A 120772-nucleotide genomic window follows, 5' to 3' on the forward strand; every position below is an offset into this window, starting at 1 on the left:
TGGGTAGCAGAATGACCTTTGCCTCCCTCCATGTCTGAGGGCACACTGTCTTCTAGGCTTAAATTGAAGATGTGGCCAACAGGAGTCACAATGTATTCCGCTACCAACCTCAGCAATTTACCATCCAGGTTGTCGGTAATAAGTGGTTTGTCCTTATTTACAGATAGAAAAAAAATTATCAACTCTTCCACACCCACTTTGTGGAACTCAAAACTACAGTGCTCAGCTACAGAGGAAGCACATATTTGAGAGTAGGAGATGAGAGCATACCTTAGTGTTAGCCATGTCCACGATGTACTGGTCTCCCTTGGGACACTTTGACCGGGAACCCGTCTCAGTCCAACACCTTGGCCTGGGCATTCCCAGAGACCACCAGGATGAAATCACTGGGGATGCTGTATTGTAGGGACCTGATCTGGTCCCTGAGAGGGGACACAAAGTGAGAAGATGACAAAGGCAAAGCTTTTTACTACTGTGTAGGGTTGCAAAAATCCAGTAACGTTCATAAAATTCCTTGGTTTTACAGAATTCCTGGTTGGAAGATTCCTGGAATCAGAAAGGAATAAGTAGGAAATCCATCAGCGATTCAGCATTGTTATATAACAGCTTTAAATCCGGAAGAAGTTTTAAAACAGTGTCGTGTCTTTGGCTATGCCGGATTAAATGATATGACATGCTATTCTATAAAATCCTTTCTCTGTAATTAATATTACCTGATTGAGCTAATCATGTAAATGTAAATAACTAGAAAGTTGAGGCACCACAAAATAATATTTATAGAGCAGTTATCTTCCGAATAAACTCTTAAAGACCTAGTAATATTTTACATCAATAGCAGTCAATATTAATTGTCACCTTATTTCAGTCTCATCTGAATGTTGTAAATTCTTGGTTATCTTCACAAACCCTGGCTAACAAGTTGAAACAGCAATACAAAATTGGGTTTAATTATTTATTTACTAAATACCTAACTAATCACACAGAATTACATATACACAGAATTAATCATACATTGATTACAAATGATGTCATAAAGGAAACAGATATGATAGCTGGTTACATAAAGAACAGGGGTTGGGTTTGAGTGAAAGAGGGGGAAGACTTGAGGAACAAAGGGAGAAGCTATGTCTCTACCTGGCAGCTATTCTATCGTAAATACAGAATCTTATGCATTCTAAATTACCGCCCATTTGGAAAAGGAAAATGCAATAAATATTTACTCTGAGCTGCGCTTCAATAGGTTGGTGGTAGATGGAAGGCCATGTTGCCCAACACAGTCCTTTGAAGAGTGTCTATTGTGGTAGAAGGGATACTCTGTCCGTCCTTTCCTAGCCCACGTTTACAGGGGCCGCTGCTAACTCAAAGGCTAGGAGGTATCACTTCTGTAGTGAATAAGAGTTCAAAGTTCATACCATTGGCAGCCAAAGCTCACGCTGAGGTTGGCTTAGTTCTGTAGTTGACATGTTAGTCCTTTTTAATGTATGGACCGTCGTCCTATCGTCCTCGGAACAGGAGGTTACATTTTCGTCAAGGGCTTATATAGTGGAGGGAGAGAAGGGTGTGTTTCATATTTTATAACCCATGTCTCTTCACAGGGGCGGGCCATTGATTGAGCAGAGCCCTAACCTTATGAAAACTCAAATCTCTCGTTTGGAAGCTAAAATTACATTTAATCTTTTCACAAATACATTTATATTTAAACATTTGAATTACACAACAATTCCATGTAAATCTGATAACTATAATGTGTAGACTTTCCCAGATAGAGTTCAGGTTGTCCTGTCATCAGTCATAATGTCTCAGATGACAACCGAACTGACATCATATTCATTAAGTACCAACGCATATTTTCAACTGGTTCTATTACTGAAATATGGTTCCTTTCCCTCCACTTGTTTGATGTTCTCAGACTCTCTGTTTAACAAAGGCTATTCAAGAGTCCCTCTGTAGAGTCAAGAGAGAGGGAAGGGAGAAAGGTATTTATGGGGGGGGGGGGGTCATAAACCTTACCCACAGGCCAACGTCATAGAGAGATGCAGTGCACATGCCACGCCCACCTGAAGATCTATCTATTTCCTGTGTTTGAGGGATGCAAAATCCACTTGTCACTTAAATCTTGTTGGATTGATTGCTTTCATTTTACCTCTGCGACTCTTTCATACTCTTGCTTGTGCCTGTCGTTTTTTTCCTGTTAATGTTATAATCGTGGAAATCTTTGTAATGACCACTCAAACACACCCCAGTAATGGCTGAAATGGGTTCAAATGAATACATTATTTTTCTGTTGCATCTATAAGACCGCTAAAGCTTCATCTGGGATTTAACACATCATCTCGACTCTTACAGCACAAGAGAATAAATAACTTTATTTTGATGGTTGTACATTTTGTTGTGGATATGAAAAAAGTTCTTATTTAATACAGTTGAAATGTTTACAAATTAGATGCGCTAAATGAAATGACAGCAACTTCCGAAAATGAAAACTCAGATTATAGTTATATGACTAATCTCACAAACAATGTAAACTGATATTATACAGACAGAAAATGGAGATGTCTGGGTCTCCCTCTGTCCAGTCCACCAGACTCAACACAATGAAAAGCCCATCAGGCTGGGCAGGAGAATGGAACACACTGAGCCTTGGCTGCACTAGACATAGTTGGGTTTCTTCTTTCCATCAACAAAAGGAGAGTGGAGGGTTCAAATGAGACCAAAGATTGGTATTTAGCTACACAGGCAACCCCTTCACTATACCAATCTGTTTGCTGAACTGTTACCCACTAAGCTGCACACGCATACAACACGCAGCACGCACATAACTACTCTCCCAAAGTGCAGATAGCAATTCAGGTCAATATCAAACCGCATTAACACAGCAGGGGGTAGAGGGCCCAGAGACATTTTAGTTTGGGAAGCAATAAGCTCGGGGATGGGGACCATTGTTAAATAAAGTGGGTTCCTATCTACCGGGAATTGAAAACAGTGCAGGAATCACTTACTGGATTTCCTTTAGAGAAAGAGTCAACAGTGAACCAATCAAGGTTCCTCATTGAGGAGAAGACCCTAACAGTAGTGTGAGCCCTGCAGGCCATGAAGGGAGGAACAGTGGGCTTCGCACGGCTCCTCAAATATGGCCCAGTGTGTCAGTGACCGCAAAGGCTAATGAATGGCTCTGTAATCAGGCTAAATATGGCCCAGTGTGTCAGTGATCACAAAGGCTAATGGATGACTCTGTAATCAGGTTAAATATGGCCCAGTGTGTCAGTGACCGATAAAGGCTAATGGATGGCTCTGTAATCAGGCTAAATATGGCCCAGTGTGTCAGTGACCGCAAAGGCTAATGGATGACTTTGTAATCAGGCTAAATATGGCCCAGTGTGTCAGTGACCGCAAAGGTTAATGGAGGGCTCTGTAATCAGGCTAAATATGGCCCAGTGTGTCAGTGACCGCAAAGGCTAATGGATGACTCTGTAATCAGGCTAAATATGGCCCAGTGTGTCAGTGACCGCAAAGGCTAATGGATGGCTCTGTAATCAGGCTAAATATGGCCCAGTGTGTCAGTGACCGCAAAGGCTAATGGATGGCTCTGTAATCAGGCTAAATATGGCCCAGTGTGTCAGTGACCGCAAAGGCTAATGGATGACTCTGTAATCAGGCTAAATATGGCCCAGTGTGTCAGTGACCGCAAAGGCTAATGGATGGCTCTGTAATCAGGCTAAATATGGCCCAATGTGTCAGTGACCGCAAAGGCTAATGGATGACTCTGTAATCAGGCTAAATATGGCCCAGTGTTTCAGTGACCGCAAAGGCTAATGGATGACTCTGTAATCAGGCTAAATATGTCCCAGTGTGTCAGTGACCGCAAAGGCTAATGGATGGCTCTGTAATCAGGCTAAATATGGCCCAGTGTGTCAGTGACCGCAAAGGCTAATGGATGGCTCTGTAATCAGGCTAAATATGGCCCAGTGTGTCAGTGACCGCAAAGGCTAATGGATGGCTCTGTAAACAGGCTAAATATGGCCCAGTGTGTCAGTGACCGCAAAGGCTAATGGATGGCTCTGTAATCAGGCTAAATATGGCCCAGTGTGTCAGTGACCGCAAAGGCTAATGGATGACTCTGTAATCAGGCTAAATATGGCCCAGTGTGTCAGTGACCACAAAGGCTAACGGATGACTCTGTAATCAGGCTAAATATGGCCCAGTGTGTCAGTGACCACAAAGGCTAACGGATGACTCTGTAATCAGGCTAAATATGGCCCAGTGTGTCAGTGACCACAAAGGCTAACGGATGACTCTGTAATCAGGCTAAATATGGCCCAGTGTGTCAGTGACCACAAAGGCTAATGGATGACTCTGTAATCAGGCTAAATATGGCCCAGTGTGTCAGTGACCGCAAAGACTAATGGATGGCTCTGTAATCAGGCTAAATATGGCCCAGTGGGTCAGTGACCGCAAAGGCTAATGGAGGGCTCTGTAATCAGGCTAAATATGGCCCAGTGTGTCAGTGACCACAAAGGCTAATGGAGGGCTCTGTAATCAGGCTAAATATGGCCCAGTGTGTCAGTGACCACAAAGGCTAATGGAGGGCTCTGTAATCAGGCTAAATATGGTCCAGTGTGTCAGTGACCACAAAGGCTAATGGATGACTCTGTAATCAGGCTAAATATGGCCCAGTGTGTCAGTGACCACAAAGGCTAATGGAGGGCTCTGTAATCAGGCTAAATATGGTCCAGTGTGTCAGTGACCGCAAAGGCTAATGGAGGGCTCTGTAATCAGGCTAAATATGGTCCAGTGTGTCAGTGACCACAAAGGCTAATGGATGACTCTGTAATCAGGCTAAATATGGCCCAGTGTGTCAGTGACCACAAAGGCTAATGGAGGGCTCTGTAATCAGGCTAAATATGGCCCAGTGTGTCAGTGACCACAAAGGCCAAGGGAGGGCTCTGTAATCAGGCTAAATATGGCGAAGAGTTCTGCTAATACATTTCAGGGAAAGCTCCAGCTCAGCCGTTGGCAGGTAATAAATATAGAGGGGGTTTAAAAGAAAGGAAAGTAGGAAAATACTTACTGTTTTGGAGCCATGCTGCAGAGTGATCTCATAATTGTCTGGAATCTTTTTCACCGGATTCTGAGAGAGAAGAAGTTGATTGTCATACATGTGAGGTGGTGGTTGGTGGGGGAGTGGGCTGCCTGGCACTCTGTCATACACGATATTTCAGCTTTAGTGGGCTGTGTGATATGTTAGGCTACCTGGGGCGGTAGGTAGCCTAGTGGTTAGAGTGTTGGACTAGTAACCGAAAGGTTGCAAGATTGAATCCCCAAGCTGACAAGGTAAAAACCTGTCGTTCTGCCCCTGAACAGGCAGTTAACCCACTGTTCCTAGGCTGTCATTGAAATTAAGAATTTGTTCTTAACTGACTTACCTAGTTAAATAAAGGTAAAATTACAGGCTGGTTTTCTACCATAGCAGTGCCCACTGAGAGGTCTAGGTTTGGCCTGAGGGCTGTGCACTGCATCTCAGTTCTAGAGGCATCACTACAGACCCTGGTTTGATTCCAGGCTGTATCACAACCAGCCATGATTGGGAGACAAGGTAAAAATCTGTCGTTCTGCCACCTGTCACAGGCCACCATCAAATCACACCTGCCCTGAGAACTCTAGGCTATTAGTGTTGTCACGATAACAGATTTTCCCTGGCATAAAGAAAACACGAAGCAGACTAAATTCTTTAAAACTTATTTTTCTACAATATTGTGTGATATAGCTTGGAAAAGAAACAAATGTGACTGTGGGTGACAATATAAGGCTGTTTTTTCCAACATTAGGACTGTTAATTTTCCTTTGCTTCCTGGTATAGTGATACTGTTATCGTGATAACACTATGGGCTACATCACCCATATCGCACACACAGCAAAGATCTATTTACTACTCAGAGAGTGAGTAGAGGAGGAGGAGGAGATGAGAGAATGCTTTTTTAAGGAGAAAACCACGTGGCCAAGTGTCTTTGGGCGGTGCCTTTCGGTGGCCTACATACTTTATAATGATGGCTTTTTATTATGGTTTTATCAGGATCTTGGTGTGAGAAAGCCAACTCTTGCTCCCATGATTCATTGTGAAGAACCAGTAAACTTAGATTGCACTAGGTCGACTCAAGACCAGTGTGTAAAATGCAACAATAAAGCTTGTCTCAGGCAATGTTAAGACTTTGCTCCCGAGTGGCGCAGCGGTCTAAGGCACTGCATCTCAGCGCTAGAGGCATCACTACAGACCCTGGTTCGATTCCAGGCTGTATCACAACCAGCCATGATTGGGAGACAAGGTAAAAATCTGTTGTTCTGCCACTGAACAAGGCAGTTAAACCCACTGCTCCTAGACCATCATTGAAAATAAGAATTTGTTCTTAACTGACTTGCCTAGTTAAATACATTCAAAAAAGGGGCAGTGCACAATTGGCCCAGGTATGGACGTCATAGTTAAATAAAGGTAAACAATTAAAAGACTGTGCTACCCTCTGGTGGTATAACGTAGTAAGAACACACCACTAAAATAATGATGCGGCTTTTATGACTGTAGAATGTTCAGTGTTGCATACTGAAACGAATGAAGATCATCAGTATGAATATACTTGGCCTGCTTATATAAATGTATGTACTGAAGAAGTAGTTTAGGAGCAGATGTTTTTTAATCTCAAGTAAATCTATGTAAAACATTCAGTCGTTTCCTTGTGCAAAATGGAAAAATACAGACTTGCATCATCTTCGTCATCCGCATATCCTCATCATCGTCTGCTGTGCTTTCTCTGTACCCTGGTGGTAGTGGTGGGCCACCAAGTTAGCATCCTCCTCCTGACCAGTCAGATGTTGGGGCACTGGGGGGGGGGGGCGATGAGCTCTGAGTCCGAGTCACTGATGCCACCGCTCTCCTTCTTCCTGCTTGGTAGTGGGTGATAGAGTCCCATGAGTTATAATAATCTAGCCAATCACACATACTGGTAATAACACTCGGTTCTTAAATGTATGTAGTTCTGTCCTTGAGCTGTTCTTGTTTTTAATGTTCTGTATTATGTCACGTTTTATGTTTTGCGTAGACCCCAGGAAGAGTAGCTGCTGCCTTAGCAACAACTAAAGGGGATCCTCATCAAATACAAGATCCAGTGCATTTGAATGAACCTCCCACCCAGTCATTTTAACTCAGAGCATGTAAAAGTAATTGGTCAGTTAGTATGGAGCTGTCTCTCTGTTTGGAGCTATCCTAAAACTCAGTTCAAAGGCACTTAGCTATTTGTCACAAACGTAATACTTGCTGTCTCCTCTCCTGACTCCTCTCCTGACTCCTCTCCTGTCTCCTCTCCTGACTCCTCTCCTGACTCCTCTCTTGACTCCTCTCCTGACTCCTCTCTTGACTCCTCTCCTGACTCCTCTCCTGACTCCTCTCCTGACATTCTTTGGGTCTGCTCAAAGATGGCATCCTGGTCAAAAGTGCAGGCTTTCTTTCCTGGAGGGAAGTGAGAAAGGCTGGTATGAAAATGCTGTATTCACCTTTTAAAATAAATGTATGGGGAATTTGTTGTTGATATCAGTGACGTAAAGTACTTAAGTATAAATACATGAAAGTACTACTTACGTAGTTTCTTTAAGTAAGGTTACTTTTTACAACTTTATAATTCTACTTCACTACATTCTTAAAGAAAATGATGTATTTTTCACTCCATACATTTTCCTTGACACCCAAAAGTACTCGTTACATTTTGAATACTTAGCAGGACAGGAAAATTGTGTCATTCACACTTATCAAGAGAACATCCCTGGTCATCCCTACTGCCTCTGATCTGGCATACTCACTAAACACATGCTTTGTGTGTAAACTATGTCTGAGGGTTGGAGTGTGCCCCTGGCTATCCGTAAATAAATTAAAAACAAGAAAATGGTGCCGCCCGGTTTGCTTAACTTTCACTTCAGTCATTTTCAATTATGACACCTTTACTTTTACTCAAGTATGACCACTTGGTACTTTTTCCACCATTGGTTGATATCAGGTTGATATGATTGTTCGTGTCGCACAGCTTTGCTTTATCTTGGCCAGGTCGCAGTTGTAAATGAGACCTTGTTCTCAACTATTCCTACCTGGTAAAATAAAAGGTGAAATAAAATGTTTTAAAAATACGAAAAATGTAAAGAACTTTGAAAGTTTCTTTCAGTGCAGTCGCAAAAACCATCAAGTGCTATGATGAAACTGTCTCTCATGAGGACCACCACAGGAATGGAAGACCCAGAATTACCTCTGTTGCAGAGGATAAGTTCATTAGAGATACCAGCCTCAGAAATTGCAGCCCAAATAAATACTTCACAGAGTTCAAGTGACAGACACTTCCACAACATCAACTGGAGACTGTGAACCGGGCCTTCATGATCAAATTGCTGCAAAAAATCGACTACTAAAGGACACCAGTAATAAGAAGAGACTTGCTTGGGCCAAGAAACACGAGCAATGGACATTAGACCGGTAGAAATGTGTTATTCGGTCTGGGGTCCAAATTGGAGATTTTTGGTTCCAACCGCCATGTCTTTGTGAGACGCAGTAGGGCGGCAGGGTAGCCTAGTGGTTAGAGCGTTGGACTAGTAACCGAAAGGTTGCAAGTTCGAATCCCCGAGCTGACAAGATACAAATCTGTTGTTCTGCCCCTGAACAGGCAGTTAACCCTAGGCCGTCATTGAAAATAAGAATTTGTTCTTAACTGACTTGCCTAGTAAAATAAAAAAAGTGTGGGTGAACGGATGATCTCCACATGTTTATTTCCCATTATAAAGCATGGAGGACATGGTGTGGCGGTGCTTTGCAGATGACACTGTCTGTGATTTATTTAGAATTCAAGGCACTACAAAGATGTGGCATGATGCTGATGCTAGAGACAACGCAGAACTCAGAAATTCCACTTGACTCATTGTGGAAAGATGAGCTCTGAACTAGACTTTGAATGCATCATCAGAATCAACCAATAGGAATCTCTATGCAAAAAAAACGTATGCACATTTTAACTCAGAGGTTCCGAGTTGTCTTGAAAGCACCAAGTACTGATAATACGATGATGCTGATTCTCTAGTAGAGAAGTCATGACACACACAGTACTGACTTCCTTCCACATGCTCCCATGAACAGTTGAGCCACTTTCAAGTAATATAACAGCATAAAGGCACATCAATGAGTTTCCTTTGTTGTGATCGTTCCCTTGTGACCCCTGCACATCTCTTGTCCCATGAGATAGTCCGTTCAATTAAAGTTTTATTGTCACATGCACCAGTAAAGTTAAATGTTTAAACTTGCAAGATCTTGTCTTTCTCTTCCTTGTTTTTCTTATTGATGTTTAGCGGAGGAGAGTGAGGCCGTGGACAGTGGGAGGTCTGTATGGGTAGGGGGGAGCTCCGCCCCTCTGGACCCTGGTCTCTCCGCCCCTCTCCACCCTGGCCTCTGGAGTTGTGTGCTCCTGGTGGACATACTGTGTCAGATTGAGGTGTGATGGTGGAGCGGTGGACTCTCTCTCTGCCCCCCTCCTCCTCCTCTGGGGTTCAGGTGGGGGGGGCACAGTAGTGCTGGATTTCTCAGACGAGGGTCCCCAGGCCTCATGTACAGGGGTCGTGTTTCCATGCCGCCGGGGGGACAGCTGGGGAGGGTGCAGCTGAAGCAGTTTCAGTCCTGAGCTGTAGGGAGCAGGGGTTTGTTGTTCTGTGGGAGGTTGACAAACAAAGATCCAACCACCTGCATCAGACACATGAAGTTGATCTACTGCAACTGAAGAGAGAAACACAAATCAAACATTAAATAGTGCTTGAATAGCTACATACATTCACTATTTCCTTTTCCTCTGCCTCGTCTGATGTTCATACTGATCTGCACCAGTATAAATAGCACGTCCTGCAGCAGCTGTCTGACGGTCTGTCTGGGCAGGTAGTATTGGTGCTCCTCTGGGGCAGTCCTCCATTAGGGGCAGAGTCTGCTGTCTGAGCCCCAGCCTGAGGCCATGCCATGGGGAGGGGTTGGAAGCTGGTCTGGGAAGGGGAGTAAGATCCTGGACCCTCACTGGGAGGTCTAAAGAGGAGAAAACAGACCAAGGGAATGTTTCAAATGCCATTTTTAAGGTAAGTGAACCAAAGTATTCCTGCAATGTTATAATATGGATCAAAAGGAATACAAAGCAATATACAGCTTGTTTCTGTTTACACTCGCTTACATATCTCTTGTCCCTTCTACAGTTATATCTGTCTTCTCAGGGAGCCATGAGACAGCATATTCTCTACCTCCTCCTCTCCTAAAACGCACAGAAACATTCATGTAAACAAAAACATTGTGTAAACGTACTATTCCAAAAAGCAAGGACAGAAACCAACCCCTCTAGTAACTGGCTGCCTTGGCTAGAATCCACCGTGTCTGTCATACCATACCGTAGCTTCTGTCACCATAGTAACACTAGCCTACCAACTCACCTCAGCCAACCAGCCATGATTGCTTTTGGCTCTGGTGTCAAAAACTAAATGAGAACATGAGTATGTTCATAAATAATAAATCAGTGACATTTTGTTTGGGTTTCCAACACACAGAACTCACTGTGAGCTAATGTCATCTTCTCTCTCTGAGCACTGCAAATCTGCTAGTGTTAATGCCTGGGGAAGAAACATGACAGGCACACTTAGTGACTAGAACCATACAGGAATGGCCTTATTGTCAGAGATCACCTGGTGAGGTGAGGAGGTGAGGACTGCATCCTGAGCCCAGGGAAGGGCAGGGCTCTGGCAGACATGCTGGGTCTGGGAGTTGGTGGGCTCATGGTGGAGAAACCAAGAGGGTGGTTCAGGGATGGTAACGAAGACAGACTGGCTTGTAGCAGTGTCCATCACTGAACATGGGGACGTGGCATCCGTCTCTCTGGCGGCGGCAAAGGGTGGTGAGAACATCGAAGGTGAGGGAGTGGCTACAGAAGCCCTTCAGCAGGGAGGGTCACAATCAGTCTGGGTCAGGGCCATCCTTCCCCGCCACTTAGCTGAGGAAGAGCTCCAGGAAACGCAGGTAATCCTTATCCTCCAGCTCAAACTCCCAGGTCACTACCACAGGAGGGTCAGGGAGGGGCTGTCCTCCCCCACAGCAGGGTCCTGGGCTGGACCTCTGGACCTCCTCCTGGATGCTCTCACCCACCATTACTTGTCTGCTCGGTCTTACTTGTCTTACTTGTCTGCTCGGTCTTACTTGTCTTACTTGTCTGCTCGGTCTTACTTGTTTGCTCGGTCTTACTTGTCTTACTTGTCTGCTCGGTCTTACTTGTTTGCTCGGTCTTACTTGTCTTACTTGTTTGCTCGGTCTTACTTGTCTGCTCGGTCTTACTTGTCTTACTTGTCTGCTCGGTCTAACTTGTCTTACTTGTTTGCTCGGTCTTACTTGTCTGCTCGGTCTTACTTGTCTTACTTGTCTGCTCTGTCTTACTTGTCTTACTTGTTTGCTCGGTCTTACTTGTTTGCTCGGTCTTACTTGTCTTACTTGTCTGCTCGGTCTTACTTGTCTTACTTGTCTTCTCGGTCTTACTTGTCTTACTTGTTTGCTCGGTCTTACTTGTCTTACTTGTTTGCTCGGTCTTACTTGTCTTACTTGTTTGCTCGGTCTTACTTGTCTTACTTGTTTGCTCCGTCTTACTTGTCTTACTTGTTTGCTTGGTCTTACTTGTCTTACTTGTCTGCTCGGTCTTACTTGTCTTACTTGTTTGCTCGGTCTTACTCATCTTACTTGTTTGCTCGGTCTTACTTGTCTTACTTGTCTGCTCGGTCTTGCAACATTACACTCTTGCTTCTGCTGAAAACTAAAAGGGTTGACACTGTAAATTCTGAGGATTAGCTGAGAAATATTTCTGGAAGATTTTAATTAGATCAAGGTAAAGCTAATGTCTAAGCCTCTCTACCTGTTATGAGGCCTGCTGTGCAGGTTAGGAGAGAGAGCCTCATTTCTCAGCCGTGTTTTCGGCTGTGTCTCCATCGCTGTACAGCAGGGGGAGCCCACAGTCCGTCAGGGTGCGGTTACTCAGTCTGGTCCCCACCTCTCTAGCAGCGCTACAGCCCCCTGCCCTCCTACCCCCCTCTCCTCCTCCCTCTCCCACAGGTAGAGCTCCAGGTGGGCCAGGTGCCTCAGGTCCTTCTTCCTCTGTCAGAGCCGCTCCTGAATCATCTCCCCGCCATTCTATCCTGAGGCTAGAAGAGAGAAAGAGAATGAAAATCAGTAAGAAACATTAATATTAGCCTTTACTTAAGGCTGGGCAGGAAGGTGAAGAGCAGAGATAGTAGTAGACAGTAGCTACCTGGGACAGTGCAGTGCCTTAGTCTCTGCGGTAGTGAGTTGTACTTCCATCTCAGAGGGACTCTGACCTCCTCCTCAGTGAAGACCTGCATCCGTCTCTGCCACCTGGAGGAAGACAACAGCCTGGGAAAAGAGACATGATGTCACTAATCTGTACCTCTCCTGTGTAGGACCTGGAAAAACACAAGTAACTGAATAGGAATGTCTGTGAATACATGTGAATGAGGTGACTGCTGGTCAGTAATACCAGGGGTAGTTCAGGGATCAAGCTGAGGAGGAAAAGGGAAATGGGGATACCTAGTCATATGTACAACTGAAAGCATTCAACTGAAATGCGTCTTCCACATTTAACGACAGGCCCAGTGGAGAGCCTCCTCATAGGCTGCTTTCACCTCACCGTCATCTGGGACCTACAGGGCGAAATATGCATAAGCAGGTTGTTAACTGACTATAAATGACAGAGGATAACACAAACACACACTCCAGGCTGAACAAGAAACAAGAAACAATATACACAGTCAAAAAAAACATTGTGTTGTGCCTGGGGATCTCTCCCATGGTTCCTTGCAGCCGGATACTTCCTGCAAGACATTGAGAACCGGTCCCTAACATGCAACATCCGGCACAGGCCACACAGCTCCCTGCAGCAGACTGGAGGAATAAAAGTATCTCCAATTAGGCTATGCTTCAATGGATGAATGTAGTCCAATGGTGTGACAAACATAGAAAGGCTCTTACTAATAGTTTGTATAGTGACCGAGTCCAGAGTTCCGTTCCCATTGGGTCCAGTCTGAAGAATCCACTGCGGGTCATAAACTTTATCAAAGCCTCTAGAAAGGCCTTGGCCACACACGGCTGCTGCTGGGAGTCCTTCTGACTGATCTAAAGACCGACAACCAAGTTAGTCACCACAAGATTCAACATAATACTCCAAATAGTCTAATTTCACTCAAGAAAATTGAGGGGTTTCCCCCATTTTATGAAGGTAACTATGTATTCTAAAACAGATAGGAGGGGGAGGGTGTAAGGACATAGATAGCAGGGTACACTACCTTGTGTAGGAGAAGAGACTAAATACCTTGTGCAGGAGATGTCGAGAATGTCACAGGGGGCTGATGTACCAGTTGGCAGATCTCAGGAGCAGCATCACCTTCTGGAGGACCCCTGACACGGTATGTCCCCTTCAACAGCTGTCCTAACACCCCTGACGGGTCCTAAGTATAGAGATATAATATAGAGATATCATTGTTTTCTCTATAGCTTTGAGCGGGTACATACTGTACATACAGTTGAAGTCGGAAGTTTACATACAACTTAGCCAAATACGTTTAAACTCAGTTTTTCACAACTCCTGACATTTAATCCTAGTAAAAATTCCCTGTCTTAGGTCAGTTAGGATCACCACTTTATTTTAAGAATGTGAAATGTCAGAATAATAGTAGAAAGTGTCACTTTCGTCGAAAGGAGCGGACCAAGGCGCGTAGAGTTCCACATACTTTATTACAAAGTGAAACTTCACAAAACCAACAAAGAATAAACAAACATCCAGTACAGCGCGCACTTAGACACTAACTGAAAACAATCTCCCACAATGCAGGAGGGGGCAATGGACAACTTAAGTATGATCCCCAATTAGAGACAACGAAAATCACCTGCCTCTAATTGAGAACCATACTAAAACACCCACATAGAAATATAACGACTAGAACAGCCCCGAGTCACGCCCTGACCTAAAGCACGTGACAGAGAGAATTATTTATTTCAGCTTTTATTTCTTTCATCACATTCCCAGTGGGTTAGAAGTTTACATACACTCAATTAGTATTTGGTAGCATTGCCTTTAAATTATTTAACTTGCGTCAAACGTTTTGGGTAGCCTTCCACAAGCCTCCCACAATAAGTTGGGTGAATTTTGTCCCATTCCTCCTGACAGAGCAAGGCCTCCTTGCTCGCACACACTTTTTCAGTTCTGCCCACACATTTTAAATGGGATTGAGGTCAGGGCTTTGTGAAGGCCACTCCAATACCTTGACTTTGTTTTCCTTAAGCCATTTTGCCACAACTTTGAAAGTATGCTTGGGGTCATTGTCCATCTGGAAGACCCATTTGCGACCAAGCTTTAACTTCCTGACTGATGTCTTGAGATGTTGCTTCCAGTTATCACATAATTTTCCTCCCTCATGATGCCATCTATTTTGTGAAGTGCACCAGTCCCTCCTGCAGCAAAGCACCCCCACAACATGATGTTGCCACCTCCGTGCTTCACGGTTGGGATGGTGTTCTTCGGCTTGCAAGCCTCCCCCTTTTTACTCCAAACATAACTATGGTCATTATGGCCAAACAGTTCTATTTTTGTTTCATCAGACCAGAGGACATTTCTCCAAAAAGTACGATCTTTGTCCCATGTGCAGTTGCAAACCGTATTCTGGCATTTTTATGGCAGTTTTTGAGCAGTGGCTTCTTCCTTGCCGAGTGGCCTTTCAGGTTATGTCGATATAGGACTCGTTTTTACCTGTTTCCTCCAGCATCTTCACAAGGTCCTTTGCTGTTCTGGGATTGATTTGCACTTTTTGCACCACAGTACGTTCATCTCTAGGAGACAGAAAGTGTCTCCTTCTTGAGCGGTAGGACGGCTGCGTGGTCCCATGGTGTTTATACTTGATGAACATGGTACCTTCAGATGTTTGGAAATTGCTCCCAAGGATGAACCAGACTTGTGGAATTCTACAATATTTTTTCTGAGGTCTTGGCTGATTTCTTTTGATTTTCCCACAATGTCAAGCAAAGAGGCAGTGAGTTTGAAGGTGGGCCTTGAAATACATCCACAGGCACACCTCCAATTGACTCAAATTATGCCAATTAGCCTATCATAAGTTTCTAAAGCCATTACATAATTTTATGGAATTTTCCAAGCTGTTTAAAGGCACAGTCAATTAAGTGTATGTACACTTCTGACCCACTGGAATTGTGATACAGTGAAATAATCTGTCTGTAAACAATTGTTGGAAAAATGACTTGTGTCATGCAAAAAGTAGATGTCCTAACCGACTTGCCAAAACTATAGTTTGTTAACTGCCTTGTTCAGGGGCAGAACGACAGATTTTTACCTTGTCAGCTCAGGGATTCCTTTTTGCAACCTTCCGGTTACTAGTTCAACGCTCTAACCACCTGCCTTACATTGCACTCCACGAGGAGCCTGCATGGCAGGCTGACTACCTGTTACACGAGGGCAGCAAGAAGCCAAGGTAAGTTGCTAGCTAGCAAGAAATTTGTGGAGTGGTTGAAAAAACAAGTTTTAATGACTCCAACCTAAGTGCATGGAAACTTCCGACTTCAACTGTACAAGACCTTCCAGTGTATGCATTGACACCTACAGGTTTAATTCCAGTTTTTAGATATTTCTATATTTCAGGTTGGGAATGGTGGTGGACAATTGATTCAGTCCCGCCCCAGTTGGGTGTGGATATACTCTTTAGTACCTGTGTGTTGTGTGCAGGTTGGGGGCAGCAGAGAGGAGGGGCAGGCAGGTACAGGCCCATAGGCACGAGAGCAGGAAGGCAGGAGGACAGGTCTTTGGCTGAGTTCAGCAGAGCACCCAGGGGCTGAGATAACATATCTACCCCAGCCATGACTGACGCTTTCAGGATCTGATGACAAAAAGAAAAGTGTAGAATGGAGGAGGTGAGACCCACCGTCAGGCACAACACACCTGTGAAGCTTTCGTAGTTATCCTCATCTCCATGGGTCTCCTCTGACCCGGCCTTCCTGCCCAGTATAGACTGCAGCTGACCATGAAAGATGCTCAAAGGGCTGCTGGGAGATGTAGTTCCCTCCACCTGAGACTTTAGTGGCAACAAACAGCCATCAGAAACTCACAAAATCTCATTAACCTATTCATCACAATCCACAATCCATATACATGTCTCAGTGGTGAACTGATGAGCTAGCAGCTCTTACATGTATGAACAAACGCACACGCGATGAAGTCGCAGTGATCTGTGGAGTAGGTAGTGTAGGCCAGGCCCAGGGAGGCTGCAGTTTCCAGTCACCCAGTCGATAAGCCAGCCAAGTGGCCTCAGGCATCAGCCCCCCTGCAGCAGCATGTCCTGGGCATAGACCACCGTCCACACTTCTGACAGCTGCTGCCTGGCGACACCCTCCTGGCACAGGGGCACCAGGCACCCAACACCTGGGGCTGGAGGGAGTGGACACACAGACAGCAATAAACACACTGGCCTGTATTGTGTGTGTGTACACCTTTTAAAAAACTTGTGAGTACCAAAAGTCATCAGAAGAATAGCAAACCAACTAAGATTCAGTGAAGTGAGGACATTTTACTGGTCCTCACTTGTAAAAAGGCTATTTTAGGCTCAGGGGTTAGGGTTAGAATTAGGGGTTAATGTTAGGGTAAGGGATAGGTTTAGGGGTTAGGGAAAATAGGACTTTGAATGGGAATCAATTTCTGGTCCCCAAAAAGTAATCACAAGTATAGTAAGGTAAGTATGTGTGTGTGTGTTGAGATGTTCTTACCATGGGGAGGTGTAAGGGAGGCAGTTCAGGACTTCGGCTAACAGCAGGCCCTCGTGGGAGAAGGCTGGGACCAGTACCCCCCTGGACTTCACTGGGCGACAGGGTGGGGTGAGGCAGGACATGGGGTGTCTTGGTGACCCAGCGTACATTGTAGCCCACAGGACTGCAGGAAAAACAGACATCACAATCAAATATGTTCCAGATGAAAAATGTGAGAACACAGTTCTTTGATTGTATTATGAAAATAAACGTATATAGGAGTATAAATGCTTGAGAGGAAGTATTGACCCTTTGACCCTGAGAAGTCTTTCCCAGTATTCTCACCTGACACTGGCCATCCTGCCATTGGATCTTCAAGAAAGTGACACTTAGCTCCAACTCTGGGATTGCTGCCACGGTCTTCAAGGAGTCTTTGTCCCTGCTCCATAGATACATCTCTCCAGAGACCAGCAATCCTGCAAGCCAGACACCTACAAACAGAAAGAAATCATGGGAATGAGAATTACTGCCGTGTTAGTATGGAATCAAATGGTGTTGAACTGAAAGGGTCACTAAAAGCTTGGGGGTCTTCTTCTTGGTGCATCCTGACACCATGTTGATCTCACTGATACGCTTGTCATCCAGCAGGAAAACAAAGTCCTTTTGAACATGAAATATACTAGTGAAAACAGACTAGTAGTATATGTGCAGTTTGAGAATGTGTCAAACTGTTGATTTGTCAAGGAGAAGGAGTCTGTTTTCCTGCTGGATGACAAGCGCATCAGTGAGATCAACATGTTTCAAGCAGACCACCATAGTCCCTGTGGCCAAGAACACTAAGGTATCCTGCCTAAACGACTACTGACCCGTAGCATTCACGTCTGTAGCCATGAAATGCTTTAAAAGGCTGGCCATGGCTCACATCAACACCATTATCCCAAAAACCCTAGAACCACTCCAATTTCCATACCGCACCAACAGATCCACAGATGATGCAATCTCTATTGCACTCCAATAACTCTCTGTGAATGATTGACAGTTAAGTGTGCTCTCCAATCCCAGCCAACAGAACCGTGGCCATGGTTTATTCCGTTTGATGCTCGATGACGACGCAAGTTAGCTACTCCCTTTTTAGGTTACTGATGGAGACATCATCATGAACCAACTTCAATCATCTCAGGTTGAGTTGATACTTCGTAATGGTAGGGACTAGCTAACTAAACAAAATACAGACAAGATATCACAGGTCAGATATCACACGTCAAACAAACAGTGATGATAAATCACTGCGGTTTTGTTATTTTCTACCTAACTAGCACGTATGCTACTTTAGCATACCAGCAGCAACAAGGCAGGTGGGTTGGCTGGCTAGCTGATGCTAACAACACAAACTTTTTTTACTGAATCTCAACATTAAACTCTATTTTAATTCAAACATTATTCTTGTACACATTATTTGAGCACACTGGTCAGCGATTGGCGTTGAAGTATGATGTCATGGTCCACTCCACCGTGACCTGTGCCACAGAGACCAGCAACATCAGCAACTATCTCCCTGGTCAGAGACAACAGGACACCACTCATTCTAACCTCAAACTCAAAAGCAATTCTAAGCCTACAGTCTGAAGTGTCCTAACCATTGAAATTGTCTGTTTCTCTCTCTGCATTAAAGTTGGATAAAGTGAGCTGTGACCTGCTTAGAGAGAATGCTCCTATTGAGCCTGTGCCACCTAGAAACCTGACTGTGTTGAGTGATGGCTGTGCTTAATCCCGGAGATAGATGCAATTACCCACTTCACCTTTTTCTTGTGAGATACAATCTATTTAGCTCTTGAGATTCAAAGCAATCTGTTTTAAGCACTGTGCAAAATTGGATATCTGTCATAACTTTCCCTTACACCCTGTACTGGTTCTTTGGTTTTTGCAGTATCATGAAGATGGAGCTCGGATCGAGGTAGCCGTGCAGACAGCAAGCAGAGGACAGATGTAAGATCCTTGTCTGCCACACAAATGTTATTCACTACTTTGTGTGCAGGTCAGTGCCTCACGTCAATCAACAACACCCTAGGAATGGAGTTGCATTTCCTTTCACAAGCACAGCATAGCTCAGCTAATGCATAGTGAGTGATTGTCCTCAGTGAGGTGAACATTCAAGAAATTCATTGATTACTGTAAAGGTGTGAAAAACAAAGAAGATATGCTCTGTATAATCTACTAGTTGATGCTCAGCAGTCTCTAATAATCTAGTCCAAGGTCCTGGTTTCCTATGGTAATGTTTTTAATAGGGACATTTCTTTAGGCATTGATTGTGAGGGCAAATGTTCTTACAATATGGAACGGTTTCTCTTGGTTGATCCAAGGCTCTGCAGTTTCCCCCAGAAGGTTGGCTGCGGCTGGGCCTGAATAACGGCAGCATCACCTGGATCACAATGAGAACCGAGTGGCAGGGTGGGACTGAGGATGGGTGACTCGGGCTTTATGCCTCCTGAAAAACTCACCCGTACCTGACACTCCACCACTATTGGCTGACCCCATGTAACCTGGCCTTCTGCTGCCACATCATTTGAAGCAAACATTTCTCCTTTACAAGATTGATTCCCAACGTGGGCAACACTTTCTTTTGACTAGAGTTTTGTATGGAAAAAAATTTGAAATAATGTACTTTACAGTATATTTTCATTATAAATTGATTTATTTGATCATGCTTATTACATTTTATGAATAAACGGTTATCTGAATACAGCCATAATCATTCTTCTTGTGTATAGGTATAAATTAAAACAATTTAAAACTCTCCAAATGTATCTCTGGAATAAGGTAACAGTGATTAACAATACAAAAGCATTATTTGAACATTTAATGTATAAAGCATCTTGTATACACACACATTACATAGGCACTGGGAAAAGTGTACACCATTAGGTAACTTCAAGTTGAATGTGTAATCTGTAGCTATGCTATCCGCCAGAAGAGAATGCTTGCATTGAGGACATGCATGTAGGCAGGCAGCATTAGTGCTGTTGAATAGCTACCTGATAAGGTAATAGTGTTAAGTGGAGCAGTGCCTTGCATAGAACAGCCAAAAGAGTTGTACAAATGGAAATCAGCACACGGGTAAAATAAGGACTGCCTGGGTTATAAAGTCAGTTGTTAGACTATGGACCTGCTGTGGTGGTGCAGGATGTTGGCCAACTTTCCCTTTTGTATGTGCAACACCACCTTCAGATCCTGGGACGTGACATCCTGTTTTCTTGTGGTTTCCCTGTGCCAGTTTGGGGAGTGGAAGAGGGTCCTGCAGAGGATGGTCTGGGTGCAACAGCTCTGAGCAGGAGTGTGCGGGCCTGGGCTGCAGAAGCTGAGCCTGCTGGGAGAACAGTTTGGTGTCAACATCAGCAGAATGAACCACCTAGAGCATCGAAGACAATACAGGTATAAGTCTGTTGACACAGCATAAAGAAACGGAGTAGGTATCTAACTCACCTTAGCCACTGTGAAGAGGGATAGGCCATAATGGTGTTCCTCCACTTAGTAATGCAGGGGTTTCTCTCAGGGTCAATCTCCATGTTATTCATTGCAGACAGGACCTCACTGTCTAACTTGGTGGGAGATTCCCTGCAAGAAAAATTCTAAGAACATTGGTTAACACGTCCTTGGGTTACCAAAACAAATGCAGCAGATCGTTTTGACAGGTTGACTGATATAATTTACTGTTACAGTAAATATAGACTTACCCGTCCATGAACAGTTCCTGTCTTCGTTTTGTAGGGGTGTCGGTTGTCAGAATTGTTTCTTTCGAAGCGTCTCCCTTCATGGATTTGTAAGATGCGCTAGAGGATCCTGAGCCTCTACTTTCTCTTCTCCTGTCTCGGGGACTATCTGGGCACTCAGAGTCTGAGCCCTCGTCTGCTGTCAGATAATCCTCTGAGCTGGGGTTGGAGAGCTACTCCACCTGCCTCTTCACCTGACTCCCCTCCCAGGTCCTCCAGAAACTGTCATCCCCCAGGTCCAGGCCCTCTTTCCTGGGTACAGAGGGAGCCAGACGGCCCTCAACACTCTTTACCTCCTCCTGGTCCTCCACTTGGACAGAGCCATCCTTTAGGCTGGATTTCTCAAACTCTGGCAGGAGTTTACACACAGGAGACTGGGAACGTTTCTCCTTTGATGGAGACGTTCTGTCATTCAGGGTGTTGTTGATCAGGACATGGCTCTGCTCCTCTGGAATGACATCAACCACATGATGAATTGTAGATTATTTGGGGGGGAATTTCCCACTATAATTTTAAGCCTTTAATAATATGATGTTATCACATACAATCCATGTTTCTAAGGTTTGCTATGGAAGTTCTTACCTTTGGAGGAGGTTGATGTTTTTAATCCAGCACCAGTCTGCTATGTCTTCCCATATTCTTCTAGGGGACGCTCAGTCTGGTCCTTCCTATCCAGATACTCCTCCAACCTCCTCAGTCCCTCCTCTGTAGACAGGTCAATGAAGCTATCCAGGAAGTCTCAGTACTCTGCCCAAGGATGCGCCATGTCATGTGCAATCTCCCTGACAATAGGGATCACTCAGATCATATACCACTGTACTATGTCTGTTCCCTTTGGGACCCAAATGCTGTTTTGTTTAATCCTAATCATGGTAATTTGCCCACTTTCGTTATTATTATTCTGTTCACTCACCTCCCCACACAGGGTCAGATTTGAGAATACAGTGGAAATACACTGCTCGATCCCTGGGTGGAGCTCTCCATAGTCTGTGGAACTCACCTGGAAGACAAACAGTTACTGGCTTGTAACATTTAGAGACATAGAATAGTGGAGGTGCATAAAGATGGCGGCTTCCATGCACTTACCAAATAAGCCTTGTTAGCCAAGTTTTTTTGTATCAAAATTGGCACTGTATACATGATCCCAAAATCAGCTGAAAGACGCCAGCAAACCAAAAAGTTAATTGTGCTGATTTATTGTGGCATTGTCACGCGCCATAGTTTAAAAACTCTGTGGATAGTGCTAAAACAATGAAATCATATCTAATTCTGACAGCCTTATGTACCTTCACCATTAGGGGTAAATTGTAATACCAATACTCCAAGTTATTGAGAATGAATATGATTTCAAATGATGGTGTAGAAGGACTGAGTGGTCCCACAAAAGCTTTCACAGTCATGATTGGCTCTATGGGACTCCCGACCACTGCAGATCCCAGCGAATTCAAATCAACCTCCAATGGGCTTGGAGACCATGGCAAGCCAATCACAGGCTGGAAGCTGTTGTTGGTATCCCTCAGCAAGGGAACATAGCACCGCTCTGTGTCAGCAAGGTTAAAGGTTAGCAATGTGTTCACAAGTTGGAATTTGCACTAGCCAGCATTGGCAACCATCTAAACTTACCCTTCAAATATTCCTTGATTTTCTTTTCTATGACAGGGGTTTTGTTTTTCCTCTCGCATATCACCTGTAAAAGCAGTAACTATTTAGTCTTCTAAAGTGTGCAGTTTCTGGCATGAAATTCATGGGACAATACACCTTACTGAGCAAGTGTTTAAGTGCAAAAAAAGTGATTCTGTATTTCATAGCTTACATGAGAGGGCTTCTGGTTGTACTTGTTCTGCCACTGTTTGTCAGTAGCAGGATGACAACACAGCACATTGACCACATCTGGACATCCAAACTTACAGGCAAAGTGAAGAGGAGTTTCATTGCTCTGCAGGAACATCATACACATTCAGCACATCGTATTAATACATTTACACACTTTAACTCAAATTACCAGACTACAATGTATGTGTGTATTGTGCCGACTACCTGTGTATAACACAAATACGGTTCATAGAGGTTCTCACTGCTTTGTCAGGTGTGTTGAGGTACAGGTCAACGAGGTAGCAGATGCGTTGGTGTAACATGGCCTCCTGGTCATCAGGATACATAGGTCTCATGAAGTCTGGACTCTCCAGAGTGTCCAGGAGGAGCTGGACCATCTCCGACTGGTTCTCTTTGGCCGCCACATGCAGGACACTGTATTGGCACCCTTCCTACAAACATGAAGAGGGTGAGTTATTTGACCACGTAAGATGATGTGAAGTACCTTTCTGCTCTCATGGGAGATGCTAGATGCCTGAGTCATATGAACCATACATGGTGGGGTTGTCTCCAGATCCGATGAGGTAGCGTGGGTTGGCCCAGACCAGCCTGCTGAAGGCTTCCTTGTCCCCCTTCTCCACAGCGTTCCTCAGCGCTGGCTGAAGGGCTATTGTTGTTGATGCATTTTGAGAATTTCTCAGCTTCCTCTCGTGTTGAAAAGGGCTTAAACCTGGACCCTTTCATGGTCATCATTGCTCTCAGAGCTTTCTTCCAGTCCACATATACATTAACTTTGTCTAGTACAAAAAGAGGTCTTACCATCGGCTACCACTGACTCCTCCCAATGAGGACATACACCATAGTAAACAAGGGGATATTCTGGTTCATCCAATTCCTTTTTCTCTTTACCCTCCTCTGCTGATGACTTGAGTTCCAGATTGTGGGGTAGTTTCTACTCTGTTTGTTGTGGGTCCATTAGACTCTGTATTGGAGGAGCTACCTCTATCAGTCACCCCTCCATCCCCCCCTTGCTTCTCCAGGAGGGCTCTGGCCAGCTTCCTCTCAAAGATGGCTCTTGTAGTGGGGGTAAGGGGGCCACACTTCAGCCCTGCCCCGATAATCTCCTGCCGTAGTTGATCTGCACTCAATGTCTGCAGCCTGCTCATGACTTCCTCCATGTTTCTGTCAGTACCTAGGATAAATAAATGTGGCATACCCAGAGAAGTCATGTTACATACTACATAAGAATATAGTCAAATGACATACATACATCTTCGGGGAAAAAAATACTACTAATTTATATCAGAAATTACACTTTTAAGTTGTCGTTCCTGGGCATATAACAGTAGATAACCACATCAAACAAAATGGTACGCATCGTGTCATAGTCTACAAATAAGATGTGATTCAATCACAACATGCATGAATTGGAAAAACGATAGTCTTTAACAGAACATACTTAGCTACTATACATCATTGTACGCATCGTTGTACGCATGTATCTTTTATATGGAACAGGGTATTCAATCAGGGGTCCGTGGCTCCCAAGGGGTACGTAGACAACTTGACTGGTGCTGTACATTCCGTTGTAGACAATCCTTTTGCCAATGTATGCAGGTACTGCAGGGGGTCCTCGAAAATATAAAAAAGGAAAAAATATATATATACTTCATGTTTTTACGAATATTGGTAGTGTAAAGGACATCACGCTGCTTGCTTAGTGAGTACCACTTCCTCACGATTCAGCCAATACCTGGAGCGAACTCGGACCTCTGCCTTGCTAGAACATGTGACCACTCTCTTGAAGTGCCATGCGACACTTCAGGCTGAGGAGTAAGTTTCACACATCCCCATGTGCTACACTAGCAACAACACAATAGACATGTTGAATTGCATAACTACAGTAGAAGAGAGGAGAATACCTTATTTCTGTCTTAGCTAATAGGCTGTTTGAGTTGACACTTCCTCTTCTAATTATGTCGGAAGGACAAAATAAAGAAAAGCTGTCTACCGAAATTGTAATTTTTAAATGTTGATTAGTTCTCCTTGCCATCACTGCATTCTTATCGGCAGACTCAATAGCCTTGGTTTCTCAAATGACTGTCTCATCTGGTTCACATACTACTTCTCAGATTGAGTTCAGTGTTTCGAATCGGAGGGCCTGTTGTCCGGACCTCTGACAGTCTCTATGGGGGTGTCACAGGGTTCAATCCTCAGGCCGACTCTTTTCTCTGTATATATCAATGATGTCGAGCTTGCTGCTGGTGATTCTCTGATCCACCTCTACGCATACGACACCATTCTGTATACTTCTGGCCCTTCTTTGGACACTGTGTTAATAAGCCTCCAAACGAGCTTCAATGCCATACAACACTCCTTCCGTGGCCTCCAACTGCTTTTAAATGCTAGTAAAACTAAGTGCATGCTCTTCAACCGATTGCTGCCCACACCCGCCTCCTGACTAGCATCACTACTCTGGGCGGTTCTGACCTAGAATATGTGGACAACTACAAATACCTAGGTGTCTGGTTAGACTGTAAACTCTCCTTCCAGACTCATATTAAGCATCTCCAATCCAAAATTAAATCTAGAATCGGCTTCCTATTTCGCAACAAAGCCTCCTTTACTCATGCCACCAAACATACCCTCGTAAATCTGATTTTCCTACCGATCCTTGACTTTGGCAATGTCATTTACAAAATAGCCCCCAACACTACTCAGCAAACTGGATGTAGTCTATCACAGTGCCATCTGTTTTGTCACCAAAGCCCCATATACTACCCACTACTGCGACCTGTATGCTCTCGTTGGCTGGCCCTCACTACATATCAGTCGCCAAACCCACTGGTTCCAGGTCATTTATAAGTCTTTGCTAGGTAAAGCCCCGCCTTATCTCAGCTCACTGGTCATCCCTAAAGCCAACACTTTGGCCGCCTTTCCATCCAGTTCTCTACTGCCAATGACTGGAACGAATTGCAAAAATCTCTGAAGCTGGAGTCATATCTCCCTCTCTAACTTTAAGTATCAGCTGTCTGAGCAGCTTACCAATCACTGTACCTGTACTAGAGGTTGACCGATTAATCGGAATGGCCGATTAATTAGGGCCTATTTCAAGTTTTCATAACAATCGGAAATCGGTATTTTGGGGCGTTTTTTTTTTTTACACCTTTATTTAATCTTTATTTAACTAGGCAAGTCAGTTAAGAACACATTCTTATTTTCAATGACGGCCTAGGAACAGTGGGTTAACTGCCTCGTTCAGGGGCAGAACTACAGATTTTCACCTTGTCAGCTCCGGGGATCCAATCTTGCAACCAACCTTACAGTTAACTAGTCCAACACTATAACGATCTGCCTCTCTCTCGTTGCACTCCACAAGGAGACTGACTGCCTGTTACACGAATGCAGTAGAGCCAAGGTAAGTTGCTAGCTAGCATTAAACTTATCTTATAAAAACAATCATAATCACTAGTTAACTACACATGGTTGATGATATTACTTGATATTATCTAGCGTGTCCTGCGTTGCGAATAATCTGACTGAGCATACAAGTATCTAAGTATCTAACTGAGCGGTGGTAGGCAGAAGCAGCCGGAAACAATCAAACAGCACTTTCTTTGCGTTTTGTCAGCAACTCTTCGTTGTACGTCAAGCATTGCGCTGTTTATGACTTCAAGCCTATCAACTCCCGAGATGAGGCTGGTGTAACCGAAGTGAAATGGCTAGCTAGTTAGCGCGTGCTAATCGCATTTCAAATGTCACTCGCTCTGAGCCTTGGAGTGGTTATTTCCCACTTGCTCCACATTCACACCTGAGACCTTGTAACACTAACGAGTCACATGACACCGGGGAGGGAAATGGCTAATTGGGCCTAATTTGGACATTTTCACCTAGGGGTGTACTCACTTTTGTTGCCAGCGGTTTAGACATTAATGGCTGTGTGTTGAGTTATTTTGAGGGGACAGCAAATTTACACTGTTATACAAGCGGTACACTCACTACTTTACATTGTAGCAAAGTGTCATTTCTTCAGTGTTGTCACATGAAAATATATACTCATATTTATAAAAATGTGAGGGGTGTACTTACTTTTGTGATATACTGTAGCCTTGCTACTCTTATTTTCAAATGCCTTTTCACTGTTTTATTTCTTTACTTACCTACACACTTTTTTTTCTCTCGGCACTATTGGTTAGAGCCTGTAAGTAAGCATTTCACTGTAAGGTCAACAACACCTGTTGTATTCGGCGCACGTGACAAATAAACTTTGATTTTGATTTGAACTGTTTTGTTGTATGTGTCAAACTGCTTTGCTTTATCTTGGCCAGGTCGCAGTTGTAAATGAGAACTTGTTCTCAACTGGCCAACCTTGTTAAATAAAGGTGAAATTAAAAATAAATTAAGGGTCACATGTACAAGTGATTGCTTTTAATAAATGAAGAGTTTGAAAATTCAAACATTTTATAGAAAATAGATGTTTGTTTCTGGACTATGCACCATGCTGACTTGTTGAGAACATGACCAAGCCGCGCAGAGTTTTGTTCGAATTGAAAAGGTCAGTCCCCTCATCTTTTTTCCTTTCATGTACCGGGCATAGATAGACCCGTGCCTCGCGGCTCAGGATAATCGAATGCGCCCTGTGTGTGTGGCGTCATTCAAATGTGCTTTACAGCTCGATGGCATTTTCATTCACATAACCAATAAACAGTATAATATTAATTATTTAGGCTACGACACGTACTTAGGCCGACCCAGTTCTCACAATAGCTGCCCCTGTGCCCCATAATCGATTGGTTTTGATAAACTTAACGTTAGTGTTGCTAGGTATACATTTCCATTGCGATTGTAGCTAACGTTAGGCTACCACAGCTAACTTTTACCTAGCTAGCCACCCTAGCAAATGTCATGACAGTCTCTTACAGTGGCTGTAAAGCCAAATTACATTACGAGCCAAACATTTCTTTAACTTAAATAAATGGTCTTGTAAACTTTCTTGAATACATTTTGTAATCAGTTAAATTGATATCTTACTTCACAGACTCGTGCTCGTAGTCCTGATCTTTTTTTCCCAGCCTTGGCGGTCCACATTCCAGTCAACCATCCTTGGTGTATTCGAGATGCGTAAATCTCGTAAAACTAATTGTGGAGTGAAGAATGGTTGTGAGAGGCAATGTAAACCAGCAGGTGGCAATGCCAGAAGAGGGTTTGTTATAAATATATTTGTCAATACATTATCGCGTCATAATTCCACATTTGTTTGACCTTTATTTAACAAGGCAAGTCAGTTAAGAACAAATTCTTATTTACAACTGACGGCTTACACCGGTCGACACTGGGCCAACTGAGTGTCGGCCTATGAGACTCCCAATCACAGCTGGTTGTGATACAGTCTGGATTGGAACCAGGGTGTCTGCCTCTAGCACTGACACACAGTGCCTTATACCATTGTGCCACTCAGGAGGTACAATTTGAAGCTGAAAGTGGATTCTCAACAATACAGAAAATAAAAAAGACGCAATGAACACAGATGTAGAGATATAAATTATATAAACATTTAATTTAAAAAATGACTATAAGTCTTCTCTCAGAGATAAAGTGTATGATAATACAACTTCACCTCTCCACTACACTACTATTTTCATCCCCATAGGTACTGTTGAGTACAGTACTCATATTGTTGAACTGTATGTGATCGTCTGAGAGATGGAGCGATTTGAAAATAATGCTTTTTCCACAATTAGTCTCTTTGGCATTTCTAAACCTCAGTCATATGGTCTCTGCTGACCCTGTTACAGACAGTGCTATCGGGTCGCCTCTGACCCCTGCTGGAATTTAATTACCCCTGCACCACTCTTCCCCTTTCATCATGACAGAGCTCAGGGGAGCCCGTGGCATGGGGTGAGAGAAACGATGCTACAGAGAAGTTCATTGGTTCACTCGCCTCTTTCCTTCCGCCTGCCAGGCACAGATGGTATTCTTTATTAGTGTCAGCGCCAGGTTCATTCCGCTCTGATGAGGACACTCTGTAGAGGGAGGGGGAAGGCCTGACATCCTCAGCAGTGAGAGACAGTCAACCAGCAGCAAAATGGCATGACTGAGATAGGATGGGAGTTGGGAAAGCACAGGGGGTCTTGGTTAAGAAGTTGAGAGTATCTTTTAGTGAATAGACCTGAGTCTAAACAGTCTGTGAACATATGTTATAGCGTTATATCCAGGTTGCATCACATCCGGTCATGTTTGGGAGTCCCATAGGGCGGCACGCAATTGGCTCAGCGTCGTCCGGTTTTGGCCCGAGGTAAGCCATCATTGTAAATAAAAATGTGTTCTTAACTGACTTGCCTAGTTAAATAACGTTTTTTTATAGATATATATGTGTGTGTTGATCATTCAAACTAAGCAGATGTTGTTTGCTGTATTAGATAAATATGAAAACAATGCCTAACAAATATAATTTTAGCATGAACATTAACCAAAATTTAAAAAATGCCATATTTGTATCCTGGTTTGGCCTTTATTCATATTGGCTTTTGTAACACCAGTTTTCCAATGTGGAGAGCTAACATGGTAATGCAGTGATTAGATTATCATCATGCTTTATAGTTTGGTATTGATTCATATAAGCTCGAAGACATCTGTCTCAGCCTTTCAGGGTAAATGTAATCACGTAGATGGTTTTCAATCTATATTTCATTTTTCCTCCATTCCCTAAAAGCCTTTCACAGATTGCACAGACAGCTTCCGCATGTTGTTTCTCTTTGTTATATTTGGCAGACAAAATGTATCCATATTTGCATCCCTCGGTGTGTCCCCTTGGTCCTGCTATTGTTTTTACTAAGCGGCTCCCTGGATTAAAAATAATCTCCATCTCTCTCCTTGTTGTTTCTCTTTTAGGGGGATTAAACAACATAATCAAGATGATGATTTTTCACTGCTTCATCAAGAATTAATTGAAAACAAAATGTTCTGTTTATATAAAGCATTTAAGCTGTGTGTGTGTGTGTGTGTTAAATCTTGCTAGCTAGAGGAACATTTAACCCCTTTTGTCTGACAGAATTATAGCTCTATTTGATTTTCTCAATCTCTTTATACAGAATTTCACTTCATTGTAGAATTTCATTTTTAGTGGGAGACTAGAAAATCTTATGATTTACTGTACATTAGGAAGAATGACTAGTTTGCCAATATAATATGGATATATTTTACATACTATATTGTAAACATGCTGACATACAGTACTGCTGCAGAATATTTTTGAGTGAAAGGGGAGAATTAACATCCTGCAAAATGACTGTTTGAGAATGGTAATCTAATCTAAATTTAAACATAGCTAAACACGTTCAGATGAGTGACTGTCCTTTGAGTTTTGCCGTTGAAATTCACTTAATGCTCTCTCTTCCTGGTTGTGGTTAATTGCTTCATCAAAGAGATTCTGCCTTGGAAAGTCATTATTTTCTAATGAAACATCAAATAGAGGAGATCATTTTAAAAAAGGAAACTGAAATTAGAGGAATATAACCACATTGTGGATTGATTCTACAAAGTGATTTTAAAACTTAAGAGTACATTTTCTATTTCTAATTAGGCTGGTCATACACTATCATTATCATCATGCTGATGTGGGGCTCTTTTTCTGTGTCTATCTATAGAACCATTTCAGACTTTGAGAATATATTGCAATGAGGGTGTATTATTCCCTGTCTATGATTGACGAATGAAACTTGCAGTACTATCAGTAAGAACTGCAAAAGATGGTTTAACACATTAAGTAAGCCTAAAAGAATGAGTACATTATCTTTTAGCTGAAGAAAATGTTCTGTATTACTGTAAAACATTCATATGCATAAGGAGTCCTGATAGACTAAAGGCAGAGGGGCCCTTTCCAAATGATTCTTCTGTCACAAGCTCAAGGGGATGAAAGTCATTTCCCTTTGATCGATTAGCTAATTTATGAATTAATTAGTGTGTTTTGCATTGTTTAAGTCTGGCAGCAACAACCGTTACTGGGAGGACATTTCTCCATGTATTTTATATCATATAAGACAAGGGGTTGGCATGGTAACCTCATTTACCATTCAAAGCCCTTATTCATATTGAAGAATGGCACTCATGGGTATTGTCAAGACATGATTCAATATTCTTCATAAAAGCCGCTGTACGTTCGAATGGTTTCGATTTTTGTCTTAAAGAATACAGATGTCTAATTAACTTTAGGGCACAAATAAAGTTCAGATTTTAAGTTTGTATTTTTTTATTCAAAGGCTAATACATTTATTGGCTCACACTGTTTAAAATATCCACTGAGGTGAACAGTAGGGCTCTGTGTGCTACAGAGTGAACTGTGATGTTGAATACATGGATAAAATGACAGGGCTGTTTTAAGGCTAATTGAACAACTGCAAATGAAACGATGCTGTGGTCACAGGGTGTTTCTGCATGTCTGAGTAAATAGGAAATGAGGTCACAGATGCAGGATATTTGCTTATTTAAGTTATTTAACTAGGCAAGTCAGTTAAAAACAAATTCTTATTTACAACGACGGCCTAACAACACTGGGCCAATTGTGCGCCGCCCTATGGGACTCCCAATCAAGGCCGGTTGTGATACAGCCTGGAATCGAACCAGGGTCTGTAGTGACGCCTCTAGCATTGAGATGCAGTGCCTTCTACCGCTGTAGGGGGTAGAAAGCTTAAGGACAGAGATGGGTGGTGCTGTTTTACCCTGGAAGCCAGTGGAGGTGGCCATCCCCTCAGAGCAGAGCACACTATCAGCTGCACCTGCAGGAGCATTAGCCTGGACACACACACACACACACACATTCCCATACAGTACCAGTCAAAAGTTTGGACACACCTACTCATTCGAGGGTTTTTCTTAATTTGTTGGACTATTTTTTACATTGTAGAATAGTGAAGACATCAAAACTATGAAATAACACTTGGAATCATGTAGTAACCAAAGAAAGTGTTAAACAAATCAAAATATATTTTAGATTCTTCAAAGTAGCCACCTATGGCCTTGATGAGAGTTTTGCACAGTCTCAACCTTCCACCTCCATGCCCCAAAAAATCCTCAATATGGTTGAGGAAAGGAGTGTATGGGGGCAGGTATAAGGTCACAAATCAGGGATGGGCCCGAAACCATGCCTGAACCACCTCTGCATGTTGGAACCTGACATTGTCCCACACAATGACATAGGTAACCACTTCACCTTGACATGCCTGCTCAACACAATGAGATGTGCAGAGTTGTAGGATCCAAGTAATGTCATACGTCCTACCACACCATCTTCAGAAATAGCTGCGCACATGGAGATGTTTCCCCCACGGTGTTCATCTGCCTCCCTCTCTGATGTCCACCTCTTTGATGGGGCCCATGCCCACCTCTGACCTCTTTGATGTGGCCCATGCCCACCTCTCTGACGGGCCCCTTGTCCACGAACTCTTTGATTTCTTCCTCTCTTATCCTGCTGGGGAGATTGAAAGAAATTGTAAGTGTTCACACACACCCTTTTATATGGTGACCACTATGTGAAATCAATTAGCAATAACGAGTAGTCACTATGTATGGTTATCATGTATCATACATGTCATTTAGATGTTTATACTTTACAAACACACATTCTATTTCTGAAGTTCTCAAAATCCATTTATAGTAGACAAACCAGTTTAAAATCTATACGTTTACCAAACGGTTATGTGATTAACCATTAAGTTCGATTAAGTGATGGTCAAATGTATTTAAACAAATGAGAAGAGAATCAGCATGTCATTGTGAAAGGCAATTACTTTATATGAAAGGTATTTCTAGATGAAACACTGACTAGGTTTGGTGAAAAAGTTACTTTGTGATGTTATGTGTTGTACTTGGTCAATTGAAAATGTGATTAAAGTTTTGAAAAAGCAGTCTGTTTTGAGCTTTGTACTAAGAGTTGTGAAATTTAACCACATACTTGTGAAAATAGTACCAAAGCGATAAAAAAAATAAAAAACGATAAAGAAAGCCAAGGGCATCCAGGCAAAGCCTGCAAATGCATTTCTGGAAAAACAGTACAGTTTGCAATATATACTCTATAGCGCTATATAGCGTGAAGAATCTCAAATATTCCCACTACAGTTACTGTAGAAGCAATTTGGTTAGTGCCAGTGGCATTTCAAAGGGAATCGCCATGACAGTTCCAGTCAATTATAATAGTGATCACACAACCTTGCAGCCTTCCACCCCTCTACCCACATACACAACATAGGCTACCAGACGAAGAATACAGAGCTCAAACTTTTGGCGAGTATGATAAAAGAAATGTATAAAAGATTGAGGCACTTCGGGCTGAACACAATGACCTTGTGAACAATCCAATCCAATCTGTGTATGATTGGCCTATTATATGGTGCATTTTCAGCTGATGCTCACTTCAGTCAAGTTCAAACACATGCACACACACATGCACGCCTGCAAGCATTCACACACACACACACACACACACACAAGGGGGGGGGGGGGGGGGGGGTCATGTCCCTGGCACCATCAGAAAGTAATCATTTTCTAACAACAAGCCATAACAAGCAGCTATCAAGAGTTACCATGGAGACTGTGTTTTGAATTAAAGTGGTCTCTGCTGTAATGGCATATTGCTGATGAAATTATAATTTGTGATGGAAAGGTTGTCAGATTGCACCTGACTTCAACTCCCATTCAGGTGTGTAAACTTGAAGCTGACTGTTTAGATGAAGCTCTTACTGTGCATTAAGGAATCCCATTCAACAAATATTACAATACTATGTGCCTACATTAAATTACATATTTTTTATCTCAGGTGTATGTTTTTAAAAAAAATACTTTTACCCCCTTTTTCTCCCCAATTTCGTGATATCCAATTTGTAGTTAATCTCAGATTTATTTTAAAGCCATTTTGAAGTGTACTGAGCAGGGCCAGCAGCAATTATTTAGAGGTTGTTTCATTTTTTTGTGGTAGCCTAACACATTGGTGACACACTCAACACGGTTTATTTCAGGAACCTTGTATGTAGGCTGAATTTGTGTTTGATCAAGTACTTATCGAACAACCATGAGTGAATTACATTTTTTTCATCTCCTTTGTTGTAGACCGACAGGAGCCATGCACTACCCCTTTAAGTTTTTCCGCGAAATAATAACGTGCTCACCTAGACGCTTGCGGCGTCACCGTGGTTACCGCCTTCTGTTTCAAACGATTGGCCGAGCCGTGGGAATATTCAAATATACTCTTAATTGATTGGTCGGATGCCCGTTTTGTTCAGTCGTGAGAATTTATCTCATGCATTTCGACATATTTCAGTTCGGTCGGCTGTGGGGAGAAGAATACATGAGAGGAACATTGGAATGAATACACCTACAAACGATTTCATTTTCAATATCAAGACATTTGCCATTTCGAGTAATACTTTTTAAAAGTGGTTCTCATGGATATTTTCAAACCGATAATTCTCAGTCTCATCGGACTTCAGCGACGTCTCTTTGGCAAAGGAAATACGCCTTCTGAGCAGGGGAGCAAGCATCGAGCCGTGGCGAGCCAAATATAAACAAGCCTTATGATAACACTGAACGCTGTATGTAAGAAATTGTTTTTATGTACTATTCTGGTCGTCAATACATTGCTTTGCCTCATTTGCCATCATTAATAAGCTATCTCGCCATGCTATACAATTCGTTTAGTAGGCCAAATGCATTGTTTGCGGTCATCAGCAGGTGCATTAATTTTAGTAGCCTAGGCTATGATAGAGATTTGTAGATTCCTTTTATGAAACGTGGTGCATTCATATAGCCTAGATTGTTCCAGTTGAATCAAATAAGCGTGGATTAATGTAATACTTTCATCAATGCCTTGTGCGCAATGAGACCAGTAGACCACACTAATATAGGTTTGGACCTAGTTCGAGAAACTGTGTGACAGATGTGAGCTATAATACTAGAATATACAATCTATTGGATTGGGACACAGGACGTTACTGCCCTGTTTCAATAGGACCGCAACATTTTTAAAGCATATTCAGGTATTTTAAAAAATATATATGTTGAGTATTAGGCTAACTGTTTTCAATCCCTCTTTGTGCGCACTTGGAACTATTCAAAACACTGCGTGGAAGCACCAAAAGGGTATGTTATGGCATGAAGTTCCATTCAGAAGTACCCCTCTGTCTGTCTGAGGCGAGCAGAACGGTTTTGTGGCGGATGTACAGCCTGCAATAAAGGAGGACTTATGTGTCAGAATCCCAGTGGTTACAGGAAATGCTTTGAAGTATGTTATTGGCCCTTCAAAGCTGACTCCAAAGGCTTAGTTTCCACGTCTATTGTCAAAGCCGGAGGAGGGATCATTGCACTTAGAGGCAGAGTTTGCCCATGTACAGTGCCTTGCGAAAGTATTCGGCCCCCTTGAACTTTGCGACCTTTTGCCACATTTCAGGCTTCAAACATAAAGATATAAAACTGTATTTTTTTTTGTGAAGAATCAACAACAAGTGGGACACAATCATGAAGTGGAACAACATTTATTGGATATTTCAAACTTTTTTAACAAATCAAAAACTGAAAAATTGGGCGTGCAAAATTATTCAGCCCCTTTACTTTCAGTGCAGCAAACTCTCTCCAGAAGTTCAGTGAGGATCTCTGAATGATCCAATGTTGACCTAAATGACTAATGATGATAAATACAATCCACCTGTGTGTAATCAAGTCTCCGTATAAATGCACCTGCACTGTGATAGTCTCAGAGGTCCGTTAAAAGCGCAGAGAGCATCATGAAGAACAAGGAACACACCAGGCAGGTCCGAGATACTGTTGTGAAGAAGTTTAAAGCCGGATTTGGATACAAAAAGATTTCCCAAGCTTTAAACATCCCAAGGAGCACTGTGCAAGCGAAAATATTGAAATGGAAGGAGTATCAGACCACTGCAAATCTACCAAGACCTGGCCGTCCCTCTAAACTTTCAGCTCATACAAGGAGAAGACTGATCAGAGATGCAGCCAAGAGGCCCATGATCACTCTGGATGAACTGCAGAGATCTACAGCTGAGGTGGGAGACTCTGTCCATAGGACAACAATCAGTCGTATATTGCACAAATCTGGCCTTTATGGAAGAGTGGCAAGAAGAAAGCCATTTCTTAAAGATATCCATAAAAAGTGTAGTTTAAAGTTTGCCACAAGCCACCTGGGAGACACACCAAACATATGGAAGAAGGTGCTCTGGTCAGATGAAACCAAAATTGAACTTTTTGGCAACAATGCAAAATGTTATGTTTAGCGTAAAAGCAACACAGCTCATCACCCTCAACACACCATCCCCACTGTCAAACATGGTGGTGGCAGCATCATGGTTTGGGCCTGCTTTTCTTCAGCAGGGACAGGGAAGATGGTTAAAATTGATGGGAAGATGGATGGAGCCAAATACAGGACCATTCTGGAAGAAAACCTGATGGAGTCTGCAAAAGACCTGAGACTGGGACGGAGATTTGTCTTCCAACAAGACAATGATCCAAAACATAAAGCAAAATCTACAATGGAATGGTTCAAAAATAAACATATCCAGGTGTTAGAATGGCCAAGTCAAAGTCCAGACCTGAATCCAATCGAGAATCTGTGGAAAGAACTGAACTGCTGTTCACAAATGCTCTCCATCCAACCTCACTGAGCTCGAGCTGTTTTGCAAGGAGGAATGGGAAAAAATGTCAGTCTCTCGATGTGCAAAACTGATAGACATACCCCAAGCGACTTACAGCTGTAATCGCAGCAAAAGGTGGCGCTACAAAGTATTAACTTAAGGGGGCTGAATAATTTTGCACGCCCAATTTTTCAGTTTTTGATTTGTTAAAAAAGTTTTAAATATCCAATAAATGTCGTTCCACTTCATGATTGTGTCCCACTTGTTGTTGATTCTTCACAAAAAAATACAGTTTTATATCTTTATGTTTGAAGCCTGAAATGTGGCAAAAGGTCGCAAAGTTCAAGGGGGCCGAATACTTTCGCAAGGCACTGTATATTATGCACCTTGCTATCTATCCTAGGATCCTTGGGACGTCCCTAACCCCCAACAATTTTTACTGTCAACTTCAGTGCAGGAGTAGGAACATCCCAAGGATACCGGATAGCATGGACTGAAATTTGATCCTACATGCTTTCCTGGCTGTGTCAGATCATTTATTGGCTAGAGAGACGGGAAGTCACAGCTTCTTCCCATCTGTGGTTTAAGCATGGCCTATAAAAGAGATACATCATGGCAATAACAACTTACTATCTAACTTTTATATCCATGACAAAACTTAATGAACATTTTATTGAAGTCGCTGTGTTCTCAGTGTAGTCTTCTGCTTGCTCTTTGTGGTTTTGTGTTAGGTTTCTGTATAAGCAATTTGTGACATCTGCTGATGTAAACAGGCTTTGTAAATACAATTTTGATTGGTAGTCTTTTGAAGCCCATCAGGCCATATACATGATGATAGTCCTGAGACTCATTCCATTCAACTCCATGCCTCAGTAAGTGAAAGGCCTCTGTCTGGATGAATATTATAACATGAAGCATCTGACACAACATCAGGGAGGACCTGCTCTCACTCCTGCCCACTCACATAATTTGGCATCATAATGGGATTGCCTCGGAATATATTAAAATCCTGAAATAAACATTATGGCCTTTGAGAGAATGTAATTAAACTAAATGAAAAATGCTCTGACTAACCCTCCCCCACATGCCCACTACAAAAATTGCTTTATTCATACATCTTCAGTTGACATTCAATCCGTTTGACTGGGCTCTACATTAATAATTCTGTCAAATCTGCATTTTGAATAGCAGTGGCTAATTACAGTACATGACCAAAAGTATGTGAACACCATCTCATTCCAAAATCATGTGCATTAATATGGAGTTGGTCCCTCCCTTTGCTGCTATAACAGCCTCCACTCTTCTGGGAAGGCTTTCCACTAGATGTTGGAACATTGCAGCTGGGACTTGCTTCCATTCAGCCACAAGCATTAGTGATTAAGCCTGGTTCGCAGTTGGTGTTCCAATTCATCCCAAAGGTGTAAGATGTAGTTGGGGTCAGAGCTCTGTGCAGGCCGATCTTGACAAACATTTTTTTTTTTAAAGTAACCTTTATTTAACTAGGCAAGTCGGTTAAGAACAAATTCTTATTTACAATGACGGCCAAACCCGGACGACACTGGGCCAATTGTGCGCTGCCCTATGGGACTCCCAAACATGCCCAGATGTGATACAGCCTGGATTTGAACCAGGGACTGTAGTGACACCTCTTGCGCTAAGATGCAGTGTCTTAGACCGCTGTGCCACTCAGGAGCTGTATGGACTTCACTTTGTGCACAGAGGCATTGTCATGCTGAAACAGGAAAAGACCTTCCCCAAACTGAGTTTCCCAACCCTGGCCCTCGAGTACCCCCAACAGTACAGATTTTTATTGTAACCATGGTCAACCACACCTGTGTCAACTTGGGCTCCTGAGTGGCGCAGTGGTCTAAGGCACTGAATCTCAGGTGTCACTGCAGACCCGGGTTCGATCCCGGACTGTATCACAACCGGCGCACAATTGGCCCAGTGTCGTCCAGGTTAGGGAGGGTTTGGCCGGGGTTGTTTGGCCGTCATTGTAAAATAAGAATTTGTTCTTAACTAACTTGCCTGGTTAAATAAAATAATCATCAAATTAGTTGATTGAGGTGTTTGTCAAGTGCTGAAACTGCGTACTGTTGGGGGTACTTGAGGACCAGGGTTGGGAAACACTGGTGTATAATGTCATTGTATGCTGTAGTGTTAAGATTTACCTTCACTGGAGCTAAGGGGCATAGCCCGAACCATGAAAAACTGCCCCAAGCCATTATTCCTCCTCCACCAAACTTTACAGTTGCATTGTTCTGTGAGCGTGTGTGGCCTACCACTTTGCGGCTGAGCCTTTGTTGCTCCTATAAGTTTCCACTTCCAAATATCAGCACTTATAGTTGACCGGGACAGCTCTAGTAGGGCAGGAATTTGATGAACTGACTTGTTGGAGAGGTGGCATCCTTTGACAGTTCCACGTTGGAAGTCACTGAGCTCTTCAGTAAAACCATTCTAAACCAATGTTTGTCTATGGAGTTTGCATGGCTGTGTGCTCAGTGTTATACACCTGTTATACACCTGAAATAGCCAAATCCAAAAATTTGAAGGGTTGTCCACATACTTTTGTGTATATATTGTGTTTCTTCATTTCAGCTGTCACTCAGTGTGTAATGCTCTATGTTTAATATATGATGGAGCTTAAAGCCAATCTAAATACACCTAAATTGTTTTGGCTTTGCCTGTAATGTCTGTGTTGGTTTTGACAGACAACATTCATTTTGGGGAACATTTGGGTTGGAGGATGGAAAATATGCTTAGATGTGTTTATTATACTGGAATGATATAACCCAGGCCTAGTGGGAATGCCAGACATTGACTGAGTAGCCTTGTAGCCAAACTGATATATTGACATACTCTGCTCTAATTGACATTCTAGATATTGGCTTGGCATGGCTTGTGCTTTGTCTTCACCCGAGAAACGGTTCACTAAGCTTTTATGGCTTGGCCAGTCTGTAGTTAGTGTATCAGAGGCTAACAGATCGGGTCGAATTACAAACAGTCATCTCCCTGGGGTTTTACACAGATCTTCTCACACCCCATCAGCACATTATCTCCAGACTCTTGATCCATGATGAGATGGGATTTGTCATCTTCTGGCCTGTTCCCCTCTACTCTCCATGCAGGTCTCCATCAGGGAACCCCTCATAATCAGAACACAACTACATTGAGAGAAAAGTAGCATACAAGGAGTTTTACTATGACTTTGGCAGTGCATAGCTGGATGAACCAGATCCCATGCCCTGGGAACTCCAAGTCAATCACACTTCTGTGAAATCAAACTGTCCACTTAGGAAGCAACACTGATTGATACATTTCACATGCTGTTGTGCAAATGGAATAGACAACAGGTGGGAATTTCAGGCAATTAGCAAGACACCCCCAATAAAGGAGTGGTTCTGCAGGTGGTAACCACAGACCACTTCTCAGTTCCTATGCTTCCTGGCTGATGTTTTGGTCACTTTTGAATGCTGGCGGTGCTTTCACTCTAGTGGTAGCATGAGATGGAGTCTACACCCCACACAAGTGGCTCAGGTAGTGCAGCTCATCCAGGATGGCACATCAATGCGAGCTGTGGCAAGGCTGTTTGCTGTGTCTGTCAGCGTAGTGTCCAGAGCATGGAGGCGCTACCAGGAGACAGAGGGCCCGACGTCCACAGGTGGGGGTTGTGCTTACAGCCCAACACCGTGCAGGATGCTTGGCATTTGCTAGAGAACACCAAGATTGTCAAATTCGCCACTGTCACCCTGTGCTCTTCACAGATGAAAGCAGGGTCACACTGAGCACATGTGACAGTCTGGAGACGCCGTGGAAAACGTTCTGCTGCCTGCAACATCCTCCAGCATGACCGGTTTGGCGGTGGGTCAGTCGTGGGGTGGCATTTCTTTGAGGGGCCGCACAGCCCTCCATGTGCTCGCCAGAGGTAGCCTGACTGCCATTAGGTACCGAGATGAGATCCTCAGACCACTTGTGAGACCATATGCTGGTGCGGTTGGCCCTGGGTTCCTCCTAATGCAAGACAATGCTAGACCTCATGTGGCTGGAGTGTGTCAGCAGTTCCTGCAAGAGGAAGGCATTGATGCTATGGACTGACCCGCCCGTTCCCCCGACCTGAATCCAATTGAGCACATCTGGGACATCATGTCTCGCTCCATCCACCAACGCCATGTTGCACCACAGAATGTCCAGGAGTTGGCGAATGCTTTAGTGAGCCTCATTTTGACTTGTTTTAAGGACATTACATCAAAGTTGGATCAGCCTGTAGTGTGGTTTTCCACTTTAATTTTGAGTGTGACTCCAAATCCAGACCTCCATGGGTTGATAAATTTGATTTCCATTGATACTTTTTGTGTGATTTTGTTGTCAGCACATTCAACTATGTAAAGAAAAAAGTATTTAATAAGAATATTTAATTCATTCAGATCTAGTATGTGTTATTATAGTGTTCCCTTTATTTTTTTGAGCAGTGTATATATATTTTTTAATCCATGAGGCAGAAAGAGAACTGCAGTTTTTAAGCTTAAATTATAGTGCATTTATGTTAAAAACAAAGAATTGGTGCAGTACTGTGGATATCAATATCCAGTGTGAGCCTCCCAGAACTAATTAATTAATTAATTAAATTATACTCAACTTATTCCATGGTCCCTTGGCCTAAATGTGATTAATATTTTGTTGTTAGTAAGGTTTAGAACTTTTTTATAAAAAATATATACTGAACAACAAAATAAATGTAACAATTTCAAAGATTTGACTGAGTTACAGTTCATATAAGGAAATCATTCAATTTAAATAAATTCATTAGGATGTAATTTATGGATTTCATATGACTGGGAATACAGATATGCATCGGTTGGTCACAGATACCTTAAAAAGATCAGAAAACCAGTCAGTATCTGGTGTGACCACCATTTCCCTCATGCAGCACAACACATCTCCTCCACATAGAGTTGATCAGGCTATTGATTGTGGCCTGTGGAATGTTGTCCCACTCCTCTTCATTGCCTGTGCAAAGTTACTGGATATTGGCGGGAACTGGAACACGCTGTCTGTCCAGAGCATCCGTAACAAGCTCAATGGGTATGCAAGCCATGAAAAAATAAAATAAAAATGGGACATTTTCAGCTTCCAGGAATTTTGTACAGATCCTTGTGACATGGGTCTGTGCATTATCATGCTGAAACATGAGATGATGGCGTTGGATAAATGGAACGACAATGGGCCACCAGTAGCTCGTCATCGATATAATGCAATTGTATTCATTGTCCGTAGCTTATGCCTGCAAATACCATAACATCACCGCCACCTTGGGGCACTCTGTTCAAAATGTTAACGTCAGCAAAACACTCACCCGCAAGACACCATACATGTGGCCTGCGGTTGTGAGGCCAGTTGGACATAATGGAATATTTTCTAAAACGACATTGGAGGTGGCTTATGGTAGCGAAATTAACATTAAATTATTTGGCAACAGCTCCGGTGGACATGACTGCAGTCAGCATGCCAATTGCACGCTCCCTCAACTTGAGACCTCTGTGGCATTGTGTTGTGACACAACTGCACATTTTAGTGGCCTTTTTATAGGGGGTTTCCTAATGTTTGGTTTCTGTTGAGCTCTCCTAGGTTTCAAGCCAATGAAGTGTTTGTAGATTTAGCCTTGAGTTATATGACTTATCTAGCTACCTTTTATTTCACCTGGAGATTTGGAAATTATTTTGGATTGTGAAGGTGATATTCACACCCAAAATGTTTCCATCGCTGTTGAAGTTTGGAACAGCCAAGACTCTTCCTGGAGCTGGCCACCCGGACAAACTGAGCAATCAGGTGAGAAGGGCCTTGGTCAGGGAGGTGACCAAGAACCCGATGGTCACTCTGACAGAGCTACAGAGTTCCTCTGTGGAGATGGTTGTCCTTCTGGAAGATTCTCCCATCTCTGCAGCACTCCACCAATCAGGTCTTTATGGTAGAGTGGCCAGACGGAAGTAATCTTCCGTAAAAGGCATATGACAGCCCGCCTGGAGTTTGCCAAAAGACACCCAAAGACTCTGACCATGCGAAACAAGATTCTCTGGTCTGATGAACCAAGATTCAACTCTTTGGTCTGAATGCCAAGCATCATGTCTTGGAGGAAACTTGGCACCATCCCTATGGTGAAGCATGGTGGTGGCAGCATCATGCTGTGGGGGTGTTTTTTCAGCGGCAGGGACTGGGAGACTAGTCAGGATCGAGGGAAAGATGAATGCAGCAAAGTACAGGGAGATCCTTGATGAAAACCTGCTCCAGAGCACTCAGGACCTCCTTCTGGGGTGAAGGTTCACCTTCCAACAGGGCAATGATCCTAAGCACACAGCCAATGCAACGCAGGAGTGGCTTCGGGACACGTCTCTGAATGTCGTTGAGTGGCCCAGCCAGAGCCCGGACTTGAACCTGATCAAACATCTCTGGAGTGACCTGAAAATTGTTGTGCAGCAACGCTCCCCATCCAACCTAACAGAGTTTGAGAGGATCTGCTGAGAAGAATGGAAGAAACTCCCCAAACACAGGTGTGCCAAGAAGGCATGAGGCTGTAATCACTACCAAAGGTGCTTCAACAAAGTACTGAGTAAAGGATCTGAATACTTTTGTAAATGTGATATTGAAATGTGATTTCGAAAAACCTTTTTGCCTTGTCATTATGGTGTGTGTGGGGGGGGGGGGGGGGGGGGATTTAATCAATTTTAGAATAAGGCTGTAACTTAACAAAATGTGGAAAAAGTCAAGGGGTCTAAATTAGAGGTCGAATGATTATGATTTTTTAAGGCCGATACCGATTTATTGGAGGACCAAAAATGCCAATACCGATTAATTCTAAAAAGTTTAACTTTTTTTTTTTTACAAAACATGCAAAAAAATAACAAAATAAATTTAAAAAATGTACTTGGAATAATGACAATTACAACAATACTGAATTAACACTTATTTTAACTTAATATAATACATCAACAAAATCAATTTAGCCTCAAGTAGATAATGAAACATGTTCAATTTGGTTTAAATATTGCAAAAAATAAGTGTTGGATGTAAGAAAGCTAACGTTTCAGTTCCTTGCTCAGAACATGAGAACATATGAAAGTTGGTGGTTCCTTTTAACATGAGTCTTCAATATTCCCAGGTAAGAAGTTTTAGGTTGTAGTTATTATAGGACTATTTCCCTCCATACCATTTGTATTTCATTAACCTTTGACTATTGGATGTTCTTATAGGCACTTTAGTATTGCCAGTGTAACAGTATAGCTTCCGCCCTCTCCTCGCTCCTCCCTGGGCTCGAACCAGCAACACAATGACAACAGACACCACATCAAAGCAGCGTTACCCATGCAGAGCAAGGGAAACTACCACCCCAAGGCTCAGAACGAGTGAAGTTTGAAACGCTATTAGCGCGCACTAACTAGCCAGCCATTTCACTTCGGTCACACCAGCCTCATCTCGGGAGTTGATAGGTTTGAAGTCATAAACAGCGCAATGCTTGACGCACAACGAAGAGCTGCTGGCAAAACGCACAAAAGTGCTGTTTGAATGAATGTTTACTCGCCTGCTTCTGCCTACCTCCGCTCAGTCAGATACTTGTATGCTCAGTCAGATTATATGCAACACAGGACACGCTAGATATCTAGTAATATCACCAACCATGTGTAGTTAACTAGTGATTATGATTGATTGTTTTTTATAAGATAAGTTTAATGCTAGCTAGCAACTTACCTTGGCTTACTGCATTTGCGTAACAGACAGGCTCCTTGTGGAGTGCAACGAGAGAGAGAGGCAGGTCGTCATTGCGTTGGACTAGCTGTAAGGTTGCAAGATTGTATCCCCCGAGCTGACAAGGTGAAAATCTGTCTTTCTGCCCCTGAATGAGGCAGTTAACCCACCGTTCCTAAGCCGTCAGTGAAAATAAGAATGTGTTCCTAACTAACTCGCCTAGTTAAATAAAGGTGTAAAAACAAAAAAATATTGATTTCCGATTGTTATGAAAACTTGAAATCATCGGCCATTCCGATTAATCGGTCGACCTCTGCAGTCGTTTTTGCTTCCTATTCAATACACAGCTAGGCTATTAGGCCTAGTCATGGTGCTAAACAAAAGTATAACTATTATTACCAAGAGTAAGCGAAAACAAACTGGGAATTGTATTTTTACTAAACAATCTGTACTGGATTTCAGCCCTGTTTCCTCTTTTTGTGAGACAGAGTCAATGGAGGTGACCTCGGAGAGGGCCTGGATGGCCAATCACCCTGCTGTGCTTACAGGGAAATTGTAAATGGCTTGGTTACTAAGCAATTTCTCCCGTGCATCCATATTAATCACCTTTTATCTCCTAAGGATGTAGTGTTTAAATATGGGCTAGCTCCCATCTTTTTAAATCTGCTTAATTGGTCTTTTTTATTTTTATATGGTGAAGGGGCAGAGAGACTGGGTGTTTAGATTAGGGCCGGAATGATAGCAGTATCGCAATGTTTTATCAATGGCAAAAATAACACATATCAGATCTAACTCTTTGGTCCTTTTTAATAACCTTCTGTATGTAAAATATTGTGTGCTATTGCTTGGAAAATAAATGTGAATCGGGATGACACATTTTTGTTCCCAACATTAGTGCTGTTTTGTTAAAGAAGTTAAATCCGCTTCCATTTTTGTTTCTTTGCCAACGATACTAACGAGTATCGTGATACTGGTATTGTCCTGGCCCTAACCTAGAGGATCTAGCCATTGGGGAGGGGGAATTATGGGGGTCGTTGCTCTGTTTGCAATTTCAAACAGCCTGTTATTTTGTGTACAATATGGTGCAGAATACACATGCTGCCTGATTGCACTCGGAGTAATGTTATCTGCCCTTTACCGGGAAGGCAGCAGGCAGAGGTAATTTTGGATTAGTCCAGGGACCATAGTCCTGTTTCTACAAGAACAGTTTGGTTCCTCTGTGAGGACTGGAGCTTATGATTAAGCATGGAAAAGGAGTTCTCTCCTGTATGAGTACCCTGCGGGGAGCATTTTGCCAGTCTTTTCTCATGACTTCTCTGTTTTTATTAACACATTTTTAATGACTTTGAAGGAATCTGTGACCCTTAACCGCATAATGAACAGCCTTGCCTACTCTGACGGGAAAGGAGAGGAGGGCTTGGTGGGTGGGTATGGAGGAGTTTGGCAGTGAAAGACACTGTAGCCAAAACTATACTGTAGGAACATTTTTCCTTTGTGGACAAAATATTACCAGGCAGGTATAACAGCCACTTTGTCTCTGGAGGGTAAGCAAGCAAAACAAACAGTTACAATTATGATTGAAAAGGGATTATTAAACCCTAAGGAGATACAAATGTTTGTTTAAAAGATTTGTTTTTGACCAAATTGAGAGCATAAACTCCAACGTACTTGTAGAGCACCGTAACAAATGATTGGTTGAGATGGGTCTAACTCTTTACTTTTGACAAGTCTGCCCTTTCTGTCGTACAGTCTGGTTCTGTAGATTCTTCACCCGCCATGCTAATCTATAAAGTGAGACAGAAGAACATCTGTCACTGTGTTTTGACAAGAAGCAGATGGGCCTTTTGATTATTGCCTGCGTTGATCTGTCTGGGTTTCCACTCCCAGCAGGTGAGACTGGCAGTCAGTGGGCGGATCATAGACGCAAAGCATCTGTAGATCAAATCAGATAGTTATTGCTCTTAGTGTGTGTGTGTGTGTGTGTGTGTGTTCACCCTAGCTAGATTTTCTTGGGGGGGCTACAGTGACTCCCCGATTTACTTTGTTTGTCAAAGCCTCTTCTGCCAGAAAGCTTGAGCACCTGCAGCATAATATGCATGTACACTGCTCAAAAAAATAAAGGGAACACTTAAACAACACAATGTAACTCCAAGTCACACTTCTGTGAAATCAAACTGTCCACTTAGGAAGCAACACTGATTGACAATACATTTCACATGCTGTTGTGCAAATGGAATAGACAACAGGTGGAAATTATAGGCCATTAGCAAGACACCCCCAGTAAAGGAGTGGTTCTGCAGGTGGTGACCAAAGACCACTTCTCAGTTCCTATGCTTCCTGGCTGATGTTTTGGTCACTTTTGAATGCTGGCGGTGCTTTCACTCTAGTGGTAGCATGAGACGGAGTCTACAACCCACACAAGTGGCTCAGGTAGTGCAGCTCATCCAGGATGGCACATTAATGCAAGCTGTGGCAAGACGGTTTGCTGTGTCTGTCAGCGTAGTGTCCAGAGCATGGAGGCGCTACCAGGAGACAGGCCAGTACATCAGGAGACGTGGAGGAGGCCGTAGGAGGGCAACAACCCAGCAGCAGGACCGCTACCTCCGCCTTTGTGCAAGGAGGAGCAGGAGGAGCACTGCCAGAGCCCTGCAAAATGACCTCCAGCAGGCCACAAATGTGCATGTGTCTTCTCAAACGGTCTGTTTCTGACTCCAAGAGGGTGGTATGAGGGCACGACGTCCACAGGTGGGGATTGTGCTTACAGCCCAACACCGTGCAGGACGTTTGGCATTTGCCAGAGAACACCAAGATTGTCAAATTCGCCACTGGCACCCTGTGCTCTTCACAGATGAAAGCAGGTTCACACTGAGCACATGTGACAGAGTCTGGAGACGCCGTGGAAAATGTTTGCTGCCTGCAACATCCTCCAGCATGACCGATTTGGCGGTGGGTCAGTCATGGTGTGGGGCTGCATTTCTTTGGGGGGCCGCACAGCCCTCCATGTGCTCGCCAGAGGTAGCCTGACTGCCATTAGGTACCGAGATGAGATCATCAAACCCCTTGTGGTTTTCCACTTTAATTTTGAGTGTGACTCCAAATCCAGACCGCCATGGGTTGATAAATTTGGTTTCCATTGATCATTTTTGTGTGATTTTGTTGTCAGCACATTCAACTATGTAAAGAAAAAAATATTTAATAAGAATATTTCATTCATTCAGATCTAGGATGTGTTATTTTAGTGTTCCCTTTATTTTTTTGAGCAGTGTATTTGTAAGGCATGGACCATTTCTCAAGTTGATTCATATTGTAAACCCATCTGTTGTGGCTCTAGTTTTTGGGCTATGGTCTGATAGCCTAAGGTTTTTAAAAACATTTTTATTAGATCCAGGCATCTAAGTTTGCAGTCCTCTCTGTCTTCCCATTCTTCAGCCCATCCATACCCATTAAAACCACCCATCAGAAATTGTCCAGGGTGAAAGAGCAGGCTTTATGGGAAGCACAAATCCTCAGCTTTAATACAGAGGGACTGTATTTTGTCCCTAGAGGTAAATTAACAGCAACATATCTAAGAGATGAATGGTAAGAGGAAAATATAAAATAAGTAGATGTAAATGGAAATCCGTTTTGTTTCCCAACAATGTCAACACGAAGGAAATGGGTGGAGGAAAGAGAAACCCAGAAACTTAAAACAATCCAATTCAAACCCAGCATAGGCGGTAGTCCATCCAATTCAAACCCAGCATAGGCGGTAGCCCATCCAATTCAAACCCAGCATAGGCGGTAGCCCATCCAATTCAAACCCAGCATAGGCGGTAGCCCATCCTGTTCAAACCCAGCATAGGTGGTAGCCCATCCAGTTCAAACCCAGCATAGGCGGTAGCCCATCCTGTTCAAACCCAGCATAGGTGGTAGCCCATCCTGTTCAAACCCAGCATAGGCGGTAGCCCATCCTATTCAAACCCAGCATAGGTGGTAGCCCATCCTGTTCAAACCCAGTATAGGCGGTAGCCCATCCAGTTCAAACCCAGCATAGGCGGTAGTCCACAATGAATAATAATAATAATAATAATAATAATAATAATAATAATAATAATAATAATAATAATAATAATAATAATAATAATAATAATTTAAAATATTATGACGACATAAGAGCAGAGCACACAGCGGGCACACAGCGGGTATTGTTGACTAAATTATCTTCTCTGAGGCAGCCAATACAAAGCTTCAGTGATGTGGGATGGAAAGCCCAGGATGGGAAATTTTAATGGGGAACGTCTGTATGACAACGCAGAGATTTGTCTGTGCACTGTACCTCACTAACTGTGAAACTTCCGGCGCCGACAGAGATGGCCGCCTCGCTTTGCGTTCCTAGGAAACTATGCAGCATTTTTTTTTTGTGTGTGTGTGTTATTTCTTAGGATGTTACCCCAGAAATCTTAGGTTTTATTACATACAGTCGGGAGGAACTATTGGATATAAGAGCAACGTCAACTCACCAACATTACGACCAGGAATACGACTTTCCCGAAGCGGATCCTCTGTTTGGCCTACCACCCAGGACAATGGATCGGATCCCAACCGGCGACCCAAAACAACGGCGCCGTAGAAGGGGCAGACAGAGCGGTCTTCTGGTCAGGCTCCGTAGACGGGCACATCGCACACCGCTCCCGAGCATTCTACTCGCCAATGTGCAGTCTCTTGACAACAAGGTAGACGAAATCCGAGCAAGGGTAGCATTCCAGAGAGACATCAGAGACTGTAACGTTCTTTGTTTTTACAGAAACATGGTTCACTCGAGACACGCTATCTGAGTCGGTACAGCCACCTGGTTTCTTCACGTATTGCGCCGACAGAAACCAGCCTATCTCTGGTAAGAAGACGGGCGGGGTGTATGCCTTATGATTAACGAGACGTGGTGTGATCATAACAACATACAGGAACTCAAGTCCTTTTCTTCACCTGATTTAGAATTCCTCACAATCAAATGCCGACCGCATTATCTTCAAGATAATTCTCTTCGATCATAATCACAGTCGTGTATATTCCCCCCCAAGCAGACACATCGACGGCCCTGAAAGAACTTAATTCGACTCTATGTAAACTGGAAACCACATATCCTGAGGCTGCATTTATTGCAGCTAGGGATTTTAACAAGGCTAATCTGAAAACAAGGCTCCCCAAATTCTATCAGCATATCGATTGTTCTACAAGGGCTGGCAAAGCCCTTGACCATTGTTATTCTAACTTCCGCGACACATATAAGGCCCTCCCCCGCCCTCCCTTTGGAAAAGCTGACCACGACTCCATTTTGTTGCTCCCAGCCTATAGACAAAAACTAAAACAGGAAGCACCCGCGCTCAGGTCTGTTCAATGCCGGTCCGACCAATCGGATTCCACGCTTCAAGATTGCTTCGATCACGTGGACTGGGATATGTTCCGCATTGCGGCGAACAACAGCATTGACGAATACGCTGATTCGGTGAGCGAGTTTATTTACAAGTGCATCGGTGATGTTGTACCTACAGCGTCTATTAAAACCTTCCCCAACCAGAAACCGTGGATTGAGGGAAGAATTCGCGCAAAACTGGGCAAGGTGACCGGAAACATGACGGAATACAAAGTGTAGCTATTCCCTCCGCAAGGCAATCAAACAAGCTAAGCGTCAGTATAGAGACAAAGTAGAGTCGCAATTCAACGGCTCAGACACAAGAGGTATGTGGCAGGGTCTACAGTCAATCACGGACTACAAAAGAAAAACCAGCTCCGTCGCGGACCATGATGTCTTGCTCCGTGGGGCGACGCACAATTGGGCTAGCGTCGTCCGGGTTAGGGAGGGTTTGGCCGGTAGGGATATCCTTGTCTCATCGCGCACTAGCGACTCCTGTGGCGGGCCGGGCGCAGTGCACGCTAACCAGGTCGCCAGGTGCACGGTGTTTCCTCCGACACATTGGTGCGGCTGGCTTCCGAGTTGGATGCGCGCTGTGTTAAGAAGCAGTGTGTCTTGGTTGGGTTGTGTTTTGGAGGACGCGTGGCTTTCGACCTGCGTCTCTCCCGAGCCCGTACGGGAGTTGTAGCGATGAGACAAGATAGTAACTACTAACAATTGGATAACACGAAAAGGGGGTAAAATAACATTTCACTTTGAGGACAATACAGTGTCACTGACACAGCCCGCTACCAAAACCTGCAGGCTCTTCTTCACTGTCGCCAACGTGAGTAAAACATTCAAACGTGTTAACCCTCGCAACGGTGCAGGCCCAGACGGCATCCCCGGCTGCATCCTCAGAGCATGCGCAGATAAACTGGCTGGTGTGTTTGCAGACATATTCAATTCATCCTTATCCCAGTCTGCTGTTCCCACGTGCTTCAAGAGGGCCATCACTGTTCCTGTTCCCAAGAAAGCTAAGGTAACTGAGTTAAATGACTACCGCCCTGTAGCACTCACTTCCGTCATCATGAAGTGCTTTGAGAGACTAGTCAAGGACCATATCACCTCCACCCTACCTGACACCCTAGACCCACTCCAATTTGCTTACCACCCCAATTGGTCCACAATCGCCATCACACTGCAGACTGCCCTAACCCATCTGGACAAGAGGAATATCTATATAAGAATGATGTTCATCGATTACAGCTCAGCATTTGACACCATAGTACCCTCCAAACTCCAAACTCGACCCCTGTGCAACTGGGTCCTGGACTTCCTGAAGGGCCGACCCCAGGTGGTGAGGGTAGTTAACAACCTCTCCACCCCACTGATCCTCAACACTGGGTCCCCACAAGGGTGCGTTCTCAGCCCTCTCCTGTACTCCCTGTTCACCCACGACTGCGTGGCCATGCATGCCTCCAACTCAATCATCAAGTTTGCAGACGACACTACAGTAGTAGGCTTGATTACCAACAACAACGAGACAGCCTACAGGGAGGAGGTGAGGGCCCTCGGAGTGTGGTGTCAGGAAAATAACCTCACACTCAATGTCAACAAAATGAAGGAGATGATCGTGGACTTCAGGAAACAGCAGAGGGAGCAGCCCCCTATCTACATTGACGGGACAGGAGTGGAGAAGGTGGAAAGTTTTAAGTTCCTCTGCGTACACATTACGGACAAACTGAAATGGTCCACCCACACAGACAACGTGGTGAAGAAGGCGCAGCAGCGCTTCTTCAACCTCAGGAGGCTGAAGAAATTTGGCTTGTCACCAAAAGCACTCACAAACTTTTACAGATGCACAATCGAGAGCATCCTGTAGGGCTGTATCACCGCCTGGTACGTCAACTGCTCCGCCCACAACCGTAAGGCTCTCCAGAGGGTAGTCCAGAGGATTGTGTCTGCACAACGCATCACCGGAGGCAAACTACCTGCCCTCCAGGACACCTACACCACCCGATGTCACAGGAAGGCCATAAAGATCATCAAGGACAACAACCACCCGAGCCACTGCCTGTTCACCCCGCTATCATCTAGAAGGTGAGGTCAGTTCAGGTGCATCAAAGCAGGGACCGAGAGACTGTAAAACAGCTTCTATCTCAAGGCCATCAGACTGTTAAACAGCAATCACTAACATTGAGTGGCTGCTGCCAACATACTGACTCAACTCTAGCCACTTTTGTAATGGAAAAATTGATGTAATCAATTTATCACTAACCACTTTATATAATGCTTACATACCCTACATTACTCATCTCATATATGTATATACTGTACTCTATTCCATCTACTGCATCTTGCCTAAGCTGTTTGGGCATCACTCATTCATATATTTTTATGTACATATTCGTATTCATTCCTTTACACTTGTGTGTGTATAAGGTAGTTGTTGTGAACGTTTTAGGTTAGATTACTTGTTAGATATTACTGCATGGTCAGAACTAGAAGCACAAGCATTTCTCTACACTCTCATTAACATCTGCTAACCATGTGTATGTGACATACATTTCATTTGATTTGCATTAGGCCTATATACTACAAGTCAAGGTTTTCCAAAGGTAATCCAGCATGCCCATGGGTTATCCACAGCCAGTGTGGGATGAGGATGGAGAAGGTGCTGTTTACTGGTTATGCTCTCTCTGCTATTGCCAGGCTCCATGCCCAAAGCAGAAGCGGTGATTTTTACCTTAGCACCTGTGAGCTGTGCAAGGACAGGGTTGAGTGAGCCCAAGGCCCTGTACCAGATAACTATTAATGATGCCCTGCCAGCACTGGATGTGTTCATGGACTGTGTGTTCAGGTTACCTACTTCCCCCAAGCTGTCAATGTGTCTGTAAGTCTAATTTTCACCCCCCCCCCCCCCCCCATTCTAGTAGAGAATGTTATTTTTGGTTGGAGATTGTATTTTTTGTTTTGCATAGGCCTAGGTGTAAAGAAATGTTTAAAATAATATGAATAGTTCACTGAGTCCAAACTGCTCATTCTCTCCTGCTCACAAATGTGGTTCATGGTTCTCTCAAAAAGCATCAGCCAGCAATCTCTCCAGGGATGTTCCTATATCCACCCATTGTATTTATTTTCCATACATTTCTGAGCAAGTGCATCCATTGTATAGAAATAACAATCTGCCAAACCCTGCTTAACACTGTTGTAATACCTTTTGTACAGGAGCTAATCTCAATGGAAAGGAGGCTCATTGTTGTCTGCCTCAGGCCTTGTGCACGCTGACTGTGTAGAGCAGAACTGCCCTGGGTTGTTTGAATGTCCTGCTCTGCTCTACACAGTGAGCCTGGGTTGTTTGAATGTCATGCTCTGCTCTACACAGTGAGCCTGGGTTGTTTGAATGTCATGCTCTGCTCTACACAGTGAGCCTGGGTTGTTTGAATGTCATGCTCTGCTCTACACAGTGAGCCTTGGTTGTTTGAATGTCATGCTCTGCTCTACACAGTGAGCCTGGGTTGTTTGAATGTCCTGCTCTACACAGTGAGCCTGGGTTGTTTGAATGCTCTGCTCTACACAGTGAGCCTGGGTTGTTTGAATGTCCTGCTCTGCTCTACACAGTGAGCCTGGGTTGTTTGAATGTCCTGCTCTGCTCTACACAGTGAGCCTGGGTTGTTTGAATGTCCTGCTCTGCTCTACACAGTGAGCCTGGGTTGTTTGAATGTCCTGCTCTGCTCTACACAGTGAGCCTGGGTTGTTTGAATGTCCTGCTCTGCTCTACACAGTGAGCCTGGGTTGTTTGAATGTCCTGCTCTGCCCTACACAGTGAGCCTGGGTTGTTTGAATGTCCTGCTCTGCCCTACACAGTGAGCCTGGGTTGTTTGAATGTACTGCAGTTCAAACTAGTCTTTTTTGTTGTTGTGGTAAATGAAAAAGAAGAAAAAAGGCAATCTGGGTCTCTCATATCGTGCTCTGATTACAATTATGCTAACTTGAAACAGGATGGTTCTTATTGGCTGGTCCGGGAGTAATACATCCCATAAATGTATGAGATGCATAGATGAACCGTCAGCTTCAGTAGCTGTCCATCTGTTTCAGACTGACTAGACTCCGCGTGCCCTGTCTCCTTGGCTCCATCACTCAGACAGGACCCAGCATTCATTTAGAGGAGACCTTTGTGTGTGTGTGTGTTACGGCATGATGAGAGATGGCGACCGGTCAGCCATACCCCAATACCCATAGCCCTGTTCTATGGTGAATGCCTACATTCAAGTCTTCCTACTGTTTGAGCAGTGGATAGTCTAGGTTTGACTGCAAGCTGCCAGTCAGGCATTGAAGGCCATTGATGGAAATTGCTTTAAAAGCGAGACCAAAATAGTCATTTCATACCCATTTTACTCTCCTCCCCATACAGAACCTGTGGTTTTGCAGGTCTTTGTGACCGCATCACTAATGTTGAGTCTTATCCAATGTTACTGTTCTGTAAAACTGTAGACACAGGGTGCATTTCAGGCTGTGAAGAGCCTGGGGGTGGCTGGCCGCTCTTTGAAAAGGTTATACCGCTGTTATTCAGAGTGATGACTCTGTAAGGAGGCCACACACAGTCTATAGACTTTAAAAAATGTCGAGCAAAGTTCAAGTACCTAATTGTTTTTCTGTAAATCAACCTTACTGTATGAAGTTTGTTCTGTTCCTCCTGTGTCAGTGTTTTGCTTTTTGGCCTGCCAGGGATTTGACAGTGGGTAGGGAGGACATTAGCATACTAATCCAACTAGAGAGTGAAAAGGGCGCTCGCACCGCTCAGCCTAAACCTTTTTTCATTATCATCTAATTATTAACTGAGGATTCTGAGAACTGCAAAGACAAGCTGAGAGGATTGGGGTTGGGGGGGGGGGGGGGGGGGGGGTTTATGTGAAGCGAGTGTCTTTTTTTTTGTCTGTGTGTTTATTGAAAGGAAGTGTCTCAGGGCAATGTTACTCTGCTCCAGTCAAGGCCCTGGAGGCTGCTCAGAGAGGAGCGGAGAGACTGGAAGGTCAGGCAGAGCACATCCTCATCTATGTGCTGTAAAGCTACTATCTGCCAGAAGGATGGCCTTTCTCACTTTCAGCCTAACAAAATGATTCAGTAAATGGAAGGCACACTTTCTAGATGAGATATCAGGTTGATGTGCCGTATCAATTGCTCTCTCAAGGGTATCCTACTCTTTTTGAAGGATAGACTGCATGTCCCTGGGGGATGCCATCTGGATCCAGTAAGAATTTAAGAGGATCATGTCATACCTCTGTCCATTTTAAACTATAACAGCCATCATCATCTAGCTCCCCATCACTGCCATTCTCCCTTCCAAATGACCTCGTTATCTTCCCACACACAATCCCGTTTCTCAAGAGCCCAGGCAAAAGACAATAGTTTGTACAATTAGACATTTTATTTTCCAATGCCATTCCCTCAGGCCCCCTACAAATGTTGTCCTCAGTCCATCATTGTTGGAGCGAACATTTTGTCTGCCAAAACATCCTTATCAGGGAAACCTTGGGAGACAAAAGATGGAGTGCAGAGCCAGAGGTCCTTATCTCTGTGGCAGACCCTCAGAGGACCGCATCACGCCTGATAACACCTCTTATCGGAGCCACTGATGTCACCCCAAAGTGGCAAGGATTTACCGTCCTTGCCACTCTCCTTTTCTCATTATCCATTGCCGTGGAGACCTTGTAGACTAGAGCACAAAGCTCCCAGGCAATTGGTTGGAAGAAGAGGAGGAACTGAGTAGATCTAAGTGAGGTTTAAGTCGAGTCAGGAGCTGGGGTACATATTAGCTGGTGTTAATTTGAGGGAAAACTGTTCAGCAGTAGTTTGTTGGAGGCCTTTTGAATTAAGCATTAGGGCCTGAGGAGGTGTGGTATATGGCCAATATACTACAGCTAAGGGCTGTTTTTATGCACAACGCAGTGCCTGGATACAGACCTTTTTAGCTGTGGTATATTGGCCATATGCCACAAACCCCCGAAGTGCCTTATTGCTATTATAAACTGGTTACCAACGTAATTAGAGCAGTAAAAATAAATGTTTTGTCATACCCGTGGTATACGGTCTAGAGGTTGACCGATTTTTATGATTTTTCAACCCCGATACCGATTATTGGAAGACAAAAAAAGCCGATGCCGATTTAAATAAATACAATTTTAAAAAGTGTGTGTGTGTATATATATATATATATATATTTTTTTTAAATATATATATATACACACACACACACACACTTTTGTAATAATGACAATTGCGACAATACTTAATGAACACTTATTTTAACTTTAATATAATACATATTACGGGCTTTTGGATGGGTGTTCTTAAGGTGATTCCACAGGTTGGTGGTATTTTTTTATTTAGCCGTTGCTGACCCCATGCTTATCTTTATCACAAATAAGACACCTTGCTTTCCCTGGTGCCATGTAATAGTCCCACACTGGTGCTCTGCTTTTCTCTGCCATCTGTAAAACACACACACAGCTCTGAAGTGACAATGATACTGGAGAGTCTGCTTAGGAGACAAATACTCTCAACTGTTTGAATAAAAATAGAGTTTAAGTTGCCTGTGATGAATGTTGAAAACGAAAACTGTAATTTCTATATGCAGGCAATCCTATTTTAATAATGGACATGGTAAGAATTGACTACCAAAGTGCGAGTCATAATTCCCATGACACCTTCTAGCAAAATCTGAAAAGCGGTTCCTTCATTCATTTATTCCATAGGATATTTTTAGATTCACTTAAAATAAGGTCTGTGTTTCGTGTAGGCTTACACCACCTTGCCAATTTTATAACTGTGTAGATATCCATAGGACAAGGTAACTCTGATCAATATTGGCTAAATATAAGCGAAGATAAAAAAATTTGTAGAGTGGATTTATGAAACTATTTTGACAAACGTTACCTTATCCTAGTGAGATTTACATGGGTATCAAAACGCCGAGGCGGTTTAAGCACGAAACACAGACCTTATTTGAAGTAGATCAAGACATTCTCTATGGAAGACATGAACAGAGGAGGTTTAAGTACGAAACACAGACCTGATTTGAAGTAGATCAAGACATTCTGTATGGAAGACATGAACAGAGGAGGTTTAAGCCTGAACGAAACACAGACCTTATTGGAAGTAGATCAAGACATTCTCTATGGAAGACATGAACAGAGGAGGTTTAAGCCTGAACGAAACACAGACCTTATTGGAAGTAGATCAAGACATTCTCTATGGAAGACATGAACAGAGGTGGTTTAAGCCTGTACGAAACACAGACCTTATTGGAAGTAGATCAAGACATTCTCTATGGAAGACATGAACAGAGGAGGTTTAAGCCTGAACGAAACACAGACCTTATTGGAAGTAGATCAAGACATTCTCTATGGAAGACATGAACAGAGGTGGTTTAAGTACGAAACACAGACCTTATTGGAAGTAGATCAAGACATTCTCTATGGAAGACATGAACAGAGGAGGTTTAAGCCTGAACGAAACACAGACCTTATTGGAAGTAGATCAAGACATTCTCTATGGAAGACATGAACAGAGGCGGTTTAAGCACGAAACACAGACCTTATTTGAAGTAGATCAAGACATTCTCTATGGAAGACATGAACAGAGGTGGTTTAAGCCTGAACGAAACACAGACCTTATTTGAAGTAGATCAAGACATTCTCTATGGAAGACATGAACAGAGGTGGTTTAAGCCTGAACGAAACACAGACCTTATTGGAAGTAGATCAAGACATTCTCTATGGAAGACATGAACAGAGGCGGTTTAAGCCTGAACGAAACACAGACCTTATTGGAAGTAGATCAAGACATTCTCTATGGAAGACATGAACAGAGGAGGTTTAAGCCTGAACGAAACACAGACCTTATTGGAAGTAGATCAAGACATTCTCTATGGAAGACATGAACAGAGGCGGTTTAAGCACGAAACACAGACCTTATTTGAAGTAGATCAAGACATTCTCTATGGAAGACATGAACGGTAAAATAACAAAGGATCCCCTTTCAAGTTCAGCCGCAAGTTATTACAGGAATTATAACGCGTCGACTATTTCTGTCAACCATATACCTTTGACTATTACGAGCCTGCTGCTGCCTACCACCCCTCAGTCAGACTGCTCTATCAAATATCAAATCATAGACTTAACTATAATAAACACACAGAAATACGAGCCTTAGGTCAAATCCGGAAACTATCACCTCAAAAACAAAAAGTTTATTCCGTTCCGTATTTTATCTAACGGGTGGCATCCATGAGTCTAAATATTCCTGATACATTGCACAACCTTCAATGTTATGTCATAATTACGTAAAATTCTAGCAAATTAGTTCACAAAGAGCCAGGAGGCCCAAACTGTTGCATATACCTTAACTCTGCGTGCAATGAACGCAAGAGAAATGACACAATTTCACCTGGTTAATATTGCCTGCTAACCTGGATTTCCTTTAGCTAAATATGCAGGTTTAAAAATATATACTTGTGTATTGATTTTAAGAAAGGCATTGATGTTTATAGTTAAGTACACATTGGAGCAACGGCAGTCGTTGACTGATTGTTTTTTATAAGATAAGTTTAATGCTAGTTTGCAACTTACCTTGGCTTACTGCATTCGTGTAACAGGCAGGCTCCTCGTGAGACCGTTGGACTAGTTAACTGTAAGATCCCCCGAGCTGACACGGTAAAAATCTGTCTTTCTGCCTCGTTCCTAGGCCTTCATTGAAAATAAGAATGTGTTGTTTAACTGACTTGCCTCGTTAAATAAAGATTAAATCGGTGTCCAAAAATACAGATTTCCGATTGTTATGAAAACTTGAAATCGGCCCTAATTCATCAGCCATTCCGATTTAATCTGTCGACCTCTAATACGGTATAATATCTCATGGCTGTCAGACAATCAGCATTCAGGGCTCAAACCACTGTTTATAATCAGTAAGCACTATGGCTTAGTAGGTGGGGAATTGGATACATGACCATGATGTTTCTGCTTCAAATCCCTATTGGGTCACAGCTGTAATAAGGCTGGAGTAGAGATGTGTTGTTATCTTGCTGACAGGTGGTTGACTGGATGATGAACACAAGATATCTTGGGTTTAAACAATGCCTCGAATTGTAAAATGTGCTGCATGTGTTTGCAATGAAACATTTACTTTGTCATGCATTAACTTTGTCAGCTAAAGTTAGGAGAACCTTTATCACTGAGTGAGTAAGCGACAGAAAATGTCTGACAGGCAATAGAATGAGCCCTTTAGCTCAGATGCTGTCAACAGGACTGGTGCTCCCTGAACTCACTTTAATCTGTGTACTCTGTCCTTTTAGAGGCAGTCTAATGGAGAACGCAAAAGCACTTTTACTCGAAGGGCTCACAACCACTTTATTTAACTTTTAGATGTTGATGGGATGAAAGAAACGTTGTCAGTTATGCATGACCATTTCCTTTTCTCGCTTCGTTTTTTCCCCCTCTAAGAATGTTATTTTTCTGCTTAAATAAAGCAGTGGCCTCTGAATGATAAGGCCTTTTTTGATGCATTTTTATCCAGGAGAAAATTTTGGGAGTAGCCTAATGGAAGGTATTCTGATACTTGTCTCTTAGTTTTCGCCGGTAAAGCAGGGACTGCATTTCCCCCCGAGGTTCCTTTTCGTTCGCTCTGTGCCTTTTCTCTTCTGCCCTCCTTTGACAAATGCGGAGTAATGAAGGTTTGTTGTGAATTTGGTATTCTTTTCAAAATGAAGTCCGACCATCGAGAGAGGCTTTTAGCTTTTCAGCTGTGTGTGATCACATGAGGGAGGCTGTGCTGGGTGGTTTTGAAGTGGGGCTGTCAAAGTATGAGAGGAGAGGCAGACTGGGGTGAGAGGTGGGGTGGATCTCTTCAAGCACCTGACTAGAATGAAAGCCACGTTGTTCCTCCCTTTTGAGGTGGAGGTAATTCTGTTTCTGCAGCCAGTCACTGCGCTCTGTCTCCTGCATCTGACTCACTTAAGCTGGCCTGTGGCCCTAGAGGCAGAAATGAAAACAATCAGCCAAAGAACTGTAGAAGAAAAGCGGAAGAGAGGGAGGATAAAGAAATGAAGCCTCTCTGAGACAGCTGTGTGCAAGGCATTCACTTCAATTGAAATTTCAGCGGTGCAGTTTATTTTGGCCGGGAATATAAAATAGTATTTTGATTTGCTGACACAAAAATGATCGTTCCGTACTATCGGATGTTGCAGGTAGGCCTATGCACCTATAGTATTTATAGGGGATAGAATATAGTACCCCACTTAGGCCTGGTGTTCAGAATGATAACTAAGATCAAAGATACTGGGGAAAACACTTCATACACAAACACACCTTTTTGTGTGTGTGTGTGTGTGTGTGTGTGTGTGTGTGTGTGTGTGTGTGTGCCAAAGCCATTTGGGAGAACAAGCTACTTTTGGATTTTCGCTCATGATCAATACCACCATCAATTCATAGAGCAATTCTAGAGTCTCTGAGGACCGGGCTATTGACTGGGTACAGGATGCAGCTGGCAGCAACAGCAGACCGTGTAAATGGACTGTGTTATTGCAACAGACAGGGCAATATGGAGAACAGTGAAGAGCCATCCTAGCGTCTAAAGGGAGTGGGGAAGTTGGTTTGATGTTAAGTGATTTTACATTCTTAGATATGTAGTGTCCGCAGTTCAAAGGGGTTGCTGAGTTTGACTATGGTAATACGGGCCTGAGGTGGAAACGGTTTAAAAAATAAATAAAAAATAAATGAAAAGATTTCGGCTTTAAAAAGGAAAGTAGAGAGCATGCATGTATTGGAGGGAGAGCACAGGGAAACCCCTGAGGGGGAGAACTCCATCAGTGTGGTAAGAGTTTGCTTACAGGGCTTTGACTTCAGTTTTGGGTTTTGCATTCAGTTCAACAGCCAGCAGCTTGTAATTTAATACATGATCAAAAGCTAACGGATGTGTTTTTCTCTCCCTGTCCCTCTCAGGTTCCCCCGAGGTCCAAGCGGCTGTAGAACCCCCAGAAAGCTGCAGCCATGTTAGCCTGCCTACAGAGACGGCAGCAGAACCTCTCATCTCAGCACCTGGTCTGCACCCCCAAGATCCTGGATGCTCCCCCACAGCAGCCGCAGCCCAGCACACGACAAAGTGAGTCCACATGTCTCTGCTCTCAGCAGCACAGGACAACAGCCACTAACTCTACATTTCACTACAGAGCCCCAACAACAGCCACTAACTCTACATTTCACTACAGAGCCCCAACAACAGCCACTAACTCTACATTTCACTACAGAGCCTCAACAACAGCCACTCACTCTACATTTCACTACAGAGCCCCAACAACAGCCACTAACTCTACATTTCACTACAGAGCCCCAACAACAGCCACTAACTCTACATTTCACTACAGAGCCCCAACAACAGCCACTAACTCTACATTTCACTACAGAGCCCCAACAACAGCCACTAACTCTACATTTCACTACAGAGCCCCAACAACAGCCACTAACTCTACATTTCACTACAGAGCCCCAACAACAGCCACTAACTCTACATTTCACTACAGAGCCCCAACAACAGCCACTAACTCTACATTTCACTACAGAGCCCCAACAACAGCCACTAACTCTACATTTCATTACAGAGCCCCAACAACAGCCACTAACTCTACATTTCATTACAGAGCCCCAACAACAGCCACTAACTCTACATTTCACTACAGAGCCCCAACTTTGTTTCACTTGTGGTGCTGTGTTTGTATCTCGGTGTGGTGAGTGACTGGTGGAATTCAAAAGAGAAGGAAATATATTCCATTTTTAGGGGGAAAGCACTTTTCACTTATACACACAGACACACACACACACACAACTGTAGTTAGGGTATAGAATGACCTTGTTACAAAGTACCTAGAAGTACAATGTTAAACCAGCCTCTCCTGTAGCAACCGTTAGTTCCACCGAGCCTCCATCTGATGAGGTTGATTATCTTTAATTATACCCCTCATCTCTGTGCTGTCTCAGGAGAGATGAGAGCTGTGGTGAGGGAGGGTGAGTTCACCTTGGCCTATTTATCTACCTCTGGCTGGCTGGATGACTGGCTGACTGATTGGCCTGCTGAAGAGAACCATACAGGGTTGATATCTCCCCCTCAGATCTGTGTGGATCCTGTGGGTCTTATCACAGGTAGTCATGCACTCTAATTTAATTCATGAGGGCATTGATCAAGGATGGAATGCTGTTACGTGGGCTGGGCTGGGCCGGTCTGTGCTGATAATGATGATGATTGTCCTGCAAAGGGCATACTACCACACACACACACACACAACTTCTCCTAGTGAGCCCAGAACTTTTCTCTGTAGAACTATTTTACAATCTGTACCTTTTTATTATATGCCGCTTCCTTTCACACATTGTTGCTCGCTCAGCCATTTGCCCACATAAATACCCGAAACACACAGTGTTGCTCGCTCAGCCATTTGCCCACATAAATACCCGAAACACACATTGTTGCTCGCTCAGCCATTTGCCCACATAAATACCCGAAACACACAGTGTTGCTCGCTCAGCCATTTGCCCACATAAATACCTGAAACACACATTGTTGCTCGCTCAGCCATTTGCCCACATAAATACCTGAAACACACAGTGTTGCTCGCTCAGCCATTTGCCCACATAAATACCTGAAACACACAGTGTTGCTCTCTCAGCCATTTGCCCACATAAATCCCCGAAACACACAGTACTTGCAATTTTATTATTCAGGTTCTCTAGTTCTGCGGCTTTTTGATATGGGTGGGGCGATGCGTACATGGTCAAATAAAGCCGTGTTGTCATGGCCACTGTCGGAGAACTCGATGTAACTTCATACGCTAGAGAGGACCTCCCTGTTGAGACAAGTGATACAAGCCATGTTATCCATGTCATAAACAGAGATTTAAATATACCTGTTTATTATCCTCATTGCCAGTGCACATTTATTATCACATTTAATGAGAGGTTGTGTTGTGGCACTTGTCGGCTGATGAAACCAGCGTGGGGCATTCGGAGTTTAGTTCAGGTTTCCATGATTAAATCCAGAGAATGTTTCATCTCTGTTTTATGTTTATTGCTCTGTCAGATTTCTGTGGATGTTTATGACATGAATTTATGGGAAACCGCATATCAGCCAAGCCTATCCCCACGTAGATAGCATAATAACATGATATTAGCATTTTGTTGTTGTTATATACAGTAAGTCAGGTACAGAAAATGCAGAAATTGCCTGAGTGATTAACCCCAAGGCCGATGAGTAATTGTGTGGAGACTTTCTGACTAAATGCAAGCTGATGGATTTGTAATGTATTTCTCTAGCTTCACCGGCCATGAAAACAAATCCTGTGTATCCCCAGCTTTCCTTCACATTGAAACCTTTCACTATTGCTCTCTGGGAGACTAGGATCCTCTGTTCCTTACCCCCATGTCCCTCATCTCACCATCTCTCTCCTGGGGTGAAACACCCCTTTGTCTCTCCATTATTAATTGCTAATCAGTGGAGCACTAGTCTGCTAAATGCTGGAACAGAAGGGTCTAGTTTGCCTCAAGCAGAACCACGAGCGCCTTCCTCATCCTGTTTACCTGCAGGACCCATTACACCCTCCCAGAGCTTTGTATGTGTGTGTGGCGCAGCATCCATCCCCCCCATTCCCTCCAGCACAAGCCTGACATTTCAAACACAACCATATGAAACAAGCTGCTCTACTGATTGGTGCATGCTGGTTAGACAAGACCCAGAAGATTTCTCTAGAATGTTTTTGTGTTTTTTCCCATTGGGATTCTCAGTTGAAAGATTTCGGTTCTCCATGCAGAGTTTTGTTGAATTGCTTTCAGAGGATTCAGAGTTTACAGATAGACTGTTCCAATGGATGTCTGTGGTTCGGCTTCACAGAGGAATCCCTGACTATGCCAACCCATCTTTTAAATATGAGAAAGTGTGTGTGTGTGGAACTAAGTGCGAGGGATTATGTGATGAGAGCTAATGAGTACTCTGCAGTTGGCCTCAACAGCAGACCGGAGCCGGGAATGCTTTATCCCACGCTGCCGGCCTGTGCTTCCGGAGGGTTCTTTTAGAGCACTGCGCTGCTTTCTCCGGTGCTGCCGAGCAGAGACAAATGGGGAGTGACACGCTCTCATAAAGAGGTATCCGCCTGAGTCTCTTCAAGCACAAATAACTAAGTATTCACCCCCGAGGTTCTTCTCTTCCACAAACGAACACCCCTCATGAAGAGATTAGAGAGAGGGGAAGCAAGGGAGGACGTAAATGGGTACAATGCGTTTCTGTTTATGTGTGATGTAGAGGTGTGTGTGCGCGCACATCAGTGCTTCAGCTTGGTCTTTATCTATCTCATTCTGTGTATTTCTTTCATTCTGAGCTCGGGTGGAGTTGAACACAGGGGGCTGGAACACAGGGGGCTGGAACACAGGGGGCTGGAACACGGGGGGCTGGAACACGGGGGGCTGGAAGACGGGGGGCTGGAAGACGGGGGGCTGGAAAACCGGCTCTGTCCACTCTAGCTTCTCCCTCCCCCTTGTGTGTAGCTCGCTTGCTCTCTTCACTCCAGATCTGTGTGAGGATGCCTCAGTCCAGAGACCCAGCTGACCTCCTCAGACTCCATTAATATTAATGCATGTTCATATGGATACAGAGATGAAGAGAGCTGCAGGCTCTGCATCTCAATGGCTCTGCTTTATAAGGGCACCAACCTGTGCACAGCTAGAGACACCATGCAAATGCTTTACCACAATATTCAAACTGAGACCGAGATCTCCACTCATGGATGTTGAATACACGCAAGAGGTTTCTGACTTTCATTCACAGCAGTTACTGTATGCCTTGGTCACATAGAAGGGGAAGTCAAGGCTCCATGTGGAGCTGTGTTGTGGTGGACGTGAGGCAGGTCCAGATTCTCGATACAAGGCGAGGTGTCTTGCTCTGCCTGAGCAACAGGGGCAGTCAATTACAGAGACTTGCCACTAGCAGCTGAATGGAGGTGTGGTCAATTAATTACATTGGTTCAAACAAGTGGGTCTATTAGGGCCAACTGTGCTCATACAAGAGGTTGTCATGGCGATGCCGGGGCCTAGGTTTTTAACGTTGTTAATTAGTCTAGTTGTCAAGGACAGTCTGGTTGTGTAGGGGGCAGGTTGATACAGTTACTGTATAGTGGCGTTGATATAAATGTTTGGATCACCATAGTGAAACATGGGTGTGTAATGTGATGTTTAACAGTGCATGTTTGTGTTTGCTTGTGATCCTGAGAACAGCACTAATGAATGTCTGACGGAATGCCTTGGTGTGGTGTGTCCCCAGTGAGGAGTAGCTGTTAGTCAGCATGTTTATCACACCAAACATTTTAATCAGAAAAGTATTTCACACCAAAGACTTTTCTTACAACCTAGACTTTGGGCTTCTTGCCCTGTTTTTCTCATTTTGTCGATGTTTAATTTAAGGATATTTTTGTGATCGTTGCACAAGGATTAACCACCACCAAGCACAGGCCTATATTAGTGGTTATTGTAATAGCAGGAGGGGTAATGGAAATTCTGTTTGGTTCCTTCTGTTGGGTGTTTTGTGTGAGAACCAGAAGAGCAGCAGAGGGACTCTGTTTTTAGCTCTGGCTCAGGGGCTTGTTTTGCCAGTTAATCAGTGATTAACTCAAACAGTTCTGAAACAATGATCTGCGGGGAATTGCTTTAAGCGTGACCATGGGGGGGATTAGCTAGTTTACCGCGACTGAAAGCATCTTGTGGGATTGTATGGGGGTGGATTCGATGCAGGGTTCACGAAAGACTGTGGCATGGTGAAGAATACTCAACGCTCTACATCACCTCACCTATCTGTTTCTCAATTGGCAGTTTTTATGGTTGAGACATATTTTAAACTTGGAAATGTTAGGCCTACACACACACTTGCTCTTTCTCCCCGTGTGTGTCAGATAAATGTTATCAGGCAGCTGAAAATAGTTCATTAGATTTAAAGAATGTGCCTGTGGTTAATTTGCCACATTGTTAATTGAGATTTTAGGATTGCCCCTCACCCTCCACCCACCCATCTCACCAAGGACGGCCCCCGCCCCATGTGGAAGAAAGGAAGTCAGGATTAGGCACTTCCTGTGAAAGCGTGCCAGTACTGCCCAGCATGTTGCCGTGACAGTTAAGGCGTCCACATACATGGGTCCGGTTGGCTCCAAGCAGAACTCGGCTAGGCGACGAGGACGTCTGTTCTTTCATACTCCCTAAAGGCCGTTGCTTGAAAAAAACGGCAATGTTACTGTTTGTCCCTATTGAACACTTCCTCAAAATAGATCAATCAATAAATCTGAAATAAATGTACTTTTTTAGCTAAGATGTTTGTTGCAGTACTTCTCAAGTGAACAAAATGTCCATGAAACTAGTAGTGCACTGCAGACAGTAGGGTCTTGCTGCTGCTGGCCCTCTCGTCTCTCTCTGAATGACAGAAAACACGAATCCCGCCCCGCTAACTGTTTCGACTGGGAAGCATTTCGACAGGCAGTGTTTCTGTTCCTAGCCCTTAGCCCCAACACCCACCACACAGCTAGTGCATTCAAGGCTAACCATGGTGGAGCCACACGGACATTTGAATCTCAAGTGCCTCACCTCAATCACCCCGGTAAAGGTGAGAGGGGGAAAATTAGCTTAATGGAGCCACCTGCTAAGGAAGTGATGTTCTATTTAGTGTGGTCTTTGCGTGTGGAGAGGGCTTTAACTTCTGCCTCTGGTCCTCTCTCATTCTCTCTCTCTCTCTCTCTCTCTCTCGACTGAGAAAGAGTGGGCTGGGAGACTGTGTGCAGTTTGCGTGTTCTGGGTGATTAAGTGCTTAAGGTCAGGCTGCTAAATACCTCATTCTGTCACTCCATACCGAACAGCACAAAGGTGTGGGTCGATTTTCTATTCTGGGCGGTGTGAGCTGGCATTTTCTTTGCAGACTTAAGAGGCCCAATATTTTGTTATTCACAGCTTTCATTCCCCCAGATTTCCATAAATGTTAATGCTGTAAGGAAAGGTCAGACTGCTGTGCACTCACTTTGTAAACCAGGCCCTCTCAAAGAGTGAGTCATTTTTAGAGACATATACATTTGTTTTGTCTAAATTGTCCTTGTGCTTTAAATTACATTTTTTTTACTTTACTGTTGCCTTGGTTATAGTTGCAGGTTAGTGGATGGTGAGGGATAGACTGACATAGGGCTGTCCTATAAACACTGAGTGGATACTGAGGCAGTTCTGCTGCATAGCTAACCACTTCAGTCCAAGTTTGACCTAGCAGCCCTCTGCTCATTGGTTCATTTCAACCACCATAACTATGCCATTCGTGCCAATGGTATCAAAATTATAGATGAGGGAATATTGGAGCGTGGTGGGTTTGAAATCAGCAGAGGCCTGTGTGTTGACACATGAGCCCGTCACTGTGGGTGGCATGTCTTTGTGCTGCTGACAGGGCTGTAATCTGTGGACTTAAGGAGTGAGACGTTCTTTGAAGATGAGTTAGCATTCAGTGTTTGTAGTGTTTATGGAACACCTAGCCAATCTTGAGGGCTCAGGGCAAAACATTGACACTGTACCAAACAAGAGATGTGGACCAATGGCACCCCGTGATTGGTTTTACAATATTTATCTCTGGTAATTGGGCGAGAGATGATTCGGGGCAGAATAAATTACTGTGTGGTACTGTACTTCTGATTTGATGCTGGTGCGTTGATGAAAGATGCTGATGATGCCTTGAAGAGATTTCTATAATTAAGCACGAAGGCCCAAGGGGTGTGGTATATGGCCAATGTATTCCACGGCTAAGGGCTGCTATTAGGCACAACGCAAAGCAGAGTGCCTGGACACAGCCCTTAGCCATGGTATATTGGCCATATACCACAAACCCACGAGGTGCCTTTTTGCTATTACAAACTGGTTACCAATGTAATTAGAGCAGTAAGAATAAATGTTTTGTCATACCTGTGGTATACTGATATCCCACAGATGTCAACCAATCAGCATTCAGGGTTCAACCCACCCAGTTTATAATTAGAAATAAAACGAGATCTTAAGCACTTAGAAATTCATTATGCGGTACGTATTGGAATTCATAACGTATCATACGAATTGCAGGATTTGTTTTGTTGCAGGGACCAGTTGGGGACCAGTTTTGGCTCATGAGCGCTACTTTCTAAACTACAGGCTGAAATGATACAAAACCTTGAATATATCTTTAATGTAGAGCAGTTGAGTGTTTTCAGTTGAAACAGAGTTTATAACTGTCGAATGGTCATTCTTTTGCCTTGTTTTGAGCATAAGGTAGTTAAAGGCAGCTCAATCTTGACTCATTCCAGGCAGGGTCCTGATCTGCAAAATAATCTGTATTTAATATTGGACAAGTTCAGGCAGTAACTTCCCATTTCAAAATGTTTTCTCCTTACTGAGATACTTGATAGTCATGCAGGATCACAGGGTTGTCGAGAGGTTGCGTAGACATCGGTTTAACACTCCCAGATGTCCTTGTTTTCTATACCACTGGTGTATAGCGATACATAAATAACTAGTGTTTTGCTGTATTGTAGTTCTCTGTGGAATTCACTCTGGCTGCTGCTGGCACTGCTGCGGTGCCGTTCTGTTCCCTTTGCTCCACTGGGAGATGCTTGGATGGAGAAAACACTCCACCTCTCCTCCTCCCTCCATTTTAAACACACAATTTCTTTTCTTTATGAGATTTTGTAGATTGAATCATTTCGACAGTTGGAGGCTCATTGTGGGCCTGAAAAGAAATGAACTACCAAATCAATTTCGAACGGGAACAACAATTGAGCGCTCCCCATATTTCACAATATAAACTGTGATGGTGTGTTGCTTGTACGGCTGAAATGTCTCTTCAAATGGGTTTTGAATGTATTTTTTTCCCTGCTCCCTTTGTCGCCACTCGCTTCCTTATGTGTGTTGTGGCAGGGATTTTCACTGACTACAGAGTAATCCAGGTTAATTTCAGCACTTTTGCTTTTCATGTCAGGAGTTCCATAAAAGTGTCGTTCTGAGGGGTGGTGGTAATTTCTGCCAGGTGATTTATTGCTTTTAAATGGAGCGCCTTTTCCGCCTCTCCTTTGTTGCTGTGAGCTAAGCAGCCATGAAATTGCCTGAATAATCGTGTTTAAATCCAATCTTGGTTTGTCCCCTCAGCTTTCCCGTACACCATTCAATAGCGCACCCTGTGGAGTGTGCCCTGACTTCTCCTCACAGTTTAAGCTCCAGGCTTTTATATTCGTCAACACAGGTCCGTAAGAGGATTTAGACCAGCTGAATTTTTTACTTTACAGGTAGGTCGCCTTGGATGATTTGAAAGCTACACTCGTGGCCAAAAATATTGGCACCTCTTCTACTTTTTTCAAATAATGCACAATTTCTTCCTGAAAACTGTTGAAATTAAAGTATTTTGGTGTCCACATATGCATGTCTGGTTTGCAGTTGACCAAATGTTGTCTAATTTTAAAGAAGTCTTGAGGTATTGCTCTACCAAGAGATCTCATCTACAATATCCGTAGCCTTCTATTTACCACCACAGACTGATGCTGGCACTAAGACCGCACTCAACCAACTCTATAAGGCCATAAGCAAACAGGAAAATGCTCACCCAGAAGCGGTGCTCCTAGAGGCCGGGGAATTTAAAGATATACTTCTCCTTAATGCAACCGCTGTGTCAGATTTCAAAAAATCTTTCTGGACATATTTATATCCTCCTGATTCCTGCTTACAAGCAAAAACTAATGCAGGAAGTACCAGTGACTCGCTCAATGTGGAAGTGGTCAGATGACGCGGATGCTACGCTACAGGATTGTTTTGCTAGCACAGACTGGAATATGTTCCGGGATTCATCCAATGGCATTGAGGAGTATACCGCCTCAGTCATTGGCTTCATCAATAAGTGCATTGACGACGATGTCGTCCCCACAGTGACCGTACATACATGTCCCAACCAGAAGCCATGGATTCCAGGCAACATCCGTATCGAGCTAAAAGCTAGAGCTGCCACTTTCAAGGAGTGGGACACTAATCCGGATGCCTATATGAAATCCCGCTATGCCCTCAGACGAACCATCAAACAAGCAGAGAGTCAATACAGAATTAAGATTGAATCCTACTACACCGGCTCTGACGCTCGTCGAATGTGGCAGGGCTTGAAAACTATTACAGACTACAAAGGGAAACCCAGATGCGTGCTGCCCATTGACGCGAGCCTACCAGACGAGCTAAATGCCTTTTATGCTCGCTTCGATGCAAGCAACACTGACGCATGCACGAGAAAACCAGCTTTTCTGGATGACTGTGTGATAACGCTCTCGGTAGCCAATTAGAGCAAGACCTTTAAACTGGGGCCCCTCAGGGGTGTGTACTTAGTCCACTCATGTACTCCCTGTTCACCCATGACTGCGTGGCCAAACACGACTCCAACACCATCATTAAGTTTGCTAACGACACAACCTGATCACCCACAACGATGAGACAGCCTATAGGGAGGTGGTCAGAGAACTGGCAGTGTGGTGCCAGGACAACAACCTATCCCTCAATATGTGCAAGACAAAGGAGCTGATCGTGGAATACAGGAAAAAGCAGGCCGAACAGGCCCCCATTAACATCGACGGGGCTGTAGTGCAGCGGGTCAAGAGTTTCAAGTTCCTTGGTGTCCACATCGCCAACAAATGTCCAAACTTCCTGCAATCCAGGCAGAGGAAAGACCATAAAATTGTCAGACTCCAGTCACCCAAGTCATAGACCTGTTTTCTCTTCTACCGCACGGCAAGCGGTACCAGAGTGCCAAGTCTAGGACCAAAAGGCTCCTTATCCTCTCTAGGGGGTGTGGGATGCTAACGTCCCACCTGGCGAACAGCCAGTGAAATTGCAGAGCGCCAAATTCAAAAACATAAATACTCATTGTAAAAATTCATGAAACATACAAGTGTTATACATCGGTTTAAAGATGAACTTCTTGTTAATACTGCCACAGTGTCAGATTTCAAAGACTTTACGGTGAAAGCAAACCATGCGATTATCTGAGAACAGCGCCCAGCAGACAAATCATTACAAACAGTAACCAGCCAAGTAGACAAGTAACAAAAGTCAGAAATAGCGATGAAATTAATCACTTACCTTTTGATCTTCATATGGTTACACTTATAAAACTCCCAGTTACCTAATAAATGTTTGTTTTGTTCGATCAAGTCCCTCTTTATATCCAAAAACCTCAGTTTTGTTGGTGCGTTTTGTTCAGTAATCCATTGGAACAAAGCGCGGTCACAACAGACAGACGGAAAATCAAAAAAGTACCATAAAAGTTTGTAGAAACCAGTCAAACGATGTTTATAATCAATCCTTGTTGTTTTTGTCATAAATAATCGATCGTATTTCAACCGGACAATAGCTTCGTCAATTGAAAAGGAGAAACAAAGGCGTGCTCCCGGTCACGCGCTGGACTCATTTCTGGAAATTTCCACTGGCCTCTCATTGAAAGTGCTGTTTCTCCTAAATTTATTTAGAGTAAAAGCCTGAAACAATGCCTAAAGACTGGCCACATGTTGTGGAAGCCATAGAGATCGTGAACTAGGTCATTACATTACATTGTTACTTTTTATTATGTTTTACTTTAGTTTATTTGGTCAATATTTTTGAGGTACATTGTTGGTTAAGGGCTTGTAAGTAACATTTCATAGTAAAGTCTACACTTGTTGTATTTGGTGCATGTGACAAAGTTTGATTTGAATTGAATGCATGTAAAAATCGCATTCAACCAGTTTGAATCGAGAAAAGGACTCATTCTCCTGTTTTTGTGTCGCTGTGTGTACCGCAATGAGCATGGAGAAAATGAGGTCAGACACAAGATTGTCCATGTTTGCCTACAATCTCAAGGCTACAAGTCCATCTCCAGAGACCTTGATGTTCCTTTTTCCACCATACATAATGTTATCAAGAAGTCTAAGGCCCATGCCAGTGTAGCCAACTTCCTGGATGTGGCCACAAGAGAGAACTTGATGGAAAATTGCAGCGAAGGATTGTTGGAATGGTGGAGAAAGCACCTCGATCAACTGCCACAAAGATTCAAGCTGACTTTCAGACACACAGTGCGACTGTTTCAACCCGCACCATCCGTCGCCAGCTCAATGACAGGGTAGGAGACCCAAGAGGACCCCACTGCTGAGAGAGAGAAATAAGAAAGCCTTACTGAAATTTGCCACATCACACATGAACATGGCAAAATCCTTCTGGATGAATGTCCTGTAGACATGAGACCAAATTAGAGTTTTTAGTTTTTTTTGTAAAGTGCGCGATCTCTGTTTACAGAAAACAACAAAATGAAGCCTTCAATGAAAAGAATACCTTCCTTACAGTCAAACATGGAGGTTCAGTGATGTTTTGGGATTACTTTGCTTCCTCTGGCACTGGGTCTCTGTCAAAGGTTTTATCAGCAGGACAATGACACCAAACACACTTCAAAAAGCACCCAGGAATGGTTCAATACTAAATGTGGGACTGTTCTGAAGTGGTCAGCAATGAGTCCATATCTGAATTCCATTAAGTTGTGGAGAGATCGGAAAACAGCAGTTGGGAGAAGGCACCCTTCAAATCTGGGAGAACTGGAGCAGTTTGCACAAGAGGAGAGGGCTAAACTGCCAGTACAGAGGTGCAGGAAGCTCATCGATGGCTATAGGAAGTGCTTGATTGCAGTTATTTTGACTGAAGGCTGTGCTACCAAATATTAAGTCTAGGGTGTCAATTGTCTGCCTTTTCTGTTTTATTTTCTGATTTTAAATTGATACATTAAGTTCTGAATCAATATTAACAGTGAAGTAAAGAATTCTGGAGACCAAATACTTTGGTCAATTTCAACTTGTTAGGGAAAATTGTGAGTTACTTAAAAAAAGTGCATGGGTGCCATTATTTTTGGCCACTACGACTATCTTTATATTCAAGTCTCATTAGACATGGTTGGATGTGAGCTACATGGTAAAACTTGTTCACCAATTACATTTTTAAAGATGTAATCGTGAGATGAAAAGGAATAAAAATATATATTTTTCTCATCAGATTTTATATTGTCTTTCAGGCTTTGAGAAACCAGAACATTAGGATTGGGTTTAGATTGGCGTACAGTAGAAACGGGGAACACACAGTACAGCTGTCATTTCTTAACATCCAGCCCCATCCACTCCAGGTTTTAACTCGGCACATCTGACGCTAGTTTCATGGCCAAATGTCACCAAATGAATCCCACTTGAGCCGCTGCGACAAAATGGTATTTTCTTCTGTACCCGGCTGCCTCCTGCTCTTCTCCCTGATTTCCCAGGGTAATCCAATTCTGGGTTGGAATTTATTTCATAAAGCACTTTTCAAACCGTGCCGGAGGTGTCTCCCTCCCAATAATGAGTTTAAAAGAGATGCAGATGTCAACGGTTCATCTTCCTAAAGGGAGGGAGGTGAAACTGGAGAGTGTGAAAGGGAAATGGAGGAGACGTTACAATAAGTGTTTTTATTGGGCTATTCCTCTCGTCTCTGGTCCTTGGACATTATGTTCTCTGTTCTGACACACTTTATCTGTTGGAATATTTATCACAAGGAGTGTTTTGGCCTATATGGATAGGTCAATTGACATACTGATTTTCTTTATTTTAGTCCCAGCTGGCAAGTATCATCAAGCCTACTCTTGTACTTTATAACCAGGCACTTTGTGTAAGCTAGATCTTAAGGAAGTATAGGCTAACTGTTTCTTTGTTTGTTTGTGTTGCAGGTGAGCTGTCCTCCATGAATGGCCCTCGGTATCCTTCCCCTGCAGAGCTGGATGCCTTTGCCCAGAAGACGGCCAGCAGCCCCCTGTCCATCAAGATCTTCCCATCCAACATCAGAGTGCCGCAGCACAAACAGCTGAACAGGACGGTCAACGGCCTGGACACCACATGCACCCAGCACTACAGTCCCTACTCAGGAGGCTACCAGGGCCTACTGGGTGTTGTAAAGGCCACCGTCTCCGTAGTCAAAGGCGTGCTGAAAAACTCTGAGGGCAAGAGGACTAAACATTCCCCCGCCCAAACTGCAGCGGCACCATACAACCCTCTCAGTAACAACAGACACGGGCAGCAGAAGAGCTACCACATGGGCTCCTGCAAGCCTCCTGATGGGTCCAAAATGGCTGTTCCCTCTAATATCATTGTTGCTGCCTCTGTCATCCCCACCCCAGTAGGACAGACTCTGGCCTCTCAGTCGGACCTGGACGTCCAGAGCCTGCTGAGGCAGATGAACAGACACTCCCACAGCCAGGCCCTGCAGCACGGGGGAGAGGCCCAGCCAAGCCCCTCACGCCAGGCTGTGGCTGCTGTGGCCTGCTCAGACTCTGGCTTTACCTGGGGAGTGGTGCCCCAGAGCAGCCTAGCGTATTCCGGGGCTGTGCTGCCCACCCAGAGCGCAGACATGGCCCAGGCTGGCTACTTGGAGAGAGTGGACTATAGCATGTGGCAGCACCACCAACAGCAGCAGCACTACCAACAGGGGGCACTAAGGATGTACAACAATGCTCGGATGGGCAGCGGGGGAGGGGCCGTGGTCAGCCGCTCTCCAGAGACCTGTCTCCCTTTGGCCTGCTCAGCACAGCTCTCCTATAGGCGCCATCCCCTCAGTGCAGGCACTAACGGGGCAGGGATTGGGCAGGACCGGGTTATCTCCTCCCCTCTGAACTGTGCTGCTATGCATGGGGAGTTCTCTGTGGGCCAGTACTTCGCCCCTCCCTGGAACAGTGTTCTGGTCACTCCGGACAGCGACTGTTACAACCCTCAGGAGCTGGTGCCTGGTTCCTCTATGGGCCGGGCCAGAGACTTGGGGCTCTCCCAACCCCACCCTCACCCAAACCATCACCCCAACCACCAGCTCCACCCCCACCACCATCCTCACCACCAGGTCTACGCCACAGACCAGAGCTTGGGCCTCTGTTGTGGGCTGCCCAGCACCAGCTTGTGCCACGCTTCTGTGCTGAGCAGCAGCCTGCAGTCTCTGGAGTGCCTGATCAGTGATCTCCACCCGCCCTGCATCAAGGAGAGCATGCTGGGGCGGGGCTACGAGGCGGTAGGGATGCCAAGGCTACTAGACCACAACCTACAGCACACCCACGTCCAGCTGCCTGTGTTCAGATAAGACAGGATGTGTCCACACAGGGCACTCGTACTGAAATATTCTGTAAAACAGGAACTCCATGGATGCAGGTGTATAATTTTGAAGAGACCACCTCAGAATGAGAAACGTACGGCACCTTTTTATTTTGCGTGTGTGTTGTATTGGTACAGGGCTATGTGGTTTGGAATTGACCAAGTGTTGTAAACCTTAAAAGGGTAATGATAATCATGACTGACCTGCAGGGTCATCTTATTTGATGTCTTAATGTTTTCATTTACGGAGGATTTGTTGATCAATCAGAGAATCAGTTCACATCTGCCACATTTGTTCCTCAGAATAATGTGTTTTGAAGCTTGTTTTTTTCTCCATCTGTCCACTGTTGAATTTTTAAACCATTTCAGAATGTTGTAATTTGAAGTAACGTGAAAAAGGTGATGCGCAGGCAATCCTCCTAATGCCCTTTTACAAAGTGCAAAAAAAATACAACTGAAAAATGGTACATACTTAGGGCATACAAGGGCCAAACTCCAGGCCTCCAGGGGCATACAAAGGCCCAACTCCAGGCCTCCAGACTGTCTTAACCCTTACACTTAATTGACCAATAAAGGCCACTGATTATAATGCACTGCTGTAAGAACGGCAAAAATGGGTCGATTTAGACATGGGGAAATGTGTCAGGGAACCGTTTTTTATTTTCAAAATAAACTTTATCTTGAATGTTTTTGTATTTTTGTTAGGTTGTGCCTATGTTGGCTGCTAATGGAGGATAATGTCTTGATATAATGATTGACCTTTATGTTTTTGTTGTCTTCTCTACTATTATGACTGTCTGTTACCACGCTGTTGCTAGGCCCCATGTCACAAGCAAGAGATCTGCTAGCCATCACGTTAATGTTTGATGGAATGACAGAGTTATCATATTTGACCTAAAACTGGGAACTGGGACTGGGCACTGGGACTTTGGGGACGGGATGTGTCATTTGATTCTCTGATTTGTTCACATTTTGCTCTTAGCTTTGGTTGACATTCATCATTTAGGTCATCAATCACAAAAATACTACTTTAATCAACAGGAGTCCCTCCAATAGTTTTCCGGAGACAGGAGAAATGTGTTTTCAAACTGAAGGCATGACTATCAAATTGAAGTATTCCATGGTAGATCATTGGTTTACAAATGAGTCGAGTTTACTGGAGAGGTGTCCCCTACTGATCACTGGAGAACAGGTATTTCTTACAGTATAATTCACTGCTTTTCTGTCAATGTTTTCTTTCTGAAAATAAGATGTAGTTTCTTTGTAGTGGTCTATCTGATGCCTGAGAAGTATGGCTATATAAAGAATCTCTTTATATGTCTGCACTGTCAAATGACTGTTTATTTTTTTCAACCAGTCAGTCAGGATTCTGTTGGTTGACAATGTACATAAATGACTCAATGATTATGAAGTGCAATTACAATATTTAACAGGTATTTAACTCTACAAACATGTTGAAATGACTACATTTACATGAGTACATGCATAACCCTAGACTCCCATACCCATTCTCCTATTCTTAATTAAGATTGTCAAATAAATATTTTTTTCCTTCTAATCCCAGCACTTTATTTTTGTTTTTAGGTGTACAAGTTGAAACACTACAGGCAAAAAAAAGCAGTAAGACACAACTGCATTCAGAAAATACAAAGAAGCAAAAATGTTAATTCCAAGTGGTCCTAAGTTTAATATTTGTATTTAATTATGCTAGGGTGCGTTTCATATCTATTGCGAGAGAAAGAACATGGGGGAGAGATTGTAGAAAGACCCAACACAAACGTTTTGTTGCTCTGAGCCTCTGGGTCCTCTAAATATACTCGCGGCTTAGTACAGTGACCCAAGGGTCAGAGGCTAATCAGCTTTGTGACCTATCTGCTAACAACCCAATCAACCCATCTCACATCTCTGAACACGTACAGAACATTGAGATCTAGTACATGTCTTTTTCCACACAACACCCTTACCACTTTCATCTGTATTCCAGAATGGACTAGAGTAGGAAAGAAGATTGCTAGGCAGCACTATGCTTTGGAGAAAGGAGGAGTCCACTGCATATAGAGAGGTTGTTGGACAGAAGCTGGCCAGTAAGGTTCCATCGCTGACAGATACTACGACTACTACCTTACTTACTGCCTTACTTATACTGCCTTACTTACTACCTTACTGTAACAGTCAAAAGTTTTGACCCACCTACTCATTCAAGGGTTTTTCTTTATTTTTACTATTTTCTACATCGTAGAATAATAGTGAAGACATAAACTATGAAATAACACATATGGAATCATGTAGTAACCAAAAAAGTGTTTAACAAATCAAAATACTTTGTTTGAGATTCTTGAATGTAGCCACCCTTTGCCTTGATAACAGCGTTATACACTCTTGGCATTCTCTCAACCAGCTTCACCTGGAATGCTTTTCCAACAGTCTTGAAGGAGTTCCCACATATGCTGAGCACTTGTTGGCTGCGTTTCCTTCACTCTGCAAACCAACTCATCCCAAACCATCTCAATTGGGTTGAGGTCGAGTGATTGTGGAGGCCATGTCATCTGATGCAGCACTCCATCACTCTCCTTCTTGGTCAAATAGCCCTTACACAACTTGGAAGTGTGTTGGGTCATTGTCCTGTTGAAAAACAAATGATAGTCCCACTAAGCGCAAACCAGAATGGATTTCGTATCGCTGCAGAATGCTGTGGTAGCCATGCTGGTTAAGTGTGCCTTGAATTCTAAATAAATCAGATGGTGTCATCAGCAAAGCACCATCACACCACCTCCATGCTCCACGTTGGGAACCACACATGCAGAGATCATCAGTTCACCTACTCTGCGTCTCACAAAGACACGGCGGTTGGAATCAAAAATCTCAAATTTGGACTCATCAGACCAAAGGACAGATTTCCACTGGTCTAATGTCCATTGCTCCTGTTTCTTGCACCAAGCAAGTCTCTTCTTCTTATTGGTGTCCTTTAGTAGTGGTTTCTTTGCAGCAATTTGACCATGAAGGCCTGATTTCATGCAGTCTCCTCTGAACAGATGATGTTGAGCTGTGTCTGTTACTTGAACTCTGTGAAGCATTTATTTGGGCTGCAGTCTGAGGTACAGTTAATTGCCCATTTCTGAGGCTGGTAACTAATGAACTTATCCTCTGCTGCAGAAGTAACTCTGGGTCTTCCTTTCCTGTGGTGGTCCTAATGAGAGCCAGTTTCATCAGAGTTTGATGGTTTTTGTGACTACACTTGAAGAAACTTTCAAAGTCTTCAATTCTCCAGATTAACTGACCATGTCTTAAAGTAATGATGGACTGTCATTTCTCTTATTTGAGCTGTTCTTTCCATAATATGGACTTGGTCTTTTAACGAATAGGGCTATCTTCTGTATACCACCCCTACCTTGTTACAGCACAACTGATTGGCTGAAACACATTAAGAAGGAAATAAATTCCACAAATTAACTTTTAACAAGGGACATCTGTTAATTCAAATCAAATTTTATTTGTCACATACACATTGTTAGCAGATGTTAATGCGAGTGTAGCTAAATGCTTGTGCTTCTAGGTCCGACAATGCAGTAATAACCAACGAGTAATCTAACAATTTCAAAACAACTACCTTATACACACAAGTGTAAAGGGATTAAGAATATGTACATAAAATATATGAATGAGTGATGGTACAGAACCGCATAGGCAAGATGCAGAGGATGGTATCGAGTACAGTATATACATATGAGATGAGTCATGTAGGGTATGTAAACATTATATTAAGTGGCATTGTTTAAAGTGGCTAGTGATACATTTTTCCATTATTAAAGTGGCTGGAGTTGATTCAGTATGTTGGCAGCAGCCACTCAATGTTAGTGGTGGCTGTTTAACAGTCTGATGGCCTTGAGATAGAAGCTGTTTTTCAGTCTCTCGGTGCCTGCTTTGATGCACCTGTACTGACCTCGCCTTCTGGATGATAGCGGGGTGAACAGGCAGTGGCTCGGGTTGTTGTTGTCCTTGATGATCTTTATGGCCTTCCTGTGACATCGGGTGGTGTAGGTGTCCTGGAGGGCAGGTACAGTGCCTTGCGAAAGTATTCGGCCCCCTTGAACTTTGCGACCTTTTGCCACATTTCAGGCTTCAAACATAAAGATATAAAACTGTATTTTTTTTTTGAAGAATCAACAACAAGTGGGACACAATCATGAAGTGGAATGACATTTATTGGATATTTCAAACTTTTTTAACAAATAAAAAACTGAAAAATTGGGCGTGCAAAATTATTCAGCCCCCTTAAGTTAATACTTTGTAGCGCCACCTTTTGCTGCGATTTAAAGCTGTAAGTCGCTTGGGGTATGTCTCTATCAGTTTTGCTCATCGAGAGACTGACAATTTTTCCCATTCCTCCTTGCAAAACAGCTCGAGCTCAGTGAGGTTGGATGGAGAGCATTTGTGAACAGCAGTTTTCAGTTCTTTCCACAGATTCTCGATTGGATTCAGGTCTGGACTTTGACTTGGCCATTCTAACACCTGGATATGTTTATTTTTGAACCATTCCATTGTAGATTTTGCTTTATGTTTTGGATCATTGTCTTGTTGGAAGACAAATCTCTGTCCCAGTCTCAGGTCTTTTGCAGACTCCATCAGGTTTTCTTCCAGAATGGTCCTGTATTTGGCTCCATCCATCTTCCCATCAATTTTAACCATCTTCCCTGTCCCTGCTGAAGAAAAGCAGGCCCAAACCATGATGCTGCCACCACCATGTTTGACAGTGGGGATGGTGTGTTCAGCTGTGTTGCTTTTACGCCAAACATAACGTTTTGCATTGTTGCCAAAAAGTTCAATTTTGGTTTCATCTGACCAGAGCACATTCTTCCACATGTTTGGTGTGTCTCCCAGGTGGCTTGTGGCAAACTTTAAACAACACTTTTTATGGATATCTTTAAGAAATGGCTTTCTTCTTTCCACTCTTCCATAAAGGCCAGATTTGTGCAATATACGACGATTGTTGTCCTATGGACAGAGTCTCCCACCTCAGCTGTAGATCTCTGCATTTCATCCAGAGTGATCATGGGCCTCTCGGCTGCATCTCTGATCAGTCTTCTCCTTGTATGAGCTGAAAGTTTAGAGGGACGGCCAGGTCTTGGTAAATTTGCAGTGGTCTGATACTCCTTCCATTTCAATATTATCGCTTGCACAGTGCTCCTTGGGATGTTTAAAGCTTGGGAAATCTTTTTGTATCCAAATCCGGCTTTAAACTTCTTCACAACAGTATCTCGGACCTGCCTGGTGTGTTCCTTGTTCTTCATGATGCTCTCTGCGCTTTTAACGGACCTCTGAGACTATCACAGTGCAGGTGCATTTATACGGAGACTTGATTACACACAGGTGGATTGTATTTATCCTCATTAGTCACTTAGGTCAACATTGGATCATTCAGAGATACTCACTGAACTTCTGGAGAGAGTTTGCTGCACTGAAAGTAAAGGGGCTGAATAACTTTGCACGCCCAATTTTTCAGTTTTTGATTTGTTAAAAAAGTTTTAAATATCCAATAAATGTCGTTCCACTTCATGATTGTGTCCCACTTGTTGTTGATTCTTCACAAAAAAAACAGTTTTATATCTTTATGTTTGAAGCCTGAAATGTGGCAAAAGGTCGCAAAGTTCAAGGGGGCCGAATACTTTCGCAAGGCATTGTAGTTTGCCCCCGGTGATGTGTTGTACAGACCTCACTACCCTCTGGAGAGCGTTACGGTTGTGGGCGGAGCAGTTGTCGTACCAGGCGGTGATACAGCCGGACAGGATGCTCTCGATTGTGCATCTGTAAAAGTTTGTGAGTGCTTTTGGTGACCAGCTGAATTTCTTCAGCCTCCTAAGGTTGAAGACGCCTTCTTCACCACGCTGTCTGTGTGGGTGGACCAATTCAGTTTGTCCGTGATGTGTAAGCCGAGGAATTTAACTTTCCACCCTCTCCACTACTGTCCCGTCGTTTTGGATAGGGGGGTGCTCCCTCTGCTAATTGAAATGCATTCCAGGTGACTACCTCATGAAGCTGGTTGAGAGAATACCAAAAGTGTACAAAACTGTCAAGGCAAAGGGTGGCTACTTTTGAAGAATCTCAAATATTAAATATATTTTGATTTGTTTAGCACTTTTTTGGTTACTACATGACTCCATGTGTGTAATTTCATAGTTTTGTTGTCTTCACTATTATTCTACAAAGTAGAACATAGTAAAAATGAACACTAACCCTTGAATGAATAGGTGTCCTAACTCTTGACTGGCACTGTGTGTGATATATATATATTTAATAATTGAAACGGCATGTCTATTACATGATTATAGCATCGCTGCCTAAGGATTTACTGTTGGCTGTTGAAACTGGATGCTTTTTTGTTATTATTTGAAAGGGTGATTCTATTCTATTTAGTATATTTTATTACAGGATGGCTCCAACGGTGTGGGGTAGCTTGGAGCTAGTGCTTCCTTTAAAGAGGTGTGTGTGTGTGTGTGTGTGTGTGTGTGTGTATACAGTTGAAGTCTGAAGTTTACATACACCTTAGCCAAGTACATTTAAACTCAGTTTTTCTCAATTCCCGACTTTTAATCCTTGTAAAAAAATCAATGTCTTAGGTCAGTTAGGATCACCACTTTATTTTTAAGAATGTGACATTTCAGAATAATAGTAGAGAAAATAATTTCAGCTTTTCATTCATCACATTCCCAGTGGGTCAGAAGTTTACATACACTCAATAAATGTAAACTTCCGACTTCAACTGTAGGTCCCTTAATTTACCTCGTACTACTGCACATCAACTCTGCACTAGTACTCCCTCTCTATAGCAATGTTATTTTTACTAGTTATTCACTGTATTTTTTTCCTCGTGTCACTATTTCTGTTTTTTATCTTTAACTCTGCATTGTTGGAAAAGGAGCCGTAAGTAATAATTTTACTGTTAGTCGAAGCATGTTTACGAAGCATGTGACAAATAACATCTCATTGGATTTTTATTTTATTTTATTCATACATGTTAGGTGCACAAATGGGGGTCGCAATAAATCAGATTGAGGGCTGCATGTTTGACACCCCTGCTGGAAATAGGGGCTGTTGATTAAGCTGTTTCTTCAAAGTGTTTAGGTGTTGAGTAGGCCTGTTGAAAAGGTAGAGCTGTTAGTGAGGCCCTAGTCTCTTGTGTTTTGTCTGCCTTGCTTTGGGGCTTCCCGTCCTGTTCCTCCCCGTCTGCCCTGGTTCCTGGCTGAACCTGAGGCAGCTGTGCTGATAAACCTGCAGGATTACAGGGCCTGTTCGCCCTGAACAGCACAAGATCAGAGGGACAGGAGCCACTCTATCCTCTAGCACCACCAGAGTCCCTCAGGGACAGCGAGAGAGGGAATATCATGGAGGAAGAAGGGGAAAGGGAAGGAAACGGGGATGAGAGTCAGTGGAATAGGGGGAAAGTATTGGTAAAATGGGATTGGTGAAAAAGGAAAGATCTCATTAGAGCAGTCATCTGAGTATCTTGACTGCATAATGCTATTGGAAATAAAGATGCAGAGTAAATGTGGAGTATGAAAGTGTTCCAGTATTTTATGCCCCTTTATCTACAGTGCATACATACAGTACTTTACAGGTTATACAATAACATTAGGATGATCTTTTTCCGTCAACTGTCCAGCCCAAATTATAATTTTAACGGTCTAGATGAAAATAATGAAAGAAAATATATTTTATCAGGTAACAAAATTGTAAATGCCTGTTGTTTAGATTACATGTATTATAACTGATATGTACCATGATTGACTGAATGTTTTGTTTCAACTCTATTTTAGTGGTCTGCAATGTGTTTTATTGTCGATTATTGTACCATTGTGTGACATTTGTCTAAGTATCTAACTATTTTATTTCTTCTAACTACATAGTAATTTTGTTGCGTGTAAACAAACAGGTGACCGCTTTTGGATAAAGGTTTCAACTGCATCCCATGAGAATTTCACAATCAATAAGTTAACATTTAGTAAATGTCTCCTCCATGAGGTTGACAAGTGAATTGCTTCTTATGACGGATAGAGGCAGTAGCTGGTTTAAGTATAAAGTGATGAAAGACACTAACGTGACTCAATACACAGATCCCCCTTAAATCTTAAAAATGCAATATGTATATAGAAATCTACAGGTTATTCAGTGAAATCAGAATCACCTTTATTAGCCAAATACATTAGCATGTACAGGAATTTGACTGCAATGGTGCTGCCATAATAAACAGAATATACAGACAAACAGAATATGGAAAGCACCATTGCACAACATGCGCTTGTTAGTGTTCATATCAGCTACAGTGCCTTCAAAGTATTCATACCCCCTGACTTATTCCACATTTTATAAGCTATATAGACACAGAATTTACACAATCCACATACAGTATGTAGACAATGAACACCACGCTAAAAACTACAGACTACACTATAAACACTATAAGCTACATTATGAATTGTACATGTATAGATGTATAAATAAATCAATTTACGGGATGATATGCTATAAGGGAAATATACACTCACCGGCCTGTTCACAAAAATGGATTGCTCCTACAGAGTGAGTCACATGGCCATGGCTTGTTAGTATATAAAGCAGGCAGACAGGCATCGTGGCATTCAGTTACTGTTCGATTGAACGTTACAATGGGCAAAACAAGTGACATAAGCGACTTACATGCTGATCGGACCGCAAGCGTTGCAAAATAAATGTCATTCAATCATTGCACCCACACTGCTCACGGGTGTCAACGAGCGTCTGTGTAGCCAAGTGTTAAAATAGAACTTAGTTCTATTTGTGACGCTTGATGTGCTGCAAGTCCTGCCTCTCCCATCTCCTCATTTGTTTTTAGGAGCATATACCCACATGCCATCTCCTCGTTGGTTTTTAAGAGCATATACCCACGTGGGTGATTGACAGGTGAACTGAGGTTTACACTCCAGTCCAGTTGGTTGTAATGTACCTTAAAGTTGGTTGCCAACTGCCATACAGTATTAAGTCCAAAGAAGAAGTCTGGAGGAGAGATTACTAGAAAACAAACTTTTACCCTTTTATCTGTGGATTATTTGTCATAGTAGAGGACCTTGTGAATTTCAGGTCAAATAAAAACCCAATGTTTATACCCCAGGACAAATTAGCTAGCAACAGCATGCTAGCTAGCTAAATTTCCATAAATGTTTAATGCTTTTCGACCTGTCCCCAAATTAATATTGTTGGTTCAGAGTGTGTCCTGAACACGTATGGTGTGGGGGGACAAAATCAACATGCGCGCAATGGCGCACGATAACAGCTCGTTGATGAGTAAGGTCGAAGGAGAATGGCAAGAATTGTGCAAACTAACAGGCGGTCCACAAACACAAATAATGGTGCAGTACAGCAGTGGTGTGCAGAATGGCATATCGGAAGTCACAACTCATCAATCCTTGTCACAGATTGGCTATTGCAGCAGATGACCACACTGGGAGTAATGTGCAGTTCTATGAAAGTGCAGGGTGCATCGTCCTTGGATGAATAGTAAACAGTGCCTGGTCCTTGAATGAGGAGATCATTGTGACCGGTTGGTAAGGGCCACGGCATGGGGGAAGAAGCTGTTCAGGTGGTGGGATGTTTTGGTCGTGATTGACCTAAAAAATCACTTCAATGTTATCAATGCACATAATCATATTCCAGGTATACATACAGGACAAACACAAGCATGTATCTCACAAATAAATAATTAGATTGCATTGACCATGCTCTTTGAACTGATTTGAGCCAATAAATGTTGTTCCAATAATTAGGAAATACAGTACTATTTCAGAAACAATAAACTTTCTGAAGTAAAATAAAATGTTGCTATTACAGCAAGCTTTCAAAATCACATGAAGTGCAACACCCCAATAGTGAATGAAACTGACATGTAAATGTATGTGCCAAATACTGTTTGGCATTGTCTAGCACTGCATTTGCTGATAGCTACTCTTTATTTTTTGCTTACTATGACTGTGAGATGCAGTTGTCGCTCTTAGCTACCTTAAGATTAATACACTAACTGTTAGTCCCTCTGGATAAGAGCATCTGCTAAATGTCTAAAATGTTAAATGCAAAATGTGTCGAACAAATTGAATGGATTGAAAATATGTATTTCAAAAAGACATGAAGGAAGTGCAACCCTACTCAACTAAAGATTCAGTTGTTCAAACAAACATGCAGAAGCCACGCAAAAAACATCACACAGCAGACAGCACTAAGCATTAAAACCACTAATGCTGGTTATAATCTCTAAAGGCACGGGGTAGTTAACTCTTCCCCTAGCTACAGGGCAGTGAGGGTACTATCTCACGTTTCAGGGTAGAGTTACAGTAGGGATTTCATGAGTCTTGTATCATCAGCAGATACACTCTTCCCTCCCACAGAGAGAGATACAGTACTAGAATAACACTGACCAGCTCTCTGGGTATCACTTCTAAATGTCTCTTACCTGATGGTGGATCATGTGTAACTGCAGCAGACTGCTTAATAGGCTTACATAACAAGAGTTGTGCTAGACCTGTAACATTCCTGCAATTTTTACATTTCTTGAATTTATAACAGACTCAACACGGAATATGCCACTTTCCATCCAGTAGCAACATCCAGTAGCCAAACCGTCAACATTCAGTAGGGAGGGACTTAAAAGGAGGGACATGAAATTAATAATACAAATGGTGATAAGAATAAAAACAGTGTCATTGAAATAAAGTCCTCAATCCTCATAAGCTGGAATGTTCCATAACCTGAGAGAAAGGATGAAAAATAGAAGACTGAAAGAAAATAACACGCAGGATGCTGCTGTGGTCCAGTATGGGGGACATCAAACACTATAGTCCAGCTCTGCATTCAGTGTTGTGTACATCTCATAGATTGCATCCACTGTGGCCGTGTAATTGATGAGGAACTGGCGTACACTAGCCATGCAGTCCTCCTCTCTGACCTCTTGACCTTTTGACAGGGCCTTTATAAAGTCTGACTTATAGGGTGCTGCAAGCAACGCCGCCTGGAGGGGACAAAGAGAAATCCAGTTGTTACATAGTTACTACACCTTGGCTGGGCAGTTCATCTACATTCAAATTCAATCCGTCGTTTTCAGTTATTACATGTAGAAATGAAGTTCAATATGAAATCAATACATTCAGAGGTGCTTGTGAACCAGGGTTAAGTAGAACACCAAGTCACAAGTGAAAGGCTAGGAGGTCAAGACTATGCTACCACATGACTGTAGTCACATGGTCTCACCTTAAATATCTTCTGCACTAGCCAGCCGTGGTATTTCTTTAGGGCCTGGTCGTAGGCTTTGGTGATGTTGACACGGATGAGGTTAGGGTTGTTCTCATCTTTCTCTCCATCTGCCAAGCTCTGAAGCAGGATCTGGATGAAACGGAGGCCTCTGCGGGAGAGAGGACAATCAGCTTAACTCATTTGATTTCAGTCACAACATTATTCATGACGTGCAGATCTCTATCTAGAAATAAGAACACCATTTCACAGCCTCTAGTCAGCCCAATTCTGATCTTTTGACCAACCACATCAGATATTCTTCAGAACTGAAAATATCAGAAAGAAAATAAAAAGAAAATATCAGAATTGGGTTACCACTGTAAACACAGCCTTAAACACATTCAGGTGAGAGGATTCTGAGCTCACCTCTTCAGCCACATCAGGGCCAAGGTGGCTCCCACTTTGGGCCACTCTGTGCCATATGCCTCCTTCTCTGACTCCACTATCTGCTGTAGTGTTGCATACTTGGCAGGGTCCTTGTCATACACACTTCTGATTTTCTGGAAGGAAATTATTACCAACAAAATGTATAGACATAGGCATTTGTTGCTGTAGGGTTACTCTTATTTTAAGGCACAATTAGAGGGTGTGGAAAACATACTTACTGTTATATTGCCACTGATGTCTGATTTGATAGGAAGAAATACTTTTGACCCCAGGCAGTCTGGAAAGAAGAAAGAGAGGGACAAAACATTGGATTGAAATGCAACCAAGCAGTTATGAGTAAATGCAGACACAGCATCTTGGATATAGCCGGAGAAACATCCTTGGGGAAGGAAAGAATAGAATAGAAATGACACTTATTCTCCCACAGTGCTTATGTGAATTATATGAAAGTTTCTTGTTGGGCAATCAATAGAAAAAAGGGACCATTCAAGTCTAAAGTCACAAGGAGGCCAATGCAGCAGGCAGTGTGGGAGGAGAGAGAGAAGAGCTACAGCAGCTGCATACTAATTCACATGGCCCCTCTTGCACTTTGGTTTCACCACCTCAATACTTCCTTGGTTTTAAAATCAGATTATTACACTTTATGTTAAGACTATTCCTTGACATTTCCAAGATGTAAAAACAACATCGTGCAAGGTTGTTACCACACTGACACTACTAGCGCATTTAAATGTTAAAATGAGCCTATGATTGAGCCACCCACAAATAATTTATTTGCGGATCATTCAAAATGTAATAACAGGTTATTATGGTAGGCCTACTCTATTCGGTTGGGTGATGGTCATCTTTATGCAACTCTGTCGTTAACAAAGCCATTATAACGGCGCTGTACATACTCAACGTCATATGTTGTTTATTCAACAAGGTCAATGGCACTGTCTAGACAACTTAGTCAAACCTGTGTTGGTTTCTTAGACTAAATACACATTTAAGTTGATTGTTTTTAATTTAGTTCAGTCTATTTCTAAATGTTGTTATTGGTGAAGACAATCATGAAAAGTGAAACAAAAAGAAAATGAAGTGACGACATTTTCTAAGGTATCGGTGACTGTGAGACAACTTGAGCGCCTCTCCAGTTTCATGAAGACCAATGAATGTGATAGGCTACAGGTCGTCTACCGACCGTTCAGGTGCACTTCTGTACTCACCAAAAAAAGGCGGAAGATATGCCACTGACTCCAGAAAGAACTTTGTATCCACTGATTTGTCGACTGGAAGTTCTCCAAATTGGTTATCCATTAAAAGTGACATCGTTTTCTGAAATGATATGTGACTAACTACAGAATGATAACGACTGCTGTCTGTGAATAATAAACCCGGAACTGTCTTCCGTGTTCACTGTCTTCTACGCCTACGGCAAGGCAACTGTATACTCTGGCAAGGCACACTGACTTGGCAGGGGGCGCGCCCTGATCGTTCACGTCATCAACAGGTGTTAGAAAGTGAAAGAAAAAATGTTTGTGTGAGATACGCTAGAATTGAAACATTCTACCTTCTTGGACTGAGCAAGCCTTACATATGCAGTTTTAAAAACGGTTATTCGTTGTACTAAGAGTAGTAGTGGAAATATCTAATTCATAGTAAAAGCATTGCATGAATCTGTCATCAAATTTGCAGGTCCGGGAAAAATAGCATTTTATAAAAATGTTGTGCTATTCTACATCATTTGACATATTACGGGATAATGGACAGAGAGAAAGACCTATGTGTTAATTTTATCACATTTCTCCAATGCCAAATCAGCGTGTCCAGTTTGCAACGGAATTGTCCCTGTTTGCAAATAATTAAATCTGAGAAGTCATTAGGAATTGAGCATGGTACTTTCAAAAGTTAGCAACTGGGTAACCTTTTGGGTCAGACATGGACAAACCCACGTGGGTTACATGTAGGTCCCAAATGGGTCCTGAATACTTTTTAATGGGCTGTAAGTGGGCAAATCTTGTGTTATTTTTCAGGAATAAGGATTGGGACTCAATTAGGAAAACCATTTGGGTCACAAACAGGCAAACCCATGTGGGCTACAACTTGGGTACCAAATGGGCTATCTGGTGTGAATATGGTCACGGATTGTCTCTGGGTGTCTACAAGTTACCACAGCCACAATGTCAAAATTGGCTATATCTAAAAAAATATATGAAAACAAAACATTTCATTTTTTGGTCTTAATTTAAGGTTAGGGTTAGGTTTAAAATCATTTTTTCAATCTCAACTGTCAGTTTCATTAAATAGTACCCGCAAAACACCAGTCTCAACGTCAACAGTGAAGAGGCGACTCCAGGATGCTGGCCTTCTAGGCAGAGTTCCTCTGTCCAGTGTCTGTGTTATTTTGGCCATCTTAATCTTTTTTTTTTTATTGGCCAGTCTGAGATATGGCTTTTTCTTTGCAACTCTGCCTAGAAGGCCAGCATCCCGGAGTCACCTCTTCACTGTTGACGTTGAGACTGGTGTTTTGCGGGTACTATTTAATGAAGCTGCCAATTGAGGACTTGTGAGGCGTCTGTTTCTCAAACTATACACTCTAATGTACTTGTCCTCTTGCTCAGTTGTAAGGCCTCCTACTCCTCGTTATATTCTGGTTAGGGCCAGTTTGCGCTGTTCTGTGAAGGGAGTAGTACACAGCGTTGTACGAGATTGTCAGTTTCTTGGCAATTTCTCGCATGGAACAGCCTTAATTTCTCAGAACAAGAATAGACTGGCGAGATTCAGAAGAAAGGTCTTTGCTTCTGGCCATTTTGAGCCTGTAATCAAACCCACAAATGCTGATGCTCCAGATACTCATCTAGTCTAAAGAAGGCCAGTTTTATTGCTTCTTTAATCAGAACAACAGTTTTCAGCTGTGCTACCATAATTGTAAAAGGGTTTTCTAATGATCAATTAGCCTTTTAAAATGAAAAACTTGGATTACCATTAGAACACGGGAGGGATGGTTGTTGATAAAGGGCCTCTGTATGCCTATGTAGATATTCCATTAAAATTTAGCCGTTTCCAACTACAATAGTAATTTACAACATTAACAATGTCTATACCGTATTTCTGATTAATTTCATGTTATTTTAATGGACAAAAAATGTGATTTTCTTTCAAAAACAAGGACATTTCTAAGTGACCCCAAACTTTTGAACGGTAGTGTAATGTGGGTGTGTGCATGAGCGAGTACATGTGTGTTAAGGGGCAGAGAATCAGAGCAGGTGGTCAGTCCATTTCAAGTGTTCAACAGTCTGATGGCTTGTAAATAGAAAACTGTTGATATCAGACCTAATGCTCGGATATCATCTGCCTGACTGGCTTGTGTGGGGTCCTTGATGATGCTGAGTGCCTTCCTCAGACACCGTTTAATGTAGATGTGCTGGATGGGTGGGTGTACTTTCCCAATGATGTACTGGGCCATCTTCACCATCCGCTGGGGGGCCTTGCGGTCATGGATGGAGAAATTCCCGTACCAGGCAACATTTCTTCAGGCATCTTAGAAAGTAGAGAAGATGTTGCACCCTCTTGACAAGAGTGTGATTTTGTTAGTCCCTGACAAGTCCTTGGTGATGTGGACGCCTAAGAACTTAAAACTCTCTACCGAAGTCCTGTTTATGTGGATCGTGGCAAGGACACCTGTATCTTTGTAGTGACTGGGTGTATTGATACACCATCCAACGTGTAATTAATAACTTCACCATGCTCAAAGGAATATTCAATGTCTGCTTCTTTTTTTTTTTTTACCCATCTACCAATAGGTGTGCTTCTTTGTGAGGCATTGGAAAACCTCCCTGGTCTTTGTGGTTGAATCTGTGTTTGATATTCACTGCTCGACTGAGGGACTGTACAGATAATTGTATGTGTGGGATACAGAGTCATTCAAAAATCATGTTAAACACTATTATTGCACACAGAATGAGTCCATGCAACTTTCGTTACTTGTTAAGAACATTTTTACCCGTGAACTTATTTAGGCTTGCCATAACAAAGGGGTTAAATACATATTGACTCAAGAGTGGGTACAGTGTGCCTGGTATGCTGGCCTTGATGTGGGCCATGAACAGCCTCCCGAAGCCTTCATGATGACTGAGGTGAGCGCCATGGGGCAATAGTCATTTGGGCATGTCACCTTGTTTTTCTTGGGCACTGGGATGATGGTTGTCTCCTTAAAGCAGGTGGGGACTGCAGCCTGGGACAGGGACAGATTGAAGATGTGCAAGAAGACGCCCGCAAGCTGGTTAACACACACTCTGAGGACGTGGCCAGGGATGCTATCTGGGCCGACGGCTTTGTGAGTGTTCACTCTTCAGAGTTTTCTTAACGTCAGCCTCGGAAAATGAAAGCACCCGGTCGTCCAGAGCAGCAAGACTCTTCCTGTTTGGCTCGGTTGTCTGCATTGAAGCGAGCATAGAATGGGTTAAACTCGTCTGGGAGGGAGGCTTAGGTGGGCACCACACAGTTGGATTTGCCTTTGTATTCTGTGATAGTCTGTAGTCCTTGCCAAATGCAAAGCAAGTCTGCAAGTCTGAGAACATAAATTCAAGTTTGAGTCTGTATTGTGTTTTTGCGTCCCTAATGATTTTTTTATTTTTTGCAGAGTTCCTACCTGCTTGCCTTGTATGCGTGCCAGAGTCCTCAGGGTTCGTTCTGCTGACATGAATGCTGCAGTACTGGCTCTCAGCATTGTACAGATATCTCCATTAATCCAGGGTTTTTGGTTGGGATATGTCAAGATTGTTGTGGGTACATCATCAACACATTTCCTAACGGAGCCTGTGACTGACGATGTGTATTCCACATGAAGGGCTAATATGATGGCTGCCATTTTGGCTGCAGAAAGCTGATGAATTGTTCAGGAATTGCTTGGGAAATGATTTGAGATTCACATGCTGTAATATGTTGGGGATTTTTTTGAGTGGAATCGAACAAACTTGAGTAGAACCGATTTAAGGATTCAAGTATTTTTGGAGGAATTTATAGATTTTTTTTATTTTATAAAGATTTCGTAAAATTAAAAAAACTTAAACTAACTGGCTAAACTCAGCTTGTTAGAACAGACTGACCAGATACATTTAAATGACATGATCTTGAATTTATTCTGAAATCTGACTGGTCAAAAAATATAAATATTTTCAAATGAAAAAAAAGTGATTAAGGTTACTGTATGTCAACTAGAGCCCATTCAAATGGTAACGGTTCCATTTGGCTACATTTACACAGGCAACCAATTCTGATCTTTTACCCAATTATTGGCAAAAGAGCTGATCTGATTGGTCAGAAGACCAATTAGTGGAAAAGATAATCAGAATTTGGCTGCCTGTGTAAATGCTGCCACAGGGACCCATTTTGTAGCCCACATGGGTTTGTCCATGTCTGGCCCAAAAGGTTAACCCAACTAGGTACCAGCTAAGATGACCATAAAGACCAACATGTTGCACTAGATCAGCAGCCTAAATACGTAATGTTTTTCTTTTCACAGCTACCTATGAACAGGCTCGGATCAAACTTAAAAAGGTAGAGGAGATTTCTGATCTGCAGACGGACTCAGACATGGATGAAGAAGAGTCAACCTGACAGTAGTAACAGCGACAGCAGTACTACCCAAGGGGGGTGATTTCCCTATGAATACTGTCCAGGATGTGGAGGCGATGGGCGCAAAATGTACTCGACATAGCTTTCCTAAATGGAAAAAAACACCTTATAGTATTTCGTTAATTACACGGTTAATACAATCCCCAAAGTTGTGCATGTTAGCAATCAAGTTTTCAAGATAATTTTGGTCAAATACTATATCCGTTTGGGATTCTTGTGGTCAATTTGCAATGTACAAATTATTTCTAACTATGTTCCTGCCCCCCGAACATCCGCTCAAAAATTATGTAGATAAAAATATATACATAAAATAAATAAATTGGCCCTCGGCTAGGCGAACACAGCTAGTCAAGGTACCAGTCTGTTTAGCTATCATTTCACTCCTTGTCATGCTAAACATCTTATCTTTGGCATATGACACAGAGTACAAGTGGAATGTGTGAAGGTAAACAGACTGGTACCTCAGCCACACCACAGCACACAAACTGTGTAGCATAATAGTCAAGGTATTCATATATTTAACACAAACTGTAACAGTTGAGTTATAAAGTAAAGTTTATTACTTTAAAAAGGCAGGTATTTAAACCACAAAGGCAATAACTATGACTTGTGTCGGGCTCATAATAACACTCAATGGCACACATAATTGATCATCACTCCCACATCCCTGGACAACACATGACTAATATAAAATAGTCCATATTACATATACAGAACCAATGCTTTTAACACATCTTAACACCATATTAGTTGCACATGTTTGACCATTAGCAGCATAATCAAGACAATACAAGGCATGGGACACACAAAGGCATAGACTGGGTTTAGCACCACACCCACACACACACACAAAGAGAGAGAGATCACGAGCACAACTTATTGCCGGTGGATATATATGGAAACACATACCACCAAGATGAAAACTTCTTGCATGTCTTCAAACAGCACGGAATATATGAGGAGACTTTAACTGTTAAACATACATTTTATGAAAATAAATATTTTGTTAGATAGGTGTGAGATATTGTATTCATAAATATAATATAGATTAGGGTTGTATGAATTCAGAATATATGTTTGTACATTTTCATTCTTTCATTAAAAAAAAGAACACAAATTATAGAATTGGGGTTGGCCATTTTGAGTATCCCTTTGGGAGAGATTTAATTATATATTTTTTTAAACACTAAATAAAAATATATATTGGGCCTGTGTATGAGGTACATGTATATTAGAGGTATGGCTTCACCTTCTGCTCAAACTACAAAAAGAAAAACGAAACAATGGAAAACTGGCTTGGCAGTTGTCCTCACCTTTATGGCTTTAGTATAAAACATAGAAATGGCATTCATGGAAAATACCTAGACGAAAGCCTTGTAATGGACGTATCATGACTCATGAGGCAGTATTCCACTAAGTTATGTTCAAAATCCCAATGTGTTTGGCATTGAATAAGAAGTTAAAAGCTAACTGCTTAAAATGCTGTTTGAAACCTTTGGACAGTCACGTGTCATTGGTGCATAGGGAAGAGCATCAAGGACAAGCACCCCAGCAACCACAGAAATGTTTAAATGCGTAACGTTGCAAAACTGTTTAGTAACTTCAATGTAACTAGCACGTCTCCAATGAGGTAAGCTCAGAGAGGCAGGTCGTCACACTCTAGCAATATTAGTATATTTAACAGACAAACCCATGGACAAATCCCTGGGTTGACCCATGTTTCAGAAGGTACATTTTCTGTAAACGTTCTTCACTAGAAATCTACTATGACCAATTAAGCATTTTAAATAAAAATGGAGGCATACAAATAATAACATAACGCAACATTGATAACTTGAAATTAGCCATAATGACATATTCAAATATCCAAGAGGGATGTTAGTCTTTGGGTTAAAGATCAGTTGCTGTTTTCTTTGGTTGTCACAGTGACGAGTTGCTTGGCAGCCTTGGCAATGTCGTAGGCGCACTGGATGACCTGCTGCGTGACCAGCTGCATGTCGGAGGGGCAAGGGTCGTGGGGCGTGGCCTTCTGGCACTCCCCCTGGAGCCGGCTGGCACTGGAGGTGAGCAGCCGCAGGGACCCTCTCACTGTGTCAGAGTACGGCCTCTGAGGAGGAGGCAGGGAGGGGTCACATACTGTTGGCAAAACATAGGCAATAAACGGCCCTCAACACGAGAGTAATGGGTGGATTTACTGCCGTTGTGTGTGTGTTAAATTATCTCCACCCTGAAGAAAAGAGTGCAACATCTAACAGAACAACAGCTGCAAGACATTTATTTCCCATCCATGTTTACCAAACAAACAACACTCACTGGCTCTTGCATACAAAGGAGGTGTCTCTGTTGTTGAGGTCATCCCAGCTTACCTTAGGAAACAGAGTGGCCATCTCCCTCACAGCCACATGGATCCTTTCTGAGCATGGTACAAAGCTGAGGGGGGTGGAGAAAGAGAACGTCAAGTAAGGGAGTGATCCTTTTGCCAACATAGATGTTGGTAGAAAACTCCGGCCCAGTTTTTTTTCAATACCATTGTTAAACAAATATGTAGAATACTTAGGAATGTTTACAGAAGCTTGCTAAGCCCTTGACCTCCTTTACTATATGAAACACCTCTCAAAATAGCAAAGTCAGCCAGTGATATCCTGGTGGAGGTTTATTTGTGGACAAGTGAGAGAATGAGAAGCCCTGGCTAATGGCAGACAAAATAGAGAATATACTGAATACTAAGTGTGTTCATTAATAGCAACCATGTGCTCCATTTGAGTAAATTGAACACGTCCTGTATTATTCCACAGACAACAATGTAGTGGAGGCTGTTAAGCCATGACAATATCAACAATGAATGACAAAACACATGGCTTAAAAAGTAGGTCATGAAATACATCATAACTTTCCACCGTTTCAAATCAATAACAATGCCTCCGTTATAACCCAGTGACTAAGTGACTGAGAAGACGCATACAAATTGGCAGGTGTTCTTTGGTCACCAGCTAGAGTGAGGTTTGGTACACAAGCACAAAAGCTAAGCAAATACCACACAGCTTTAGTCAAAGGGGGGCCAATAGTGAGGGTTTGTGTTAAAGACAACACAATCAAGTGGACTGTATAAACACTGAATGAATGCCAGTGTGAAAATGTCTCTATTTTTTTCAAATAAAATTTAAACATAGAACATAAATCCAAGATTGAGAAAACAAATATTAACCAAACAGACAAATATAGATAAGGATAGCCTGTGTGTTGACATGTAAAAGCCCTGTAGGCCTATATTTGGCATTCCATAAGGGAATCTTTGTTTTCTGCCAGCTGCGTTTGACACAAGCCCTGCCCCTCAGCACACAGACAGAGGAGACCGTGACAGTGCCTGGGAGACAGGGACAGAGGCCAGAGTACCAGTAGCCAGGGGGGGTCTCTTCAGCACTCTCAGAGCAGGGCAGCAGGGTAGAGAGACAGCCCTGTCAGAGCAGGGCATCAGGCTGTAGAGACAGACACGTCCGCGGCCACCCCCCTCACAGCAGGGCAGCAGGCCAGAGAAGCAACCTAGACTGCCTGGCCTGGAGCTAGCCCATACCGTGAGGAAGGGAGTCAGACAGACAGGAAAACACAGGGAGGGGAGGACAGAGTGGGAATACAGGATAGTGAAAACAGAACTCAGGAGAACAGAAAGATAGAAAAACAAGATACATCCTCTAAAAAACAATGACTGTAGTAGGTTGAAAGACAGGTGCTGGAAGGTTGGATGAAGGATCAATATATAGACAGCATCATTTCCTATATTTTGAACTGTAAGGGCAAGTTCCACATGAACACACAACCTTTAAGTCAACAGACCTTATCTCTAACTGCTGATTGGTGTTTTCTGTGTTCTTATGACCCCTGACCTTACCTCTCATGTTTGTTCTCCTGTGCAGCCCTCAGCAGCTCCTGGATGTTCTTGGTGATCTGCTCGGTCTTACAGATGACGTCCTCGGTGAAGGGTAGGGTGGAGTCTGCCTCAGTCTCATCCTCCCCCTGATCTGATGTACTGCCGTCCCCCAGCCAACTGCTGTTCCTGCTCAGACTGCATTGGGAGAGGAGAGGTTACAGGGTAAGGATCTCCCTCACTTGTGGATCGCTTTGTATAGGATTCACTGCCACATGATTAAGTTCCTACATTTCCCATACAGTATATTTCTCAAATATACAATATTTTTCTACTATAGAGATTTTAATCAAAAGTCCTACCCAGACTCCTCCGGTCCGGAGTGGTTTGGTGTGTTGTCATAGTCACTCTCCAGCATGCTCTGTCCCTCTAGGCTGCAACCCTACAATGGGAGGAATGATACAGTAAGCTTCCAGACAACCGTTGAATCTGGAGAGAGCATCTGAACAGCAGTACGGACATGTTACAGAGTTCTGAATGTGCTTGATGAAGCATACGTGCCAGAATCATGCTCTCTGAACCTAAAAAGCCATTTCATATTAAAACAGACCTCAATTGGTTTCAAAGCAGAAAGTAAAAAGATGTAGGAAGTTTGAAACTAGGGACCAGCTCCATGTGGCATTAAGCAGTAGGTACAGCAGTGGGTGCTGTTAGTGCAAGCTTAAGATCAAGACATTCTGCTGTACGGGTAAAGGCTTCAGTACAGATGGTTCTCTACCAGTATGGCTGGTAAATAATACTATTCACACTACCATGAACCATATATCAATTTGTATTCCTTGTCTGTTTCAACACCACTGTAGCCTTCTGACAGGATGTATGTTTCGGAAACATCATACCGTACATGTAGTGCTTTGGGGCCTTTGAAAACACACTGATGGCAAACACCCATGTTTAGCACTGGCATACACAAAAAATCATGTATTTCAGGTACACTATACAACAGTGCTGGCTGGGGGAACAAGGGTCAATGAAGAACAGTAGCAGCAGCACAGTGGTGTATACAGCCAGGCGATGCTGAGAGGAGATGCAGTGAGGTACAGGAGCAGTTAAAGGACAGAGGGAAGGAGGAGGTAAAGGAGGACAGGAACAGTAGTGGACAAGCAGAGGGGATAGTCCACCCCTTCCCCTGGGGCTGCTGCCCCCACCCTCTCGAGGGGAGATTAATTACTTAACCCTTCGAGCTCTTTCATCCCGCGACCAGGACAGGGAGGAGGGGAAGGTAGGGAGGGAGGATGAGGCGGTCCCCAAAGGACCCCTCCCAATCTAGAAAGGGGTCAAATCAAGTTTACACATAAAGGGAGTTGACTATATTCTAGAGGAGGATGGGGGAGGAGATAAATTCACAAACAAAAACTGAATTACCGCAGACCAAAACTGCTGACAGCACCGGTCCACTTTGACTGTCCTAGAACAGTCCAGGAGGGAGTGGTGTGAGTGGTCTCTGTACTTACGTTTGTAGGGAGGGGCTGTATGGTGAGGCCGTCGGCACGGCAAGGAGGGTCACCCCTGTGGGGGTACTGCCTCATGCCCGAGCCTGTCTCGTACATGGACATGGGGCGGCCTCCGTGGACAGGGGGGTGGCCAGAGGGGTCCGGAGGGTGTTGCGAGCCCCTGGGGGCCTGCCATTGCAGGGTTGAGTTCTCAGTCTGCAGGGAGTTCAGCTGGAGGGGACAACAGTTCAGAACATCAGCTTTATTTCTGTGTAATAACTTAAATAACAGCCTATGGGTGAAACCTAGGGTGACCATAACATGGAGGATGTGATACTATTAGTGCAGGTTTAGATGGAGACAAATCTCTCCATCCAGACTGTAAAAAAGTAACCCATCCCTGTAGAAAAAGGGAACCCTGGCCAGCCAGAAAGCACAGCTGCACTTCCACTAGAAAAAAATCTTGGTCGATCTAGATTCCTCTGTTCTTTCGACCAATCGATTGGTTGAACCTTTCCCTTATAAAGACACACCCACCACGTGTTTTAATAAAAATCAACTATATGTAGGCTACTGAGCTTTTCTAATGCTTTAACCACACTGTGATTAAATAACTAAGACACAAATGACTCAAGAGAGCCAGGCCATCCTCCAGCTGCTGCTGGCCTTCGCAGATTCTGCCATTAAGCTCCTGAAGTTGGAGGGAGATAATAGGCTACACCAGAGGTTGTCCATTTGGAGTGCCAATTCATATTCCCATTTCTACCAATCTGCATGCCAGTAATAAAGTCTTCATATTTCAAATTCATTGTGGTTAATCAAAATTCGAAAAAAGTCACAGTACCCCCCTGTATATAGGATCGCTATTGTTATTTTACTGCTGCTCTTTAATTACTTGTTACTTTTATTTATTTTTCTTATCCTTATTTTTTTAAATTGCATTGTTGGTTAGGGGCTTGTAAGTAAGCATTTCACTGTAAGGTCTACTACACCTGTTGTATTCAGCGCATGTGACTAATACAATTGATTTGATTTTGAACTTGTATTGCCAACTAGGTAAAAAATACCCTCCATGAAGCCAACAAATAAAAACATAGCAGCCCGCAGGTAGAAAATATCGTGATTAAAATATCCTATAAAAGCACACTGGCTAAGCATGGCCTGTCTGCAAGGAACTTGAAACAGTGTATGAACTATTAACTTGGGTCTGGCCTGAAGCTAGCACGTGCAACATTGTATAAAATATACTGGGTCCTTAGAGTTTCCCACGCCAGTGAGTGCCGGACAGACATAGCTGAAGGCTATTTGCGCAACGGATATAAAGTAATCAGTTAGGCCTATTTTATGACGATTCCACGGGATCAGAGCATGACATTTTTTTACCCCTTTCACACCGAGTGTTTATTCGAAAGAGACCTGGAAACGTTGTTCAAATAGGCTACGTTGAGTAACTATTGTCATTCTCAATGGATGTAAAAATAGACTTAATTTACTTGCTGTTTGAGGTGAAGAAAAAATGACTAAGAGAAGATAGGGGGCAGCATTTTCACATTCGGATGAAAAGCGTGCCCAGAGTAAACTGCCTGCTACTCAGGCCCAGAAGCTAAGATATGCATATTGTTATTCGATTTGGATAGAAAACACTGAAGTTTCTAAAACTGTTTGAATTATGTCTGAGTATAACAGAACTCATATGGCAGGTGAAAACCTGAGAAAAATCCAACCAGTGGGAAATCTGAGGTTTGTAGTTTTTAAAAAGTTGCCTATCCAATATACAGTGTAAATTGGGTCATATTGCACTTCCGAAGGCTTCCACTAGATGTCAACAGTCTTTAGAACCTTGTTTCAGGTTTCTACTGTGAAGGGGGAGAGAATAAGAGCTGATTGACTAAGAGGTCTGGCAGAAGGCCATGAGCTCAGTCACGCGTGTGGCCGTGAGAGTGACCTGCGTTCCATTGCATTTCTAAAGACAAAGGAATTGTCCGGTTGAAACATTATTGAAGATTTATGTTAAAAACATGCTAAAGATTGATTCTACACATCATTTCTACGAACTGTAATATAACTTTTTGGACTTTGTCTGAACTTTCGCCTGGACTTGCCCGCGCCTCGTGAGATTGGATTTGTGAACTAAACGAGCTAACAAAAAGGAGTTATTTGGACATAAATGGACTTTATCAAACAAAACACTTTTTTTTTGTGGAACTGGGATTCCTGGGAGTGCATTCTGATGAAGATCAAAGGTAAGGGAATGTTTATTTATATTTCTGACTTCTGTTGACTCCACAACGTGGCGGGTATCTGTATGGCTTGTTTTTGTGTCTGAGCGCTGTACTCAGATTATTGCATGGTGTGCTTTTTTCATAAAGCTTTTTTGAAATCTGACACAGCGGTTGCATTAAGGAGAAGTATATCTTTAATTCTGTGCATAACACAGATTCCTGTAAATTGATGTGGCTCTCTGCAAATTCGCCGGATGTTTTCGAGGCACAACATTACTGAACATAATGCGCCAATGTAAACTGAGATTTTTGGATATAAATATGAACATTATCGAACAAAACATACATGTATTGTGTAACATGAAGTCCTATGAGTGCCATCTGATGAAGATCATCAAAGGTTACTGATTAATTTTATCTCTATTTCTGCTTTTTGTGACTCCTCTCTTTGGCTGAAAAATGTCTGTATGTTCTTTTGTGACTAGGCTCTGAACTAACAATCATAAGATTTCGCTGTAAAGCATTTTTGAAATGGGACACGATGGGTAGATTAACAAGAAGTTAAGCTTTAATTTGGTGTTTACCCTTGTGAATGTATGAAAGTTAAATATTTCAAAAAATATTTTTGAATTTCAGCCTTTTCAGCGGATGTTGTCGAGGGGTTCTGCTAGCCTTATTAAGACAATCAGATCTGCAAATGGGCACATTTATAGGCCTACATTTGCGCGCAGGTTAGGTAGCCTATGCGTACAACTATGCATAATCAGGTGCGTGCCCTTACTCAACATTGACAAGAGCGCTACAATCAAAAGACAATTAATAACTTGACAACACGTAAATGGAATGAAATTAACCAAAACTTGTTCCACACAAGTGTAGCCTAGCTTGAGCAGTCCGCAAACAAAGTGTCCACTCCGACAATGAGAACGGTAAAAGACTGTTGTAATAATAATATTGAATGCATAAAAAAAAATACTGTAATCAAACAGACATTGTAGATTAGAAATGATGGGAATTAAATGGTAAATGTACTACTGGTGAGCCATCCCCGCGGCCTCCACAATGGATTAGTCCACTGAGACAGGCGTGAATCTGACAGGTGTCTCTTGAGCCATAATATATATACAGTGCCAGTCAAAAGTCAGGGGGCTCTCGAGTGGCGCACCGTCTAAGGCACTGCATCTCAGTGCTAGAGGCGTCATTACAGACCCTGGTTCGATTCCAGGCTGTATCACAACCGGCCGTGATTGGGAGGCCCATAGGGCGGCACACAATTGGCCCAGCGACGTCCAGGTTAAGGTTTCGCCGTCATTGTAAATGAGAACGTTCTTAACTGACTTGCCTAGTTAAATAAAAGGTTCAATAAAAATATTAAAAGTTGACACACCCTACTCATTCAAGGTTTTTTTTTTATTTTTTACTATTTTCTACATTGTAGAATAATAGTGAAGACATCACAACTATTAAATAACACACATGGAATCATGTAGTAACCAAAAAAGCGTTATACAAATCAAAATATATTTTACATTCTTCAAAGTTGCCACCCTTTGCCTTGACAGCTTTACACAAGCTTGGCATTCTCTCAACCAGCTTCAACTGGAATGCTTTTCCAACAGTCTTGAAGGAGTTCCCACATATGCTGAGCATTTGTTGGCTGCTTTTCCTTCACTGTGGTCCAACTCATCCCAAACCATCTCAATTGGGTTGAGGTCGGGTGATTGTGGAGGCCAGGTCATCTGATGTAGCACTCCACCACTATCCTTTTCAACAGGACAATGACCCAAAACACACCACCAGGCTGCGTAAGGGCTATTCTGGATAGAGCCAGTTTGCGCTGTTCTGTGAAGGAAGTAGTACACAGCGTTGTGCAGAGATCTTCAGTTTCTTGGTAATTTCTCGCATGGAACAGCCTTCATTTCTCAGAACAAGAATAGACTGACGAGTTTCAGAAGAAAGTTCTTTGCTTCTGGCCATTTTGAGCCTGTAATCAAACCCACAAATGCTGATGCTCAAGATACTCAACTAGTCTAAAGGCGGCCAGTTTTATTGCTCCTGTAATCAGCACAACAGTTTTCAGCTGTGCTAACATAATTGCAAAAGGGTTTTCTAATGATCAATTAGCCTTTTAAAATTATAAACTTGGATTAGCTAACACAACGTGCCATTGTGGTTGCTGATAATGGGCCTATGTAGATTTTCCATTTAAAAAACTGACATTCCAAGCTACAATAGTCATTTACAACATTAACAATGTCTACACTGTATTTCTGATCAATTTGATGTTATTGTAATGGACCAAAAAATTTGCTTTTCTTTCAAAAACTAGGACATTTGTGACCCCAAACTTTTGAACGGTAGTGTGTGTATATATACAGTTGAAATCGGAAGTTCACATACACTTAGTCATTAAAACTTGTTTTTCAACCTCTCCACAACTTTCTTGTTAATAACCTATAGTTTTGGCAAGTCGGTTAGGACATCTACTTTGTGCATGACAAGTCATTTTTCCAACAATTGTTTACAGACAGATTATTTCACTTAGAAGTTTACATACACTAAGTTGACTGTGCCTTTAAACAGCATGGAAAATTCCAGAAGATTATGTTATGGCTTTAGAAGCTTTTGATAGGCTAATTGACATCATTTGAGTGAATTGGAGGTGTTCCTGTGGATGTATTTCTCAAGGCCCGCCTTCAAACTCAGTGCCTCTTTGCTTGATGGGAAAATCAAAATAAATAAACCAAGACCTCAGAAAGAAAAATGGTAGACCTCCACAAGTCTGGTTCATCATTGGGAGTAATTTCCAAATGCCTGAAGGTACCACGTTCATCTGTACAAACAATAGTACACAAGTATAAACACCATGGGACCAGGCAGGCGTCATACAAATTTCCTAGATGGCGTAGCAGTGTAGGCGTGTTTTGTTCGTCCTCGTGTACTTTTGTATATATTTCACCCCCCAAAAAATTCTCTCTTTTCGATTTTTAATTTGATTATACCGTCCGGTAACCTGCCTCACCCAATGTGATACGGAATAACTATTATTTTTTACTTTGGAACACATTCAAGAACCTCCAGAAGCTAACCAGCTAATTAGCTACAAGCTATTTAGTCATTTTTAGCCACTGCTAGCGGCTTTTACCTTCTGCACAGACGCCAGCCCTGTTCTTAGCCTGGATATTACTCGCCAATCTACCAGTATCGGACTGTCTCTCCACAACAACGCCGGATTCCTGCCGTAATCCCTGAGCCACTACTTCTGATCCTCACAGCTAGCTTGCAGCTAGCTAGCTCACAGCTTGCTAGCTAACAGCTAGCTTGCACCCTCCGTGGCACCCAGTACAGAAGCTATCCCTGAGGCCCACCTCCCGGCCTACTCAGCTCTTTACCCGAACCCCACTCATACACAACTAGAGCCCAATACTCCACCGGATCCTTGCTGTAAACTCTGGACCTTGGCACCGGATCACCGCTGCTACCGATTGGCTATAGTGGCTAACGCCACTGCCACGAAGTTAGCACCAGTTAGCCGTGAGCCAGGCACATCTCCCGGCTAGCAAACAAAATTCAACACCTCTTTCGCCATCTGGTTTGGAATCTGTCGACACGGCGCCCCGCCGCACCACCACGTCTGGTCTGCCGACGAATACTCCATCTGCTGTGCCTTCAACCGGCCTCCGTCTGAGCAGACCACCCCCGGGCTACTAACTTTAAACGGCGCGTGCTAGCGTAGTGGCGACTTCCCTGTTCCATCTACTGCTGCCCCCTGGACACTATGATCACTTGGCTACATAGCTGATGCCTGCTGGACTGTCCATTAATCACGGTACTCCATTCTGTTTATTTGAGTTGTCGGCCCCAGAGTCTGTCGGCCCCAGCCGCAAACTCAGGCTCTGTGTGTAGTTAATCCGACCCTCTCTGCCTAGTCATCGCCATTTTACCTGCTGTTGTATTAGCTGACTAGCTGTTGTTGTCTCACCTGTTGTTTTAGCTAGCTCTCCCAATCAAAACCTGCGATTACTTTATGCCTTGCTGTATGTCTCTCTCAAATATCAATATGCCTTGTATACAGTTGTTCAGGTTAGTTAGCATTGTTTTAGTTTACAATGGAGCCCCTAGTTCCACTCCTCATACCTCCTTTGTCCCACCTCCCACACATGCGGTGACCTCACCCATTATAACCAGCATGTCCAGAGATATCTCTTATCATCACCCAGTGCCTGGGCTTACCTCCACTGTACCCGCACCCCACCATACCCCTGTCTACACATTATGCCCTGAATATATTCTACCACGCCCATAAATCTGCTCCTTTTATTCCTTGTCCCCAACGCTCTAGGCGACCAGTTTTGATAGCCTTTAGCCGCGCCCTCACCCTACTCTGTTCCCCGGGTGATGTGGAGGTAAACCCAGGCCCTGCATGTCCCCAGGCACCCTCATTTGTTGACTTCTGTGATCGAAAAAGCCTTCGTTTCATGCATGTCAACATCAGAAGCCTCCTCCCTAAGTTTGTTTTACTCACTGCTTTAGCACACTCTGCCAACCCTGATGTCCTTGCCGTGTCTGAATCCTGGCTTAGGAAGGCCACCAAAAATTCTGAGATTTCCATACCCAACTATAACACTTTCCGTCAAGATAGAACTGCCAAAGGGGGAGGAGTTGCAATCTACTGGAGAGATAGCCTGCAAAGTACTGTCATACTTTCCAGGTCTATGCCCAAACAGTTCGAACTCCTAATTTTAAAAATTAATCTCTCCAGAAATAAGTCTCACACTGTTGCCGCCTGCTACCGAACCCCCTCAGCTCCCAGCTGTGCCCTGAACACCATCTGTGCATTGATCGCCCCCCATTTAGCTTCAGAGTTTGTTCTGTTAGGTGACCTAAACTGGGATATGCTTAACACCCCGGCAGTCCTACAATCTAAGCTAGATGCCCTCAATCTCACACAATTCATCAAGGAACCCACCAGGTACAACCCTAAATCTGTAAACATGGGCATCCTAATAGACATTATCCTGACCAACTTGCCCTCCAAATACACCTCTGCTGTCTTCAATCAGGATCTCAGCAATCACTGCCTCATTGCCTGTACAGTGCCTTGCGAAAGTATTCGGCACCCTTGAACTTTGCGACCTTTTGCCACATTTCAGGCTTCAAACATAAAGATATAAAACTGTATTTTTTTGTGAAGAATCAACAACAAGTGGGACACAATCATGAAGTGGAACGACATTTATTGGATATTTAAAACTTTTTTAACAAATCAAAAACTGAAAAATTGGGCGTGCAAAATTATTCAGCCCCTTTACTTTTAGTGCCGCAAACTCTCTCCAGAAGTTCAATGAGGATCTCTGAATGATCCAATGTTGACCTAAATGACTAATGATGATAAATACAATCCACCTGTGTGTAATCAAGTCTCCGTAAAAATGCACCTGCACTGTGATAGTCTCAAAGGTCCGTTAAAAGCGCAGAGAGCATCATGAAGAACAAGGAACACACCAGGCAGGTCCGAGATACTGTTGTGAAGAAGTTTAAAGCCGGATTTGGATACAACAAGATTTCCCAAGCTTTAAACATCCCAAGGAGCACTGTGCAAGCGATAATATTGAAATGGAAGGAGTATCAGACCACTGCAAATCTACCAAGACCTGGCCGTCCCTCTAAACTTTCAGCTCATACAAGGAGAAGACTGATCAGAGATGCAGCCAAGAGGCCCATGATCACTCTGGATGAACTGCAGAGATCTACAGCTGAGGTGGGAGACTCTGTCCATAGGACAACAATCAGTCGTATATTGCACAAATCTGGCCTTTATGGAAGAGTGGCAAGAAGAAAGCCATTTCTTAAAGATATCCATAAAAAGTGTTGTTTAAAGTTTGCCACAAGCCACCTGGGAGACACACCAAACATGTGGAAGAAGGTGCTCTGGTCAGATGAAACCAAAATTGAACTTTTTGGCAACAATGCAAAACGTTATGTTTGGCGTAAAAGCAACACAGGTGAACACACCATCCCCACTGTCAAACATGGTGGTGGCAGCATCATGGTTTGGGCCTTCTTTTCTTCAGCAGGGACAGGGAAGATGGTTAAAATTGATGGGAAGATGGATGGAGCCAAATACAGGACCATTCTGGAAGAAAACCTGATGGAGTCTGCAAAAGACCTGAGACTGGGATGGAGATTTGTCTTCCAACAAGACAATGATCCAAAACATAAAGCAAAATCTACAATGGAATGGTTCAAAAATAAACATATCCAGGTGTTAGAATGGCCAAGTCAAAGTCCAGACCTGAATCCAATCGAGAATCTGTGGAAAGAACTGAAAACTGCTGTTCACAAATGCTCTCCACCCAACCTCACTGAGCTCGAGCTGTTTTGCAAGGAGGAATGGGAAAAAATGTCAGTCTTTCGATGTGCAAAACTGATAGAGACATACCCCAAGCGACTTACAGCTGTAATCGCAGCAAAAGGTGGCGCTACAAAGTATTAACTTAAGGGGGCTGAATAATTTTGCACGCCCAATTTTTCAGTTTTTGATTTGTTAAAAAAGTTTGAAATATCCAATAAATGTCGTTCCACTTCATGATTGTGTCCCACTTGTTGTTGATTCTTCACAAAAAAATACAGTTTTATATCTTTATGTTTGAAGCCTGAAATGTGGCAAAAGGTCGCTAAGTTCAAGGGGGCCGAATACTTTCGCAAGGCACTGTATCTGCTACAGGTCCGCGGTCAAACGACCACTCCTCGTCACTGTCAAACGCTCCATAAAACACTTTTGCGAGCAGGCCTTTCTAATCGACCTGGCCCGGGTATCCTGGAAGGATATTGACCTCATCCCGTCAGTTGACGTTGCCTGGTCAATCTTTAAAAGTAACTTCTTCACCATCTTAGACAAGCATGCTCCGTTCAAAAAATGCAGAACTAAGAACAGATATAGCCCTTGGTTCACTCCAGACCTGACTGCCCTCGACCAGCACAAAAACATCCTGTGGTGGACTGCAATAGCATCGAATAGTCCCCGCGATATGAAACTGTTCAGGGAAGTCAGGAACCAATACACAGTCAGTCAGGAAAGCAAAGGCCAGCTTTTTCAAGCAGAAATTTGCATCCTTTAGCTCCAACTCCAAAAAGTTCTGGGACACTGTTAAGTCCATGGAGAACAAGAGCACCTCCTCCCAGCTGCCCACTGCACTGAGGCTAGGTAACACAGTCACAACCGATAAATCCGTGATAATCGAAAACTTCAACAAGCATCTCTCAACGGCTGGCCATGCCTTCCTCCTGGCTACTCCAACCTCGGCCAACAGCTCCGCCCCCCCCCCCCCCCCGCAGCTACTCGCCCAAGCCTCCCCAGCTTCTCCTTTACCCAAATCCAGATAGCAGATGTTCTGAAAGAGCTGCAAAACCTGGACCCATACAAATCAGCTGGGCTTGACAATCTGGACCCTCTATTTCTGAAACTGTCCGCCGCCATTGTCGCAACCCCTATACCAGCCTGTTCAACCTCTCCTTCGTATCATCTGAGATCCCCAAGGATTGGAAAGCTGCCACGGTCACCCCCCTCTTCAAAGGGGGAGACACCCTGGACCCAAACTGTTACAGACCTATATCCATCCTGCCCTGCCTATCTAAGGTCTTTGAAAGCCAAGTCAACAAACAGATCACTGACCATCTCGAATCCCACCGTACCTTCTCCGCTGTGCAATCCGGTTTCCGAGCCGGTCACGGGTGCACCTCAGCCACGCTCAAGGTACTAAACGATATCATAACCGCCATCGATAAAAGACAGTACTGTGCAGCCGTCTTCATCAACCTGGCCAAGGCTTTCGACTCTGTCAATCACCATATTCTTATCGGCAAACTCAGTAGCCACGGTTTTTCTAATGATTGCCTTGCCTGGTTCACCAACTACTTTGCAGACAGAGTTCAGTGTGTCAAATCGGAGGGCATGTTGTCCGGTCCTCTGGCAGTCTCTATGGGGGTACCACAGGGTTCAATTCTTGGGCCAACTCTATTCTCTGTATATATCAATGATGTTGCTCTTGCTGCGGGCGATTCCCTGATCCACCTCTACGCAGACAACACCATTCTATATACTTCTGACCCTTCCTTGGACACTATGCTATCTAACCTCCAAACGAGCTTCAATGCCATACAACACTCCTTCCGTGGCTTCCAACTGCTCTTAAACGCTAGTAAAACCAAATGCATGCTTTTCAACCGTTCGCTGCCTGCACCCGCACGCCCGACTTGCATCACCACCCTGGATGGTTCTGACCTAGAATATGTGGACATCTATAAGTACCTAGGTGTCTGGCTAGACTGCAAACTCTCCTTCCAGACTCATATCAAACATCTCCAATCCAAAATCAAATCTAGAGTCGGCTTTCTATTTCGCAACAAAGCCTCCTTCCAAACATACCCTAGTAAAATTGACTATCCTACCAATCCTCGACTTCGCCGATCTCATCTACAAAATAGCTTCCAATACTCTACTCAGCAAACTGGATGCAGTTTATCATCCGTTTTGTTACTAAAGCACCTTATACCACCCACCACTGCGACCTGTATGCTCTAGTCGGCTGGCCCTCGCTACATGTTTGTCGCCAGACCCACTAGCTCCAGGTCATCTACAAGTCTATGCTAGGTAAAGCTCCGCCTTATCTCAGTTCACTGGTCACGATGTCAACACCCACCCGTAGCACGCGCTCCAGCAGGTGTATCTCACTGATCATCCCTAAAGCCAAAACCTAATTTGGCCGCCTTTCCTTCCAGTTCTCTGCTGCCTGCGACTGGAACGAATTGCAAAAATCTCTGAAGTTGGAGACTTATCTCCCTCAACTTTAAACATCTGCTATGTGAGCAGCTAACTGATCGCTGCAGCTGTACATAGTCCATCGGTATATAGCCCACCCACTTTACCTACCTCATCCCCATACTGTTTTTATTTTATTTACTTTTCTGCTCTTTTGCACACCAGTATCTCTACCTGCACATGTTCATCTGATCAGTTATCACTCCAGTGTTGTAACCTGTTTTACAGCATTTTGGAACTGGATGTGCTTGGGTGGGAACAAATTCAGATTGTAATCCATACATGACGTGAACATTTAGCTCATTCAAGGAAGCAGCTGGTTTGTTGTTTTCTCATGAGAAGTTGAGAACAATAGTCTGGGGGTGTCCTTCATGACCAGATCAGGGCAATTAACAGAAAAGTGAAAACACAGTGGAAGTTAGTACCGACTCCATTTAGTAGATTGGTCAAGTGGTTGGTTGATCGGCTGTTCGTCGACCAAGATTTTTTTAGTCGAGCAATCGCAAATTATATATATAAGTACCAGCCAAAAGTTTGGACACCAACTCATTCCAGACTTACTGTGGGAACAGTTAGTTGTTATAATGCTCAAGTCATAAACATACCTTGCTCTGCATCATCCGGATCTCCTCACTCAGGTGACAGTTGACCTTGAGCAGCTGCTGTATCTTGGCCTCGGAGGCTGTGAGGGCGCTCTTCACCTCCATGAACTCCTGTACTGTGATGGGTCCATCAGACAGGTCAGACGACTCCGAGCTCTGAAGCATGGGGAAGCAGGATGGAACGGAGAGTTGAATGGCTATGCCGATCCATTGTGAATGGTAATGAAAAACTAGATTAAAAAACTACAAATATGGTGATACCTTGGTCCTGTCATCTTTCCCATTCTTCCCAGAGGCGGGTTCCCGCTCTGGATCTTCATCTGACGCCACACTGTCATAATCTGGTTGGTCTTCATTATCCTGGTTATCACTCCCATGACGGCTGCCGATTCCCTTCAGGATGAGCTCTATGTCCTCTGAGGAGAGAGAGCAACAGTCAGGTGAGTGGACCACGGAACAACCATGCTCTAGTGGGTACAGTAATGAGCTTTGTTCTAATCAGGTGCTGGATCAAATCAGAAATAGCCCATTTGAATAAATGTAGCTTCAGAGTACTGTACTATACCTCTGGGACTTTCACAGGAGTTCCCCCGTTGCCGACGTTTGGCATCAGTTAAAATATCAATGACGAGTGTTGCAAATTCATGTGCATTGAACCTTGCTAGCTTCTGTCTGCCCTGCAAAACAAATGACAACAAGACAATATTATGAAGCAGCAGTGCTGAAAGTGTAGGCTCTTCAATCAAATGCATAACATTTACCTAAAGGCTTGGGAAAGAGACCAACCAAATTTGATATAATGTTGAAAGACATTTTTAGGTGACTTGCCTGGTTCCTGGTGGATGAGTATTCGGGGTTGACAGGGAGGAAAGGCACCAAAGTTGTATCTGTTACCAGAGTGCTGTGGTTCTGAGTCACGAGCCACACTGATACAGCAAAGACAGAACAGAAATAAAAATTATTTATTTTGTTAAAATCACACTAATAATCTACTAAAACACCTAATGATACCTTTATCAAACACTACAAACATGTCAAATGTCAGTTCAACCTGCATCAGTTTCTCTTCTGTCCACTTCATCATAAACGTCCATGGCAAGCTCTTCAAACTGATGGTTAGTGAGCTGAAATCACAAGCCACAGTAAAATCACATCACTGGTATGTCGAAAAGGACCATAATAAAACCATGTTTGGAAAAAATATATACGGTCACTCACAGACTGGAGTTTTTTTTTTGCAGCTTTTGCAAATTCTGACAAATCCAGACTGCTGTAGACATAAAAATAAAATATATACAGTGACTAACTACATTTTGTTAGGTTACAGCTTTATTCTAGAATTAAATAGTGTTTTCCCCTCATCAATCTACACACAATATCCCATAATGACAAAGCAAAAACAGGTTTTTAGAAATGGCTAATTTATATATAAAAAATAAGAAATCACAATTACATACAACCCCAGTCAAAGGTTTGGACACACCTCATTCAACATTCTTTCTTTTTACTAAAATAAATATATTTCATATTTTACATTCTTCAAAGTAGCCACACTTTGCCTTGATGACAGCTTTGCACACTCTTGGCATTCTCTCAACCAGCTTCATGAGGTAGTCACCTGGAATGCTTGAAGGAGTTACCACATATGCTGAGCACTTTTCCATCACTCTCATTCTTGGTTAAATAGCCCTTACACGGCCTGGAGGTGTGTTGGGTCATTGCCCTCTTGAAAAACAAATGATAGTCCCACTAAATGCAAACCTGATGGGATGGCGTATCACTGCAGAATGCTGTGGTAGCCATGCTGGTTAAGTGTGCCTTGAATTCTAAATAAATCACAGACAGGGTCATCAGCAATGCACCCCCACACCACCTCCTCCATGCTTCACGGTGGGAACCACACATGCGGAGAGCATTCGTTCCCCTACTCTGCATCTCACAAAGACATAGCGGTTGGAACCAAAAATCTAAAATTTGGACTCATCAGACCAAATGACAGATTTCCCCCGGTCTAATGTCCATTGCTCCTGTTTCTTGGCCCAAGCAAGTCTCTTCTTCTTATTGGTGTCATTTAGTAGTGGTTTCTTTGCAGCAATTTTACCATGAAGGCCTGATTCATGCAGTCTCCTCTGAACAGTTGATGTTGAGATGAGTCTGTTACTTGAACTCCGTGGTTTTATTTGGGCTGCAATCTGAGGTGCAGTTAATTGCCCATTTCTGAGGCTGGTAACTCTAATGAACTTATCCTCTGCTGCAGAGGTAACTCTGGGTCTTCCTTTCCTTTGGAGGTCCTCGTGAGAACCAGTTTCATCATAGCGCTCGATGGTTTTTGTGACTGCACTTGAAGGTACTTTCAAAGTTCTTGAAATATTCCGGAGTGACTTGACCTTCATGTCTTAAAGTAATGATGGACTGTAGTTTCTCTGCTTATATGAGATGTTCTTGCCATAATATGGACTTTTTATTTTATTTTTTATCAAATAGGGCTATCTGCTGTATACCACCCCTACCTTGTCACAACACAACTGATTGGCTCAAATACATTGAGGAAAGACATTCCGCAAATTAACAAGGTACATATGTTCATTGAAATGCATTCCAGGTAGTACCTCATGAAGCTGGTTGAGATAATGCCAAGAGTGTGCAAAACGGTTTAGGCAAAGGGTGACAAAGAGAATCTCAAATATATTTGGATTTGTTTAACACCTTTTGGTTACTACACGTGTTATTTCATAGTTATGTTTTCACTATTATTCTACAAATGTAGAAAATAATAAAAAGAAAAACCCTGGAATGAGTAGGTGTCCAAACTTTTGACTGGTACTTTTGACACACACACACACACACACACACACTAGGGAGTCAGGCCCAGCCAATCAGAATGTGTTTTTCCCCACCAAAGGGCTTTTATTACAGAAAGAGATGCACCCTTCCCCCCTCAGACAATCCCGCAGGTGAAGGTGGTCCTGGGCTGGCATGGTTACACGCATACTGCGGTTGTGAGGCCAGTTGGATATCAGTTTATATAGTTCATTCAAGACATAACTATAGACAACAGTTGACATACTTACACATTTCTTTTCCATCAAGATATGGCAGGAAAGAGATAAACAAGGATGGTTTGATACATGCATTATGTTTTAACTTCAGTTACTAAACCATAGGATGGATACACACAGCTGGCTTATCAGGACATTGAGAAGAGGTTTTTGTCTAATGCCACTGAAACACCAACATGTCTCAACAGCATTCCTTTCCCATTCTCCATAAGCATGCCATCATGTTGGGCTCAGTTCTTACCTGTCAGCCATTTGTGGGATTATGAAGTGCTGTCCATTCCTATGATCTAGTAGACAAACAGTCAGATTAAAACAACGGATATTTACATTAAGAATTTTGCACCCCCCACCCCCCCCCCCCCCACTGGCCTTGATTATTTGAATCAGCTGTGTAGTGATAGGGCAAAAATCAAAACATGCACCCAGGGTGTGCCCCAGGACCGAGAAACCCTGATTACTCTTATCCAGAGTGAATTACGGTTAAGTGCCTTGCTCAAGGGGAAAAGATCAGATTGTTTTCACCTAGTTAACTCAGGAATTCAAACCAGCGGCCATTTGGTTACTGGCCCAACACTCTTAACCGCTACGCTACCTGCAGCCCATATCAGGGTTCAATTATTCACCATGTCCCTGTCAATGAGTCTTCTCCACTCTTACCTGGCCTTCTCCCACAGAGGTAAAATGCCAGGCGGTCTGTGAGTTCATACTGGATCTCTACCAGTCTGTCTGCCAGCTCCTGGTGGCCTGCTTGTCTGATTGGAACATGAATAAAAGGTCATGAGTCTTTTCCACATCAATATAAGTGACGGTGAGGTCAATGTATGTTTACTGTAAATGCCAACCATAGCACTGTATTTTTAGACCTCTTTACAGTAAAACCCAAAGGTGGTAAAGTTTCAGTTTATTCAGGATCTGTAATAATTTACATTATTCTTCTAATAAATGTAAGTACTAGGCAGCCTCATAAACCGTTTCTGGGAAAGAGTTGTCACACCATCAGCGGTAATGGATCGCTCAAGTGCAGAACAAAAGAGTATGGAGATTGCTTTACCTTGCGTAGTCAACAGGGGTCTTACCCCCTGTGTCTAGGGCACCAGGATCCGCCCCATACACAGCCAGCAGCTCTGCTTGTGACACCTGACATGCCTTAGCTGCTACATGCAGTGGACTGTTTCCTTTTTCCTGAAGGACAAACAGGACACACCAGCCCAATACAATGAGACACTGGACAGGCCACACCACCCCCAACACAATGAGACACTGGACAGGCCACACCACCCCCAACACAATGAGACACTGGACAGACCACAACACCCCCAACACAATGAGACACTGGACAGACCACACCACCCCCAACACAATGAGACACTGGACAGGCCACACCACCCCCAACACAATGAGACACTGGACAGGCCACACCACCCCCAACACAATGAGACACTGGACAGGCCACACCACCCCCAACACAATGAGACACTGGACAGGCCACACCACCCCCAACACAATGAGACACTGGACAGACCCCCCCCCCAATACAACTGCCTGCACCTGCCCGCCTGTCCAACATCACTACTCTGGACGGCTCTGACTTAGAATACTTGGACAACTACAAATACCTAGGTGTCTGGTTAGACTGTAAACTCTCCTTCCAGACCCACATCAAACATCTCCAATCCAAAGTTAAATCTAGAATTGGCTTCCTATTTCACAACAAAGCATCCTTCACTCATGCTGCCAAACATACCCTTGTAAAACTGACCATCCTATCAATCCTCGACTTCGGCGATATCATTTACAAAATAGCCTCCAATACCCTACTCAACAAATTGGATGCAGTCTATCACAGTGCCATCCGTTTTGTCACCAAAGCCCCATATACTACCCACCATTGCGACCTGTACGCTCTCGTTGGCTGGCCCTCGCTTCATACTCGTCGCCAAACCCACTGGCTCCATGTCATCTACAAGACCCTGCTAGGTAAAGTCCCCCCTTATCTCAGCTCGCTGGTCACCATAGCATCACCCACCTGTAGCACGCGCTCCAACAGGTATATCTCTCTGGTCACCCCCAAACCAATTCTTCATTTGGCCGCCTCTCCTTCCAGTTCCCTGCTGCCAATGACTGGAAGGAACTACAAAAATCTCTGAAACTGGAAACACTTATCTCCCTCACTAGCTTTAAGCACCAGCTGTCAGAGCAGCTCACAGATTACTGCACCTGTACATAGCCCACCTATAATTTAGCCCAAACAACTACCTCTTTCCCTACTGTATTTATTTTATTTATTTATTTTGCTCCTTTGCACGCCATTATTTTTATTTCTACTTTGCATATTCTTCCACTGCAAATCTACCATTCCAGTGTTTTACTTGCTATATTGTATTTACTTTGCCACCATGGCCTTTTTTTGCCTTTACCTCCCTTATCTCACCTCATTTGCTCACATCGTATATAGACTTGTTTCTACTGTATTATTTACAATGTTTGTTTTACTCCATGTGTAACTCTGTCGTGGTATGCGTCGAACTGCTTTGCTTTATCTTGACCAGGTCGCAATTGTAAATGAGAACTTCTCATTTCTCAACTTGTTCTCAACTTGCCTACCTGGTTAAATAAAGGTGAAATAAATAAAAAATAAAAACAACGAGACATTGGACAGGCCACGCCACTTCAATACAATGAGACACTGGACAGGCCACACCACCCCCAATACAATGAGACACTGGACAGGCCACACCACCCCAACACAATGAGACACTGGACAGGCCACACCACCCCCAATACAATGAGACACTGGACAGGCCATGCCACCTCAATACAATGAGAGACTGGACAGGCCAAGCCACCTCAATACAATGAGACACTGGACAGGCCAAGCCACCTCAATACAATGAGAGACTGGACAGGCCATGCCACTTCAATACAATGAGACACTGGACAGGTCACACCACCTCAATACAATGAGACACTGGACACTGTGTGGGCACTGGTGCAATAGCGTGCAGGCTTTTATGTATTGATACATTTCAGGCAACTGAGTGGATTCCATGATGGCGCCGACAGAGATGGTCACCTCGCTTCGTGTTCTTAGGAAACTGCAGTATTTTTTTTATGTATTATTTCTTACACTGTTACCCCAGGAAATCTTAAGTCTTATTACATACAGCTGGGAAGAACTATTGGATATAAGAGCAACGTCAACTTACCAACATTACGACCAGGAATACGACTTTCCCGAAGCGGATCCTCTATTTTGACCACCACCCAGGACAATGGATCGGATCCCAGTAGGTCACCCAAAACAACAGCGCCGCAGAAAGGGCAGACGGAGCGGTCTTCTGGTCCGACTCCGTAGACGGGCACATCGCTCACTGCTCCTGACTATGCTACTCGCCAATGTCCAGTCTCTTGACAACAAGGTAGATGAAATTCGAGCAAGGGTTGCCTTCCAGAGACATCAGAGATCATAACATTCTCTGTTTCACGGAAACATGGCTAACACGGGAGTCGGTAAAGCCATCTGGTTTCATCAGGCATCGTGCCGACAGAAACAAACATCTCTCTGGTAAGAAGAAGGGCGGGGTGTATGCCTTATGATTAACGAGTCGTGGTGTGATCATAACAACATACAGGAACTCAAGTCCTTTTGTTCACCTGAACTAGAATTCCTTAACAACCAAGTGCCGACCGCATTATCTACCAAGATAATTTTCTTCGATTATAATCACAGCCGTGTCTATCCCCCCTAAGCAGACACCTCGACGGCCCTGAAAGAACTCCATTGGACTCTATATAAACTGGAAACCACATATCCTGAAGCTGCATTTAAAGTAGCTGGGGATTTTAACAAAGCTAATCTGAAAACAAGGCTCCCTAAATTTTATCAGCATATCGAATGCGCGGCCGGGGCTGGCAGCATTCTGGATCATTGCTACTAACTTCTGCGACGCATACAAAGCCCTCCCTCGCCCACCTTTCGGCAAATCTGACCATGACTCCATTTCGTTGCTCCCAGGCTATAGACAAACTAAAACAGGAAACACCCGTGCTCAGGTCTCTTCAACGCTGGTCCGACCAATCTGTTTCCACGCTTCAAGATTGCTTCGATCACGTGGACAGGGATATGTTCCGGATAGCCTCAGACAACAACATTGATGTATACGCTGATTCGATGAGAGAGTTTATTAACTTCTAATGGCTTGGGGGCGCTATTTTCATGTCAGGATGAAAAGTGTGCCCAAAGTAAACTGCCTGCTACTCAGGCCCAGAAGCTAAGATATGCATATTATTAGTAGATTTGGATAGAAAACATTTGATGTCTGTGAGTATAACAAAGCTCATATGGCAGGCGATAACCTGAGAAAAATCCAACCAGGACATGGGAAATCTGAGGTTTGTAGTTTTTAAAAAGTTGCCTATCCAATATACAGTGTAAATTTGGTCATATTGCACTTCCTAAGGCTTCCGCTAGATTTCAACAGTCTTTAGAACCTTTAGACACAAACTTTTACAGATGCACAATCGAGAGCATCCTGTCAGGCTGTATCACCGCCGGGTATGGCAACTGCTCCGCCCACAACCGTAAGGCTCTCCAGAGGGTAGTGAGGTCTGCACAACGCATCACCGGGGGCAAACTACCTGCCCTCCAGGACACCTACACCACCCGATGTCACAGGAAGGCCAAAAAGATCATCAAGAACAACAACCACCCGAGCCACTGCCGGTTCCCCCCGCTATCATCCAGAAGGCGAGGTCAGTACAGGTGCATCAAAGCTGGGACAGCTTCGATCTCAAGGTCATCAGACTGTTAAAAAGCCATCATTAACATTGAGTGGCTGCTGCCAACATACTAACTCAAATCTCTAGCCACTTTAATAATTAAAAATGGTATGTAATAAATGTATCACTATTCACTTTAAACAATGCCACTTTATATAATGTTTACATACCCTACATCACTCATCTCACAGGTATATACTGTACTCTATACCATCTACTTTATCTTGTCTATGCCGCACGGCCTTCGCTCAGCCATATATTTGTATGCACATATTCTTATTAATTCCTTTACACTTGTGTGTATAAGGTAGTTGTTGTGAAATTGTTAAATTACTTGTTAGATATTACTGCACGGTCAGAACTAGAAGCACAAGTATTTCGCTACTCTCGCATTAACATCTGCTAACATATGTGTCCAATAAAATTGTATTTGATTTACAGACTTTTTTTTTTTTTTGACATACCGGGTGGAAGAAGTTGGCCTGGGCTCCCAAAGACAACAGTCTCAAGCACGTCTCCAGGTTCCCAGTCCGAACACTGGAGTGGAGTTGCTAGAGTGTAGGCCAAAGGAGGTTTGGTTAGCTAACAGATAATAAAAAACAGTTGATAAATTGGTGAATTAATGAGCTCAATGGCAATGAAGCCTGCAATCCAGGGCATGGTCTGGCTGCAATCTCTCACCTTACTGAGGTCCTTTGTGGTGACACTGTCATCCTCTCGACAGGGCATTCGATGGACATACGCCAGCATCTGATATTTGGCCTTGATGAATTCAGTTTTATGGGGACTGTGAAGGGAACAGAAAATCACACTTTACAAACCTCAGACTGTCCAGGCAAACCCGACCCCAATGGCACTTTAATACAACATAGTCCAACAATGTGAGAGTGATAGATCATGGTGAGATACCCAGATTTGTCATCACATTGGTTTAAAATTATATTGTTTAACCTTCAACTAAAAGTTTGAAATGTGCCCCACTCACTGGACTCTGTCCTGGGGGTTGGCCTTGCGTTTCCCACTCGTGATAGACGAGGGGTCCAGAAGGCTGTGCTCCCAGATAGAGTTGGCCCCATTGCTGTACAATTTCTGAACCATCTACAAAGGAAGCAAACAATACAACCCAATAAGGGAAAACAACAATTGAAGAAGTTGACTGTTCTTGAGCATCAGTATAGCTGCTTGTGTGAGGTGCTCACCTGTAGCTGGGAGGGTGGCCATGGTGTATGAGTCAGGTGTCGGACTTGGGAACTGTGTCGGCCCAGACCCCGGTGGATGCTGCAGCACTCATCACAGATCAGCACGCCCCTGTTCACTGAGGCCCAGCACGGGCCTGGGAAACACACAACCTTTAGACTCAATATTACCACAAAGGCTCCGAGTCCACACAAACCATTTAGACTAAAAGAGAGTCACATCATTCTGCATGCATTCTTTTTCATGATTTCAGGCAGCTCCCTAACTACAAATGTCATAATTTTACTTTCACACAGCCACAAACGAGATATACCCCAACTAGTTTGCAAGCTAAAGTTACAAAACAAAGACTATTGTAAAGTCTAGATGGCATAAACTAACTAGCGACAATAACAAAGTTAAGGGCTACCAGCTGCTAACTAGCAACAGACAGCTAAGGTTAGCGGACTTCCCCATTCTTCTTGGACATTGTCATAATAGCAGCTAATTTAGCTTGCAAGCAAAGCTATGCGTTGCTGGAACTACAAGCAATCAAACAGAATATGAATCCCTTTGAAAGTGAAAATCAAGCAAGCAAATATTAAAATAGCTTGCGTTACCATTACATACAACTGCTAACATAAACTAGCTATCATGCTACCTAAATTCCTAAGGCTAGCCAGCAATCGTTTAGCTTACCCTGGGAGCTACAATCAGCGCAGACCTCTCTGCTCCGCAGCCGCTTTGACATCCCTTTTTACTTTAGGTAGCAAACTAGTTGTTTGTATACAGAAAGTCCTTTAAACACTCCGTTTCAGACAGACACTCATGAGACAGTTTACACTACTGTACAACGACGAGGTCAGAAAATTTGATGAGGAAAATGCTAACTGTCTAACGTTAGTTTATTTAGCTTCTTCTTCTTTGAGGATTATTGACGGACTACACTCATAAAGTGTATTGGCGCCACCTACGGGATAGTAAAAAATACCCCCAAAAAACAAAATATATTTTGGATGAGCAAGTTCATACTAATTACCAAAAACAAAAACACTAACCAAATTCATGCTACTGTACTACCCTGAATTTCAAACCAAAACAAAAAACTGTACTCCTTCAGTCGATTTAAATGTCTATTCAGATCTCTACACAGGCTCAGGAACCTGGGAGGGGGGAACCTCTTCATTCAGTACTCCCTGTAACATTTTGTCTCTAAAGTCCTGGGGATCCAGACATTTATTGCCGCCTTCACAATGATGTCTAGCTTCTTTGATTTGTTATTAGTTTGACTAGTGCAATTTGGCACTTGCGCTATAAACGCAACAAAGTCCACCTTCTTCACTATTAGTGTGTCGGGAACCTTCTCCTGCATGGCATTCACTGTAGACTGTGGGACATCCACTACCATTCCTTCAGCTAATTTCACTGCCTACACATAGGAGACCTGCTGGATTGCCCTGAACCTAGCTACTGTGACATCCATCCGTACAGGGCACTCCGAGATCTCGGGAACATGATTCCCATCACAATTACAACATCATGCCTCATCTGACTCTTCAACTACAAAATATTTATTGCTTTGACAAACACTTGCCACGTGTCCAAACTTTTTACAATTGCAAGACTGCAACGGCTTCTGTACATACGGTCTCGCCGCATATCTCACATACCAAAGTTGTATATAAGTTAGGAGAACCACTTCATCAAACGACAGCAACATCGATAGGCTTAGCTCCTTCTTTCCATTTATCATTTGATTCAAGTGACATGGGTCTGCCACTCCTGGCATGTTACTAACATTAAATACCTCATTCAGGGCACGTGGCAACCCGTCATTCAGGGCATTGAGCCCCACCTGTTTAGGTAAAAAAATATTTTAAAAATAAATAATATATAGAGTATATATATATGTTTTGTTGTTGTTGCCTGTTTTGCAGGTTATTTTGACATTAATCAGTTTGCAAACATTGTAAAAATAATAACAACTGAGTTAATAAAGCTGCATACAAACATGGACTCTTTTTTGCTTTCTTGAGTAAGGCAGCTCCAAAATGCGGGTGTTTCAGCTTAGCTCAGTGCTTTCTGTGGCAGCCACTGGAAAATACGGCCCATAGGGGTTGTGATCTAGTTGCGCTGTGATTGGCTCAGTTTTCTGGACACTACATCACCACAAAATCTATGGGGAGAGCTTGAAAATTCTAGCCCCTTAGGTGTTGCCATAGAGTTACATTAGAAGTGCCCATCCAATAAGGCTCAAGGTCATTGGCCACAGATAAAATTAAGTCAAATCACATTATATCTACCATAGCTTTGATTGAACTGATCATGTCAACATCCTAGCTAGCAAGCTAGACAAGCAGTCATCATCATGAATCACGTCGACAATCTACTGGCAAATCCTTTTCAAACCTTGTCATATGTCATATGGTGCTCTTCGGCCATTGGACATATATACATTACACAACAAGTTAGAAAATTAAAATTCAACAATGGGTGGTTTGGTAGGAATCAGTGGCTAACTGCAAGCAATAACTAACCTTCTATTCAGTGGAGTGGGTGTGTGGTCCAAGTCTGGGTTTAAGGGTCTCTTTTCCAAGCTTAAAAGGATAAACATTCAACACCATGGGCCAGAAAAGGTTTAATACATTGGCCATGATGTCAATCTGCCACGTTCAAAACAACTGGAAACTTGGAACTGGAAAATCTCTGACTTCAGTGAGTTCAAGACAACTGGGCACTCTGAAAATAACAAGCTCCAACTGGGAGAAAAATACGCTTTGAATGGTCATCCTTCTCGAGCCTCTTTCTAGAGCTCCGACCTGAAGAACACTGACGTCATGATACTGTTCTGACTTGGTGGTGCACATGTAGCCTATAGCCTGTTTTGGAGAAATGTAATCATTGAATATTTTAAGAGCTTTCATTGCTTATATGCCCCCTTTATTTATCCTGCGGTTCTGACTTGGTGTACAGGGAGAATACTATAAAAACAGCCCATGTTCTGAATTCTGTCACTGTACATTTTAAAAGTGCTGACAAATAGTTAGCTTGACTACATTCGT

General features: G+C 43.2%; 4 protein-coding genes and 1 long non-coding RNA gene across 17 annotated transcripts; 2 read left to right on the top strand and 3 right to left on the bottom strand.

The window, feature by feature from the left end:
• Positions 1–19530: 19530 nt before the first annotated feature.
• Positions 19531–27588, bottom strand: LOC110537159 (ankyrin repeat and LEM domain-containing protein 2-like). 6 transcript variants are annotated; one of them, XR_005034906.1, is made up of 11 exons: positions 27451–27588; positions 23879–24051; positions 22975–23611; positions 22683–22871; positions 22421–22543; positions 22231–22294; positions 21521–21607; positions 21190–21389; positions 20572–21055; positions 20321–20452; positions 19531–20204 (listed from the first exon to the last, which is right to left on the bottom strand). XR_005034906.1 is itself a non-coding variant. In XM_036937173.1 (10 exons), the coding sequence occupies exons 2-7, from the start codon at positions 23239–23241 to the stop codon at positions 21301–21303; spliced, it is 819 nt and encodes a 272-aa protein (XP_036793068.1). In that variant the 5' UTR covers positions 23242–23611; positions 27451–27586; the 3' UTR covers positions 19531–20204; positions 20321–20466; positions 20572–21055; positions 21190–21300. The 6 variants fall into 6 exon arrangements, 1 of the variants encoding a protein (XP_036793068.1); XR_005034908.1 differs by having other exon boundaries at positions 19531–20201; positions 20321–20466; XR_005034904.1 differs by having other exon boundaries at positions 20321–20466.
• Positions 25790–30728, top strand: LOC118937641. The gene is made up of 3 exons (XR_005034909.1): positions 25790–25837; positions 27458–27622; positions 29311–30728. It is a non-coding gene; the product is annotated as an uncharacterized LOC118937641 (long non-coding RNA).
• A 2972-nt stretch (positions 30729–33700) lies between these two features.
• LOC110537160 (protein FAM222A) lies at positions 33701–75938 on the top strand. Of its 2 annotated transcripts, none has more exons than XM_021622984.2 (3): positions 33701–34005; positions 60156–60315; positions 72976–75938. In XM_021622984.2, exons 2-3 carry the CDS (start codon positions 60204–60206, stop codon positions 74367–74369), a joined length of 1506 nt encoding a protein of 501 aa, XP_021478659.2. In that variant the 5' UTR covers positions 33701–34005; positions 60156–60203; the 3' UTR covers positions 74370–75938. The 2 variants fall into 2 exon arrangements, with proteins under 2 accessions (XP_021478659.2, XP_021478658.2); XM_021622983.2 differs by having other exon boundaries at positions 33701–34001.
• Positions 75939–84501: 8563 nt separating this feature from the next.
• gltp (glycolipid transfer protein) lies at positions 84502–87461 on the bottom strand. Its single transcript, NM_001165092.2, is given in 5 exon segments — positions 84502–85409; positions 85649–85799; positions 86057–86190; positions 86296–86354; positions 87286–87461. Coding segments are annotated over 5 exon segments (630 nt in total). The 5' UTR covers positions 87389–87461; the 3' UTR covers positions 84502–85226.
• Positions 87462–92233: 4772 nt separating this feature from the next.
• LOC110537162 (ARF GTPase-activating protein GIT2) lies at positions 92234–118656 on the bottom strand. Of its 7 annotated transcripts, none has more exons than XM_021622987.2 (22): positions 118410–118656; positions 117734–117867; positions 117520–117632; positions 117216–117321; positions 116999–117085; positions 112807–112937; positions 112413–112507; positions 111997–112042; positions 111768–111773; positions 109915–109966; positions 109748–109820; positions 109525–109622; positions 109262–109373; positions 108958–109112; positions 108700–108852; positions 97073–97282; positions 96795–96884; positions 95921–96000; positions 95583–95756; positions 95090–95256; positions 94063–94126; positions 93665–93803 (listed from the first exon to the last, which is right to left on the bottom strand). In XM_021622987.2, the coding sequence occupies exons 1-21, from the start codon at positions 118459–118461 to the stop codon at positions 94089–94091; spliced, it is 2172 nt and encodes a 723-aa protein (XP_021478662.2). In that variant the 5' UTR covers positions 118462–118656; the 3' UTR covers positions 93665–93803; positions 94063–94088. The 7 variants fall into 7 exon arrangements, with proteins under 7 accessions (XP_021478660.2, XP_021478661.2, XP_021478665.2 ...); XM_021622988.2 differs by having other exon boundaries at positions 93695–93832; XM_021622985.2 differs by lacking the exon at positions 95090–95256 and having other exon boundaries at positions 92234–93803; positions 118410–118655.
• Positions 118657–120772: the final 2116 nt, after the last annotated feature.

This window comes from Oncorhynchus mykiss, chromosome 12 (genome assembly GCF_013265735.2).
Source record: "Oncorhynchus mykiss isolate Arlee chromosome 12, USDA_OmykA_1.1, whole genome shotgun sequence".
Classification (NCBI taxonomy): Eukaryota; Metazoa; Chordata; class Actinopteri; order Salmoniformes; family Salmonidae; genus Oncorhynchus; species Oncorhynchus mykiss.

What these genes read in the sequence shown, in the direction of transcription:
- LOC110537159 (XM_036937173.1), bottom strand. Translation starts at nt 23,241, where the DNA reads ATGGTAAGACCTCTTTTTGTACTAGACAAAGTTAATGTATATGTGGAC. An exon ending in TCTGGAGACAACCCCACCAT is followed by an intron (nt 22,872 to 22,974) that starts GTATGGTTCATA and finishes TCATGTTTGTAG; the next exon opens with GAAGGGTGCCAATACAGTGT. An exon ending in ACAACCAGAAGCCCTCTCAT is followed by an intron (nt 22,295 to 22,420) that starts GTAAGCTATGAA and finishes CTGCTTTTACAG; the next exon opens with GTGATATGCGAGAGGAAAAA.
- LOC110537160 (XM_021622984.2), top strand. Translation starts at nt 60,204, where the DNA reads ATGTTAGCCTGCCTACAGAGACGGCAGCAGAACCTCTCATCTCAGCAC. An exon ending in GCAGCCCAGCACACGACAAA is followed by an intron (nt 60,316 to 72,975) that starts GTGAGTCCACAT and finishes TTTGTGTTGCAG; the next exon opens with GTGAGCTGTCCTCCATGAAT.
- LOC110537162 (XM_021622985.2), bottom strand. Translation starts at nt 118,461, where the DNA reads ATGTCAAAGCGGCTGCGGAGCAGAGAGGTCTGCGCTGATTGTAGCTCC. An exon ending in CAGAAGAGAAACTGATGCAG is followed by an intron (nt 109,623 to 109,747) that starts GTTGAACTGACA and finishes TTGCTGTATCAG; the next exon opens with TGTGGCTCGTGACTCAGAAC. An exon ending in TACAGCCCCTCCCTACAAAC is followed by an intron (nt 96,885 to 97,072) that starts GTAAGTACAGAG and finishes ACCCCTTTCTAG; the next exon opens with ATTGGGAGGGGTCCTTTGGG.